We start from the raw sequence: 144,179 nt of genomic DNA, 5'->3' as shown, positions 1-144,179 counted from the left end.
CCTTGCGCTCGCGAGAGCTTTTTGACACACGTCAGCATGACATCAGAGCAAGGCGGACCGCACTCGACACATTTCTAACCGGCATGCATTACGCGCTGATCACCGGTGATCGGTTCTGCGCAGATTTTGCTCATCCCAAACGGGATTAGTAAAGGCTTGTTCGACTTGAACCGGCGCTGCACAGACCGATCGGTTGATGACATCAAAGTACCGCGAGAGCGATTAGAGAGCAGACGGCTCCTTATGCTTTTGAATCGCTCTCGCGGTACTTTGATGTCATCAACCGATCGGTCTGTGCAGCGCCGGTTCAAGTCGAACAAGCCTTAAATTTTGGGGCATCTCGCCCGGGGGGCGGGGTTACGTCCTGCGTCACATCTCTCATGCGGGTTCTCGTCGACCAGGGTCAGCGCGCACCCGTCAAAGATTCTATAGTTTATCCAACCGTCTCTCTGGACTCGTCTGTTGAGTGGGAAGTTAACGTGACCGGCCTGTGTAACGTTACATCTTTTTGCACGATGGAGGATAAGTTTTTAATCATGTTAGATTGTTTTCCTGTTTAGTTAAGATTTTGACTGTTAGATAGAGTTGATAGATTAGCTAGATAGATCTTGACCAACTTCAAATCACGTGGTGCAAACCTGTCCTCTTTTGGTGAAAATAGTTAACGTTATTGTAAGACTTTTGTAAAACTTTTTTTTACTCTTCACCTGTAGTCTTCTTTTTTGTTTCTTTCTTTTTGTGTGTGTGTTTATTTTGTATGATTACTTCACCCATGTATTTGTACTCTGCTGACTAATGCTGATCCATGTGTTGTTGGTAAGGGGGTGCAGGTGGGGGGGGTTAAGGGAAAATTTGACAAATGCTGTATATATTTCCCACATTACAAAAAAAATGTATTGTGTATTTACATGATTAAAATCTTGCATTAAGGCCTGTTTCTATTTCATAATTCCATCTGTAATAGCAGTATTGAGTCTAATTAGTCGTTACTGCTTGAATCACCTAAAGAAGAAACATGAACTGGTTAACTGGAGTTTACTTTTCTGCAATACAATAAGTAGGCCTAACTTTATTGAGGTAACAGTTTCCCCGCTGTCACCAGACGTAGGTCTAGGAGTGGAGAGAAAAGTGACAAAACCACGGTAGGGCTGTGCAAACAAAGTAGGCTATCTGTCTAGCATTACCATGTCAGTGTATTGATTGATTCATTGTCCCTTCATAGTTTGTAAGAGACATTTAAGGTTGGATGTATTTAATAAACCGAGCGAAGCCTATTCATCTGTTAATATGAAACGCGACTTGGCCATTGTAATTAAGGCTACAGCACATCTTGTACAACTTAAACCCATGGTAGCTAGGTAATGATAAACAAACTGAAAGACCGCAATTCCTAATTTCGCTTTCGTTCACTAAACAAAGACTATGGAAATTAAACATCCCTTTTCCATCAAAAAACGTGTTGTAAACATAACTTATTCGATTTAAGACCTAGGTTCGCTAGCTAGTTCTGTGCCTGCCTGTGTGCGCGCTGACCCTGGTCGACGAGAACCCGCATGAAGAGATGTGACGCAGGACGTAACCCCGCCCCCCGGGCGAGATGCCCCAAAATTTATGAATCCCATCTGGGGACCGTGTTAACTGGTGACCAACTTCCTGTTCAAGTCATTCGCTGAGATGTGTGAGCAGATTCGTCGATTTTGAAAGCACAAACTGACGCGATATTAAGCTGTCTAATAAACGCACACTTGCTTGTTACTTGCCTTTCGCATTCTTGTAAAGATGACAAAGTATTGCTATGATGTAAAACAAAAAAAGGAAGGAAAAAAAATCATCTTTCCACGGGTTTCGAACGCGCGCAGAAAAGATATTCTGTCTGAATTAAAACAATGTGCCTGTGTTAACTTGTGATATTAAGTGATAACTTGTGATATCACAGCTGATATTAAGCTGTCTAATAAACGCAGACTTGCTCGTTACATGCCTTTCGTATTCTTGTAAAGATGACAAAGTATTGCTATGATCTTAAAAAAAAGAAGAAGAAAATACATCTTTCTACGGGTTTCGAACGCGCGCAGAAAAGGGTTCACCCAGGGAGAACACCGCGACCAACATGTTGAGCTGTCTCACTAACGTTATACTATCTGATTGTTGCAGAACAATTCACCATTTCAGTCTCGGCGTCACTTTATGCAGCTGTCCGTATCAAAACATCGTGTCCGTGTTAACTTGTGACCCTTGTGTTTCTTATTTCAAAAACTCACCATGGCGTTAATTTAGAAATTGTAACGTTACACTGCATGGTTTATGATTTCAAAGCACATTGCATGGACTCTGTAGTCCGACGATGTTACATAATTGTGGCTACTACAGTTGTATAACAACTGCGATGGTTAAACTGGTTATTAATCAATGGTTCTGTGTCGTCAGATGCTAGGCGATGTCTCAGGTGATGAATAGCCTATAATAACGACATGTTGCTTTCGACGGTATTGTAGCATTTACTTTGTCTTTGTAATACTGAATGAAATGTAAATGTCACATTGTAGTCGAAATAATGCTTATACAGTCACTTGCGTTCAATAGGTCTATATAAACATTAGAAACTTTGTCCTGTAGTCGAAACGTTTCACATAGCCTACATCCTACTGTGTGAACCTTTTACCTTTTACTTATTCAGTCTGCGATATAGCAATTAGTTGGAAAAAAACTAATATATAAATAAATAAAAATAATAAATGATATATATATATATATATATATATACATACATATATATATATATACATACATATATATATATATATATATATATATATATATATATATATATATATATATATATATATATATATATATTTGTATATAAACACATTTGTTTTACCAACTGTTTGTTTGTCTGTAATATATTCACAAACAGAAAATATCTATTATATTATATATAATATATGTATATGTATATATATATATATATATATATATATATATATGCAATATTTTCTGTTTGGGATTACATTGCACAAAAGCAGTCGATATGGAGCCTAAATCGGCTTGATCATATGAAAATACAATTATAATACAATACAACATCTGCTTCACTTGGAATTATGTAGGCGTAATTGTAGAGTTGCAAATAATTAACGTGATTCTCCAGCAACAACGTTGCTAACACTACTTTAGGCTAAATTATGAATACGGTTTGATTATATGATTAGAAAAATCACACCACAACTGAGGAATCCCATTCACATAGCTAAACACTGGTATTGCATAGCGACGCCCCGTATAACACCATATGTTGAGATCAAGTGGTTTACTGTCAAACATTCTTACATTGGCAAGGCTTCCTTCATACATTTGTTTTACCAACTGTAAAAAATAAATAAATAAAAGAACAGGAAAAAAACTATCCAACAGAAGTGTAGGCCATTTAAAGAGACACATTTAAAGAACACCACAAACACTACTAGGCTACGAATAGTCATCATTTGTAAACTGCCATAAATGTGAGATGGGTCATTTTGCACATGCAACCTCTTTACTCTCGCCACATTGTTTACATATCAACAAAACAAAAATAAAACAGGTCCAAGTACACATTTATGTCAATGCTTTAATTTTTAACAAATTACATTTTATACAAAGCAGATACAGACATAAGAAAAACTGATTCAAAATAAGGAAAGGAAAGGAGTGAGACAATGGTGACAAAAAAAAAAAAACAGGTCTACACACAAGCAGGACAAAGGAAATCGTCATCGATGGGAGGCTCACCAACACAGTTCCAATGGAACCACAGGTCACAAGTGCTACATTGAATCTGAAGGAAACATTATTGAGTGAAAGTGTTCTGTAGCCTATATATTTTCTTACAGCAAAATTCTCAAAAATGCATAAACCATTTTAAGTGGTTTAAAGGGGTGCTTGGGGAAAACTCCCACGAGACGTGTCACTTACTCACAATTATTAGACATTTTTCATGGCTTTTAATGTTGTTTTTAATGGGCTTTATAACATACAATTGGAACCCGTACAGTGTCAAATATTTGCATTATACATGTAGTATTGGATACATACTAACATGTAACATGTAATGTTAGATCACAACATATAGCCTAGACTTACTGGTTATTACGGGGCGTCCTTCCTTACATTACCACTGTTTCATTACTTTCCACAGTGTGTCTTTCTTGTACCGTATGTGTGATCAAACCATATGATCCTTTAACCTAGTCATTTACATTTTTTCAAGGGCTACCACCCTTAACACAGTTAATGTTGTTTTGACCGAAAATTCAGTGGATTAAGAAGTTTCTAAAAGGCTAAAATTGTCTTTTCACACAATTACAAATGCTTAAACACAGCATGTCAGAAATTAATACCTATGTTTAAGACTGTAAATATAGTATAAAGCCTCTACTTCAGCAACAACAGTAGTTCAGAAGTACTGAAAATAAAAATGCTTAAAATTTCGAGACACCTGATAAGTAGTTTTAGATAACAGATCAGTGAAATAGTGAGAAATAGCTGATCCCACTCTCAGTCGGAGACATAGTCAGGTGTTGAAGTTCTTTACATTACTTGGACATACACACACACCAAAAACAGTGTTTGAATTGCTTTTGGTAAGCGTTCCTATTTTATATCTCACATTCTGCCTTTTGTCTGGTGTGTTTCTTTTAGCAGAGAGAAAAAGTCTGAATTTCTAGATAAAACTCACAATTACTCATTTCTTATTAATGGTGGGACATAGCTTCCATAGTAACCAAAGGCCATGTTAGATTTGTTGTTGATCAAAGGCAGCAATGTTATGTTTTCATTTAAATCAAAGCTTGATGTAAAGCTTTTACTACACCGACTCCAGTACCACTTTTCGTATTGTCTGCAGGTAGAAGTGAAACATGAAAAATAATGCAGTTTTCATAATGCCATAAATTGCTTTTTATTTCGACACACATTGTGCTTTCATTGACTCATGATCAATTGGAAACTTGTGTTTTGAAAGACTGATTCCATTTTGAGTCGGGGTTTGCTATATTTTGATAGTTAGCTTACATAATAGTCCCCCCCCCTTTATTTAACAAAATAAATAATTGTTGTTTTGGCTGGATAAAATAAGACTGTGCTAACTGTAATGCAGGTGTGTTCGTGTAAAGAAACAAAAGTAGGCTGTTTGACCTAAATGGAGTGTATAAGAAAATGTACTTTAATTAATAAATGCTTTTTATCAATTGTATAACATTTTTTATTGTTTACTAACAGTAATAACAAGTCGTACTTTGACCTGAGAATAAATTAGACATTCCAAAACCTGCTATAATCACATGACATAGCTGACAAGTTAAGTCACATTTACAATGTAATCTTTAATAAGCATCTGTGACGTTTACATTTCATTCAGTATTACAACGACAAAGTAAACGAAGTCACATATGTTTGTAAATTAATTTTAGGCTAAAATAACGTGGAAAGCAACATGTAACGTTAATTCATCACCTGAGTGCAGTGACATCAGCTAGTCTGACGACACAGATATGTTTTCATTATTAACCAGTTTAACCATAGCAGTTGTTATACAACTGTAGTAGCCACAAATGTACCATCGTCTGACAACAGAGTGCATGTAATATGCTTTGAAATCATAAACCATGCAGTGTACATTTTCTGAAATAACGCCATGGTGACTTTTTGCAATAGGATACACAGAGGTCACAAGTTAACACAGGCACATTGTTTTGATTCAGACAGCTGCATAACGTGACACAGAGAATGAAATCGTGAATTGACTCCAAAATTCTTTAAGTAACAGGACTAGTAGCATAGTGAGTTAGCTCAACATGTAAACACAGTGTTTTCACGGAGTGATATCTTTTCTGCGCGCGTTCGAAACCCGTGGAAAGATGATTTTTTTCCCTTCCTTTTTTTTGTTTTACATCATAGCAATACTTTGTCATCTTTACAAGAATGCGAAAGGCAAGTAACAAGCAAGTGTGTGTTTATTAGACAGCTTAATATCGCGTCAGTTTGTGCTTTCAAAATCGACGAATCTGCTCACACATCTCAGCGATTGACTTGAACAGGAAGTTGGTCACCAGTTAACACGGTCACCAGATAAACCGTAACACCGGCGGCGGTGTAAACGCACAGTAACGGCTAATATTGCCCACAACCCCGTTGGACGAGGATTCGGGTAGAACTACAAACACGAGTGAAAAGTGTTAAAAAACTAAAGACATGGAGGACGCGCGAGTCCGGTGGTTGTAGAGAGGTAGACCCAGTCCCAAATCGCCTACTTACACTACGAACTAAAAGTATGTACTCTTTTTGTGAAGAAAAAGTACATACTTTTGAGTGTGTAGCAAAAGAGTAGGCAAGCTTTTGGACATACTATCACGTCATCTTTAACAGATCTGTCGCGTGCATCCTACCATATTTTGTTTCAGTTCATTTCACAGCCGCGCTTCAGTTCACTGAGATCATGAAAGCACGCCTGCTTGTTTTCTTTTATTTTACAAAAGCACAACGTTTTCTTGTTATTGTGAGTTTACACAAATAAAAGTAGTTGCGAATGATGCATTATTCTTTTCTGTATAACCAGAAATGTTTCCGCTGTTGAAAGGAAAATGCATGTGTTGGCGCCGGCGCCTCCGTGCCATGCAGCAAGCACACTCCGCACACACTCCACACACACACACTCCGCACACACACTCCACACACACACACACTCCACACTCCGCACACACACTCCACACTCTGCACACACTCCACACACACTCCACACACTCCACACTCCACACTCCGCACACACACTCCACACTCCACACACACACTCCACACACACACACTCCACACTCCACACACACACTCCACACACACACACTCCGCACACACACTCCACACACACTCCACTCACACACTCCACACTCCGCACACACACTCCACACTCCACACACACACACTCCACACTCCGCACACACACTCCACACTCCACACTCCGCACACACACTCCACACACACACTCCACACACACACACTCCACACTCCACACTCCGCACACACACTCCACTCACACACTCCACACACACACTCCACACACACACACTCCGCACACACACTCCACACTCCGCACACACACTCCACACACACACTCCACACTCCGCACACACACTCCACACTCCGCACACACACACTCCGCACACACACTCCACACTCCACTCACACACTCCACTCACACACTCCACTCACACACTCCACTCACACACTCCACTCACACACTCCACTCACACACTCCACACACACACTCCACACACTCCACACTCCGCACACACACTCCACACTCCACACACACACACTCCACACTCCGCACACACACTCCACACACACTCCACACACACTCCACACACACACTCCACACACACACTCCACTCACACACTCCACTCACACACTCCACACACACACTCCACACACACTCCACACTCCACACACACTCCACACTCCGCACACACACTCCAAACACACTCCACACTCCGCACACACACTCCACACTCCGCACACACACTCCACACTCCGCACACACACTCCACACTCCGCCACACACACACTCCACACACACACTCCGCACACACACTCCACACGGATATGCGTCAAAATCTTGTGTTTATTTGTGATAATCTTAGCCCTGTATTATTATTGTCTAACTTGTATTATGACTGACATTTGACGAATTGCTTTGTTCCTTTTTTGGATAAAAGCGTCTTCTAAATATGTAGCCTAAAATAATAATAATTATTATTAGCGTTTATAACTATAAATGAGTTCACTGAAGACAGTATGTAAAATCTATCTAGCTTTGGTTCACAGGAGTTTGAGCATCACCATGGTACATCGATAAGAATGGAGAAGGGACAAAGGATTCCGTTTAAGCCATTTATTGCCACTGTTCACACATGAGGAGCAACGTGAGATGATGAGGCTTGACGGTTATGTTTTTTTTTTATCACGCACAACCATGGATAGTATCTGAATCACAGAGACTGAGGGTCCTCACATGTGGTTTGTGTTGCTGCCAGGCAGAACAAAGGAATGGGTGGGGCTTATAAAGTGAACCATTGATTAGGAGGAAGTGAGATCAGGTGAGATTGGGTGGGTCCTTGCCATGGAAACAAGCAAAGGGCTACTGAATAGTATGACTCTATTCTACAGCCGCCCCCAAATCCCATAGGGATTTGCTCTCCCAAGAGTCATACTAAGAGGAGTGATCTGGAGGATCATCGGGGATGGCAGGGAGTTTAATCAGTCGAGAAACTGGGCGGACATAAGATCTGTTCCCTACCATTACTTCCGCCGTCCTGACCTGACCATCCTTACTTGGAAAAACCTTTGTAATGCAACCAACAGTCCAAAGGGCCCTAGGCAATTGTGGGTCCATGATCATAACCACTGTATTAAGCTGCAAATTCTCTTTGTGTGTTTGCCACTTTTGTCTGCATTAAAGATGGGGGAGGTAGCGCTTAATAAAATGGGCCCAAAAGTGATCTGCCAACACCTGGCTATGACGCCACTGCCGGCGACTAAGGAGGTCAGAGCTCGGATAGGAGACCAAAGGCAGGGAGGAATCTCGCCGCCCCATCAGAAGAAGATTTGGGGTAACTGGGTCAGGATCGACAATGTCCGAGGATGCGTAGCCAAGAGGCTTAGAGTTAAGGATGTTTTCAACTTCTATCAACAAAGTGTGCAGGACTTCTACTGTCACCAACTGGGCGCCTAGGGAGCTCTGCAGGGCCTGTTTGACAGAACGAATCTCTCTTTCCCATATTCCTCCAAAATGAGGGGCATAGGGAGGGTTGAAATGGAATTGAATCCTTTGTTGATGGAGTTGGACTTGCAGGGATGGACTGAGTGCTATGAAGGCCTCCCTAAGTTCCCTCTCTCCTCCCTTAAAGTTAGTACCCTGGTCCGACCAGATTTCGAAGGGAGTGCCCCTACGGGCTGTAAAACGGCGTAGGGCCAGGAGGAAAGAATCTGTATCGAGACTACAGAGGAGGTCCAAGTGCACACAGCGAGTCGTTAGACACTTAAATATAATGCCCCACCGCTTCTCGGTCCGACGTCCAAGCTTGACATTATAAGGTCCAAAACAATCCATCCCCGTTGAGTAGAAGGCGGGCTTGTACAACTGGAGACGAGCTATAGGAAGGTCTGCCATCCTGGGGACAACGGGCCTTGCACGCCACCGTTGGCACTGGGCACAACCACGTTGATATTTCCGTATTGCCTCTCTCCCTCTCAAAATCCAGAACCGCCTGCGGAGCTCTGCAAATACTCTCTCTGGGCCAGGATGTTTCAGTCTTTCATCATATTCCTGGATGAGCAGCTTAGACACTGGATGCTTGGGATCGAGGACAATGGGATGAATGGCGTTAGGTTCCTGTTCAACCTGCCGTAACCTGCCTCCGACCCGAATAAGACCTGTGTCCGTACAAACTTCGTGTGCAAGGCTGAGTAGGCGACTAGTTGACAATAGGGGTTTTTTGGCCTTGATATAGGTGAGGTCTTCTCCAAAGCTATCCATCTGTGCCTGTCTCAGAATTTCTGTCTCTACCTGAAGATAATCTGCTGGAGTTGAGGTTACCTGAGCGTTTGGGGGGTGCTTCAACTGGACAGAAGCATCAAGGAGGGCTTGATAAGTTCCATAAAGGCTGAAGTCTGGGACCGACCTGATAGTGCCAACTGCTCCACAAAAGGAAGGTTTAATTTCGAGGTGATGTTGATCTCCATTGTTGGAGCCATCAGGGGGTTGAGGCCAGGTACCAGGGGGTTGAGAAAGGAAATGAGGGCCTTGGCTCCACCGGTTGGGCCGTTGGAGCTCTCCAAGGGCTTTACCCCTCGTAAGGTCATCAGCTGGATTATCGGCTGTATTGACGTACCTCCAGTCTTGGCAGTTAGTAAGTTCTTGTATCTCAGACACTCTAGTACCAACGAAGACCTTAAAGCGGCATGAATCGGTCCGCAACCAAGTAAGTACAGTGGTTGAATCTGACCAAAGGATGGTACGTCTGATAGGGAGAGTCAGTTCTGTTCTGAGAAAGTCACAAAGACGGGAACCAACTAATGCAGCACAGAGCTCTAATCTAGAAATGGACTGCTGTTTCTTTGGTGCCACACGAGATTTAGCAAGCAAGAAGGCTACTTGAACTTGGTTCCCACCCTCCGACCGAAGGTATGCCACTGCACCATAAGCAGATTCCGATGCATCACAAAATATGTGAAGATCTTGTGTAGAGGGCAGTGGGGCACTGATAGACGTATAACATCGAGGCATGGTTACTGTCGGGAGAATTGACAGTTCATCACTCCAGGAGTTCCAAGCAGAAAGTAGGTCACAGGGTAATAAGGGATCATCGCAATCCCGTCGCTTGTCCCACAGCCGCTGGACTAGGACCTTTGCCCTGGTCGTATAAGGGATAAGGTACCCTAAGGGGTCATAGAGGCTGGCAAGGACATGGTAAATGTACCGCATTGTTATGGTGGATGATTCTGTTGCCTGGCCTCTGTAACCGAGACGATCTGTCTGGCAATTCCACAGCAGCCCAAGAGTACATTCCGTTGAGGGCATAGTATCTCTAGAGAGCCAGAACTCACTATTTTTAGATCTTGCTTCTGGTGGTAAGTGACTGATGACCATCGGGTCATTACTGGCCCACTGTCGAATGTTAAAGCCTCCAGTGGACAAAATTGACCTCAACTGATCGAGAGTCTGACGGGCCATAGCAACTGTGGGGTAGCTTTGAAGGCAGTTATCAACGTAGAATCCCCTCTCTACTGAATGGCGCACCGAGTCATTCGGCTGAGTATGATTTTCGATGTGCCTTTGAAGGGCAAAGATAGCACAACAGGGGCTACAAGTAGTCCCAAAGGGAAGGACTTGCCATTCGTAGATGGTTGGAGGGGCATCCTTCCTCTTGTCCCGCCAAAGAAAACGAAGGAGGGGCTTGTCTTTGGTCAAAAGCTGGACTTGATGAAACATGCCCTGTATGTCGCCACTAATGGCGACAGCATGTTCTCGAAAACGGAGTAAGACTCCAAGGAGGGAAGGCCCCAGTGTAGGTCCAGGTAGTAAGATCTTGTTCAAGTTTGGAGACCTCAGTGTTATAGGCTGCTGCTTTCTTAGGATCCTTCGCCAACTTGGATTCAATGGCACGCAGTCGGGCCATGGTGGCCTGTGGAGGGGCCTTTAAGGGGGGCGCATCTGGGATCCTCAAGAGGGGTGTCGCATAGCGATAGACTCCATCCACTAGAACTCTCTTTGTGGCTACCTCAAGCAAATTCACTGCCTGATTGTCCAGCTTGGACCGAGTGGCTGCCTTTTCATTTCGACTGGGAATTGTGTCCAATTGCCAGAGCCTTTCCACATTTTGATACAACTCATCACATCGAGAGGCAATGGAGGTATGGAAGCATGTAGCAACAGAAGGGAGAGATTCAATCTCCCCCGTTGGACCTTGCAATGTCCAGCCCAGACGAGTCTTAACAGCTGCTGGTGCTCCTGATGGACCGAATCGAACTGGGGCAATAGATGAAATCAAGTGGTTATGGTCTGAACCAGTTAAAAGTAGTGGGGTGACCTTATGCATTGGTGTCAATGGCAGTCCATATAAGTGTCTATATTTCCGTTGAAGGGAAAGAACAGGGTGTGTGTGCTCCGACAAGGCAAGTCGATCAGCAGTAAAGGCATGGTTAATATCGAGTTCACCAGAACTTGAAGCAGAGCTCACCTTGAAGGAAACGGTAGCCCCCTGGAGGATCTCCACTCCTTGTCTCACAGTTCTGAGCGCTAAATCCTCTGGTTCTCCATCAAGCTGTAGGCTGTGAGCTGCTGATTGCAAAAGGATAGTTCTTTCTGAACCATCATCCAGGAGGGCGAACGTCTCCATGGTGCGTCTGCCATTTCGCAAGATGACTTTAACCAGCTTCAAAAGGACTTGACCAGTATGACTTGGGCGATCTAGGTACAGGGTGTGAGCTGTGGAATTAACAAGGTAGGAATTTGTATCAGGTTTCTTGTTAATTTCGCAGAGTATTTGTAGATGTCTCCGCTTACATATATTACAGTCTCTGTTTAGTGTGCACTTAGCTGCAACATGTGGTCGGGCACAGCGCCAACACCTCCTATTTTCCTTGATCCATCCTATAACTTGTTGTTTGCTGAGGGCCTTAAAATCAGCACAGTGACTTATGTGATGACTTGAAGAGCTACAGTAGGCACACGAAGACCTTAAAGGCATTTGGGGATCCCCACGCTCACTGATGCCGTTTGCTCCGTGGAGTATAGTTGTAGTTGCTTGAGTAGAAGCAAATGGTCGGTGTACTCGAGAGGGATTTGGACCTGTGTAATCCCGCCTGGGTTGACAACGGGACTCTACTTGCAGCCATTCAGAGAGGTCGATGAGGGCATAGTTGGCATCTACTTGGTTCCTGTGCATATGGCGTTTAAAGCGGCTAACCTGTTCGTTCGGGAGTTTCTCCAATAGCCTGTCTACATGTGAGCCACAGAGGAGTTCAGCAGTGCCTTGGCTAGCCATAGTTCTTAACAGCCCAACTAGTGCTTGGACTCGCAGGGCAAAGACATCTAGGGCATGACCATCTCCGGGGCGTACAGGAGGAAGGGCCATGATGTTCCTCAGTTCTTTAAGTACCAACTGGCGTGGTTGGCCATAGCGTTCATCTAGTGCCCTTAAGGCTTCGGTGAATGGCTGGGGCGCATATGAATAGGCTAAAGCCAAACGTCTGGCCTGGTCCACCTTCAGATGGTCGAGAAGAATGTGATACTTAAATTCCTCAGTTTCATGTGGATCCAGTAGGTTGGTCAGTGCCATTCGCAACATTCTATATTGCACCTCATCCTCTCTGGTAAGGTCAGGAAACTTAGGAGGTTCAACTGGTCTGTAACGCCTATGCCTGTCAGCAGGGGGTGCTGCAGCTCCTCCGAGAGAATACATGGGTCTGGACTGTAGAGGAACAGGAGGTAGAGGAGGTGCAAGCTGATGCCGGGCTAGTTGATGCAAGAGGTCTGATTGATGGACTGAAGGAGAAGGGCGATTTTGTGAGTAAAGGGGGCGTGAAACTACCTGAGTAAGCCCTGATACTTCATTTCCTCTTCGAGGGTTTCTGGGCTGAGCCATAGCTAAGGCTGTAGGTTCATGGCAAAGAGCTGGCGGTGGTGGGGGTGACCCCACTGTCATCTGATTTCGTTCATGTGAGTGATCGTCTTGTTGACTGGTTGCAGAGGAATAGCTGCCTTCTGGGCTTGAAGCTTCATGTCTCTCCATGAGACGCTGCAACATCCTTCCTTGCTGCTTCACCATTGTCACGGTTTCAAGTAACTGTTTAACTATGTCAGCTTGGCTCAGTTCTGGAGTGCCGTCTTGCTGTCTGGTGGCAAATGTAGATGGAAATGGTCTGGTGACGGGGGTAGGAGGTGGTGAAGTCTCACTAGGATTAATATAGCGTATTCTGTTTTCAGAGTGCTCAGGATTCTCTTCCTCATCATCTACTTGAAGTTCTTCCTGTTGACCCTCATGTGGAACATGTGTGCAATCTGGGTTGGTAACTCTATTCTCATAGCCAACTTCATAGTCCTCCAGGCGCTTGGGTGGACGAATCTTGCGTCGAGGATTAAGTGCTCCATGGGTTAGAGGTGAGTTCCCTTCAGCCATGACAATGCTCAGGCTCCGGCTCGAAGGACCACTTGTAAAATCTATCTAGCTTTGGTTCACAGGAGTTTGAGCATCACCATGGTACATCGATAAGAATGGAGAAGGGACAAAGGATTCCGTTTAAGCCATTTATTGCCACTGTTCACACATGAGGAGCAACGTGAGATGATGAGGCTTGACGGTTATGGTTTTTTTTTATCACGCACAACCATGGATAGTATCTGAATCACAGAGACTGAGGGTCCTCACATGTGGTTTGTGTTGCTGCCAGGCAGAACAAAGGAATGGGTGGGGCTTATAAAGTGAACCATTGATTAGGAGGAAGTGAGATCAGGTGAGATTGGGTGGGTCCTTGCCATGGAAACAAGCAGAGGGCTACTGAATAGTATGACTCTATTCTACACAGTAATATGTTAATCATAAAATAATTTATGAATGTTTTATTTTTATATAACCTAACCTTGTGTTTGTTATATTTCTTAATATTTATATTTCTTATTAAGCAATGATGTATTTATTTATTTATTTATTTGTTCATTTATTTACTTAGTTAACATGTATGTGTGCATTAAAAGTACCATTTCGGCAATGAGAACATTTCTGAGCCAAATGAACATAAAGATGTGTTCTGGTGACTGGCGTGTTTATTGAACCAATCAGATCAGAGTAAAACGAGAGTCAGCGAGAAGCTCATCTGATTGGCTACATGATGAAGGTGGACCCGCCCTCCTCTTTGCGCTTGCAAAACTCAGGACTGGGACTAAAAACTTGTACCCATAAACTTTAAGTTTCAAATCACATAGTCCCAAAGGACTGGTTTGTTTACCCCCAAAACCCACCCGCAGGGGCCAGCACGTCTTCTGTCATCACGCCTGCTTGTTTTAACATAGGTATTATATCACCATTAATGGTAGTCGCCATCGACCCAGTAGGCCTACCCATCATTCCTTTTAACTCAACTTTGTCCTGCACTAAAATATTAGTTTCCACTGCCGGGTAGCCCCGCAGCGCTGCCATAAACCCCGCCCTTAACACCTCTTCCTGGATCGAACGTCATACAACCCCACCCATTTCAGCGGGAATTATGAAGTTCATTCAGGCAGGACACACTTAGCCTGGTTAAAACCAGACCATTCTCAGTTGTAACTGAGTTAGGGTCTGGCAAAGCGTCATAGACAAATCATTTCCAGAGGGGCGTCACCAACGGACGTCACGGATAGACCTAAAACCAATCAGAGCGATGAAGGAGATGACGTATGCAGAGCGGCGGAGAAACATCTCCCGAGTGTTGTTCTTTGCTCGGTTTTTAACAAAAAGGGGAAACGTTCAAATCGCTTAAAACAGACGCGATAGATGATTCGAACGAGTGATGTTCGACGGCGGCATCCATCTTTGTAATGTAGGCTACAAAATCTGCTTCAAAATCCCAGCGCTGTCGTCATCGTGTAAAGCCCGCCCCAACGTTTCTGATTGGTGCCTCGATTTCGACGGATTGGAAATGGGTTTGAATGAGCACTTTGCCAGACTAACTTTCAGAGCAAATCTAAATTTGCTGGAAGTTGTCTGGGTTTTCCCAGGCTAGGACACACTAGCTTGCTAAAATCACACGACAAAGCCAAGATAAGAAGATGAAGGTGCGGCGACAACGCCGAAAGCTTATGTTGGCTGCAAGGCGAAAGAGAGCGATCCAACGACGTGCGATTTGGTTACAGCGAATGCAGAGTCGCCAGCAATGGATGGAAACGGTAAATATTTTATTTTAAGATTTCCATTACACGAGAGTAGATGTTAAAACTTCATGCTGATTTGTACTCGGCTTTCGCCAAGATAATCACCAACTAAGACGTAGCTTTACAGTAACCTATGCTTCTCCATCCATTCTTTCCATCTGGTGACGTGAATTTTCTGTCTGGTGTTAATACAGTGTATTGCGCGTCAGCACACACAACGGCTGCAACCACAGTGCGGTCCCCCATAACAACCCTCTGGATTGAGCGGAGTAGGGAACATCTCTAGGGTCTTCAAGTGGGCACCTTCCGTCCTCAGTGTTTCGTCGACTAGCCCACGACACCTCAAGAGGGCTCTACAGTGACTCTGGCGTCCCAGAGTCACCCCCCTCCGTCCCCCACTCAACTCAGCCCAGCTTACTGACCTCTACTTCCCTCTTGCTGCTGAGACCTAACCACAATCTCACAATCTCTCCGCAACCCAACCATACGCGCCAACCCGTTTGACTAAGGCTGTCGAGCCCCACTGGTGCGTTAATATGCAGTTTCAGTGGCAACGGTTCCGTATGGCATACCACCTACCACAAAACACAATATCTGCCCAACCACCCGTCATTCACGCAATATACACAGGAACGTAATGACTGTGAATACTATACAACCTATACAAATAAACCAACAGTTGCTGCTGAGACCTAACCACAATCTCACCGCAACCCAACCATACGCGCCAACCCGTTTGACTAAGGCTGTCGAGCCCCACTGGTGCGTTAATTTTCAGTTTCAGTGGCAACGGTTCCGTATGGCATACCACCTACCACAAAACACAATATCTGCCCAACCACCCGTCATTCACGCAATATATACAGGAACGTAATGACTGTAAATACTATACAACCTATACAAATAAACCAACAGTTGCTGCTGAGACCTAACCACAATCTCACAATCTCTCCGCAACCCAACCATACGCGCCAACCCGTTTGACTAAGGCTGTCGAGCCCCACTGGTGCGTTAATATGCAGTTTCAGTGGCAACGGTTCCGTATGGCATACCACCTACCGCAAAACACAATATCTGCCCAACCACCCGTCATTCACGCAATATACACAGGAACGTAATGACTGTAAATACTATACAAACTATACAAATAAACCAACAGACCTTTCAAGTTTTCAAGAATTCGACGAAACCGTAGCATGGCGGCCTGTACACAGCCAGCTAGAATCTTTCCGTCTCAACCACAGCCAGTTGCTGCTCCTTTCTGCTGCTTCAGATAAGTTCTTTACTGTACGACGCAACTCTTGGCCACTGAATCCGACGTCTCTGAGGAACCGGGTTGTAGAGTGTGCCACAAAACCACGACAACCCACTTCCACTGGATAAACCTGGACTCTCCATCCTCGCTGTTCTGCTTCAGTGGCCAGATGAGCATACCGCAGTTTCTTCCTCTCATATGCCTCATCTACCGCATCCTCCCATGGCACTGTTAACTCTATCAGTTGAACAATGCGTGCTGATCCAGACCACAAAACAATATCTGGTCGTAGGTTAGTGGTGGCAATCTCAGGTGGAAAAATAAGCCGTTGATCAAGATCAACCAGCATCTTCCAGTCCCTAGCAGCTTCCAGTTGTCCTGGGCGAGAATTGGTGTTAGCACCTTTTCTTGGTGGTTGCTCGCCTGGGCGGAGGAATATTGTCTTCTGCGTGTAATGTTTTGCTAGAACAGGCGGCAATTTATTGGTCATACTACGCTTGCCTTCCAATGCTAAAGCCAAACATCGCAATACTTGGTCATGGCGCCAAGTAAACCGACCCTGGCTAAGAGCCACCTTACATCCTGTCAAAATGTGCCTTAATGTGGCAGGTGATGAACACAAAGGACAAGATGGATCCTCTCCTACCCAGAGGTTTAGGTTCTGCGGTGATGGGAGAACATCATATGTTGACCTAATAAGGAAACTGATCCTACTCTCTTCCATTGACCAAAGGTCTTGCCAGCCCATTTTGCGTTGTTCCACACTCTCCCATCTCATCCACTCTCCCTGCTTGGCCTGGGAAATGGCCTTTATACATCTCATCCTCTCCTCCTGCTTTCGCACCTCGTTGACTACCAGCTTCCTCATTTGGGCTGGGCCTGCCTTGTGCCATTTAGGAGGAGCTAAAGTATAGTTAATTCGTATCTTGTAGTCACTTCAAATAATATTGCACGGAGTTGTTTTTATGAGCCCGGCAGTGGAAACTGATTGAAAGAATCGTGCCAAAACTGGAAGCGCAGGAAAAAGAAAGACGCAACTGTACAAATCGGGTTATTTCGGGAACTTTTTTCCCCATGCACACAACAAGTCATTTAGACATTTGCTACAGTTTATTTTTTTACACAAAGTTTGCAGTTTTGCAGTTCCTGCCTCTGTTGTTTTCGCTTGTAAATTGCTGTTCACAGGCTTGCAGTGCTTTTGGCCGCATTTGTGCGCAATCTTTGTCTCAGATTTGTAAACCGTGCCTTCAGTTTTTGCAATCTGTACCCACAAATTCTTAAACCGTGCCCACGCTAACGCTTTCGCAATTCGTTCCCACGGGTTTGTAACTGTATTCGCGGATTTGTGGCCTCTCCCCCAGTCTGTGCCGGATGATTCAACCAGGCCTCCTGTTTAGGGATGCATTTCATTGTTTAAACTTATTTTTTTTAAATGGATAATTTCTTGAATTTCCTAAAAAAACGACGTATCTTTAAAGTATTTTTTTGGGGGAGGAAAAAGCTCAGTAGATAATAGAAAAAGCAAAAAAAGACTTCACATATAAAAAGGAAATAGCCTATAACACAAACACATTTCCAAAACTGTAAAAGGTTAGGTTATATAAAAATAAAACATTCATAAATCATTTTATGATAAACATATTACTGTCTTCAGTGAACTCATTTAGTTATAAACGCAAATAATATTAATGATCATTATTATTATTACATTTAGGCTACATATTTAGAAGACGCTTTTATCCAAAAAAAGATCAAAGCAATTTGTCAAATGTCAGTCAATTCGACAATAAAAATACAGGGCTAAGATTATCACAAATAAACACAAGATTTTGACGCATATCCAAGTGTTTGTGCGGAGTTCATTCGTTTTTCTTTTTGTAACCCGTAGGCTAATTGAAAACCGAAAAATTAACGGTTGTTGTATTTTTAAAACGCAAAGTTGAACACAAAAAATTTAATTACTGAATTAATAAAAAATACGGACGTATTTTCAGATTTTTGTTTATGACTTTTTGCCCCTTTAAACATTTAAAATATTCGCAAATTAATATTGAATTTTTTTTGATTTTACTGGTTTTCTAAGGCCAAATTAATTAACTTGGAAATGATATTTTCCCCGCAGTGCTGAATGATAAGAGCCATATCTCTGGAACCACACAGAGAGCAGATTTATAGGCTAATGATAATAAATGTGCCTGAAAAAATAACGAGACATTTTAATTGTTCGTTTAAAAGTGGACATTTCAAGCTTTATATAAGCAGGCTATATTTTCTTTCAGTTCATTTCTGAGACGCTCCAGTTCACGGAGATCATGAAAGCGCGACTGATTGTTTTATTTTACAAAAGCACAACCTTTTTTTGTTATTGTGAATTTGGACAAATAAAAGTAGTTGCGATTGCGAATGATGTATTATTCTTCTCTGTATGACCAGAAATGATCGAGTATTTTAAGTTGTTTCCACTGTTGATGGGAAAATGCAAGTGTTCGCGCCCGCGCCTCCACACTCCGCACACACACTCCACACACACACACTCCACACTCCACACACACACTCCACAGTCCGCACAAACTTGGATAGCTATGCGTCAAAATCTTGTTTATTTGTTATAATCTTGAACGCCTTCCAAATATCTATGGAGCTAGAAATGTGTCTTTATTACATGCGAGAAAATAATGATCTGAGAGAAAAAAAAAAGTTTGAGAGGAAAAGTTATCACACTGATAGCAAAAAAGCATTTCATGAGAGAAAAAAGTATATTTGAGACTAAAAAAAGTTTTGAAAGTATTTTCTCATAGAACATAAAAAAATATAAATTTGAAATTTTTAAAAATTATTTCTGAGAAAAAAAAAATCTCTCTCAAAATACTTTGAAAAAAAATCTCAAATATATATTTTTTGCTATCAGTGTGAAAACATTTTCTCTAAAAAAAGGCTTTTCTTTGCTCTCGATTGAATTTTTTGCTCTTGTGTCAGGATTTTGCTTTAGCTGTGAAAATTGTGTCATGGGCGGGGCCACGTTCTTTTTATCCTATTGGAACGTTCCTATTGGCCAGTTTGGTGAGCATCGTCTTGTCTTGGGAGTCGAACTGATTCATTACACCGTTGTTCGCGTTCGGTTCACCTAGATAGATGCCTCCTCTGCCTTAAGCCTTGTTTATACTCGACGCGTCCGCAAGAGCGCGAGTCTCCGCTGACTGCGCGCGCACCTCTCCAAACGGACGAGGCGTTTATACTTGACGTAAATTCTGTGAAACGACAGGGGGCGAGGGCGACTCAGAGTAATTCTCCGCTAAACCACCAGGAATCAGCAGTGAAGAAGTAGTTTGCCGTTTATTAGTAGTTTATTAATTGCTGATTCTTATAAAAAGAGTAATAAATGCAGTAGGTTGATTCACCTTTCACTGTAAACTAGTTAAACAACTGAAGCCTTATTGAAGAGTGTTTAAACCTTAATTTCATCAGCAGGGCTTACTTCTGCTATTGTAGGCTTATTTTGTAAATGTAAGCAGTTACTTTAGACGAGTGCAAACTGGGTGCTTAATGCAAATGTGTTCCTATTCACAAAATGAGAGGCTTTGATGGTTGCACATCAATGCAAATGTCACTGTGTATAGAAGGATCATAAACATGCTGGTACAGATGTACCAGTTAGGCCAGATTCGGCTCGAAGTCGTTCATCTTCGGATGCGGCGCCACGCGCGATGTTACAAAAAGTGCCGTGCACACCGCCAGGCGAAATGGAGTCTTGCGCACCCAACGCGCATAGAAATATCTATGAATAAAACATAAAAACGAATACATATTTATTCATCTGTTGCAGAAAAGCAACAAGAACAACTAAAACAAAATACAAATGATTTACAGGCCAGAGTTTTGTTTTATAACATGTTTGCAGCGTTGAGCGATGTAGCCAATCACAGACATGATGGCGCTGAGTATAGCAGCCTCGGTGTTAGGTGCGCTTTGTTTTGTTTTTATGTGTTAATTTAGTTTTCGGCTATGATTCCCGGTGCTCTTTCACTAGAGAAGAGCTCATGAACATCAGGGGAACAACTCCAGCGGACTTAGTTCCCACTTTCCTCGTGTCATCAGCGGAATTATTGGACTTTTTGGTGATGGGCTCTCTCGCTGTTGTTCGTGCTGTAAAGCGACGCAGGAGAGGAAAAAGAGCCGGGTCGCTCGTGCGTCTTCGCCTGCGGGGACTCCACACATCGCTACCGGCAATATTTCTCTCCAACGTGCGCTCACTGTGCAACAAACTGGACGAACTTCAGCTTCTGGTGGGGAAAAACAGAGACTTTTATTCATCTTCTGTTCTGAGCTTCACGGAGACGTGGCTGTTTGAACTGATACCGGACTCCGCGCTGCAGCTGGCTGGTGTACCGACGTGACAGTGATTCACCAGCACTGTTCTCCTGATCTGGAATTTTTTATCATTAACTGTAAACCATTTTACTCCCCCCCGTGAGTTTGCTTGATTCACTCTGGTTGGTGTTTACATTCCGCCCCAGGCCAACGTGCAGGACGCACAGCGCATGCTGGCTGACCAGATACTCTGTGTGGAACAGACAAACCCAGACTCACTTGTTATTGTTCTCGGTGACTTTAACAGGGGAAATCTCAGCCAAGAACTCTCCAAATACAGGCAGTTTATAAAGTGTCCAACTAGAGAGGGAAACACTTTGGATCACTGCTACACCGCAGTCAGCTGGGCCTATCACGCAGTCACACGCGCTCCACTGGGCCACTCTGATCACATGATGGTCAATCTAATTACTGCTTACAGGCAAAAATTAAAACTCTGTAAACCTATAGTGAGGACATCAAAGAAATGGACCAGTGAAGCTGTAGAGGATCTTCAGGCGTGTTTGGACTGCACTGACTGGGATGTTTTCAGGACTGCTACCAACAATCTGGACGAGTTTACAGAGGCTGTGACGTCCTACATCAGCTTCTGTGAAGACAGCTGTATACCAACATGCACCAGAGTGAGTTATAACAATGACAAACCCTGGTTTACAGCTAAACTCAGACAGCTAAGGTTAGAAAAGGAGGAGGCATTCAGGAGTGGTGACAGGGTCGGGTGCAGGGCGTTAAAGTACAGGTTTAGCAAGGAGGTGCGAGAAGCTAAACGGCTGTACTCAGAGAGACTAAAGAACCAGTTCTCAGCAAACGACGCCACTTCTGTCTGGAGGGGGTTCAGACAGATCACAAATTATAAACCCCAAGTCCCCCATTCCATAAATGACTCTCGCCTGGCAAATGAGCTGAACCAGTTCTACTGTTGCTTTGAGAGTCAATCGGACACAATCCCCCTTGACTCCTCCGCTCAGCTTCAACCTGTGCTGATCAGCTGTCTCCGGTGTTCACAGACATCTGTGACCTCTGTAACACCTCACTGGAGACATGCCATGTGCCAGCTTGCTTCAAAGCCTCCACCATCATCCCTGAAAAAACCAAGGTCCACAGGACTAAACGACTACAGACCCATCGCCCTGACCTCTGTGGTTATGAAGTCCTTTGAACGTCGTGTTGTCCCACCTAAAATCCATCACAGACCCACTCCTGGACCCCCTGCAGTTCGCCTACAGAGCCAACAGGTCTGTAGACGATGCAGTAAACATGGCCCTTCACTACACCCTCCAGCGCCTGGACTCCCCTGGAACCTATGCTAGGATCCTGTTTGTGGATTTCAGCTCTGCTTTCAACACCATCATACCGGCCCTGCTGCAGGACAAGCTCTCTCAGCTGAACGTGCCTGACTCCACCTGTAGGTGGATCACTGACTTCCTGACGGACAGGAAGCAGCACATGAAGCTGGGAAAACATGTCTCCAATTCCAGGACCATCAGCACCAGATCCCCTCAAGGCTGCGTTCTTTCCCCACTTCTCTTCTCCCTGTACACCAACAGCTGCACCTCCAGTCATCAGTCCTACAAGCTCCTTAAGTTTGCGGACGACACCACCCTCATTGGGCTCATCTCTGGTGGAGATGAGTACGCCTACAGGTGGGAGATCGACCATCTGGTGACCTGGTGCAGCCAGAACAGTCTGGAGCTCAACGCTTTGAAGACAGTGGAGATGGTCGTGGATTTTAGAAAGAGCACAGCCCCACCCTCCCCCATTATCCTGTGTGACTCCCAAGTCACTGCTGTGGACTCCTTCCGCTTCCTGGGCACCATCATCTCCCAGGACCTTAAGTGGGAGCTGAACATCACCTCCATCACCAAAAAGGCCCAGCATAGGATGTACTTCCTGCGGCAATTGAAGAAGTTCAGCCTGCCAAAGACAATGATGGTGCACTTCTACAACGCCATCATTGAGTCCATCCTCACCTCCTCCATCACCATCTGGTACGCTGTTGCCACCGCCAGGGACAAGGGCAGGCTGCAGCGTATCATTCGCTCTGCAGAGAAGGTGATTGGCTGCAATCTTCCATCACTTCAGGACCTGTACGCCTCCAGGACTCTGAGGCGAGCAGGAAAGATTGCAGCTGACCCCTCCCACCCTGGACACATACTGTTTCAGACTCTCCCCTCTGGCAGGAGGCTGCGGTCCATCAAGACCAAAACCTCTCGCCACAAAAACAGTTTCTTCCCGTCCCATCAGTTTCTTCCCGTCTGCAGCCAGCCTCCTTAACAAGGCCCGGGTCCCCCACTGACACCCCCCCCCCCCCTTGCAAATTACTCAAATGTCTCTGCACATGTAAAAACTTTCTTCTCATTTCATGCACAACCTGGCACATTGCACATACTTGTAGTTAATCTTTATTGTTGTATATTTTATTTTGTCAATTTATTTTCATTTCATATTTATATATATTCCTACATTTATTTATTTCAACTGTATGTTTGTCTACATGTAGCTCCTTACGATTGTTAATAATTCCTCGTATGTGTAAAACACTACTTGGCAATAAAGCACATTCTGATTCTGACATATGTTGATTTCTTGAACGCAATGGCCAATCAGAAGCATTTAAGATAGACTCCACTCACCGCTCAAAACGGACTTTTTGTTCAGAGCTGAATTCTGTATGCTGGCAAATCCTCTAATTATAACAAACAGTGTATATATTATGAAAGATTCATTGTGCAGTCAGCTTCATTGATAATAACAGGGATGTGTGAGATCGCGATGAACTGATGTCAGCTTTAGGAATTTTTAAGGGAGCGCACTTTGCGCGCATTCATGCCAAACCATGCAGGCAGTAACTGCTTGATTTTATGTTATAACAGTGGTTTGTGTGTAAATGCTTTAATAACACATAATTTATCAGGAGCATTTATGCTGATGTGTATGATGGTGACACGTAGGCTAACTTGAAAGTATTTGGAGGTGCAGAACAGAGGAGGAGGAGGAGAAAGTAACATAGAAAGTAGTTTAGAACGACAGTTATAACGACCCACGTATTAAAATGTTCGGGTTTAAATCGGGCTCATAATTATGGTTGAATCATCCGGTACAAACTGGGGGAGAGGCCACAAATCCGTGAATACAGTTTACAAACCCGTGGGAACGGATTGCGGAAGCGTGGGCACCATGGGCGAGGCTAGCTCCATTTTAGGGGTGCTTCAGCACCCCTAAAAAGGAGCTCAGCACCCCTAAAACTTGGAGTAAGAAATGTTGTTATTCTAAAAATTTTGTTCGTCTTTGACAAGGTTAAATAATGTCCAAAAAATACTCCGTAATTTGTGGTTTAAAATGTATGTGTTAAGGATGAAAATGAAAACATCCCCGGCCCAGCTTAGCAAATGGTGTCATCCTCTTCTCTTCTACTACTTCTCTGTACCTGCACCGAAATGTGAAATGTGAATCAACTAAGTTGCTCCAAAGCTGTGTCTCACACTTCTTTCCTTTTACCTAGAGTTGTTTCGATTCCGAAACCATATCGGTGAGTACTGGAGTCAGTATCCTGAATCACCATGGTACACCTATAATAAGTGTTTATTTTCTGACTATTTTAGTCCGGCGGGTCGCCGCCGCTGTGGAGTAGCACAGGACCTGGGTGACTCGTCCATAGTCATAAACGGAGAGAAGTAGCGAAAATTTTAATGTTTTTCTTTTGCTGTATTTACTCATTCCTCACACACAGAGGATTTAACCTGAACCAGGCTTAGCTCCTGAACTCCTCCTAGCATTACTCTCTCTCTCTCTCTGTGTGCGTGTGTGTGTGTGGCCTGCCAGTGAGCAATGGACATACGACAGTTCTTTAAAAGAAAAAAGACAGATTCAGGTGAGAGACTAGGGACAGTCCATTATGACATCTGTCTTGATTTTTGTTTTGTTTTGTTTGTTCTTCTGAAAAGTATAAAAGTCATAGCACACCTCTCCTAAATAGGCCACACATTTTGACACCTCATTCATGTTGATACAAAAGGAGTCAGAGTTAACGGTCAGGAAAACCAGCTGAGTGAAGAAGGTTTTGTGTTTGTTACAGGGGGCTGTCTGTGTGAACTCTCACAATTAGTGTTCTGAAAAGGTCTCAAAAAAAAGAAAAAAAATCTGGATTTTGGAGTTAGTTGAACCAACGTTAAAATGCCAAAGTTATTCTTCAATCGACATATTTTTTGTTTTTGTGTGAAAAGAGGGTGGGTGGTGGCAGTGGGGCTCATTGGTTGCTCAGCACCCCTAAAGCTCTGACCCTAGAATCGCCCCTGGTGGGCACGGATAGTTTTTTTCCCACAGGTGACTTCCCGGGCTCCGTAGTAACGGATTGCAAAACCGTCGCCACGGATTGTTTTGTTTTTTTCCCCACAAGTGACTTCCAGTCTCCGTAGTACGCTACTCTATCTTCCAAACCGCAGAGAAAACACTCCAGCTGGTCAAGAAAGAAAACAGGGAGAGGATTCCCGCCCTTACGGACGTCAGCGATGATGAAACATTTGCCTCGCATCTTTGTGGATGTCAAGATGACTGATAACCATTCGGAGACGCTCAAATTGTTATGATTTGGTGGAGAATGTAGGAATGTGTTTGGATGGCGACCAAACCAAAAGAATCTAATAAATATGGTTTTGAAAATCTTTTTTAAAATCATTTTCCAGAAGTGTCATTTTAATAACTTTAAAAATGTCATGTGGTGTAACCAAAGAAATCCCTTATATTTTAACCCTGAGTCAACTAATCCAGATTTAACAAAATTAAAATAACGATCTGATTACATTCATATTCACCAATGTCTCATATGCAAATAAAGAACAAAACAATATAAACTATGACCTGAATGATTATGAGGAATAAGACCCCTGAATGAATTCTGGACACCTAAACAATGATAAAATAAAAAGTATTTTATCTCATAAAAAAGATTTTCACATTAATCATGGATTCGCTAAATCTTCCTCCCAGAGCAGAATTATCTAGTATAAAAGTCAACACTGATCTCCACACATAACAGTCATTTTACATGTTTCATGTAATTTTGCAGACAAATCATCTTCACAATAAATCTCTGCTGATTGTGGTAAATATTTATCCATTCTGTGTTTTAGTTTTGAATGATCTATATGAATATTGCTTCAAAATAGGGCTAGGTAAAAATATCTATTTCTCATTTTTAATCTCTTCTTTTTTTATGAAGGAATATCAATTCTTAAATCCTAAGAATCAATCTTTTAGTCAATGTCATTTTTAGTTGATGAATGAACGTCCTGGTTGCGTATGCAACCCACCGTTCCCTGAAGGAGGGAACGGAGGACGTAGTCGACGGTCGACTGAATTGGGAGATCTCTAGAGAGCCTGTCTTCTTCGAGTACTATTGAACGAGCCAATGTAATTGCCGTGCGTGATTCGCATCACACACTCCGCCCCCGCGGCGCGGGTATAAATACGGAAGTGGATGCACGCACTAGTTGCTTTTCGCTGAGGAGCCGAGAGTAACCCGGGGTCAGCGGTGGTCCAGCGGTAGTGGCAAGGGGACTACGTCCTCCGTTCCCTCCTTCAGGGAACGGTGGGTTGCATACGCAACCAGGACGTTCCCTTTCAGTCGAGAACGTCAGACGTAGTCGACGGTCGACTGAATTGGGATCACCCATTGAACACGCCACTAACGCTGCCACCTTCCAGTGCCTAAACCAAAGCCTCCTGATGCCCTCTAATGGTAGTCGCCATCGACCCAGTAGGCCTACCCATCATTCCTTTTAACTCAACTTTGTCCTGCACTAAAATATTAGTTTCCACTGCCGGGTAGCCCCGCAGCGCTGCCATAAACCCCGCCCTTAACACCTCTTCCTGGATCGAACGTCATACAACCCCACCCATTTCAGCGGGAATTATGAAGTTCATTCAGGCAGGACACACTTAGCCTGGTTAAAACCAGACCATTCTCAGTTGTAACTGAGTTAGGGTCTGGCAAAGCGTCATAGACAAATCATTTCCAGAGGGGCGTCACCAACGGACGTCACGGATAGACCTAAAACCAATCAGAGCGATGAAGGAGATGACGTATGCAGAGCGGCGGAGAAACATCTCCCAAGTGTTGTTCTTTGCTCGGTTTTTAACAAAAAGGGGAAACGTTCAAATCGCTTAAAACAGACGCGATAGATGATTCGAACGAGTGATGTTCGACGGCGGCATCCATCTTTGTAATGTAGGCTACAAAATCTGCTTCAAAATCCCAGCGCTGTCGTCATCGTGTAAAGCCCGCCCCAACGTTTCTGATTGGTGCCTCGATTTCGACGGATTGGAAATGGGTTTGAATGAGCACTTTGCCAGACTAACTTTCAGAGCAAATCTAAATTTGCCGGAAGTTGTCTGGGTTTTCCCAGGCTAGGACACACTAGCTTGCTAAAATCACACGACAAAGCCAAGATAAGAAGATGAAGGTGCGGCGACAACGCCGAAAGCTTATGTTGGCTGCAAGGCGAAAGAGAGCGATCCAACGACGTGCGATTCGGTTACAGCGAATGCAGAGTCGCAATGCAATGGATGGAAACGGTAAATATTTTATTTTATAGTATAGTTAATTCGTATCTTGTAGTCGCTTCAAATAATATTGCACGGAGTTGTTTTTATGAGCCCGGCAGTGGAAACTGATTGAAAGAATCGTGCCAAAACTGGAAGCGCAGGAAAAAGAAAGACGCAACTGTACAAATCGGGTTATTTCGGGAACTTTTTTCCCCATGCACACAACAAGTCATTTAGACATTTGCTACAGTTTATTTTTTTTACACAAAGTTTGATTTTACGCAGTTAATCAGTTTTGCAGTTCCTGCCTCTGTTGTTTTCGCTTGTAAATTGCTGTTCACAGGCTTGCAGTGCAAGCTCAGTATAATAGAAAAAGCAAAAAAAATACTTCACATATAAAAAGGAAATAGCCTATAACACAAACACATTTCCAAAACTGTAAAAGGTTAGGTTATATAAAAATAAAACATTCATAAATCATTTTATGATAAACATATTACTGTCTTCAGTGAACTCATTTAGTTATAAACGCAAATAATAATAATGATTAGGGTGACCAGATTTCTCGGAGTGGAATACGGGACAGATACAGAACGCATGCGTATAGAGGGAATGCACGTGACGTCACCGTTGGCCGGAGTGACTGCAGTTACGCCCACAAGTGGCAAAAAGACTGAGCGGCAGCATTGGTTTTCAGTGTGAATGCTGCGGAAAAACACACAAAACGCGTCTAAAACGGGAAAGAGCTTTGAGACTGACTGTACAACTAGATTTGACAAGAAATATGAGGAATATTTTTACAGACTACCTAAAGCTACAGAACAGAGAAGCAAATATAGCTATCGCTACAATTCATAGAAACAACTGGACTCCAGGCAGCGAAAGGTGGATTTGCAGTTATCCTTTTTGTGTCAATATGCTGAATTTAGTGGTAAAATCATTCTCTATATATTGTATTGTTATATATTGCAGTGACAACTCATCAATCAAATATTTACCACTGTATATTCTGTATAATTTGACATTTTTAAATAAACACTGACAAAAAACTATACAAGTTTTAAGTCTCTTGACGATATGATGATATATATAACATTGATAAGTGATCACCTGGATTTAGACCTGCCTATATTGTATTTATATAAAGCATTCACAGGCAAATTTGCTGTAGCCTATGTATTTCCCTGGTGTCGAAATCAGGCACATATAAATGTCAGGAAACACGATTCCTGGCTGCATGTTAATATCCATGGATCACTGGATCTTTAGTAAGTTGTAAGGAATACTATATTGAGTCCAATCTTTAGTTTAAACTGATAATCGTTTGTTTTACTTGCGTTTTCGCAGTTTCCCCTATTAAATCCAGTCACGCTGCTCTTCTGCCACTCAGTCCGGCTGAGGGGGCGTGTTCCGGCGGGAAAGTGACGTTAATGCATTCCCTCTATTAATGCGTCTTACATGCGCTTCATTAGGCACACTAGCACACACACACAAGGTCTCTCCCTCTCCGTCATGCGCGCTACACGGTTTGAACGTAACATATATATTCACTTAGCCTTTCGGAAACGAAACCTATTATATATATTAAAAAAATATATATATTAACGATGAAATAAGGGACAAAACATGATTTTTTCAGAATAAGTCGGGACACTAAAATTAGAGTTGAAATACGGGGCTGTCCCGGGAAAAACGGGACGTCTGGTCACCCTAATAATGATCATTATTATTATTACATTTAGGCTACATATTTAGAAGACGCTTTTATCCAAAAAAAAAAACAAAGCAATTTGTCAAATGTCAGTCAATTCGACAATAAAAATACAGGGCTAAGATTATCACAAATAAACACAAGATTTTGACGCATATCCAAGGGTTTGTGCGGAGTTCATTCGTTTTTCTTTTTTTAACCCGTAGGCTAATTGAAAACCGAAAATTTAACGGTTGTTGTATTTTTAAAACGCAAAGTTGAACACAAAAAATTTAATTACTGAATTAATAAAAAATACGGACGTATTTTCAGATTTTTGTTTATGACTTTTTGCCCCTTTAAATATTTAAAATATTCGCAAATTAATATTGAAAAAATTTTGATTTTACTGGTTTTCTAAGGCCAAATTAATTAACTTGGAAATGATATTTTCCCCGCAGTGCTGAATGATAAGAGCCATATCTCAGGAACCACACAGAGAGCTGATTTATAGGCTAATGATAATAAATGTGCCTGAAAAAATAACGAGACATTTTAATTGTTCGTTTAAAAGTGGACATTTCAAGCTTTATATAAGCAGGCTATATTTTGTTTCAGTTCATGGAGAGACGCTCCAGTTCACGGAGATCATGAAAGCGCGACTGATTGTTTTATTTTACAAAAGCACAACCTTTTTTTGTTATTGTGAATTTGGACAAATAAAAGTAGTTGCGATTGCGAATGATGTATTATTCTTCTCTGTATGACCAGAAATGATCGAGTATTTTAAGTTGTTTCCACTGTTGATAGGAAAATGCAAGTGTTCGCGCCCGCGCCTCCGCACTCCGCACACACACTCCACACACACACACTCCACACTCCACACACACACTCCACAGTCCGCACAAACTTGGATAGCTATGCGTCAAAATCTTGTTTATTTGTTATAATCTTGAATGCCTTCCAAATATCTATGGAGCTAGAAATGTGTCTTTATTACATGCGAGAAAATAATGATCTGAGAGAAAAAAAAAAGTTTGAGAGAAAAAGTTATCACACTGATAGCAAAAAAGCATTTCATGAGAGAAAAAAGAATATTTGAGACTAAAAAAAGTTTTGAAAGTATTTTCTCATAGAACATAAAATATAAATTGGAAATTTTTAAAAATTATTTCTGAGAAAAAAAAAATCTCTCTCAAAATACTTTGAAAAAAAATCTCAAATATATATTTTTTGCTATCAGTGTGAAAACATTTTCTCTAAAAAAAGGCTTTTCTTTGCTCTCGATTGAATTTTTTGCTCTTGTGTCAGGATTTTGCTTTAGCTGTGAAAATTGTGTCATGGGCGGGGCCACGTTCTTTTTATCCTATTGGAACGTTCCTATTGGCCAGTCGGGTGAGCATCGTCTTGTCTTGGGAGTCGAACTGATTCATTACACCGTTGTTCGTGTTCGGTTCACCTAGATAGATGCCTCCTCTGCCTTAAGCCTTGTTTATACTCGACGCGTCCGCAAGAGCGCGAGTCTCCGCTGACTGCGCGCGCACCTCGCCAAACGGACGAGGCGTTTATACTTGACGTAAATTCTGTGAAACGACAGGGGGCGAGTAGCCTGACTACGTCAGACTTCCTACTTCCGCTAATTTCATTTCGCTCCTGTAGTCAGTCTGAGATAGCAGCCTATCTTTCTGTTTTCCACCGGCCTGAAAACAGCCTGGCCAATCAACGAACAGAGGGCGGGCCGAAAGCCGTGACGTAGTCGGTAAGCGCCGTGTTTAAGATTAGGTCAGGGAAAACGAAAACGAGCGCTGATATGGAGACGCGGATGCAATTCGCTCTGTTGTGGAGAATATTCCCGGCATTAGCAAACTGAAGCCCGAACACGAAGAGTGTGTATTAAACATTTTGAATGGAGGTGATGTTGTGGCCCTACTCCCTTTGGGAAAAGTTTAATTTATCAACTATTACCGATCGTCAGCGAGAGACTGGGGAGCCTTTTGACAGGTCAGTGTCTCTTTTCTTTTCCAGGTCTTAAATACCGTAAAACTTCAAATAATAGCCCGGGCTTTTATTTGCCCAAATCGTCGAACTGCACCGGCTTGTACTTGAGATAGGCGTCTAACTTATATGAGACAGGCCTTTATTGTTGAGATGTTGTTCATTGAGATGTTGTTCCTAGAGTCTATAATCTCTAAAAATCTCCAAATGCTCCACGTGAATCGGGGTCTTCCGACCTCTTACTATCTTGTCGATTGATTTTTATGAATATGCGCGAGGGAGAGAGAGCAAGACAGCGCTCGTGTTGTTTGTAGACGTGGGAGTGCGCGCGCGCGGCCGGGGCTCTCTCTCTCTCTCTCTCTCTGCTCGTTTGTGCCCTGTCTAGCGCAGCAGTCATTCTATTACATCACTCACAGATCAAAAAAGTCGTTTACAGCCATGTTCACTCGGGTATTTCGCTCGCATCATCAAGTGTTTACAGTGGAAGTTCGATCATAGATTTGAGTTCGATGCATGATGTCTGTGGTTCGATGCGGCTGTGTCGGCGCATAACATGCGTCATAAACAAACTTATCTGATTGGCTTACGGGTAACCAATGATTTTAAACTTCAGTACGCGCCCCCTAGCGAGAGAGAAAACACTTCTCTATTATGCTATCCCAGACTCTGTGTACGAAGCAAAGTGAAGTAGCAGAGTCTGGTATTACCAGGCTAGGGGGCGAGGGCGACTCGGAGTAATTCTCCTCTAAACCACCAGGAATCAGCAGTGAAGAAGTAGTTTGCCGTTTATTAGTAGTTTATTAATTGCTGATTCTTATAAAAAGAGTAATAAATGCAGTAGGTTGATTGTCCTTTCACTGCATGTAAACTAGTTAAACAACTGAAGCCTTATTGAAGAGTGTTTAAATCTTAATTTCATCAGCAGGGCTTACTTCTGCTATTGTAGGCTTATTTTGTAAATGTAAGCAGTTACTTTAGACGAGTGCAAACTGGGTGCTTAATGCAAATGTGTTCCTATTCACAAAATGAGAGGCTTTTATGGTTGCACATCAATGCAAATGTCACTGTGTATAGAAGGATCATAAACATGCTGGTACAGATGTACCAGTTAGGCCAGATTCGGCTCGAAGTCGTTCATCTTCGGATGCGGCGCCACGCGCGATGTTACAAAAAGTGCCGTGCACACCGCCAGGCGAAATGGAGTCTTGCGCACCCAACGCGCATAGAAATATCTATGAATAAAACATAAAAACGAATACATATTTATTCATCTGTTGCAGAAAAGCAACAAGAACAACTAAAACAAAATACAAATGATTTACAGGCCAGAGTTTTGTTTTATAACATGTTTGCAGCGTTGAGCGATGTAGCCAATCACAGACATGATGGCGCTGAGTATAGCAGCCTCGGTGTTAGGTGCGCTTTGTTTTGTTTTTATGTGTTAATTTCGTTTTCGGCTATGATTCCCGGTGCTCTTTCACTAGAGAAGAGCTCATGAACATCAGGGGAACAACTCCAGCGGACTTAGTTCCCACTTTCCTCGTGTCATCAGCGGAATTATTGGACTTTTTGGTGATGGGCTCTCTCGCTGTTGTTCGCGCTGTGAAGCGACGCAGGAGAGGAAAAAGAGCCGGGTCGCTCGTGCGTCTACGCCTGCGGGGACTCCACACATCGCTACCGGCAATATTTCTCTCCAACGTGCGCTCACTGTGCAACAAACTGGACGAACTTCAGCTTCTGGTGGGGAAAAACAGAGACTTTTATTCATCTTCTGTTCTGAGCTTCACGGAGACGTGGCTGTTTGAACTGATACCGGACTCCGCGCTGCAGCTGGCTGGTGTACCGACGTGACAGTGATTCACCAGCACTGTTCTCCTGATCTGGAATTTTTTATCATTAACTGTAAACCATTTTACTCCCCCCGTGAGTTTGCTTGATTCACTCTGGTTGGTGTTTACATTCCGCCCCAGGCCAACGTGCAGGACGCACAGCGCATGCTGGCTGACCAGATACTCTGTGTGGAACAGACAAACCCAGACTCACTTGTTATTGTTCTCGGTGACTTTAACAGGGGAAATCTCAGCCAAGAACTCTCCAAATACAGGCAGTTTATAAAGTGTCCAACTAGAGAGGGAAACACTTTGGATCACTGCTACACCGCAGTCACACGCGCTCCACTGGGCCACTCTGATCACATGATGGTCAATCTAATTACTGCTTACAGGCAAAAATTAAAACTCTGTAAACCTATAGTGAGGACATCAAAGAAATGGACCAGTGAAGCTGTAGAGGATCTTCAGGCGTGTTTGGACTGCACTGACTGGGATGTTTTCAGGACTGCTACCAACAATCTGGACGAGTTTACAGAGGCTGTGACGTCCTACATCAGCTTCTGTGAAGACAGCTGTAAACCAACACGCACCAGAGTGAGTTATAACAATGACAAACCCTGGTTTACAGCTAAACTCAGACAGCTAAGGTTAGAAAAGGAGGAGGCATTCAGGAGTGGTGACAGGGTCGGGTGCAGGGCGTTAAAGTACAGGTTTAGCAAGGAGGTGCGAGAAGCTAAACGGCTGTACTCAGAGAGACTAAAGAACCAGTTCTCAGCAAACGACGCCACTTCTGTCTGGAGGGGGTTCAGACAGATCACAAATTATAAACCCCAAGTCCCCCATTCCATAAATGACTCTCGCCTGGCAAATGAGCTGAGCCAGTTCTACTGTTGCTTTGAGAGTCAATCGGACACCATCCTCCTTGACTCCTCCGCTCAGCTTCAACCTGTGCTGATCAGCTGTCTCCGGTGTTCACAGACATTTGTAACACCTCACTGGAGACATGCCATGTGCCAGCTTGCTTCAAAGCCTCCACCATCATCCCTGTCCCGAAAAAACCAAGGTCCACAGGACTAAACGACTACAGACCCATCGCCCTGACCTCTGTGGTTATGAAGTCCTTTGTACGTCGTGTTGTCCCACCTAAAATCCATCACAGACCCACTCCTGGACCCCCTGCAGTTCGCCTACAGAGCCAACAGGTCTGTAGACGATGCAGTAAACATGGCCCTTCACTACACCCTCCAGCGCCTGGACTCCCCTGGAACCTATGCTAGGATCCTGTTTGTGGATTTCAGCTCTGCTTTCAACACCATCATACCGGCCCTGCTGCAGGACAAGCTCTCTCAGCTGAACGTGCCTGACTCCACCTGTAGGTGGATCACTGACTTCCTGACGGACAGGAAGCAGCACATGAAGCTGGGAAAACATGTCTCCAATTCCAGGACCATCAGCACCAGATCCCCTCAAGGCTGCGTTCTTTCCCCACTTCTCTTCTCCCTGTACACCAACAGCTGCACCTCCAGTCATCAGTCCTACAAGCTCCTTAAGTTTGCGGACGACACCACCCTCATTGGGCTCATCTCTGGTGGAGATGAGTACGCCTACAGGTGGGAGATCGACCATCTGGTGACCTGGTGCAGCCAGAACAGTCTGGAGCTCAACGCTTTGAAGACAGTGGAGATGGTCGTGGATTTTAGAAAGAGCACAGCCCCACCCTCCCCCATTATCCTGTGTGACTCCCAAGTCACTGCTGTGGACTCCTTCCGCTTCCTGGGCACCATCATCTCCCAGGACCTTAAGTGGGAGCTGAACATCACCTCCATCACCAAAAAGGCCCAGCATAGGATGTACTTCCTGCGGCAATTGAAGAAGTTCAGCCTGCCAAAGACAATGATGGTGCACTTCTACAACGCCATCATTGAGTCCATCCTCACCTCCTCCATCACCATCTGGTACGCTGTTGCCACCGCCAGGGACAAGGGCAGGCTGCAGCGTATCATTCGCTCAGCAGAGAAGGTGATTGGCTGCAATCTTCCATCACTTCAGGACCTGTACGCCTCCAGGACTCTGAGGCGAGCAGGAAAGATTGCAGCTGACCCCTCCCACCCTGGACACATACTGTTTCAGACTCTCCCCTCTGGCAGGAGGCTGCGGTCCATCAGGACCAAAACCTCTCGCCACAAAAACAGTTTCTTCCCGTCCCGTCAGTTTCTTCCCGTCTGCAGCCAGCCTCCTTAACAAGGCCCGGGTCCCCCACTGACACAACCCCCCCCCCCCCCCCCCCCCTGCAAATTACTCAAATGTCTCTGCACATGTAAAAACTTTCTTCTCATTTCATGCACAACCTGGCACATTGCACATACTTGTAGTTAATCTTTATTGTTGTATATTTTATTTTGTCAATTTATTTTCATTTCATATTTATATATATTCCTACATTTATTTATTTCAACTGTATGTTTGTCTACATGTAGCTCCTTACGATTGTTAATAATTCCTCGTATGTGTAAAACACTACTTGGCAATAAAGCACATTCTGATTCTGACATATGTTGATTTCTTGAACGCAATGGCCAATCAGAAGCATTTAAGATAGACTCCACTCACCGCTCAAAACGGACTTTTTGTTCAGAGCTGAATTCTGTATGCTGGCAAATCCTCTAATTATAACAAACAGTGTATATATTATGAAAGATTCATTGTGCAGTCAGCTTCATTGATAATAACAGGGATGTGTGAGATCGCGATGAACTGATGTCAGCTTTAGGAATTTTTAAGGGAGCGCACTTTGCGCGCATTCATGCCAAACCATGCAGGCAGTAACTGCTTGATTTTATGTTATAACAGTGGTTTGTGTGTAAATGCTTTAATAACACATAATTTATCAGGAACATTTATGCTGATGTGTATGATGGTGACACGTAGGCTAACTTGAAAGTATTTGGAGGTGCAGAACAGAGGAGGAGGAGGAGAAAGTAACATAGAAAGTAGTTTAGAACGACAGTTATAACGACCCACGTATTAAAATGTTCGGGTTTAAATCGGGCTCATAATTATGGTTGAATCATCCGGTACAAACTGGGGGAGAGGCCACAAATCCGTGAATACAGTTTACAAACCCGTGGGAACGGATTGCGGAAGCGTGGGCACCATGGGCGAGGCTAGCTCCATTTTAGGGGTGCTTCAGCACCCCTAAAAAGGAGCTCAGCACCCCTAAAACTTGGAGTAAGAAATGTTGTTATTCTAAAAATTTTGTTCGTCTTTGACAAGGTTAAATAATGTCCAAAAAATACTCCGTAATTTGTGGTTTAAAATGTATGTGTTAAGGATGAAAATGAAAACATCCCCGGCCCAGCTTAGCAAATGGTGTCATCCTCTTCTCTTCTACTACTTCTCTGTACCTGCACCGAAATGTGAAATGTGAATCAACTAAGTTGCTCCAAAGCTGTGTCTCACACTTCTTTCCTTTTACCTAGAGTTGTTTCGATTCCGAAACCATATCGGTGAGTACTGGAGTCAGTATCCTGAATCACCATGGTACACCTATAATAAGTGTTTATTTTCTGACTATTTTAGTCCGGCGGGTCGCCGCCGCTGTGGAGTAGCACAGGACCTGGGTGACTCGTCCATAGTCATAAACGGAGAGAAGTAGCGAAAATTTTAATGTTTTTCTTTTGCTGTATTTACTCATTCCTCACACACAGAGGATTTAACCTGAACCAGGCTTAGCTCCTGAACTCCTCCTAGCATTACTCTCTCTCTCTCTCTGTGTGCGTGTGTGTGTGTGGCCTGCCAGTGAGCAATGGACATACGACAGTTCTTTAAAAGAAAAAAGACAGATTCAGGTGAGAGACTAGGGACAGTCCATTATGACATCTGTCTTGTTTTTTGTTTTGTTTTTTTGTTCTTCTGAAAAGTATAAAAGTCATAGCACACCTCTCCTAAATAGGCCACACATTTTGACACCTCATTCATGTTGATACAAAAGGAGTCAGAGTTAACGGTCAGGAAAACCAGCTGAGTGAAGAAGGTTTTGTGTTTGTTACAGGGGGCTGTCTGTGTGAACTCTCACAATTAGTGTTCTGAAAAGGTCTCAAAAAAAAGAAAAAAAATCTGGATTTTGGAGTTAGTTGAACCAACGTTAAAATGCCAAAGTTATTCTTCAATCGACATATTTTTTGTTTTTGTGTGAAAAGAGGGTGGGTGGTGGCAGTGGGGCTCATTGGTTGCTCAGCACCCCTAAAGCTCTGACCCTAGAATCGCCCCTGGTGGGCACGGATAGTTTTTTTCCCACAGGTGACTTCCCGGGCTCCGTAGTAACGGATTGCAAAACCGTCGCCACGGATTGTTTTGTTTTTTTCCCCACAAGTGACTTCCAGTCTCCGTAGTACGCTACTCTATCTTCCAAACCGCAGAGAAAACACTCCAGCTGGTCAAGAAAGAAAACAGGGAGAGGATTCCCGCCCTTACGGACGTCAGCGATGATGAAACATTTGCCTCGCATCTTTGTGGATGTCAAGATGACTGATAACCATTCGGAGACGCTCAAATTGTTATGATTTGGTGGAGAATGTAGGAATGTGTTTGGATGGCGACCAAACCAAAAGAATCTAATAAATATGGTTTTGAAAATCTTTTTTAAAATCATTTTCCAGAAGTGTCATTTTAATAACTTTAAAAATGTCATGTGGTGTAACCAAAGAAATCCCTTATATTTTAACCCTGAGTCAACTAATCCAGATTTAACAAAATTAAAATAACGATCTGATTACATTCATATTCACCAATGTCTCATATGCAAATAAAGAACAAAACAATATAAACTATGACCTGAATGATTATGAAGAATAAGACCCCTGAATGAATTCTGGACACCTAAACAATGATAAAATAAAAAGTATTTTATCTCATAAAAAAGATTTTCACATTAATCATGGATTCGCTAAATCTTCCTCCCAGAGCAGAATTATCTAGTATAAAAGTCAACACTGATCTCCACACATAACAGTCATTTTACATGTTTCATGTAATTTTGCAGACAAATCATCTTCACAATAAATCTCTGCTGATTGTGGTAAATATTTATCCATTCTGTGTTTTAGTTTTGAATGATCTATATGAATATTGCTTCAAAATAGGGCTAGGTAAAAATATCTATTTCTCATTTTTAATCTCTTCTTTTTTTATGAAGGAATATCAATTCTTAAATCCTAAGAATCAATCTTTTAGTCAATGTCATTTTTAGTTGATGAATGAACGTCCTGGTTGCGTATGCAACCCACCGTTCCCTGAAGGAGGGAACGGAGGACGTAGTCGACGGTCGACTGAATTGGGAGATCTCTAGAGAGCCTGTCTTCTTCGAGTACTATTGAACGAGCCAATGTAATTGCCGTGCGTGATTCGCATCACACACTCCGCCCCCGCGGCGCGGGTATAAATACGGAAGTGGATGCACGCACTAGTTGCTTTTCGCTGAGGAGCCGAGAGTAACCCGGGGTCAGCGGTGGTCCAGCGGTAGTGGCAAGGGGACTACGTCCTCCGTTCCCTCCTTCAGGGAACGGTGGGTTGCATACGCAACCAGGACGTTCCCTTTCAGTCGAGAACGTCAGACGTAGTCGACGGTCGACTGAATTGGGATCACCCATTGAACACGCCACTAACGCTGCCACCTTCCAGTGCCTAAACCAAAGCCTCCTGATGCCCTCTAATGGTAGTCGCCATCGACCCAGTAGGCCTACCCATCATTCCTTTTAACTCAACTTTGTCCTGCACTAAAATATTAGTTTCCACTGCCGGGTAGCCCCGCAGCGCTGCCATAAACCCCGCCCTTAACACCTCTTCCTGGATCGAACGTCATACAACCCCACCCATTTCAGCGGGAATTATGAAGTTCATTCAGGCAGGACACACTTAGCCTGGTTAAAACCAGACCATTCTCAGTTGTAACTGAGTTAGGGTCTGGCAAAGCGTCATAGACAAATCATTTCCAGAGGGGCGTCACCAACGGACGTCACGGATAGACCTAAAACCAATCAGAGTGATGAAGGAGATGACGTATGCAGAGCGGCGGAGAAACATCTCCCGAGTGTTGTTCTTTGCTCGGTTTTTAACAAAAAGGGGAAACGTTCAAATCGCTTAAAACAGACGCGATAGATGATTCGAACGAGTGATGTTCGACGGCGGCATCCATCTTTGTAATGTAGGCTACAAAATCTGCTTCAAAATCCTAGCGCTGTCGTCATCGTCTAAAGCCCGCCCCAACGTTTCTGATTGGTGCCTCGATTTCGACGGATTGGAAATGGGTTTGAATGAGCACTTTGCCAGACTAACTTTCAGAGCAAATCTAAATTTGCCGGAAGTTGTCTGGGTTTTCCCAGGCTAGGACACACTAGCTTGCTAAAATCACACGACAAAGCCAAGATAAGAAGATGAAGGTGCGGCGACAACGCCGAAAGCTTATGTTGGCTGCAAGGCGAAAGAGAGCGATCCAACGACGTGCGATTCGGTTACAGCGAATGCAGAGTCGCCAGCAATGGATGGAAACGGTAAATATTTTATTTTATAGTATAGTTAATTCGTATCTTGTAGTCGCTTCAAATAATATTGCACGGAGTTGTTTTTATGAGCCCGGCAGTGGAAACTGATTGAAAGAATCGTGCCAAAACTGGAAGCGCAGGAAAAAGAAAGACGCAACTGTACAAATCGGGTTATTTCGGGAACTTTTTTCCCCATGCACACAACAAATCATTTAGACATTTGCTACAGTTTATTTTTTTTACACAAAGTTTGATTTTACGCAGTTAATCAGTTTTGCAGTTCCTGCCTCTGTTGTTTTCGCTTGTAAATTGCTGTTCACAGGCTTGCAGTGCAAGCTCAGTATAATAGAAAAAGCAAAAAAAAATACTTCACATATAAAAAGGAAATAGCCTATAACACAAACACATTTCCAAAACTGTAAAAGGTTAGGTTATATAAAAATAAAACATTCATAAATCATTTTATGATAAACATATTACTGTCTTCAGTGAACTCATTTAGTTATAAACGCAAATAATAATAATGATTAGGGTGACCAGATTTCTCGGAGTGGAATACGGGACAGATACAGAACGCATGCGTATAGAGGGAATGCACGTGACGTCACCGTTGGCCGGAGTGACTGCAGTTACGCCCACAAGTGGCAAAAAGACTGAGCGGCAGCATTGGTTTTCAGTGTGAATGCTGCGGAAAAACACACAAAACGCGTCTAAAACGGGAAAGAGCTTTGAGACTGACTGTACAACTAGATTTGACAAGAAATATGAGGAATATTTTCACAGACTACCTAAAGCTACAGAACAGAGAAGCAAATATAGCTATCGCTACAATTCATAGAAACAACTGGACTCCAGGCAGCGAAAGGTGGATTTGCAGTTATCCTTTTTGTGTCAATATGCTGAATTTAGTGGTAAAATCATTCTCTATATATTGTATTGTTATATATTGCAGTGACAACTCATCAATCAAATATTTACCACTGTATATTCTGTATAATTTGACATTTTTAAATAAACACTGACAAAAAACTATACAAGTTTTAAGTCTCTTGACGATATGATGATATATATAACATTGATAAGTGATCACCTGGATTTAGACCTGCCTATATTGTATTTATATAAAGCATTCACAGGCAAATTTGCTGTAGCCTATGTATTTCCCTGGTGTCGAAATCAGGCACATATAAATGTCAGGAAACACGATTCCTGGCTGCATGTTAATATCCATGGATCACTGGATCTTTAGTAAGTTGTAAGGAATACTATATTGAGTCCAATCTTTAGTTTAAACTGATAATCGTTTGTTTTACTTGCGTTTTCGCAGTTTCCCCTATTAAATCCAGTCACGCTGCTCTTCTGCCACTCAGTCCGGCTGAGGGGGCGTGTTCCGGCGGGAAAGTGACGTTAATGCATTCCCTCTATTAATGCGTCTTACATGCGCTTCATTAGGCACACTAGCACACACACACAAGGTCTCTCCCTCTCCGTCATGCGTGCTACACGGTTTGAACGTAACATATATATTCACTTAGCCTTTCGGAAACGAAACCTATTATATATATTAAAAAAATATATATATTAACGATGAAATAAGGGACAAAACATGATTTTTTCAGAATAAGTCGGGACACTAAAATTAGAGTTGAAATACGGGGCTGTCCCGGGAAAAACGGGACGTCTGGTCACCCTAATAATGATCATTATTATTATTACATTTAGGCTACATATTTAGAAGACGCTTTTATCCAAAAAAAAAAAAACAAAGCAATTTGTCAAATGTCAGTCAATTCGACAATAAAAATACAGGGCTAAGATTATCACAAATAAACACAAGATTTTGACGCATATCCAAGGGTTTGTGCGGAGTTCATTCGTTTTTCTTTTTTTAACCCGTAGGCTAATTGAAAACCGAAAAATTAACGGTTGTTGTATTTTTAAAACGCAAAGTTGAACACAAAAAATTTAATTACTGAATTAATAAAAAATACGGACGTATTTTCAGATTTTTGTTTATGACTTTTTGCCCCTTTAAACATTTAAAATATTCGCAAATTAATATTGAAAAAATTTTGATTTTACTGGTTTTCTAAGGCCAAATTAATTAACTTGGAAATGATATTTTCCCCGCAGTGCTGAATGATAAGAGCCATATCTCAGGAACCACACAGAGAGCTGATTTATAGGCTAATGATAATAAATGTGCCTGAAAAAATAACGAGACATTTTAATTGTTCGTTTAAAAGTGGACATTTCAAGCTTTATATAAGCAGGCTATATTTTGTTTCAGTTCATGGAGAGACGCTCCAGTTCACGGAGATCATGAAAGCGCGACTGATTGTTTTATTTTACAAAAGCACAACCTTTTTTTGTTATTGTGAATTTGGACAAATAAAAGTAGTTGCGATTGCGAATGATGTATTATTCTTCTCTGTATGACCAGAAATGATCGAGTATTTTAAGTTGTTTCCACTGTTGATAGGAAAATGCAAGTGTTCGCGCCCGCGCCTCCGCACTCCGCACACACACTCCACACACACACACTCCACACTCCACACACACACTCCACAGTCCGCACAAACTTGGATAGCTATGCGTCAAAATCTTGTTTATTTGTTATAATCTTGAATGCCTTCCAAATATCTATGGAGCTAGAAATGTGTCTTTATTACATGCGAGAAAATAATGATCTGAGAGAAAAAAAAAAGTTTGAGAGAAAAAGTTATCACACTGATAGCAAAAAAGCATTTCATGAGAGAAAAAAGAATATTTGAGACTAAAAAAAGTTTTGAAAGTATTTTCTCATAGAACATAAAATATAAATTGGAAATTTTTAAAAATTATTTCTGAGAAAAAAAAAATCTCTCTCAAAATACTTTGAAAAAAAATCTCAAATATATATTTTTTGCTATCAGTGTGAAAACATTTTCTCTAAAAAAAGGCTTTTCTTTGCTCTCGATTGAATTTTTTGCTCTTGTGTCAGGATTTTGCTTTAGCTGTGAAAATTGTGTCATGGGCGGGGCCACGTTCTTTTTATCCTATTGGAACGTTCCTATTGGCCAGTCGGGTGAGCATCGTCTTGTCTTGGGAGTCGAACTGATTCATTACACCGTTGTTCGTGTTCGGTTCACCTAGATAGATGCCTCCTCTGCCTTAAGCCTTGTTTATACTCGACGCGTCCGCAAGAGCGCGAGTCTCCGCTGACTGCGCGCGCACCTCGCCAAACGGACGAGGCGTTTATACTTGACGTAAATTCTGTGAAACGACAGGGGGCGAGTAGCCTGACTACGTCAGACTTCCTACTTCCGCTAATTTCATTTCGCTCCTGTAGTCAGTCTGAGATAGCAGCCTATCTTTCTGTTTTCCACCGGCCTGAAAACAGCCTGGCCAATCAACGAACAGAGGGCGGGCTGAAAGCCGTGACGTAGTCGGTAAGCGCCGTGTTTAAGATTAGGTCAGGGAAAACGAAAACGAGCGCTGATATGGAGACGCGGATGCAATTCGCTCTGTTGTGGAGAATATTCCCGGCATTAGCAAACTGAAGCCCGAACACGAAGAGTGTGTATTAAACATTTTGAATGGAGGTGATGTTGTGGCCCTACTCCCTTTGGGAAAAGTTTAATTTATCAACTATTACCGATCGTCAGCGAGAGACTGGGGAGCCTTTTGACAGGTCAGTGTCTCTTTTCTTTTCCAGGTCTTAAATACCGTAAAACTTCAAATAATAGCCCGGGCTTTTATTTGCCCAAATCGTCGAACTGCACCGGCTTGTACTTGAGATAGGCGTCTAACTTATATGAGACAGGCCTTTATTGTTGAGATGTTGTTCATTGAGATGTTGTTCCTAGAGTCTATAATCTCTAAAAATCTCCAAATGCTCCACGTGAATCGGGGTCTTCCGACCTCTTACTATCTTGTCGATTGATTTTTATGAATATGCGCGAGGGAGAGAGAGCAAGACAGCGCTCGTGTTGTTTGTAGACGTGGGAGTGCGCGCGCGCGGCCGGGGCTCTCTCTCTCTCTCTCTCTCTGCTCGTTTGTGCCCTGTCTAGCGCAGCAGTCATTCTATTACATCACTCACAGATCAAAAAAGTCGTTTACAGCCATGTTCACTCGGGTATTTCGCTCGCATCATCAAGTGTTTACAGTGGAAGTTCGATCATAGATTTGAGTTCGATGCATGATGTCTGTGGTTCGATGCGGCTGTGTCGGCGCATAACATGCGTCATAAACAAACTTATCTGATTGGCTTACGGGTAACCAATGATTTTAAACTTCAGTACGCGCCCCCTAGCGAGAGAGAAAACACTTCTCTATTATGCTATCCCAGACTCTGTGTACGAAGCAAAGTGAAGTAGCAGAGTCTGGTATTACCAGGCTAGGGGGCGAGGGCGACTCGGAGTAATTCTCCTCTAAACCACCAGGAATCAGCAGTGAAGAAGTAGTTTGCCGTTTATTAGTAGTTTATTAATTGCTGATTCTTATAAAAAGAGTAATAAATGCAGTAGGTTGATTGTCCTTTCACTGCATGTAAACTAGTTAAACAACTGAAGCCTTATTGAAGAGTGTTTAAATCTTAATTTCATCAGCAGGGCTTACTTCTGCTATTGTAGGCTTATTTTGTAAATGTAAGCAGTTACTTTAGACGAGTGCAAACTGGGTGCTTAATGCAAATGTGTTCCTATTCACAAAATGAGAGGCTTTTATGGTTGCACATCAATGCAAATGTCACTGTGTATAGAAGGATCATAAACATGCTGGTACAGATGTACCAGTTAGGCCAGATTCGGCTCGAAGTCGTTCATCTTCGGATGCGGCGCCACGCGCGATGTTACAAAAAGTGCCGTGCACACCGCCAGGCGAAATGGAGTCTTGCGCACCCAACGCGCATAGAAATATCTATGAATAAAACATAAAAACGAATACATATTTATTCATCTGTTGCAGAAAAGCAACAAGAACAACTAAAACAAAATACAAATGATTTACAGGCCAGAGTTTTGTTTTATAACATGTTTGCAGCGTTGAGCGATGTAGCCAATCACAGACATGATGGCGCTGAGTATAGCAGCCTCGGTGTTAGGTGCGCTTTGTTTTGTTTTTATGTGTTAATTTCGTTTTCGGCTATGATTCCCGGTGCTCTTTCACTAGAGAAGAGCTCATGAACATCAGGGGAACAACTCCAGCGGACTTAGTTCCCACTTTCCTCGTGTCATCAGCGGAATTATTGGACTTTTTGGTGATGGGCTCTCTCGCTGTTGTTCGCGCTGTGAAGCGACGCAGGAGAGGAAAAAGAGCCGGGTCGCTCGTGCGTCTACGCCTGCGGGGACTCCACACATCGCTACCGGCAATATTTCTCTCCAACGTGCGCTCACTGTGCAACAAACTGGACGAACTTCAGCTTCTGGTGGGGAAAAACAGAGACTTTTATTCATCTTCTGTTCTGAGCTTCACGGAGACGTGGCTGTTTGAACTGATACCGGACTCCGCGCTGCAGCTGGCTGGTGTACCGACGTGACAGTTATTCACCAGCACTGTTCTCCTGATCTGGAATTTTTTATCATTAACTGTAAACCATTTTACTCCCCCCGTGAGTTTGCTTGATTCACTCTGGTTGGTGTTTACATTCCGCCCCAGGCCAACGTGCAGGACGCACAGCGCATGCTGGCTGACCAGATACTCTGTGTGGAACAGACAAACCCAGACTCACTTGTTATTGTTCTCGGTGACTTTAACAGGGGAAATCTCAGCCAAGAACTCTCCAAATACAGGCAGTTTATAAAGTGTCCAACTAGAGAGGGAAACACTTTGGATCACTGCTACACCGCAGTCACACGCGCTCCACTGGGCCACTCTGATCACATGATGGTCAATCTAATTACTGCTTACAGGCAAAAATTAAAACTCTGTAAACCTATAGTGAGGACATCAAAGAAATGGACCAGTGAAGCTGTAGAGGATCTTCAGGCGTGTTTGGACTGCACTGACTGGGATGTTTTCAGGACTGCTACCAACAATCTGGACGAGTTTACAGAGGCTGTGACGTCCTACATCAGCTTCTGTGAAGACAGCTGTAAACCAACACGCACCAGAGTGAGTTATAACAATGACAAACCCTGGTTTACAGCTAAACTCAGACAGCTAAGGTTAGAAAAGGAGGAGGCATTCAGGAGTGGTGACAGGGTCGGGTGCAGGGCGTTAAAGTACAGGTTTAGCAAGGAGGTGCGAGAAGCTAAACGGCTGTACTCAGAGAGACTAAAGAACCAGTTCTCAGCAAACGACGCCACTTCTGTCTGGAGGGGGTTCAGACAGATCACAAATTATAAACCCCAAGTCCCCCATTCCATAAATGACTCTCGCCTGGCAAATGAGCTGAGCCAGTTCTACTGTTGCTTTGAGAGTCAATCGGACACCATCCTCCTTGACTCCTCCGCTCAGCTTCAACCTGTGCTGATCAGCTGTCTCCGGTGTTCACAGACATTTGTAACACCTCACTGGAGACATGCCATGTGCCAGCTTGCTTCAAAGCCTCCACCATCATCCCTGTCCCGAAAAAACCAAGGTCCACAGGACTAAACGACTACAGACCCATCGCCCTGACCTCTGTGGTTATGAAGTCCTTTGTACGTCGTGTTGTCCCACCTAAAATCCATCACAGACCCACTCCTGGACCCCCTGCAGTTCGCCTACAGAGCCAACAGGTCTGTAGACGATGCAGTAAACATGGCCCTTCACTACACCCTCCAGCGCCTGGACTCCCCTGGAACCTATGCTAGGATCCTGTTTGTGGATTTCAGCTCTGCTTTCAACACCATCATACCGGCCCTGCTGCAGGACAAGCTCTCTCAGCTGAACGTGCCTGACTCCACCTGTAGGTGGATCACTGACTTCCTGACGGACAGGAAGCAGCACATGAAGCTGGGAAAACATGTCTCCAATTCCAGGACCATCAGCACCAGATCCCCTCAAGGCTGCGTTCTTTCCCCACTTCTCTTCTCCCTGTACACCAACAGCTGCACCTCCAGTCATCAGTCCTACAAGCTCCTTAAGTTTGCGGACGACACCACCCTCATTGGGCTCATCTCTGGTGGAGATGAGTACGCCTACAGGTGGGAGATCGACCATCTGGTGACCTGGTGCAGCCAGAACAGTCTGGAGCTCAACGCTTTGAAGACAGTGGAGATGGTCGTGGATTTTAGAAAGAGCACAGCCCCACCCTCCCCCATTATCCTGTGTGACTCCCAAGTCACTGCTGTGGACTCCTTCCGCTTCCTGGGCACCATCATCTCCCAGGACCTTAAGTGGGAGCTGAACATCACCTCCATCACCAAAAAGGCCCAGCATAGGATGTACTTCCTGCGGCAATTGAAGAAGTTCAGCCTGCCAAAGACAATGATGGTGCACTTCTACAACGCCATCATTGAGTCCATCCTCACCTCCTCCATCACCATCTGGTACGCTGTTGCCACCGCCAGGGACAAGGGCAGGCTGCAGCGTATCATTCGCTCAGCAGAGAAGGTGATTGGCTGCAATCTTCCATCACTTCAGGACCTGTACGCCTCCAGGACTCTGAGGCGAGCAGGAAAGATTGCAGCTGACCCCTCCCACCCTGGACACATACTGTTTCAGACTCTCCCCTCTGGCAGGAGGCTGCGGTCCATCAGGACCAAAACCTCTCGCCACAAAAACAGTTTCTTCCCGTCCCGTCAGTTTCTTCCCGTCTGCAGCCAGCCTCCTTAACAAGGCCCGGGTCCCCCACTGACACAACCCCCCCCCCCCCCCCCCCCTGCAAATTACTCAAATGTCTCTGCACATGTAAAAACTTTCTTCTCATTTCATGCACAACCTGGCACATTGCACATACTTGTAGTTAATCTTTATTGTTGTATATTTTATTTTGTCAATTTATTTTCATTTCATATTTATATATATTCCTACATTTATTTATTTCAACTGTATGTTTGTCTACATGTAGCTCCTTACGATTGTTAATAATTCCTCGTATGTGTAAAACACTACTTGGCAATAAAGCACATTCTGATTCTGACATATGTTGATTTCTTGAACGCAATGGCCAATCAGAAGCATTTAAGATAGACTCCACTCACCGCTCAAAACGGACTTTTTGTTCAGAGCTGAATTCTGTATGCTGGCAAATCCTCTAATTATAACAAACAGTGTATATATTATGAAAGATTCATTGTGCAGTCAGCTTCATTGATAATAACAGGGATGTGTGAGATCGCGATGAACTGATGTCAGCTTTAGGAATTTTTAAGGGAGCGCACTTTGCGCGCATTCATGCCAAACCATGCAGGCAGTAACTGCTTGATTTTATGTTATAACAGTGGTTTGTGTGTAAATGCTTTAATAACACATAATTTATCAGGAACATTTATGCTGATGTGTATGATGGTGACACGTAGGCTAACTTGAAAGTATTTGGAGGTGCAGAACAGAGGAGGAGGAGGAGAAAGTAACATAGAAAGTAGTTTAGAACGACAGTTATAACGACCCACGTATTAAAATGTTCGGGTTTAAATCGGGCTCATAATTATGGTTGAATCATCCGGTACAAACTGGGGGAGAGGCCACAAATCCGTGAATACAGTTTACAAACCCGTGGGAACGGATTGCGGAAGCGTGGGCACCATGGGCGAGGCTAGCTCCATTTTAGGGGTGCTTCAGCACCCCTAAAAAGGAGCTCAGCACCCCTAAAACTTGGAGTAAGAAATGTTGTTATTCTAAAAATTTTGTTCGTCTTTGACAAGGTTAAATAATGTCCAAAAAATACTCCGTAATTTGTGGTTTAAAATGTATGTGTTAAGGATGAAAATGAAAACATCCCCGGCCCAGCTTAGCAAATGGTGTCATCCTCTTCTCTTCTACTACTTCTCTGTACCTGCACCGAAATGTGAAATGTGAATCAACTAAGTTGCTCCAAAGCTGTGTCTCACACTTCTTTCCTTTTACCTAGAGTTGTTTCGATTCCGAAACCATATCGGTGAGTACTGGAGTCAGTATCCTGAATCACCATGGTACACCTATAATAAGTGTTTATTTTCTGACTATTTTAGTCCGGCGGGTCGCCGCCGCTGTGGAGTAGCACAGGACCTGGGTGACTCGTCCATAGTCATAAACGGAGAGAAGTAGCGAAAATTTTAATGTTTTTCTTTTGCTGTATTTACTCATTCCTCACACACAGAGGATTTAACCTGAACCAGGCTTAGCTCCTGAACTCCTCCTAGCATTACTCTCTCTCTCTCTCTGTGTGCGTGTGTGTGTGTGGCCTGCCAGTGAGCAATGGACATACGACAGTTCTTTAAAAGAAAAAAGACAGATTCAGGTGAGAGACTAGGGACAGTCCATTATGACATCTGTCTTGTTTTTTGTTTTGTTTTTTTGTTCTTCTGAAAAGTATAAAAGTCATAGCACACCTCTCCTAAATAGGCCACACATTTTGACACCTCATTCATGTTGATACAAAAGGAGTCAGAGTTAACGGTCAGGAAAACCAGCTGAGTGAAGAAGGTTTTGTGTTTGTTACAGGGGGCTGTCTGTGTGAACTCTCACAATTAGTGTTCTGAAAAGGTCTCAAAAAAAAGAAAAAAAATCTGGATTTTGGAGTTAGTTGAACCAACGTTAAAATGCCAAAGTTATTCTTCAATCGACATATTTTTTGTTTTTGTGTGAAAAGAGGGTGGGTGGTGGCAGTGGGGCTCATTGGGTGCTCAGCACCCCTAAAGCTCTGACCCTAGAATCGCCCCTGGTGGGCACGGATAGTTTTTTTCCCACAGGTGACTTCCCGGGCTCCGTAGTAACGGATGGTTTTGTTTTTTTTCCTCACAAGTGACTTCCAGTCTCCGTAGTACGCTACTCTATCTTCCAAACCGCAGAGAAAACACTCCAGCTGGTCAAGAAAGAAAACAGGGAGAGGATTCCCGCCCTTACGGACGTCAGCGATGATGAAACATTTGCCTCGCATCTTTGTGGATGTCAAGATGACTGATAACCATTCGGAGACGCTCAAATTGTTATGATTTGGTGGAGAATGTAGGAATGTGTTTGGATGGCGACCAAACCAAAGAATCTAATAAATATGGTTTTGAAAATCTTTTTTAAAATCATTTTCCAGAAGTGTCATTTTAATAACTTTAAAAATGTCATGTGGTGTAACCAAAGAAATCCCTTATATTTTAACCCTGAGTCAACTAATCCAGATTTAACAAAATTAAAATAACGATCTGATTACATTCATATTCACCAATGTCTCATATGCAAATAAAGAACAAAACAATATAAACTATGACCTGAATGATTATGAGGAATAAGACCCCTGAATGAATTCTGGACACCTAAACAATGATAAAATAAAAAGTATTTTATCTCATAAAAAAGATTTTCACATTAATCATGGATTCGCTAAATCTTCCTCCCGGAGCAGAATTATTTAGTATAAAAGTCAACACTGATCTCCACACATAACAGTCATTTTACATGTTTCATGTAATTTTGCAGACAAATCATCTTCACAATAAATCTCTGCTGATTGTGGTAAATATTTATCCATTCTGTGTTTTAGTTTTGAATGATCTATATAAATATTGCTTCAAAATAGGGCTAGGTAAAAATATCTATTTCTCATTTTTAATCTCTTCTTTTTTTTATGAAGGAATATCAATTCTTAAATCCTAAGAATCAATCTTTTAGTCAATGTCATTTTTAGTTGATGAATGAACAGAACATTGTATCCAATAAATCGCAATACGCTTTGTTATAAAGTTTCAGATTTCAAAGTCTATTTTATTATGGAATTTAACAAATATAATTTTAACGTTTTTGATGTAGCGTGACTTATTGCTGTTACGGCTCAGTTCAAGTGACTAAATTACATTTCTTCCTTTTTGCAATTAGTTTCTAAATAATCATGACTGAAAATTAGAAGGAATGATAAAAGATATAGGAAAACATACTAACGAATCATGTCTCATGTAATCGCTCAAACTGAGAAAGCATGAGAGCAATTACATTTATCTCAGAAAAGTCAATTAAATTAAATAAAAAATGTTATTAAAGAATAGATCAGTGGCGAGCAGTGACTCCTTTACCGGTTATGCTGAGAGCCTCTGAAATGAGACACTTGCTGTGTTTCTGAACGAATCTCTCGAACAAATGATTCAATGACAAAACATTCACTTCCAGTCACCACCTACTGGTGTAATAATGTGTAACAATCTTTATTTGAAGTGTCAAGTTACTTTCAAAAGGTGATTTACTATAAACATTATATACTTCTGTGATATGAATGTTTGTAACAGAAATAACTATATAATCTATACATGACAACTGCTCTCTCTGGGATAGAACACAGATCTGAATGTTCACTTATCGTAGCCTACTTGAATACATTATAAATATAGCCTAGTATACTATTATGAATAAAATATAAGTAAAATACTAATTATAATAAATATAAGTAAAAATATTATAAATAATATGATATATAAAGTATTTAGTTAAAAATAAGATCATATGGAAATTGATGACTTTAACAAAAGGCATATAGGCACATTATGTAAGTTTCGCCACTAAAGCTCGTAGCTAAAGCTTTGATGATGGCGTGAAGGAGCGTGGAATCATGGGAGTTGTTGTCTCTCAGCCGATGAAAAGCAATCCGACAGGACTCGCGTTCATGGATGAGCTAATCTATTAAAGTTTTATTAATGTTACTGTGGTATGCATCAGGGCGGGCCGAGAGTCTGGGACATTTTACTCAGCTGTTTTTATTATATGGGTAGGCTACTATGAAAGTTTGCCAGATCGGGTAGCCGATCTGTAGTTCGAATGAAACATAAGAAACTACAAATTTGACTTGCTTTACGGCAAGCGCTACAATAGCCGAAATGTGGATCAAGGCTCTGGGTGGAGCGTACTCGGCAGGAACATAAATGGAAGATACCTAGCAGCCATGAAGCTTTTGTCTACAGTCTACAAATAAAAGGGAGGATATGATGTCGGAGGAGGCGAAGAAAAGAAAACGGGAGCATGATAGAGAAAGAGCTCGAAGTGAACACTGGGCCGGCTTACACTCGTTGACAACATAGATATCATATAGAGAATAGATGCCCTATTGGCCGCTGTGGCGCAAGAAATGCGGCCGCCATCTTAAACCGGTCATACTCCTATTTGCGTTGCATAGCAGCAGTAGATGCCAGAGCACTGTGCAGCATATTCCTGCTCAAATCGGCGGACCATCACTCGGGGATTACTTTTCACAAGTAAGATTTAACATTACCGTGCTATTGGTTTCATTTTGTGAACAAAATATTCAATGTGTCCTGTATCGTAGCTACGTGTATGACCTTTGCAGCAAAAAAACCCGCGTGAAAATCAGTTCGGTATTCAGTGAGATATGATTAATTAAATGCGCTGGCAGCTCATTGCACCTGCCAAACAGATTACACTGAGCGGAGCGGGTGACCGGTTTAAGATGGCAGCCCCACGGCTCGTCCACACCAATAGGCAGTAGCGGTCGATAGGGCATCTATCTATATGATGTCTATGGTTGACAAGAGCTGAAGGAGGCTACAAGATGCAAGACTGATGGTCACTTTTTTCCAATAAAATGCTCAAGATTTTCACAGACGATGCAAATGGCTATAACATGCTTCCATAGGTAAGACATTTTTAATTTTCATCCTTGTGTAAACCTATCTTGCTATTGCTAGACAGTTTCAAATTTACCGTTTCACACAATCTAAAAAAAGGGCAAGCAATGTCATTTAGTTTTTCTTAATTTCTGATGTCGCAATACATCATACTTTCATAAAATCATGCAACATAGTCTTCTCTACCTTGTGTGTGGACATCGTTATTTCCAAAGCCGGTGCTGTATAAACAAATAGCATGCGTGTGACGGTAGGCTAAATTATTTACAACAGCGGTAATGGACAATTCTGCTTCCAACCTGTAGGGCGACCGCAGAGGAAAAGATCGACTCGGTTACTAACGTAACCTCGGTTCCCTGAGAGGAGGGAAAGAGTATTGCATAAGTAGCTTACGCTATGGGAAAACTCCTTTTCTCGAGAATATTGAAGTCTTTATGTAAAACGCATTGCAGCTGCACAGCAGACAGCAATGAGCGAAGGAGCTCGGTCATTGGCTGTGCTGCGGCAACTTGCTCGAATCAATGATGGGGCGACTCTGAATGCGCGACCAATGAGCGCGCCTCGCGACCGCGCGCGTCAGAGCCCGCCAAGATGGCCGTGGCCAAGAGCTATATATTGGGCGCCCCGTCATGAGAGTTCTTTAGGTTAAAACGACTGAAGCGAACTAACCAAGCACAAGCACGGCAGCTTACGCAATACTCGTTCCCTCCTCTCAGGGAACCAAGGTTACGTTAGTAACCGAGTCGTTCCCTTTCGAGAGGGCTCTCCTATTACGTAAGTAGCTTACGCTATGGGAACACCATGCAAAACGCTGTGCGTGCTGAACTTCGCCTTATGATAGCCAGAGGCAGGTGCCTGAGTAAAAAAGCAAAGTTATCATCCAACTAGCCGGCAGAGGCGAGCTTTATATGTGGGAAAAAAGTAAAGAGCGGCCAGAAGGCGCTCAGTGTGACACAAGCACATACATAATCTAGATACAAACTCATAGTTCTACTAGCATCATGCTGATAGTACATTGGAATGCAATGTCAGGACCTGTAGGTTGTAAAACCTGATAAATGTGGACGGTGATTTGAAGGGTTCATCCTCCTAGCGCCCCTTAGGAAATGAATAATTAGGTTGTTTCTTCCCAATGGACATTCCATCACAGGGTCGTGTGACGCTGTGATGGCCGCCACATATACTTTGAGCGTGGAGGGGGAGCGGCCCGCCTCCAGAAGCCCTTGTAGAAAAGCGAGTACGTTCGTAATCTCGCATGTTTCAGGGTTCAGGCCTTCGGCGTTACACCAGTCACTGAACACTTTCCATTTTTGGGCATATAAGCATCTCGTGGAGGGCGCCCGCGCCTCAGCGATGGTTTTTAGCGCTCCACTCGTGAGGTTAATAATAATAATAATAATAATAATAATACATTTATTTATAGAGTGCTTTCCATCAAAGTGCTTTACAATAGGAATAAAGATTAAATTGCAAACAATACATCAAAAATTTAAAAATAGTAAGAAGTAATACCACTATACAGAAACATCAGAATCACTGAACATTCAGGACTCATACACAGCAATGAATAAATAGGTCTTAAGCTTAGATTTAAAAACATCAATTGAACTTGCCAGCCTAATATCAGCTGGGAGACTGTTCCATAATGTTGGAGCACGAAACGAAAAGGCTCGCTCACCAACCGTTTTATTCCTAACCTTTGGTACAGTCAGAAGTCCTGTCCCTTGGGAGCGCAGCACCCGCGTAGGCACATAAGAATTTAAAAGATCAGACAGATACAATGGTGCAAGGCCATTCACTATTTTATATGTTAACAACAAAACCTTGAAATCTGCTCTAACCTAAACAGGGAGCCAATGCAGTGAGGCCAGCACTGGAGTTATATGCATGTATTTAGATGATCCAGTCAGAATACGAGCTGCATCATTTTGGACCATCTGCAGAACTCGCAAACTTTTCTTAGGCAACCCCGAGAACAATACATTACAATAATCAAGCCTAGATGTAACAAAGGCATGAATAAGGACCTCAGCATCTTTCAGTGTTAATATTGGTCTAATCTTTGCAATTTTTCGGAGATGGAAAAAGGCTACTTTGGTCACCTCTTTAATATGCAAATCAAATGACAGTGACCGATCGAAAACTACCCCAAGATTCGTTACTCTATCCTTGCACTGAATGACCGAATCATCATTGGACAGAGTAAAATTGCCATACAAATGTCCTAATCTAGTTGATCCAATAGCTATCATCTCAGTTTTTGCTGAATTCAGTAACAAGAAGTTAGCTGATAACCAGCTTCTCACAGCAGCCAAACAAGTCGCTAACTTAACCGAATCAGATGCATTTCCTGCAATAACTGGCATATATATTTGTAAATCATCAGCATAGCAATGAAAAGCTATCCCAAAAGAACGAATGATTTGACCCAGTGGCGCTAAGTATAACGAAAACAGTAGCGGACCAAGGACTGAACCCTGTGGGACCCCATGCTGAAGAGGAAAATGGTCTGAAAATGTGTTATTATAAAACACACACTGAGATCTCTCTGAGAGGTAGGACCTTAACTACTTAAGCACCTGACCAGAGATGCCAAAGTATTTCTCGATATTGTCCAAAAGAATACTGTGGTCAACAGTATCAAAAGCTGTGCTAAGGTCTAACAACAAAAGGACTGATGTTAAGTCTGAGTCAGCAGCCAGTAACAAATCATTTACCACCTTTGTGAGTGCTGTTTCTGTCGAATGTTTTGCTTGAAAAGCAGACTGCAGCGGCTCAAAAAGATTATTGGATGACAGATACTTTAAAAGCTGACTTGAGACCACTTTCTCAAATACTTTAGCTAAGAAGGCCAAATTAGAAACAGGTCTGTAATTTTCCAACGAGTTTATATCCAGATTTGGTTTCTTCAGTAGTGGTTTAACCACCGCAGATTTAAAATAAGCTGGAAAAACTCCTGTGGAGAGTGAAAGATTTAAAACAGCTAAAACATACCGTCCTAATGTTGGCCAAAATTCTTTAACAACCTAGGCAGGCAAAGGATCCAGAGAGCAAGTGGTCCCTCTTGCAGGTTCCTGGGAACCCGTTGAGAGGCCATGCATGAAGGGCCCAGAGATCGGGGCGGGGATGAAATATCATCCCGCTGGCCTGACTGAGGAGGTCTGGCCTCAGTGGAATCGGCCGTGGTGCAGATTGCATTTGCATCAATTCTGGAAACCATGTTTGGTTCTTCCAGAGTGGGGCTATCAGGAGCACTACGTTTTTCTCCTCTCTGACCCGACTGATGACCTGTGGCAGCATCGCGATCGGGGGAAAAGCATATAAGGGGCGGCTCGGCCAGCTCTGGGCGAGCGCGTCCGTGCTCTTCGTGAAGAAAAGAGAGCAGTGTGCATACTCCTTGGAGGCGAAGAGGTCGACCTCCGCCTCGCCAAAGATTTTCCATAACCACTGAATCATCAGCGGGTTGAGAGGCCATTCTCCTGGGAGAATCTTGTCTCTGGATAGCATGTCTGCCCCTTGGTTCAGCGCGCCTGGCACATGCGCTGCTCTCAGCGAGCGCAAGTTGTGCTGCGACCATAAGATGAGTCTCCTGGCCATTGAATGCATGGAGCTCGACCTGAGTCCACCCTGGCGATTTATGTACGACACTACCGTCATGTTGTCCGTTCGGACCAGGACGTGTTCGTTTTTTAGATGTGGAAGCAGGGCTCTGAGAGCCAAAGCGACCGCTTTCATCTCCAGACAGTTTATGTGTAGGCGCTTCTCCGGGTTTGACCAAAAGCCGGAGACAGGCCTGCCCTCGTAAAGGGCCCCCCAACCTATTTTGGAGGCATCTGTTGTGATCATCTTTCTCCTTGTGTTCACACCCAGACTCACGCCTGACTGGTACCAGTCGGCGGCTTTCCAGTGCGTCAGGGCTTTTATACAGCCGTGGTTCGCTCTGATTAAAAGGTGGGCCGAACGCCACGCGTGAGCAGGGACGCGGCTCTTGAGCTAGCGTTGGAGAGGACGCATATGCAACAATCCTAGCTGGAGTACGGCCGATGCTGAGGCCATGAGACCCAGCATCCTCTGAAACCGCTTGACGGGGGCGCGCGCACCCGCCCTGAATGATGTTGCAAGGCGCCGGATGGTGAGCGTGCGCTCTGATGAGAGACGAGCTGTCATTTGCATCGAGTCTAGAACTATTCCCAGGAAAGAAACCTTCTGGCTGGGAGATAGTATACTTTTTGCAAAATTGATTCTTAGACCCAGGCATTCTAGATGGCTGATAATCCAAGATCTGTGTGTTATTAACTGACTCTCTGATTGTGCTAGGACCAGCCAATCGTCGAGATAATTCAGTATTCGCACTGCCCTTCGTCTCAGGGGGGAAAGTGCTGCATCCATACATTTCGTGAATTTACGGGGAGCCAGGGACAGGCCGAACGGAAGTACTGTGTACTGGTAAGACTGTCCCTCGAAAGCGAAATCTCAGAAAAGGCCTGTGATGAGGCGCTATTGGAATGTGAAAGTAAGCATCTTTCAGATCCACTGAGAGAAACCAATCTCCTGGGCGTACTTGCGCGAGGATATGTTTGGTTGTTAACATTCTGAACGAGCGAATCATTAGTGCTTTGTTCAGGTGTCTGAGATCTAGGATGGGGCGGAGACCGCCCTTCCTTTTTCGGGACGAGAAAATAGCGGCTGTAAAAACCTGCCCCGCTCATAGAGGGGGAAACAGCTTCCACAGCGCCCTTTTCTATTAATTTGCGCACCTCGGTGCGTAGAACCTGTGAACACTCCTTTCTCACTTTCGTTTCGACCACAGTCCTAAAACGTGGTGGTCTGCGAGCAAACTGGAGCGAGTATCCGTGCTTTATTATATTCAGCACCCATTTCGGCATATCTGGAATGTTTTCCCGTGCCGCTGCGTGTACAGATATGGGCTGAATACAGGCTAGGGGCGGGCCGCTGTGACGTAGGGACCCGGCCAGCGAATCGCCTGAGCTCGTAGCTCTCAGAGGCGCGGGCGCGCGCTGAGCAGCTGAGTGAATGGGCGCGTGTGTGATTACAACAGCGCGCGCTATGTCTGTAAGACTCGCAGCCTGAGCTGGGGTTGTGTTTGACACTGTAGGGACAGTGTTTATAAGTGGGGGTGCATAGACAGTGGTAGGCACACACGTCACTTTTATAATGTTTCCCGTTTTTACTGGGGATGAATTCATAACTGTGTGAACAGTGCTTGTGTGTAGTGGTGCGTACATGACCGTAGGCACGTGATCTACATTCATGGGGCGTGCAGCCTGAGCTGGGAATGAATTTGGCACTGTTTTGACAGTATCTGGGAATGCACACTTTGTGGACATGTGAACCCTTAGTGACACAGGCAGAAAAATACTCTTTTTGTGTTTTCTGTGTGTCGCCGTAAAAACGACGTTTGTTTGCAGGTGAGCGAGCTCTGTGACTGGCCCATTGACTGCTGTATAGACATCTCCAGCCGCCTGTACGGGGACTGGGTAATGTTTGAGATTTTGCAGAGAGAGTGGTCCGGCTTTTGCGAGACACGCACTCTCTCTTCTCATTCCTGTGGCTAGGAAGGCTTTCGAGGCTCAGGGTTCAGCACAATCTTGGGCCGAGGACCCCGTCGCTCAGGAGGCGGCTTGCGGTTGTGGGAGCGCGAGAGGCGTCGAGCGTCGGTCTGAGGCGCGGGCTGAGAGGCGGTGGGGGCTGCTCTAGCCCGCTGCGGCTGTAGCGGCCTCTGTCTGCTCTGCGATGAGCTGGAGCGTTTAGGCAGGAAATGGCGCATAGCTTGTGAAGCGTTCTGGGCCTCAGTGAAGCGTTCGGCGAAACCTTTAACTGCCGGTCCAAACAGCCCGCTGGTGGAGATAGGCGCGTCGAGAAACGGGGCCTTATCCGCGTCCTTCATCTCCGTCAGAGTCAGCCACAAATGGCGCTCGAGAACAGTACAATTAGCCATGGCTAGGCCAATAGACTGGTCGGTGGCTTTCGTGGCTCGCAGGGCTATGTCAGTCGCGCTGCGTAGGTCCTTGAAGGCTCCGGGTTCGGGGCCAGACTGGTCCAGGGAGCAGAGAAGCTTGGCTTGGAACACTTGAAGTACGGCCATTGAGTGAAGCGGTGACGCAGCTTGGCCGGCGACGGCGTAGGCGCGACCAGCGAGAGCCGAAGTAGTGCGGCAGGGCTTCGACGGGTGGGAAGCCTTGGCTTTCCATCCGGTGGTGGAGGGCGGGCAGAGATGATTGGCCACGGCCTCCTCGAGGGGCAGCGTTCCCTCGTAGCCTCTTTCCTTCGCGCCGTCCACAGAGGAGAGCGATGAAGAAAAAGAAGGCTTCAGACGCGCAGAGTGGGGGGCTTTCCATGACTTGGTGAGTTCGTCGTGAACTTCTGGGAAGAAAGGAGAAGGCCTTTGCCGAGGGGCCTGCTGGCGCCCCTGCAGAAACCACTCGTCCAGTCGGCTTCGGGTTGGTTCTTCGGGAGAAGACCAATCGAGCCCGAGGTCCTCCACGGCCTTCGAGAGGATGCGGACAATCTCTGTATCCATAGAGGAGCCCCCACTCGTGCTAGTTAGCGTCGACGGGGCGGGGTCGAAAGTGGAGCCCGGCCAGTCGTCAGATGCGGCGTCGATGGACAAAGAGTCATCTACTCCCCCGTCGTCCTCGGACGCGCCGAAAGTCACAAGGCCCACCGCTCTGCTAGAGGTGTGTGGGTCCGGCTGAGTGAACTGAACCGGCGGTGGGGAAGACAAGAGCGGCGGTGATGCACGCGGAGACTGGCTCGGCGTGACGTCACTGAGCTCAGGTTCAGGAAGCCTCTGTGAGCAGCGCTTTTTCTTAACACGCGGCTCAAACAGAGGGGTGTCGGCGATGGGCTCGCTCGCGGCGAAAGCGGCGAAGCGAGCCCGCAGTGCGGAGAGACCCAGGTCGTCACATTCCGGGCATCCGCCCTTGGTCAAAGGAGCTTCTGCGTGGTCCCGGCCCAGGCAGTGAGCGCAGATGATGTGACGATCCCCGTCCGGAAGAAGGTCTCTGCACGACGCGCAGGAAGGCATTTGAAACAACGCCTCAGAAATTTGCTCTTTTACAAATGTCGCGGGGCGAAAAGATGTAAATACTTGCGTGTAGCGTGTAGCATGTAGCGCGCCGGATGGCTCAGTAGGATGGCGTTCGAAGGCGGCTGAATATGCCGACGTCCTCGTAGCAATCCCGCTGGTATGCTTTTCCACGGCTGCGAAGGCTTTCAATAATCCGGAGGATTCAGCGAAGAAGGTGTTCGCTGAAGGAGATTAAATCTTTTTTTTTTTTTTATATCAATTTTTATTGTACAGACAAAGAAAAGTGTACATTAAATCATTGAAGAGACAAGCATAAAAGAGAAAACATTGTCTGCACTTTTATCTTTTACACATTCCCTACCAACATATAAATAAAAAGAAAGAAAAAAGAAAAAGAATCACATCAACAAGGTAACCAAGGAGATTAAATCTAAAGAACTCTCATGACGGGGCGACCAATATATAGCTCTTGGCCACGCCCATCTTGGCGGGGACTGACGTGCGCGGGCGCGAGGCGCGCTCATTGGTCGCGCATTCAGAGTCGCCCCGTCATTGGTTCGAGCAAGTTGCCGCAGCACAGCCAATGACCGAGCTCCTTCGCTCATTGCTGTCTGCTGTGCAGCTGCAATGCGTTTTACGTAAAGACTTCAATATTCTCGAGAAAAGGAGTTTTCCCATAGCGTAAGCTACTTACGCAATAGGAGAGACCTCTCGAAAGGGAACTTTGGTGTTGCTTTAAATTCACATTTTTTTATCCAGGGGCGGAGTGGGACCAAAAAATCTACCGGGAAATTTCGTAGACCACCGGCCTAGGGGGTATTTTTTGGTAAAATAAATAAAATAAAAACATTTTTTGCAAGAACCCTTGCAAAATTATTTTAAATAGATTAAGAAAGCCACCATTACTGGTCATATCTATGGTTAGATTGATTTGTTTAGATCCAGTGAAGTCGTGTCCCACCACATTTTCTCAGGATCGATATTGTCCCTCATCACTTTTTGAAACATCGAGGCACGGATGTACTAATACAAATAAATAAAACATCTCCAATTAACTAGCAGAGCATTCATTTATTTCGCTATTAAATAAGAGATCTAGCACTAAAATGTGTGTTTTTTTAAATCAAGCTGAGCGCTCGTTGCCGCGGCGATCGGTTGTCATGGATACAGTGTTCTCTTGTGGCGTGCGGTGCGCAGTCTTCACTTGGACGCGCGCTTCAATCTATCGCTGTTGCGAAGACACTCTATTCATTTCGTTGAAATCACAAAATAGAATTCAATTAATGCACAAAAACGTGTACCTGCTTGATATAGACTGTAACCACTGATGAACATATTCAGTTTTGATGAGAGAAAAAAAAACAATACAGGTGCGGATTAGAACCCGTTATTTCTGACACGCTTGGCAAGAGATCTACCACTATACCATTTAAAGGGTCATGAAACACTAAACCAAATTTTCGTAGATTTTAAAGGCCATGGAGCAGGTTAAACACCACTGTCGATTAATGGTTAGATAAAGCAGTCAAGATATGTATATAAAGTTAGAAATGTCTCCAAAATGGTGTTAAAGTCTAGTTATTGTAGTTTTTGGTTAGTAACGGTTATTTTTTAGCAAATCGGCGATGGCGTCACACGAGGTAGACGCGGTGGAATGTAGCCTAGGCTGTTCTCAGCTAAGTTACTTGAACTAATTCTAGCAGACTGGCACTGACTACTATGGCGTCTAACTGGGATGAGGAAGAGGTGGCAAGACCCACAGTTAACATTTATGATGGCCCACAGCCATACAATTTCGAACCGTTTAGACGTGAGAGGGTGAATGAGGAAATACCGAGAGCCGATGGCCGTCAAAGACAAATAAATGCATGGTCAGAGGAGAATGAATGGAGAGTTGGTGTAGTGTCCTGGTGAGTTGCTACCATTTAGAAACGCAGCAATGACCGCTGGAGCTAGTAGTCTATGAACAGCACTGCATACAATAACAACTTTTTTTTTTTACTGTCAGTGAATAGCATCGAGTGAAAGTCAACGTTTTCTTTTTATCCAGTGACGGTGATTATGTCGTTGGCTCAGAAAAGTAACGTTACCCTAAACTTAGTCAGAAGATCTATAAATATAATGCAAGCTTGACAGTCCCACCTGTGAGTGTTTATTTTTAAACTTTTACCTCTTTCTCCGGTGAAAATGTTGTTTCACCGTAGCCGACGCCGAGTAGGCTGGTCATGTCTTCAGTGTGATTATTGTTGATTGTGCCAACTCGTTTTCCTCGCGATTGATTGTCATTGACACAGTCAGGCTTACCGGGAGAGGGAGTGAGTAGTAATCGTCTGTGTCGCTGTGTTTGGCAGGTGTGTGTGTGGGCGGTGTCGTCCCATGGAAACTGTGGTGGAGAGCTTGTGTTGTAGGGAGGTGAGCGCGTTTTGGTCTCTGGTCGAGGATCTCACCCCGCGGCCAGCAGATGTAACGTGCCTAACACAGCATCCTGGATTTGAGGCATACTGCCTGAATCCGTTTGTGCTACAGATAGCTTATTCACACTTCAGGCAGGATCATGGCCCCCTTCAAGCCAGCACGCACGAGTTCATGGTTTATGTTTACTTTACCAATCTTTTTACAGGGAGTCCTTTGAACAACAGCTATAGGTGACAAGAGATGTGTTGCATGCACAAACATGCATAAGAGACAGGCTTCAAATGACGTTTCCAACCTACTTACAGAGTTTAAAACTTACAAATCTTTCCTACTTATCCCTAGGCAATACCGGTACACTGCGTACAGGCAGGCTATACGCTGGGCTTATGGAGTTTTAGGGAGGAGTATAAGGAAGCCTCTACCCTCTTGTGTGGTTTCAACCTTAAGGCAAAACTTCCAAAGTGGTGACCAGACCTATCAGGGCTTTCAATGGCCTCGTTTGAATGAGAATGAATAAAAATAATTCTGTAAATAAATATTAATAAATAAATATTCTGTTGTGATCGCCCAATTGCCCTTAAAATGTTATAAAGTACACAGAACACATGAATTTTAATAAGTAAAAACAGTTTATTGGCATTGCTTGTAAGGGTTACTACATTTACTTGTATAGCACTTTTCATACATGGAATGCAACACTTTAATTTCATTAGTACTCTGGCAGAAGCATTATGTATCAATTGTAGCTTCGCTAAAGAACTCTTCGAAAGGCCAGTGTACATAGCATTGCAGTAATCAAGATGGGAGAAAATAAAAATATGTATGAGTTGCTTAGCATCATCCAAGGATAAAAAAGTATTTCTCAGATGCCTTCAAAAGTGTGGTCTTACCTGAGGGTCAACTGATGATTCTCGTACTCACTCACACTCACTTACACACACGCACGCACACACAGTCACACACACACACACACACACACACACACACACACACACACACACACACACACACACACACACACACACACACACACACACACTTTTTTCATGAAAGCATATGCAGTGTTAAATGCAAAAGCACCGCACACAGACGTTGACAAGGCACAGGTAAAATGATTGGTAAATTATTTTGAATTACATACAACAAATTTCATGCAAATAACAGAAAGAGGAGCAGACATGCAGGACCCCGTGAATGGGGTACAGCGACAATTATTGCCACTTACAAAGACGAAAAAATGTAATGATTTAGTGCAAAGTAAAACCAATGCAACAGCACACAAAGAAAAAACAAAAGATGCAGAATACAGGAAACCACCACCAAATGAGATGACAGGGACAGAAGGAATAAGATAACTAAATAAATACTTACTAAAATAAATTAAAATAAAATAAATACTTACAACTAAATCATTGGAATTGTCTGTGGAATTTTTTTTTTTAATAATGTGCATTTAGGTTCTCTTGTAGCGTGACTGCCGGGCTAGGAAGAGGCTGACGGCATCGGAGTACAAGTTAGCGCTAACCTCTCGAAGAGCTGCAGGTGAATGGGTGTAGCTTTCCTGAAGGGCCTTCATCAATGATGTTGCATAACCTGCAGACATAATAATAATAATAATAATAATAATAATATTTAATAAAGATCATCTCAAAATATGATAGAACTGCATGACACTGCTTACCGTATGAGGCTGCCTCTTTGATGGGACGCACCACATGGGCACCTTTTCTGAAGTGCGGATACCGCACGCAGTACTTCTCCGTCCCATCACTTCTCCTTGCTGTCTCCCGGTTGCCATTGTGATTATAATGCAGCGCCGCTAAGAGAAGCCTACAAAATAACACATTTACAGGCTATGTATTAATTTAATCAATGTGTATGGAAATGTTCTGATTGCATAGATACTGGCAATGTTTTAGACTATATGATAATATCTACCCCTTAAAATACCCAAGTTTTACCGTGAGACCATCGGGGGGGCTTCAAAGAACACTGTGTCCCAGCGTCAGAAGTCGAGGAGGGCAATGGCTGATCCCCAGTATAGACACTCTCCACAGTGTCTACACTGTCCACATTCTCCTGCTGTGAGGCGTCTATCAACATCTTGCAAAAACAAATGTGAAAAAGGGTCAGCAAAATGCAAGGGTGTAGTGGTAATAAGAGGTGGGTAAACTATGAATACTTAGAAGTGATTCGCAAGCACATTGGGTGCACAAGCACATTGCAGGAGCACATTAAATTAATCATTTATTTTCAACTTGGAAGTACTGAGAATTATTTACTTATCTTTGAAATTCCAAGACGATAAGTAAATATTCCCAGTCATTTCATCAGTCCATCAATAAAATGGGACGTGTGTGCTACAACTAACGTTAGTTTCCCAGTGGAAACAATAACCTATGGCACAGCCGTACCAAAATCAAAACAGTGCGAGTGGGTGAGAAAAATGCTATGAGGGTAGGTGCTACACAAGAGAAAAAAGGTTGGGAACCACTGACTTAGATTGCAGTACTGTGGACCCAGATATGCGATACTAAATGTTTTACTTGCGTTTAGCTTTCACTACAGCCCTGGCGACATGGTCACGGTCAAATATATGTGAAAGAGAACCGTAGCAGTCAAAAAACAAAACGCGAACACACTATTGCGAAAGCCGCTTGATCTGATCCAAACACTCATGATGATATGGACTTTTACCTCAGGGCAATTTTGTTATTATTCTAATTTTTATTCGTGAATCACGAAATATGCTCTTCTAATGTCAGAGTGATCGTGCTTGTAAATTAGTGGAGGCTGTGTCAAAGGGAGCACGGTATACAAAATACACACAGAGCTAGCTAACACGCAGCTTGTAAACATTAACGTTAGCATGATGCTTACCGTGGCAATTTCTCGCTTGCAGCAGGCGGTGTCTCTCGACCTCAGGACAGGGCAAGCAGAGAGGTTTGCGTTCACAGACGGCACGGCGGTAGGAAGTAATTTAGCACTTCTCTCACTCTTTAAACCAAGTGAGACCATCTTGGCGTCCCCTGAGTTGTAATCCTCCTCTTTGAAATGCGCGCTGCATATTCTCGAGTAGGCGGTGACAGAGCTAGCTGAAAAATCTGCCCGCCTAATCTTCACAAACTGCACCCAGCTTCGGAAGATCCTTTTGTCCTTGGGGAAGGAATGGACCCTATATCCAGTTTTCCTGTAGTTCTTGCACCCGCCACAAACACAGTAATAAACCATTTTGACTAACGTTATTTATGATCTACTCTTTATCAATCTCTAAGCTATCTGTTATGCAATGCTATCTCTCACTATATATGCTATGCTTATCTATCTATCTATCTATCTATCTATCTATCTATCTATCTATCTATCTATCTATCTATCGTTATCTATCTATCTATCTATCTATCGTTATCTATCTATCTTTACTTATAAATCTGTCACTGTCACTCTTTCAGTAGCTAGCTACTCCTCGTATCACTCTCCCTCAATGGTAAGGCGGGCCGCGGGCATTCGTCTGTCGTCCAACAGTCAGCGAGTACCTCATGTTTTGCATGGAATGCATTGTGGGAGAAATAAGAATCATCGCTAAGCTGTAGCTAAATGCTAACATATCACCTACTTTTCCGTATTATATTTACATTTTTGAGTACCCTACAACATCAAATACAATGGATAACTGTTTAAATGTTTATTACCAACTAGAAAATTGCCCAAAAAAAAAAAAACCTGCACCATGGCCTTTAACAGAGGTATGTGTGTTGAACACCATTGAAGACAATGTTAGCATCTGTTAGATTTAATAGTAGGGGGAAAATAGTTACATTTTATTTTTTCCCGCCATTTTAGTCTTCCGGGTTTAAAATCTTCATCGTGTTCACGTCACAGACTGTATCGTGGCAGAACACTGTTAGTGCATTGATAACTCATTGGTGTCTCATAATTATTAATGAGAATGAGTTTTCATATCCTATGCGAAGACATTGTTTCTTAATTATTCATGACACCACTTGGATCGTTCCAATGACAGACATGTCAAACTGTGATATCGCGTAGTAGATGAGCCAATCACGGGACGCAAGTGTTTGTTTTCGTGGTGCAGAAGTTGAAGTGCGTTGAGTATGTTTCCCCGCGATGCTGCCAGGGCTAGACTGGCTCTGAGCGGGTGGCCATCAACCACGGACACATCTAAATTATATGTGTGCAGCAAACATTTTTCGAGGACTTCGAGAATTGGAGAATGGTGGACTTCGGCCTTGTTGACGACCAATGCAAGTTACGTATTGCGAGTAATGCGGTACCAAGTCCCGAGGACTTTTCTATCCCTTCAGAGGTATGTGTGTCTAAAATGTAACCCTGATCGTTTTACTTGCCTTAAATAAGCACTCGTTATTAAAATTTCAAATATTTTTGATAATACCTCAATTGTATGCTTAATTTGTGTAATTAAATATATATGTCATTTACCCCTTTTCCACCAAAGCATTTTGAGAGCCGGTTGGGAGCCGGTGCCTACTCGCGAACCAGTTCTTTGTGTTTCGACAGCCAAAGAACCGGATCTCGGCCAGGAAAACTGGTTCCAAAGCGGCACCAACTCTTTGCTGGACTAGAACCGTTCTTTTAGCACGTCATGCTTACGTCGGGGGCTGGGGGCGGGTTTAAATGTGTTCGAAACATCTTTTCTGACCATAATATAGGATCACAAAGCCGGGAAAACTTTTGCAGAAACACGATGTAGTCCACCAATTTAATTGTTATGCTTGAAGTTGGCGCAAGCGTTTCTAGTTTTTTCAATTAATTTTTTTATTGAAAACATTATGGAAGCAAAGAAGAAAACAGTCACAATAAAGAACAAATAAACGAAAAAAAAAGACACAAGACAGGGGTACATAACTAATCAGAAAAGATTACATATCAAGGAAAAGATTTACATATTTCAATTGTTTTTAAAGCCATCTTGGTACACGAGTTAGAGATAATCCCAAAGTAATGTTGTACTTGCACGCGTTTCTAGCTAAGACGTATAGCGACGTACACAGTGACGTAACGACGTCGTTCGCTGGGCGCTCTAGTCAGTGGAAAAACAAACCGGTTCTGAGAAGATTCGCAAGTTGAACCAACTCCGAACCAACTTTGAACCAGCACCAGTTCCGATGCATTTATTTACGGGTTGAGCAGAGAGGCTGTACAGTTTGACCAGCGGGCAGCGGCCGCACACCAGGCCTGCCGGATGGTTTTGCTAAGAACTTGCAATGTATAACTATTATCAGACCGGCCCTCGCGGCCTCGAAACACTACCGGCCCACCGGGAAAAAAATAAATAAATTTGAGTAGGTTGAAAGTTGTTATAATGTTTCTCTTTGCCTTCGCTTGGTGGATGCTATGAGACACTTGTTGCACATTTAAGTAAGCTAGATCGGTACTTGAATATCATATTAATAAAAGCTGGATGACTTGTGTTTGTAATGGCGCTTTTCTACTGCATGGTACGGCTCAGCTCGACTCGGTTCGCTTTAGCTCGGTTTGCTTTTCCACTGCAGTTAGTTCCGCTTCAAAGTGGGTGGGATTATGACTGAATGTTATAGTTTATCCGCTCCTCGGCAATCAACGAGAGGAACGTCTGCACTTCTCGTCCACTGACCATGATTCAGCCATTTATTTTTTGGAAGTTTTTTTTCTACAAAGCAAGTAGTTTTAAAACAGGTGCTACAGCGGTGGCTGTTACTGGCTATTTAAATCTCGCGGGTTTGATGTCTCACAAATACAATGATGCTGGTAGTGACGATTCTGTCTGTCTGACCAATCAGTGATCTACAGTGTTTTCACGTCACATTTTAGTATCGGTACGGTACGCGTGGAACCTCAACAGAGGTGGTACCATTTAAAGCGAGCCGAAGCGAGCCGTACCGTACCATACCATGCAGTGGAAAAGCGGCAAAGCGTGCCGTACCGAACCGTACCATGCAGTGGAAAAGCGCCATAAGTGGCATGCAATAAATGTAAAAAATATATTGTATGGTGGAGATAATGCTGTATTTCTGTTACTACAAATAAAGCTCATTCTGATTATGCAGTGTTAGCCACTTGGTACAAACATGGTACTCGCGGTAAATCAATAAAACAAGGGATTCAAACAATAAGACTAACCGTTTTGAGCTATATAACAATAGTTAGTTTTCTGTTGATAAAGGTATCCAAACAGTTGCTCACCTATCTAATGGAACACCTTAAAGCACCTTTTTTGTTTCCATGGTTTCTTCTACGGAAGTAAAACTGGAAATCGAGGTTAACGCTGATATGACGTTACTGACTGGCGGTGCAATGACACGGGCCATTACACTGGTTAAAATTGTGGATTTCTCTGGATTTAAAAATTCTTCGAAACATTTGCAAAAATATATATTTTAATCCAACAATTTTACATATGTCTTCAACAACCTGGGATAGTCCTCATGCGAACCCTATAAATGATTTTCTCGATCCGCCCCTGGTGAGGAGCAGGGCTGCAGGTGCAGTGTCAGCGCCCCCTTGCTGTGGAGCTGCAGTAGTCGCACAAACTCCTCCGGCATCTTGTGCATGTTGGGGTGCGGCCGCTTCAGGTCGTAATAATGGTATGGAATCGGCTGCTCCTGCAGGTCGCTGCCGAACGGCCAGAATCCGTAAACGTGAACATGCTCACACATTTCCAGTGCAGTGCTGATTAAAAGGAACCCCGTGGAGAGGCGCACCTCCTGCAGGCCACGCCCCTTCCAGAACCTGTCCAGTGTCCGCAGGTAAGAGGGGCTGAAGAACACTACCGGCTGCTGAGGTCTGATTGGCTGGAGGACTTTGAGCGTTTTGATTGACGATGATGTGCAGAACGTGTAGGCGAAGGCTGGAATAATGAGGGAGGCGTTTCCATACACACTGACCCGCTCCACCAACGGATCCGGATTCTTCTCCAGGTTTTTGTATCTACAGAAACACAGTTTTTAATAAACGCCAATGACAGAATGTATCACATATGTGACCAGTCACGGAAACTAGGGACACAAGTCGGTTCTGGGGCATTTTGAGTTATTCATAGATTCTGAGAGTGTAATATCCAAGCTTTCCAACGATGTGTAACATGTGGAAATCTGATAATATTTGGAGAAGTTGTGGCCATTTTAAAGTAGGCACTTAAAAAAGCTCAAAGAGGAGAAAACGAGCTAAAGATTGTGCAGTTCTCACCTGTCTCTGCTGCTGGGGGTGACAATAGGGCTCATTTACATCTCATTTAGATAAGCCATACCCCCTGTAAAGCTCCTCCATGTGCTTTACAGCTTTTTTTACACTTCGAATGAGTGCACTTCTGCCGCACTAGGCGAAAAACAATTGTGCTGCCCCTCTATTTGCAACGTACCAGCAACAACACACAAAGACCAATAATGCCATATAGCCTGCATATAACGCGAAACCAGCAACAACACATAAAGACCAATATGCCATATACATATAACGCAAAACCAGCAACAACACACAAAGACCAATATGCCATATAGCCTGCATATTAACAAAAAAAGCAACAACACACAAAGGCCAATATGCCATATACATACAGTATAACGCAAAACCAGCAACAACACACAAAGACCAATATGCCATATACATATAACGCAAAACCAACAACAACAAACAAAGACCAATAAGCCATAGGCCTACATATAGCGCAAATAGTACGCAACGCTCGTGTGCCCAAAATGTCAACAATATTAAAGTTTATGTAGGAGGCAAATGCCTGCTGGCATTTTTCTTTAAGCAGTCATTTCTGCAATTTTCCAAATAATCACATTTCACCTCCTCAAATTACTGTTGCAAATCTCTTTACACCACTTTCTTATGTGCGTATACACACACAAATGAAATGTCCGCAAGCACATTATATCATCAGCAGGTTCAGCATCTTAAATAACGACTAAAGAGCAAATGAAGCTTAACTTACATTTCAGAAATACGCACGGCAGGCCTTCATCGCAGCAGCAAAGGTCTTAACTGCATCCTCTATTTCGATTCTCCGTCACATATGAAACAGCCAGCCACCGCTGTCAGCGAGCCGAGCCGCCGTATTGAAGCACTGAGGGCGAGCGCGCTGCGCCCATACCTCCGGTTCAGTTTCCCGAGCCCACGAAGTGCGGCGAAAACATTTTCGGTGTAACTGCTAGACGGTTCATCTCGTCTGCGACAATCTTTGCGGCATCCATCTTCATTGAATTTTGATATCAGAGAGAGCTGGCCAGAGCACAGCATAATAAGTAGCCATGTGGTTGACTTGGAGGGCGGGGGCAAAAGCGCTGGGTTATTCAGTATGGAAATACACACAGACAATGACACGCCACGCCCCTACTGCTTGCTAGAATCTCCGAAAACAAGCCGATTTCAACCTCAAAATGTAAGCTTTTAAATATACCAATACTGCTATCTCAAACATGGAGAGGCTTCTTCGTGATTTCAATTAACAGATTCTCCAAAAAATTGAAAATCACCAATTTTGAAAAAAAACTCTTCTTTCTCATTTTGCTCGAAAGTTGTGCTGCCGACTTGTGTCCCTGGTTTCTGTGACGGGTCACATATGTATACACCACGGAAATATGTCCCTGTTCCCTATCTGTCAGTCACGACTACGTTATGTTGACTAACAAGTGGGGAATCACTTGGGAGCCCTTATCTATGAGCAGCCCACATCCACTCATTCAACCGATCTCTCTAGACTAGTGAAAAGAGTGCATTCAGCGGTGTTTCGCCAGCGCATTGCAGTGCACAGGATAAGTGCAGCGATTTTCCCCAGGGCCCTTCAGTCAAAAAGAGTAGTTTTTCCTAAAAGAGCAAACCAGACGACGAGTGTCTTTTTAGAAATGCCTTTCTGTCCGTACAGTGGGTTATGGCCAATTTTGGATCTGCAAGTCTTAAACCGGCCTCTTCACAAGCTCCCGTTCAAGATGCTAATGCAGATACGCATTCTCATGTGCGTACATCCTTATTATTGGTTAGTAGAAATTGACCAGATGGACCGTTACATTCACGTCTCGATTCTACCTTGACACAGACCGATTCATCAGTTTGCCTTCGAGCGTTGGGCATATTAGTACAAGGTCCTCCCCTTTGGCCTGTCCCTGTCTCCCCGTGTCTTTACCAAAGTCCCCTTGCCCAGCTACGGGAAGTGGGCATTCGCATTTTAAACTATCTGGACTACTGGCTCATTCTAGCTCACTCTCGAGATCTGTTGTGTGAACACAGGGACCTGGAGCTCTGGCACTTCAGCCATCTGGGGCTTCAGGTCAACTGGGAAAAGATCAAGCTCTCCCCCACGCACAGTATCTCTTTTCTCGATATGGAGTTCGCGCTTCTCACCATCGCTCAGTTAGAGTTGAAATTAGGGGTGGGCGATATAGCCTCAAAATTATTAGGGGTGGGGGAAAAAATCGGTTCTTAGATGCATCGCGATGCGGACGTGGACGATTCTGAATCGATTCACAAATGTCAAAAATCGATTTTCCAAAAAAAAAAAAAATGTATATATTTATAATGACGTAATATTGACGGAACGCAAAAGACGGAACTCTGCAGCGCGGAAGTGCAGTGCCCGGACCGTCTGTCTGTGGCGTGTGCACATAACAGAGACGCGATGGCTGAGCGCGAAATCCAAACACCCTCCTCGTTAAAAGCTGACGTGTGGAAATATTTTGGCTTCCATGAAGTTGAAGGGGGAAAGGAGCTGGACAAGAGCCACACTAGTTGTAAGCTTTGTAGAATAAAACTAAAATATTTCGGCAACACGACAAATATGAGAAGCCATATGACAGTTTCCACCCAGAGGAGGAAAAACACTCGGCTGTACCAGAGCCGTTTCTCTCTATGGCTCTGGGCTTTACCGGTGTTCAGACGATTTCTGCTGCCTTGTCGAAAAATGCTACCCATGCGCGAAAAGATCACAGATAATGTTGAATCATTCTCTATTGTTTCCATAATGGTGTAAATCTCACAATATTATGACATCGTTTTTTCATTTTAATCAGGGTAAGTGTATGGGGAGCATATTTTGATATTTTAAATGAACTAGCAATTATCACATTTGATATAATAAGTAAAAATTATATTATTATATGAAATAAAATTATAATAAAACTCGAAGTTAAGAGTACAGAATAATGTACTGTTTTTATTTTTAAAACGGTGTGAAAAGTAAAAATTATCATCAAATATTCATTTTTGACCTGTCAAAGTTTCCTACAAGTATCCACAGCAAGGATGCATAGATTTATGGGCGTGGTAAGCAGAAGAAAAATGAGTCTGCACATGCGCATAACCAGTAAGTAGCACATCTCAATGGGTAGCATGAATTGTCAGAACACCTGTTGTTGTTATATTATTAATTTACTACAAGTATGCTGCTAGTTCAGGCACACATTTATTTTCCTGTTGGTTCTTTGCATTGTTAATAAAATATATTGTACGTTAATTCTTTATGGGGCATTACTTTGTACTTTTAAAGCAAAGTATTTATATTCACACACACAAAGATTCAGATAATCGGTTTAGAATCGAATCGCAGGCTTCTGAATCGTAATCGAATCGAATCGTGAGGTGCCTAGAGATTCCCACCCCTAAAAATTATATCACGATATTTCAAGAATATTTGCGATAATGATATTTATTACGATATAGAAATTTTTTTTGTTGTTGTTGAAAATTTTCTTATTATGTTTATCTCGCCTAAATCTTTGCTCACTCATTGCGTTTTTACAATGTGGTAATTTTGTTGTTAAGAGTTTACACAACACAAGGAAGCTTGATTTCAATCTTTAAATTAAATGTTAAATGTGTGTAGGTCTAACACCAGTATTCAGAAATAGGCCTACTACAGAAACATAAAAAAGTAATCAAATGTAAAATAACACCTAGTCTTTTAGTTATGTTTCCTGATTAAATTAAATACATAGGATAATAATTCTCATTCATTACAATTAAAGCTATCTTTTGTTGTTTTGACGACAACATTAATGACAGACGCATAGCCTATGGCTGCTGTCACTTTTACAGCTAGTGCACGGATCCATTGCTGTTTTCATTATACTGTCTGTCACACTGTCACATGCGTTTTATACATAACCGACTGTGTTTATGAGTATACTTACCAAGACCGGAAGTTTTACACAATTTTGCGTTTTTCCCCCCATTAAAGCGATATAATCCGCGAAAAATAACTTTAGTTTCTCGCGAGCTGTAGGCTACTCTATGTATGAACGCAGTGCAACTCTCTCAGAGAGTGCGCGAGTAGCTTACTGGATTTAAAACCTATATCATTGATATCGCGATATGACACTTTTTTTATCATGTAAAAATGTATACCGGTATTATCGTGGACTGTATGATATGGCACACCCCTAGTTGAAATGCCTGAATTTACATTCAGGGGAAAACAGTAGCTCCACTAAAATATTTTTGAAGGCTCATGGGGCTTATGGCATCCGCATATGAGACCACTAGCTCATATGGCTCGGTCTCATGAGACCGCTACAGCATTGGCTTCACAGCCAAGTCCTGAGATAGGCACTCTGTGTGACCATCACACTGATCTGTCTGTTCAGCCCTTGGTCAGACTTTGCCATTCTACGGACTGGAGTACCCTTAGAACAAGTGTCCAGGCATGTTGTTATCACAGTGCCTCCAGAACAGGCTGGGGCGCTGCATTTAATGAACACTCAGCCTCTGGCTTCTGAACGGGACCTCAACTGGATTGGCATATCAACTGCCTAGAGTTGTTTCCCGTTCTTCTCTGCGCCGGTTTCGGCCGTTGCTTCAGGGCAAGCACATGTTGGTCCGGACAGACAACACTGCAATGGTGACGCTTACGTCACCTGTTACAACTCGCCCACTATCTCCTCCTCCAGAATTAGCAGTGTCTCAAGTCGCTCCACACCATTTATATTCTGGGCTAGCTCAATCATGTGGCCGACACGCTCTCATGACTGCCAAAAGTTCCCACCACTCTCTTTCTTGACCAGGTGAGGAAGTTGCAAGCGCTGCCCCCTGAGAAGGTAGAGCGAAACCCTTGTGTTGCTGTTTTAAGCCGTGCCGTGGCCCCTCGGAGTGAATAGGCGTTGGTGCACGGTGCCTCTTTAGCAGACATTTCCAGAGCTGTGGGCTGGGAGACACCTAACACCTTCGCAAGATTCTACAATCTCAGAGTTGAGCCGGTTTCTTCCTGTGTTTTGACACTCAATGTTGAACAATATTGTTGATCTGACTGTACTGACACTGCTGTATGAGAACTGAACTGAGCTGCACAATGACAATTTTTTGCAGGACTGCAAAAAAAAAAAAAAAATCAAGTCAACAAAACAAAAACACCCAATAATAATTACTAATTTTTTCCATATTACTTCACTGTGACTAACATGTCAAACAAAGAGAAATGCATTTTGCATAAAGTAAATCAAGTTTATCTTCGGATCATTACTGTAATCCCCCCAAAAATTTAGGACACAATAAGTCACATATCAGTTCACCAATGTTTCCATTTTCATGCATTGTTTCTTTTGTTTTAAAGTACCATTAAAGTGGTGGTTAGAATTTTATTTAGAAATAGCAATCAATAAAAAAAAGATTCTGAGAGCTTAAAATTAATCTGAAAAGTCTTCATTTAAATGATAATTAAAGCAGTGTTTTTATTGGTGTGTGTGTGTGTGTGTACACTGACCGAAGCTGACTGGGGTTGATGGTCATCAGATCTGTCTTCAGCCCAACATCACTGTCATTAACTGTTGCCAAATTAAACCTTAAAGAGAGAGAAAACATCATATTATCATTTACATTTACATTTATGCATTTGACAGACGCTTTTATTTAAAGGGACTTACATTGCACTTCAAGGTACATATTTTACATTCTTATTAATAAAGAGAAAATGGCCCGATGGTCCACCGAGAGGCGGGATGGAAGACAGTAACGACTGGAAAGGACACAACGAACAAGGAAAGGATCCTAAGAGAATGCAGCTGTGGATGGAGCAAAGTGACCACATACCTTGGCCTGCGAATCCATCAGGGGAAGGCAAAGTGTGGCAGAAACACCCAGAAAAAAGCTTGCACTGCAGCAGCAGATCAGACAAGGAGGAACAGTAGCCCGGTCGAGCACCTACAGCGCTACAGATCCCACCATTGCACCTGGGGGAACGACGGCAGACCAGCCCCTGCAAGTGGATACAATCCAGCTGCCACAAATACAGCAGCCCGAATATCGTGACACCGCAAGTGATGAGCCCAGAAGAGTCACAGCCCAGGCTGATACCTTGCCGGAAAGTCAAGGTCAAATGGCCGAAACCCATCGAAAAGGACGAGTGGAGAATCTTCGACGAGAGTCTGCATACATCCCTCCAGTATGCCCTGAAAGGCAAAACAATCGCTAAGCTGAACATCTTTGGTGACATCTACGAAGAGGGCAAAGAAAGATTTGGAGAGCTGTAGCAAAGGAAGAGCCTTCCCAAGCAGTTCGGTAGACAGAAGAGGGAAATACACCAGCTAGTGAAAGAGTGCCGCCTCCTACGGAAGGCATGGAAAAGATCAGAGGACAACGAAAAGGATGGCCTCAAAATCTGTGGGATTTTGCGAAACCCTATGGGACCAGATCCGAGTCAAACTTGGACTGTTAAGGAGAGCAGAGAGGATCCGGAGACGCAGAAGCCGCAAGGAGAGAGCAAGGTCGAGCTGTCAAGCACGCACGCAGGCTGCTGTAGGAAAAGAAAACAGGGACACTGCACATCACTGAACGGGAGTTGGAGGACCATATAAAATCTCAGACAAGCAACGAACTTCGGGAAAGCCGCATTGGTTCACCTGGCTACATTCCTAAACCACCTGAGCCATCTTCAAAGTTCGATACCACCCCTCCGAAATGGTCGGAAATCAATCAAGTGGTGTCTCGAGCAAGAGCTGCCTCAGCCGCTGGACCAAACGGGGTATCATACAAGGTATACAAGAGATGCCCCATGACCTTGAGGCTTTTGTGGAAGATGATGAGTGTTGCCTGGAAAACTAAATCCATCCCACCTGCATGGTGCAAGGCATTCACCACTTTTATCCCGAAAGAAAAAGACTCCCGAAACATCAACCAATTCAGAGGCATTGCGCTTCTAAATGTGGAAGGGAAAATTTTCTTTTCGGTGATGGCGAGCCGCTTGTTCTGCTGTCTCCTGGCCAACAAGTAAATAGACACCAGCTGTCAGAAGGCAGGCGTACCAGGGTTTTCAGGCTGCGTGGAGCACTCAATGATGATCTGTGAACAGATCTAGATCCCGAAACGCAACAAGTCAGACCATGTAGTTTGGCTCGATCTGGCTAATGCCTATGGGTCCGTCCCCCACCAGCTCATCTGGTACGCCCTCAGCTTCTTCCACATCCCACAAACCTCCAAGTGTGCTAGTCTACATCAACAACTACAACTCTGTGGTACCAACAGCAGAAGGGAATAGCCATGGGTTGTTCAATCTCCCCAATTCTCTTTACAGCACTCTTTGAGGTCATCCTAGTTGGAGGAAGACAAATGGTTAAAGGAATCAGATTGCCAGCAGGGCAGCGACTTCCGACCATCAGATGCTACATGGATGATGTCACCACACTCCTACAGACAGCAGCGTGCACTCACAGACTCCTAAAGAGATTTGAGGAACTGTTGACATGGGCCAGGATGAAGATAAAGCCATCCTAGTCTCGCAGTGTCTCAATTCGCAAAGGAGCCAGGAGAGTCGACATCTACTTCACAGTGGATGGCGAGGAGATTCCACCCCTGGCAGAACAGCTGGTGAAAAGCTTGGGAAGGCTATACACAGCTTAGGGTTGGGCGATATTACGGTAATATCGTATACTGCGGGGTCTTAAAATAGCAACGGTATCAGTTTCAATACCGTCATTACCGGCACTTATATATAATATATAAATATAATTTATTCAATGCCTAAAAATGCTTATGTAGCTGTCATCAAGTGACAGTGTGGAGGAGAAAGAGAGAGAGAGAGAGAAGGGAGAGGCGGTAAATACTGACGAGGCAATTTGTAAATGTTGCAATAAAAAAGGTGACCGCGAGAGATGGAAACACCTCTAACCTAATGTCGCATCTCCGAAACAACCACCAACTCACTGCTGCGAGGATGCATTTTGCCCCGAGTTCCTTAAATAAGCGCATTAGTTAATATTTGTTAAAATATTATAATTTTTTTTTTTTACGTTGATAATGAAAACTGAACAGCACGAGTAAGATGGGATGCATCGGGAGTCAGACATTGACCACTTAATTAAGTTTCATTTTGTTAAAGGCCTTTCTTTAAAGTGAATTTCTTTTTGTATAAATTGTCTCTTAATTTTAATAATTTTTTTATCAACCAATAATAAATAAGAATCAAATATAGCAGACAACATAATCATGACATGATCGTGCGCTGGCGCGCCGCGGTCACTTGCATTGAAATCTCATCATAAATTAATCGAACCTCAGTGTATGTCTCACAGACATGACAGATATCTAAATAAGGCTTGAAATTTCATTAAACGAAACAGTTCAAAACGAAAAGAAATAGGCCACTCGCTGATTATTTAATCCATGATGTGCATTTCTCTCTATGCGCGTTCATACGGAAATGGCGATCATCAAATTAAACGAAACTATTCAAAACGAAAAGAAATAGGCTAGCCTACTCTCTGATTATGTAATCCATGATGTGCATTTCTCTCTATCGTTCACTATGGAGATGGCGATTCGTCAATTTCTTTAAACGAAACAATTCAAAAGGAAAATAAATATAGGCAGCATACTCTCTGATTCATCCATGATGTGCATTTCTCTCTATATGCGCGTTCACTACGGAGATATCAATCGTCAATTTCTTTAAACGAAACAATTCAAAACGAAAAGAAAAAGTCTAGCCTATACCTTCTGATTATGTAATCCATGATTTGCATTTCTCTCTATATATGAGCGTTCACTAGGAGATGTCTATCGTCAACTTAATCTTTGCAGCACTGACAGAAAAGTTGTATTAATAAAAATTACGCGTGTCAACGGATTTACAAATGCACTTCTTGCTTGTTAATTTAATTTAAATTAATTAATAAAATGAATACAATTGTAATAATTAAAATAATTAAATATTATTAATTGTCCCATTTTTGCTCATTTATAAATAGTATTTATATCTACCACCCCCTCAGCACCTGGGTTAAAAAATTATTTGGCGCCACCATATTATAACGGCCCACATATAAAAAATAGTCGAGTCTAAATAGGGCTCCGGCTCATAATTACATTTAATCCCTTCAGCCGGGATCAGACACAACGTGCACGGGTTGGCCTTGATTTTTTTTTTTTTTTTTTTGCCCGATCTGGTATTCAGTTTCTGAACGGTGTAGGCACAAGCCAACAGTTTTGTGATGCTGTCTGAGCCTTATGTCATAATTTTTAATTAGTCACGGTAATACCGTATACCCCGGTAAAATAGGGAGGTTTGACGGTATCAAAATTTGGATACCGCCCAAGCCTAACACAGCTGACATGTCAGACAAAAACATGGCGATCTCCGTGACTGCACAGCTCACTGCTGGTCTGAAGAAGATCGGCCAAAGCCCTCTACCTGGCAAGTTTAAGGTCTGGTGCTACCAGTTCACCCTGTTCCATTGCCTCATGTGGCCCTTAAAGCTTTGTGACATCCCCTCTTCAGCAGGCCTGAAGATGGATGCTAAGGCAAACAATTACATCCGGAAGTCGCTAGGCCTTCCCCGATGCCTGTCAAGGGCAGCTCTATTCGGAAGGAACAACTTGAGACTTCCGCTAAAAACCATCAGCTTGGGCTATAAACTGGAGAAGGAAGGACTGCTGTTCGAACTAAAAGATTCACCTGACCCAGTGGTACAGAGTGCCAAAGTCCAAGTCAGAACAGGAAGAAAATGGGACGCATCACAGGCCTTAGACCAGGCCATAACGCGTCTGAAACACCAGGAGGTCATAGGGGTGGTGCAATTTGGCACACCAGGTTTTGGATGGCGAACTTCACTCAAGCCATGGTCCAAAGCCTCAAGGGAGGAAAGGAAACGGCTTGTGATTTTGGAAGTCAGGAGGGGGGAAGAGGAGAGCTACAGGGTTATGGCAGTGACCCAAGCCCAGCAAGGCAGATGGTCCACCTGGGAGGCTGTCACCAACAAGTCCTTCACATGGTCTGATCTATGGAAGTTGCCCCAAGCAAGGCTAAGTTTCTTGATCAGAGCCACGTATGACACTCTCCCAAGCCCCCAAAATCTGCACCGCTGGTACGGCACACAGGAGCCCTGCCAGCTTTGCGGCCACCAATGTCCCAGCCTCCGGCACATCCTCTCTGGCTGCAAGACTACGTTGACCCAGGGGCGCTATGGGTGGCGTTACAACAGAGTCCTGCGAAAGTTAGCAGAAGCCATCGAAGCACGCAGGCTCGAAGTGAACCGTGCCACCCCAACAACATCACACCCGCCCATCCAGTTTGTTAGACAAGGGGGAGAGGCACTGAGTAGCACGGTGAGAGAGAGGTCCTTGCTAACACCTGGAGGGGAGTGGGCCCTTAGAGCTGACCTGGATCGCCAGTTGAAGTTCCCTCAGGAGATCGCCATAACCTCCCTCTGCCCAGACATCGTGATTCGTCCATCGTCACAAAGACCGTCGTTATGACTGAACTGACCGTGCCATGGGAGGATGGGCTGGAGGCTGCCTTTGAAAGAAAAAAGGAGAGGTATGCGGAACTGGCAGCTGCATGCACACAAGCTGGGTGGAGAGCATACACCTACCCTGTGGAAGTTGGTTGCAGGGGCTTCACTGGAACCTCCATCCAGCGACAGCAACATCAGAGGTGCCAAACTGGAGAGAGTCCTCAAAGAACTGCCAGAAGAGGCAGAGCAAGGGAGCTTTTGGCTCTGGCTCCGTGGAAAGGACAAGGCTTGGGGGGAAAGACAGATGCTAAAGCTGGCTGTGGGGGGCGGCAGGGAGACGTCCCTGCCGCTGCTCCACCACCCGGAGGTGTTCCGGGATTAAAGGGGTGAAACATCAGTGAAGGGTGGGTCCCGGCTGACGACCCTGCAGCCGGACCAAAAGGCACTGGCGGAAGTGCGTCAGGCAGAAATGTCTTGCAGGTGGTCTCAACTGTGCTTACAACTTATCAGTTCTCATATTACCAGGAAGGATGGATGAATACTGATGGATGTGTTGTGGTCCGTATGGGAGCAAGGAATGATGGCATGTATTTACCGAATAACAAAGTCTGCGTTGTCAATCTCACGTCCACAGCTGCTGTTTTTCAAAACCCCACCGCTGCCGACCACAGCACACCGACCCAGACGCTGACCGGCCCAGGGGAAGTCCTGCACGCACGCACACGCAACACACACACACACACACACACACACACACACACACACACACACACACACACACACACACACACACACACACACACACACACACACACACACACACACACACACACACACACACACACACACACAGCATTTATGTGATTTACATAATCTGATTTACCCCACACTTTCAATTATTTTACTTCAATGAAAAGTTAGATTTTTTTTTTGAATGAAAGATCAAAAGGATAAACAATGCAGATTTATTTTTTACAGCCATTTTTTTCATATTTACCAGGGGTGCCATGAATTCTGACCACAACTGTGTGTGTATATATATATATATATATATATATATATATATATACACACATAAAGCATGACATATACACATATAAATACATATAAACTCATAAACCATGTTTAAATTTTTATATCCATGTCATTATACACATTTGGGTCCTCATTAACCATACAGTTCAAGAACATACACACACACACACATTGGGGTTTTGGGGACTTTCCAAACACACAATGTTTTTTATAATGTACAAATTGTATATTCTCTCCATTTACTCTAACCCTACCCCTAAACCTACCCGTTAGGAGCTGTCCTCATGGGGACCAAAATGTCCAGCTCAAATATCTTTGTCTCTCTCACACTCACTCACTCACTCACTCACTCACAGACTCATAGACACAAACCAAACACACACCTCAGGCAGCATACTGTGAAGTGCTGCATTAATTGTGTATGTTTTTGTTTTGCTTGTTTCATATTGGATGGATTGATTGATGGCTGTGTTGCGTTGGGTGAGGATGAATGATCCTGTGGCGTTACAACAAAACTGCAACTGGATTCTGTCATAAACACAGAGAGAGAGAGAGAGTTTATGAGCATTATTATCACATGAGCAGCTTTATCAGTGTCATCTCTGTTAAAACGACCCACTTCAGTTTGCTAAGCTTTATTGTTTCAACAGTTTTAACAGCTTGTCTTTTTAAACACTGTGTCTCGAAACAATAATGTCATGTTTTTTAGAAAGCTGCCACACTACAGTTTTGCAATTGCAATGTTCACCCATTTATCACAGCATTAAAGACAGACAAATCTTCAAACTACATTCACAAAACCCCTGACTCTTCTGACATAATCAAAGAATCAGCTCAAAACCATTTCACCTGTACTCAAGCAATGCAGATCATTCAGATCATACACACATCAGTCAATATATAAACACTACAGATAATTAATTAGACAACATTAAAAAACAGCATCCAGACCATGAGGTTACAGAAACAAAACATTGTATACAGTAAATAAAATATGCAATTACATAAAGTACAGTAATCTGTACTGTGTAAAACACATAGTATAATTAACTCAAGTTTAACTCAAAGAGCACACATTTATCCACGTGAAAACATTAAGTAGCAAAACTGATGACAAGATCTCAGGGTATTATAATAGGTAATGTGCTTTTGAAAATTAATACTGGTGGGAGACAAAGATAAAGACGACAACGAGAAGAAAATTGGGGTTTTGAATACACATACATTATAACTACAGTACACAACAGACGTACTTTATATGGGAGAACTTTCCGCATTAAGAGAGCATCCAGAAAAATGGAGAGCAACTGGAAGAAAACAAAACTAGAGTTTTCGCATTTCATTGATAGAGAGCACGATCGCGTACAGAGAGGCAATTTGTTCTCTGTATTTTTCAACCTTATTAGAAGAAAACAAACAAAACCCTAGGTATTTATTTGAAACACTGTATTAAAACAGTATTTATAAACAGCGTCTAAATTAACAAGAGATAAAGCTTCAACCCCAGACGTTTCCAAGCAGCACAGCAGTAATGACATTATAAACTTCTTTAATTACAAGATTGATAATATTAAGAGAAAAAATAACTATGTAACCGTCTACTACAGTATTGCATCAGGCAGTGCAGTGTAGTCTCACTTAGGAAAATTTTTATTAATTCATTGCTATAGGAGATGAGGAATTTTATAAACTCATTAAATCATCTAAATTGACAACATGTATGTTAGACCCTATACCGACTGTATATATAGCTATATAGCTACTGAAAGTGATGCTTCCAGAGGTCATAGATCCTCTTCTCAATTTCATTTATTCATCTTTGTCATTAGGATACGTACCAAAAACTTTAAAGCTGGCTATGATTAAACCGCAACTTGATCCTACAGAATTAGTCAATTACAGGCCGATCTCGAGTCTACCTTTTCTGCCAAAGATACTGGAAAAGGCAGTATCCTCACAACTATGTTCCTCTTTAGAAAGAAATGGTATCTGTGAGGATTTTCAGTCAGGATTTAGACCGTATCATAGTACTGAGACAGCTCTCATTGGCACTCGTGGTTGTATCTCTCTATTAGTGTTACTCGATCTTAGTGCTGCATTTGCCACTATCGACACAACATTCTTTTAAATAGACTCGAAAATGATGTTAGCATTAGTGGAATTGCATTAGCATGGCATAAATCATACCTACCTGACCGTTATCAGTTTGTGGCAGTAAATGAAGAGATGTCTTATTCGATTACAAGTTCAGTATGGCGTACCACAAGGCTCAGTACTAGGACCGTTGCTGTTCACTCTGTACATGCTACCCTTAGGAGATATCATTAGGAAGCATGGCATTAGTTTTAACTAGGCGCGTTTCCTTTACAAATTTGTGCAAAACTTTAGCGTTTTTTTCTAAATGTAAACAAAAAACTAATGCGAAATGACGGCGTTTCCATTAACCGATGTTATTCGACTAAAACCTAATTTTTTCCTCTTGTGATAAGTCATTCCCAAAATCATGGCTACGGATATTGATTTATATGGTTTACGTATATCAGCCACTGCACTGGCCATTATCATTAATCGAAGGAGACGTGTGTGTGTTATCCAAGCATTAATGGCAAGGAAAGACCCTTATACTCGAGAGCGGCACATATGAGGAGTTTCTTGGAGTTTCTCACTCATTTCTGCTTCGAGGGCTTGATTGTGGCATTTCTTTGAAGTTTAGAATATAGTATTCTTGTAATTCTTTTGTCTTTTATGAATTTAATAAAGTACTCTGTCTCGTATTCGGTCCAAACACACCGCATCATCTACGTCAGGTGACTGTAAATGCGCAAAAAACTGTTTAACTTTTTAGTGAAATTGATGTGTTTCCATTGGGCGTATATTCAATTCGCAGTTACAATTTGCGCAATTTGAAGAGTAATGGAAACGCGGCTACTGTTATGCTGATGATACTCAGCTCTATATTTCCTCACAGCCTTACGAAAATTAAAATCAATTTAAAAAAAAAAAATTACGGAACTGGATGACTAGTAATTTCCTGCTACTTAATTCTGAAAAAAACAAAGATTCTAATTATCGGACAAAAAAAACTTCCTCACATAATAACCTAGATTACTGTCTAACACTTGATGGATGTTCTAACAAGTCTTCATCGTCGGTTAGGAACCTGGGTGTGCTCTTTGATACCAATCGTTCATTTGAAGGTCACGTTTCTAGTATCTGTAAAACCGCATTCTTCCATCTTAAAAATATATCTAAATTACAACATATTCTCTCAATGACAAATTCGGAACAGCTAGTTCATGCGTTCATAGCATCAAGGCTAGATTATTGTAATGCTCTTATGGTTAGGTAAGCCGGAACCGGGAACACTTCCCATAAATCCTGATGTACTTGTTACATCATAAGAAGAATGGTGTCTACGCTAATATTAGTCTCTCGTTTTACCACAGTCCGCCGGATCCAGGCCGTATCCAGACCTGATGAAGGACCTGCGCCTGGACACGACAACAACGCAGTCCTGAAGTGTCAGCTAGTCTCTCCCCTGTGAAGGCTTCCTTCCCTTTACCTCTGTACTGATAAAACGTTGTCAAAATGATTCCAGTTCACATGGATACATGGTAGCGACAAAAGTTCTGTATTATGAATTAAGGCCAGACAAGTAACTTTGTGAGGCCTGCACACACATACATACATATGTAACCCAGTAGAAAACCATTCTTCAGTTAATGGGTTATCTCAATTTATTCATTTTCTTTTTATTTAGTTCTAATCCAGAGCTAAAAGGTGGATTAAATATACATCAAGTTTGACTGGGATGTACATGTGAAAACGTGGCATTAACTAACAAGTTAGGTGTTTCATTAGTTTATGGCTTATGTGAATTAAGTCCCGCCCTCACTGGTATTTTGTGTAAAGTGAGTGGTTGTTCAGGAGATGAGAGTTCCCTTTCGTCCTGGGAACTCCGACGTGTCGTCGGGGGAGTTCCGTGACGAATTGGGATCACGCTAGGGAGACCAATTGCCTTCGAGTGAATTAAAACGAGCCAATGAAAATTGGCATGCAAGATTTGCATTCCGCGACCCGCCTACCAGCGCGGGTATAAAAGGCGGAAGTAAACATTGCGCAATGCTTTTAGCTTCGGAGCCGACCGATTGTGTCCTCTCTGAGTGAGTGAGCTTTAAGATTGTATTTTTCTTACGGCTACGAGTCTGCTGTTTCGGGAGGGGATCTCTCTGTGTTGGTGAGATGGCGTTTCAGCGACCGCGCGGTTTCCTGTCTGCCGGCTGCGTCTATATGCTGTTGATTCAAAAGCTGTTTTCACAGCTGGTAAACGGTTGAGTGCGCACAGCGGGCTTGCAGTTTCCCCGCTGTGTTGCCGCGTTGGGTCCCTGTGTGCTTCAGCACGATAGAGAGAGTACTTTCTTCCTGAAAGAGCAACACGAGTGAAGATCGCGTCCTTTTCAGGATGACGTTTCACTAGTGTGTTTCTGGATGCGATCGTTTCCTGTCCTTATTTGACGGCCACGTTCATTGTTTCACATGCCTAATCAGTGTGTGAGACTACGTTCGTGGGTGGTTCATGTTCTCTCAGGAGTGCATGACCACGTCGGCACGTTGTTCGTCTCCCCTTTCTCGTAAAGGCTTGAGCCGCTCAGCGTGCCGTGTGCCGTCGAGCGCCGGCTGACAGCGCGGGTTGTCACGGCAACCCAGCGCGCGTCATTCGGCGCTCAAGATGCGCGGTCAAGATCAAGACTCGCGTGCCTCTATGAGGTGAGTCCCTTTGCTTATTTCCCGATCTAGTTTCTCTTCTGGTGCACCAGAGGAGGGCTACTTTGGTGAATAACATTGGTGATCTGAGGGTTTCAGTGAGCACGAACCACTCACTCCTCTAGCGCATCGCAAACATGTTGAGACTGTGTTCGTGGGTGGTTTATGCTTTCTTATGAGAGCATGACCACGTCGGCACGTTGTTCGCCCTGCCTGAAGGCTTGAGCGCCCAGCGTGCCGTGTGTCATCGAAGCGATGGCCACGTTCACTATCTTGCATGCCTGGTTGACGGCCACGATCACGGTTTCACATGCCTAATCAGTGTGTTGAGACTGCGTTCGTGGGTGGTTCATGTTCTCTCAGGAGTGCATGACCACGTCGGCACGTTGTTCGTCTCCCCTTTCCCGTAAAGGTTGAGCCGCTCAGCGTGCCGTGTGCCGTTGAGGCTTTCGGATGAGAATCTGGTCCTTCTCATGAGGGACCAAGCATTTCATTCGGGGCCCCAGGGAGGACAGATGTCAATCGCTACATCGGAGAGAAGGCTGTTATACTCTGAAATGAAGCTGAGTTCCTACTATAATGGTGTGTTCTCATGCTGAAGATTCAGACTTAACAGCCACACTTTCCTGGGCTGTTCTAAAGTGCCTGGATGTGTGTGAAGAATTTTGGCAGCATGCAAGCATTTTTGGTGCCAATATGGCAAGCCAAACATGCCTAAATCTGCAGAAGTTTTTCCTCTCTCACTACCACTGCACGTGCGTAGTTCTAACTCGGGGTTGAGCTGTGCTTAGTGACTGACCGTGATTAGTCACAGCGCTGGCCCTCGGTTAGACGATGTCCACACTGGTGGTCCAGAAGCGCCTCAAAACCAGCCCGCTCAGAGTTTGTTTCCCCCAGCGCAGGGAAGCAACCCTGAGATGAGCGACCCAGAGTGTGTGACAATCTGCTCTCTGGGAGTGCGTGTCATCACCACTCCTTCCCCCGGGGGAGGGCCGGGTGGAGAATTTTTCTTTTCTGTTCCCAAAGTTTGAGCAGTCCACTTCCTCTGAGTCGTTCACGGGCCCCAGCGCTCAGATGGCAGTGAGGTTACGGCCTTGTCACTCTCGTCTCTCGCTGGGTGAGGGGAAACCAGGACTCGATGCCCCCGGGCCTCGTCCCTCGTTCCCCTCACGGTCAAGACTGGCAGTATAATAAGACCAGTTTCCTCCGTCCGAGAGGGTCAGAATGGCAGTGCGTGCCGCCCCCGAGCTGCACCACTCCCGTTCCCCTCTCCCCAGCTTGCAGATAGCAGTGACGCAGCCTCGGCTGCGTCGCTCCGGTCTGCAGCTGGGCCCGGAGGCGCAGAGACCAGCATACGAGGAGTCAGGGCCTCGTTCCTCGTCTCTCCCCCTCCCCTCGCCACCGGGCAGTCCGCAGCAGAACGCCCACGAGCCTTCTCTGCCGTCTGCCCCTCGGTGGAGGCAGGTTGGTGTCAGGCGCACCCAGACCCCCGCTCTCGGTCGCTACAACGCCACCAGAGCCGGGTCCCTGTCTTCCACCTCGCTACCCCGCCGCGGGTACGCCGGTGGTTCGGGTGGGTTCAATGCGACGCTATCTGGAAGCCTGGCTAGAGCGCTTCCGGGTCTGTCCCGATGGCTCATCCGCACCGTCCGGTTCGGCTATGCAATTTAGTTTGCACGCCGGCCTCCCAGGTTCAGGGGCGTCCACTTCACCCGTGTGCGGTCGGTGGACGCCCCTGTCTTGAGGAAAGAGATTGATGTCCTGCTGGCGAAGGACGCGATCGAGCCGGTCCCTCCTGCCGAGATGAGGTCTGGGTTTTACAGCCCTTACTTCATTGTACCCAAGAAAGGCGGTGGGTTACGGCCAATCCTGGACCTGCGTATTTTGAATCGGGCCCTGCACAAACTCCCGTTCAAAATGCTTACGCAGAAGCGCATTTTCGAATGCATCCGTCCCCAGGATTGGTTTGCAGCGATCGACCTGAAGAATGCGTACTTTCACGTCTCGATTCTCCCTCGACACAGGCCTTTTCTTCGGTTTGCTTTCGACGGTCGAGCGTATCAGTACAAGGTCCTTCCCTTCGGGCTGGCCCTGTCACCCCGCGTCTTCACGAAAGTCGCGGAGGCGGCCATTGTTCCCATGAGTGAACAAGGCGTTCGCATCCTCAACTACCTCGACGACTGGCTCATTTTAGCTCACTCGCGAGATGTATTGTGCGATCACAGGGACATGGTGCTTCGGCACCTCAGTCGGTTGGGGCTTCAGGTCAACTGGGACAAGAGCAAACTTTGCCCTGTGCAGAGGATCTCTTATCTCGGTATGGAGCTGGACTCGGTCGCCCGGACTGCGCACCTCACAGAGGAACGCGTCCAGTCAGTGCTCACCTGCCTCAGGTCTTTTCGAGGCAGGACAGCGGTTCCACTGAAACAATTTCAGAGGCTCCTGGGGCATATGGCAGCCGCAGTAACGCCGCTCGGCCTGTTACATATGAGACCGCTTCAGCGCTGGCTTCATGATCGAGTCCAGAGGTGGGCGTGGCACAGCGGCACGTTCCGGGTCAAAGTGACCCCGCACTGCCGCCAAACCTTCTCCCCGTGGTCGGATCCTGTGTTTCTACGGGCCGGAGTGCCCTTAGTCCAGGTTTCCAGGCATGCTGTGGTTTTCACAGATACCTCTGCCACCGGGTGGGGGGCCACGTACAACGGGCATGCAGTTTCAGGTCTGTGGACGGGGCCTCAACTGCATTGGCATATCAACTGCCTAGAGTTGCAAGCAGTACGCTTAGCCTTGCGTCGCCTCAGAGGGGTTCTCAGACACAAGCACGTACTGGTCCGTACGGACAGCACTGCGACCGTTGCGTACATCAACCATCAAGGTGGTCTATGCTCCCGTCGTTTGTCGCGACTTGCCTCCCACCTCCTCCTATGGAGTCAGAAGCATCTGAGGTCGCTTCGTGCCATTCACATTCCAGGGGAGCTCAACCGTGTGGCACACGAGCTCTCACGGCTGCCTCCCCTGCCAGGAGAGTGGCGACTCCATCCCCAGTCGGTCCAGCTGATTTGGAGTGTCTTCGGAGTCGCACAGGTAGACCTGTTTGCCTCTCCGGACACGACCCATTGCCAGTGGTTTTACTCCCTGTCCGAGGGGACCCTCGGCACGGACGCCCTGGCTCACAGCTGGCCCCAGGACCTGCGCAAGTATGCGTTTCCCCCAGTGAGCCTTCTTGCACAGACTCTGTGCAAGGTCTGGGAGGACGAGGAGCAGGTCCTTCTTGTGGCGCCATATTGGCCCACCAGGACTTGGTTCACCGAACTCATGCTCCTCGCGACAGCCCCTCCCTGGCCGATTCCTTTGAGGAAGGACCTTCTTCCTCAGAGACGGGGCACTCTATGGCACCCGCGTCCAGACCTCTGGAAACTCCATGTCTGGTCCCCGGACGGGACGCGGAGGTTCTAGGTGGTCTACCACAGGCAGTGGTAGACACCATCACTTCCGCTAGAGCCCCCTCTACGTGGCGCCTCTATTCGTTGAAGTGGAACCTGTTCGTCGATTGGTGTTCCTGCCGTCAGGAGGACCCCCGGACTTGCCCGATCGGTGTCGTGCTTTCCTTCCTGCAGGATGGGTTGGAGCGGAGGCTGTCCCCCTCCACCCTCAAAGTGTATGTCGCCGCAGTAGCTGCGCATCACGATGCAGTGGAAGGTAAGTCCCTAGGGAAGCACGACCTGGTCATCAGATTCCTTAAGGGTGCCAGGAGGTTAAATTCACCTCGTGTTTCGCACTCTGTACCCTCTTGGGACCTTGCTCTGGTACTTAGAGCTCTTCAAAGTCCTCCCTTTGAGCCTTTGCTGACGGTGAGATAATATCCTGTCCATTAAGACAGCGCTCCTGTTGGCATTGGCCTCTTTCAAGAGGGTCGGGGATCTGCAGGCTTTTTCGGTCGACGAATCGTGCCTAGAGTTTGGGCCGGGCCTTTCTCACGTTGTGTGAGACCCCGGCTCGGATATGTGCCCAAGGTTCCTACCCCTCCCTTCATGGACCAGGTAGTGAACCTGCAAGCGCTGCCCCAGGAGGAGGCAGACCCAGCCCTGGCTTTTCTCTGTCCCGTCCGTGCCCTGCGGGTTTATATTGACAGAACGCAAAGCTTCAGAACCTCAGATCAGCTCTTTGTCTGTTACGGAGGCCAGCAGAAGGGGAAGGCCGTCTCCAAGCAGAGGTTAGCCCACTGGTTAGTGGATGCTATCATCTGAGCAAATTAGTCTCTGGGTGAGCCTTGTCCTCCCAGGTTGCGCGCTCACTCCACTAGACGTGTTGCCGCTTCCTGGGCTTTGGCTCAAGGCGCCTCGCTGACAGACATCTGTAGAGCTGCGGGCTGGGCGACACCTAACACGTTCGCTAGGTTCTATAGCCTTCGTGTGGAACCTGTTTCCTCCCGAGTTCTGGCTACGGCCAGTGGGTCGAGGGAATAGGTTGTGTCGGCTTGCTGCGCCACTCCGCCTCAAACAGCGGATACGTGCGTTCTTTGCTCCGTATGGCGCCCTACGTTGGTGAGCCTCATGAGTTCCTCCTTCACCCCTCCGGTGCTGGGCGTGGCGGACCGCCCGGCACCAGGTCTGCTACCTCTAGTAAGGAGCTGCTAGTAGACTGGGTGCTCCAGTGGTTTCTATTTGTGACCCATGAGGCCACGTGCAGTTCAGCCGTGTCTTCCCCTTGACGGACTCGTTCGTCGTCCCTGTTGAGTACGCTCCCACTTCCCTTGGATTGGGACTACCTCAGGGACTGCCATATGTTTCACTATTCCTTCGGGCTAGTACATATGTGTATTCCTGGCCTTCCTCAGTCAGGCTGGGGCTTCCGCAGCGTTCACCCCTCTCTTGAGGGAACGCTTTCCCAGTGTTATCCAATATCCACTGTGCAGGTCTCGCGGAACAGCAGTGTGTTTCCCGTGCTAGCTCCCGCAACTTATTTCAAGAAACTGCTGCAGGGTAGCTTTGCCGGGCGCTGGAAGGGGCCAGCACCATGGCGTTTTATTAGGGATCCCAATTCGTCAGGGAACTCCCCCGACGACACGTCGGAGTTCCCAGGACGAAAGGGAACGTCTCGGTTACGTATGTAACCCTCGTTCCCTGAGTACAGGGAACAGAGACGTGTCGTCCCTTCGCCATGTTGCTGTACCTTCGCGGAGGACTGGACACCGTTCGGCTCCTCAGCGAAAAGCATTGCGCAATGTTTACTTCCGCCTTTTATACCCGCGCTGGTAGGCGGGTCGCGGAATGCAAATCTTGCATGCCAATTTTCATTGGCTCGTTTTAATTCACTCGAAGGCAATTGGTCTCCCTAGCGTGATCCCAATTCGTCAGGGAACTCCCCCGACGACACGTCTCCGTTCCCTGTACTCAGGGAACGAGGGTTACATACGTAACCGAGACGTTTTTTTGACAAGTGTGGGAGAGAGTGAGAGACACAAAAATGTGAGAGAAGCACTTGCGGTAAGATAGTGATTTGAGTAATGATTTACAAGTTTAAAAATCTTGAACTGTAATGTAGATTTGGTGTGAATCACGGACACATAATGATTAATTTGTGTTTACTTCTTTGAGATCGCCGCGAGTGTTTTACGGCCTTCCAGTTTTGTTAATCTGCCGTTCAGGTGTGAATACAGGCTATTAATTTCCAATGCACATATCTGCGCATCTGAACTGATAAGTTAAAGCAACAGTTAAACAACAAGACTAAAGACTATTAACGCAGTTGTTTTCCTTCACAACCAGGGAGACCTTGAGGACCAGATAGCGCCCCTAATACCCGTGTTATTTGGGGTTCCTCTGGCGGCGTGGGAGGTGCGTTTCGTCGGCTGACGAGGGAGAGCGAGGACGAGGAGCTGCGCGAGGCCTGTTACAGGATTTCGGAATCGCTGAATGTTTGCCCGTGAAATTGATGTATCTTGGTTTGATTTGTTTTGTGCTCAGGAGAGTGAAGGGGCCATTTTTTAGTTTCCCGGCCACCACGAACACAAGCCACGATTCAGGCCTGCAACGGGGTGGGTTGTGTGAATGACTGGTGTGCGTGTGTGTGGGCCCACAGCATTAAATATTGGTTAATTTAGTATTTCTCAGTGCACTGAAAATATGAAAATAATAACCAGTCTATTTTGTGTTAATCTGTGTCTTTTTGACCTGGAGACTAATTTCAGAAGGTCTGGCAACTGAGATATTGCCCTTCGGGGGTTAAATTGTGTCAGATTTAATGGCAAGGTGATTGTGTGAATACTTCACATTCTGAACAAAGCCTTCTTTGCAGAGATAATCCATCGACCTCACAGGTGTGGCATATCAAGATGCTGATTAGACCGCATGATTATTGCACAGGTGTGCCTTAGGCTGGCCACAATAAAAGCCACTCTAAAATGTGCCAGAGTCAAAGTGTGTGATCAGAATGATTTGGTTTAATTACTATGGCGCGTACTCCTTGCCAAAATCAAACATCCGAGCGCCTTACCGAGCGGGTGACCCACGTGACGACCTGACGTGACGTCAGCGTCTTGAAATTAGCAGTTTAACCATGAAAGTATCCAAGCTGATGTGTAAAGACTGAAAGGCAATACATATAAATATTGTACCCCTAAAACAACACTAAAACATTTTTCCTGAACCCTGTGCATGTAAGGCTGTGTTTTACGTTCAAAGAGCAGAAATACTGTAGGCTAGCCTATATACAGACATTCAATGGTCTTAATTTGACCAATACAATCATTTTAACTAGTTTTTATTGTTCATTTTATTGCCCAATGTACAATGTTCTCACAGTCCATAAAAAACACTCGAACACAGAGGCCGAATCACTCCTGTAAACCCACTCTAAACACGCCTTCACTGTCACACAATACACAGCTACACCAACAAGAGGGAGATGAATGAAATATTCGCTACACCAATATATCAGAAGCTGTCAATTAGTATTCATTTAAAAACTTGGACACCACACGCAGCTATTGACTGACCACGAACAGGTAATAACTTACTTGTGGTTTTCATTCGTTAATGTCTTGAGGTCTTGTTTTTTTTTTTTACGATTAAATTTTGGGCTAAAAGTGTGTTGTAACGCAAGCATTACTGAACATGTACTGAGTAAACATACTACTGAAAATTGATTAGTAATGCCTTACACTACAGCAAAAAATGACACGTTACTGTAATGCATTACTTTATCAGACCGTTACCATTTTGTCTGTTTAAATGGGGGGAAAATCGAAGATAACGTCAGTAGACTATGGAGTGCCGCAAGGATCGGTGTTAGGCCCTCTGCTATTCTCAATATATATGTTGTCACTTGGTAATATTATTAGACAACATGGAATTAATTTCCACTGTTATGCTGATGACACTCAATTATACATTTCATCACGACCAGATGAAAACACTAACTTATCTAAATTGACAGAGTGTCTTAAAGATATAAAATGCTGGATGACGTGTAATTTCCTGCTATTAAATTCAGATAAAACGGAGGTATTACTTATTGGTCCAAAAAACTACCCACAAAACCTTGTACAATACAACTTTAATTTAGAAGGATGTCCTGTTACTTTATCCACTACAGTAAAAGACCTGGGTGTTATACTAGACCACAGCTTGTCTTTCGAAAATCATATTTCATATGTTTCAAGAACAGCCTTTTTCCACCTTAGAAACATTGCTAAGCTACGTAACATGCTATCTGTTTCTGATGCAGAAAAGTTAGTTCATGCATTCATGACCTCGAGACTAGATTACTGTAATGCTTTATTAGCTGGCTGTCCTGCATCCTCAATAAACAAGCTACAGTTAGTGCAAAATGCAGCTGCTAGAGTTCTTACTAGATCAAGAAAATATGATCATATAACACCAATTTTATCATCTCTACACTGGTTACCTATTAAGTTCTGTATCCTTTACAAAGTATTACTACTGACCTATAAAGCCCTAAATGGTTTAGCTCCTGTGTATTTAATGGACCTTCTATCGCCCTACAATCCATCGCGTTAAGATCACTAAATTCGAGGCTTCTGGTCATTCCTAGGATATCTAAGTCCACTAAAGGAGGGAGGGCGTTCTCACATTTAGATCCTAAACTCTGGAATAGCCTTCCTGATATTGTTCGAGACTCAGACTCGCTGTCCCAGTTTCAAACTAGATTAAAGACGCATCTCTTTAGCCAAGCATTCACATAATGCTTACCTTTTATACTACTGTTGAATCAAATCGAATGCATTAATATTATGAACAGCAGCTATGCTAATTATTTCCCATCTGCTTTTCTGCTGTTATCTCGGGACGCTAGTCCCGAGGTAAATAGCGTTCGTCAGCTCCAGTTTGTATCCAGCCTTTCACGGAGACCTCAGATGCTCCAACACCTGTGATGAGACGACTCAACGCCTGTGAAGAGACGACTCGACGCCTGTAAAGAGACGACTCAACGCCTGTGAATAGACGACTCGACGCCTGTGAAGAGACGCCTGTGAAGAGACGACTCGACGCCTGTGAAGAGACGCCTGTGAAGAGACGACTCGACGCCTGTGAAGAGACGCCTGTGAAGAGACGACTCGACGCCTGTGAAGAGACGCCTGTGAAGAGACGACTCGACGCCTGTGAAGAGACGCCTGTGAAGAGACGACTCGACGCCTGTGAAGAGACGACTCGACGCCTGTGAAGAGACGACTCGACGCCTGTGAAGAGACGACTCGACGCCTGTGAAGAGACGACTCGACGCCTGTGAAGAGACGACTCGACGCCTGTGAAGAGACGACTCGACGCCTGTGAAGAGACGACTCGACGCCTGTGAAGAGACGACTCGACGCCTGTGAAGAGACGCCTGTGAAGAGACGCCTGTGAAGAGACGACTCGACGCCTGTGAAGAGACGCCTGTGAAGAGACGCCTGTGAAGAGACGACTCGACGCCTGTGAAGAGACGACTCGACGCCTGTGAAGAGACGACTCGACGCCTGTGAAGAGACGACTCGACGCCTGTGAAGAGACGACTCGACGCCTGTGAAGAGACGACTCGACGCCTGTGAAGAGACGACTCGACGCCTGTGAAGAGACGACTCGACGCCTGTGAAGAGACGACTCGACGCCTGTGAAGAGAAGACTCAACGCCGGCGATATGTTATGCCCTTAATTAATACATGATTAACTAACTGTATTTTTCTATGTACATTTCTGAAATGCACTTTCTGTAAAGCTGCTTTGAAACAATATGTATTGTGAAAAGCGCTATACAAATAAATTTGAATTGAATTAATGCGTTACTCCCAACACTGGTGTTAAACAAGTGCAGTGCTGTGGAAAAGAATCTTCTACACAGTGTCAAATTCTGTTATAATAAAATAGCAAATGTTTCATGAGATGATTCCGGCTGTCTATATGCACTAGTGTTGCTCAAAAACTTCTTGGTCGAAGGACATAAAGACTGAGGAATTAAGAAACTAAAGGAATGTGCAACTGAACGTACAAGTTGTTCCTGTAGCTCAAATAGCATATCATGCCAAGATCATCAGTACTATTCCCAGGAAATGCATCAACCTGAGAAAATGTAAAACTTGAATGCAAAGCTAGTCACTTTTTGATGACCTGCCATATGGATAAGCATTAATGTGAAGACGTTAAAGACACACCTGTTTAGCTCCCGCTCAGTTTTGTTAGATTTGTATGGGCAGCTCATGAAATCTGACAGCTCCTGCGTGAACCTCTTGAGTTTTATACTGAGAGGGAAACAAAGGCATTTAATTCAATTGTCAGTTCTTAGAAATATCAGGATCGCTGGTTGATCTTCATTCTCACGCACCTTTTAGCCGGTTTTATAACAGAAAACTTGCGTCTGAGTTTTGTGCAGCGCAGCTTCTGTAGCGTCTCTGTCATCGCATCTCTGAAAGAAAAAGAGCATATGTCATTTTTTTGCTGCTCGTTATCTTGCCTCTAAATGATCAACATAATCAAAAGTGCTGATAAACCTGTTGCACACAATCTATTACATTCTTGTTGCGCCTGTTCTGTCTTATGGGTTCCTCACACTTAAATGTAAAGGTTTCAGCAAATACAAATATTCACTTTCAAGAAAGAACCCTATTCTTTTTAATGAACTCTTGGCTGGTTATCAAGGGTTCTTGACATTTTAATCAAAAGTTTAGTGGATTTCATATGACACCAGACCCCTTTTATTTCTATTTGGGTCTTTTTAAATAGTAATAAATAATCAATTTATTCACTTTTTGAGCATCAGCCTATGCCTATACCACCTACGGGTGACGTCATGGACACTATATGTCCATATTATTTTACAGTCTATGGAACCGATTCACAATTGCACAGAAAGCGGTTCACAAATAAATGCCAGGCAGAGTTGTGTTTGTGGAATAAAACACATTTGTAAATATATTTTTTATTTGCAAATATCATTTTATTTATTTGTGAGTTTTATAATTTTTTGTGAAACTCTTTAAATTTATTTGTGGATCTTAATCTATTTATTTGTGAATTTGATATATTTTTGTGAATCTCTTTACATCTAAAGAGTTAGAGTTAGTAAGAGTTAGTATTGTAAATGAAATGGTCACAGATAATACTGTAGTTTCGATGTACTTTGCCTTACTGAAACCTGGTTTAAACCAAATGATTATTTCGGTCTAAATGAGTCTACTCCACCAGGATACTGTTATAAGCATGAGCCCCGTCTGATCGGTCGTGGCGGCGGTGTTTCAACAATCTATAGAGATATTCTAAATGTTACTCAGAAAACAGGTCAAAGGTTTAATTCATTTGAAGTACTTGTGCTAAATGTTACAGTCTTAGATGTAAGAAAGAAATCCCTATTATCTCTAGCCTTGGCTACTGTATATAGACCTCCAGGGCCCTATGCTGACTTCCTAAAAGAGTTTGCAGACTTTCTCTCAGATTTATTGGTCAATGTCGATAAAGCAATAATTGTTGGAGATTTTAACATACACGTAGATAATACAAATGATGCGTTAGGGGCTGCGTTTATAGATTTATTAAACTCCTTTGGGGTCAAGCAAAACGTCAGTGGTCCCACTCATCGTCTAAATCATACACTAGACTTAATTATATCATATGGAACCAATCCAACCGATATAGATATTATACCGCAAAGTGATGATATCACTGATCATTACATGGTAATTTACATAATACGTACTGCTGAAATTTGTCATGTTGCGCCACGTTATCGACCAGGCAGAACAATCCTTCCAACCACTATAGATAGATTCTCAAATAGCTTACCTGATCTATCTCAGCTGCGCAGTGAACCCAATCAAACAGATGAACTAGAGGAAATGACTAGAAGTTTGAGCACCATTTTCTCTAGTACACAAGAAATTGATGCACCAATTAGATTAAAAAAGGTTAGAGTGTTACACATGTTATCAAGAGAGAAACTCGTAACTTAGAGCGTAAATGGAAACAAACTAATTTAGAGGTCTTTAGAATTGCGTGGAAAGACAGTATGTCACGTTATAAAAAGGCTCTAAAAGCAGTAAATGTACAATCTCTTATGGTGTCTTATGATTCAGCCTCAATTATCGCCCCTCAGGAAGAACTACACCGCTTTACAACTATAGTACAGGAAGAGTTAAATAAACTTATTGCATCTAAACCAACAACATGTTTATTAGATCCAATACCCACTAAACTACTGAGAGAAGTGTTACCTGTAGTGGAAGAGCCTCTTCTACATATTATTAACTCGTCTTTATCTTTAGGTCATGTTCCAAGAATATTCAAGCTGGCAGCAATAAAACCTCTCATTAAGAAACCGCAATTAGATCCAAATAACCTAGCAAATTACAGACCCATTTCAAATCTTCCATTTATGTCTAAAATACTAGATAAAGTTGTCCGCTCAATTGTGCCCTTTCTTGCAAGAAAATTATATCTATGAAAATTTCAGTCAGGATTCAGACCTCATCATAGCACAGAAACTGCGGTAGTTAAAATTACAAATGATTTACTTTTAGCTTCTGACCAAGGCTGTATCTCAATACTAGTTCTACTCGATCTTAGCGCTGCATTTGACACTATAGATCATACAATACTCTTGGATCGACTACAAAACTACACTGGTGTTCAGGGACAGGCATTAAGCTGGTTTAGATCGTACTTATCAGACCGTCATAATTTTGCCTGTTTAAATTGGGAAAAATCGAAGATAACGTCAGTAGACTATGGAGTGCCGCAAGGATCGGTGTTAGGCCCTCTGCTATTCTTAATATATATACACGGGTTTCTTGTATACAAACAATACCGGATGCGCGCGCATCCAGGGGGCAAAAAAACGCTATCTGTTTTGCCGAGTTCTGTAAAAGAACATTGTAATTAACGTAGATTTCGCATTGTTTGTAATTTCTTGTTGACTCAAAAATAAACTGCAATTTCAGAGTTGGATCTGTTTGTTTGTGTTTCATATTAATATAACATTATGTAAAACTGTTTACGAATCAAAATACGGACATACTGATGCATGTATGAATTATCATGTTAGACTAAGTTAGTAATGTAATAGCCTCTATAGAGCCCAAATTTGCTTTTACATAAGTTAACCTTGTTTACGTTACTTTACGACCTGCAACATATCATGACTGCACACATATAACGTTACTTTACTGTAAATCAAAGATTTGACGATGGATTATGTGGGAAGTAGTACCTCCGACCGTGGTGATTATATTAAAAAAACTTAGGCTACTCTCAGCAATGGTGAGATCTTGCCGAATCCCCAATACCTGACGATCTTTGGATTGTGGATGGCAAGAAGTGTCCAGCAATTGTATGGCCTGATATATATATATATATATATATATGGTGTGTATACAAGAGAAATGATTAGAGCGTACAAATCCCTTGATGCATACAACTACGTGCTATGTGGTCATGTGCAGCTCGTCAAATACTTTGATGCTGCACCGGATTTTTGCGTGTTGAGGTCAGATGTGCTCCCTAGTCAAAGGCAAGGCATTAAAGCCAAGCCTTATGATGCCTGGGTGTATGTCCATAAGGGCCTTGGTTACATCCTTACGGCTAACTGCAAATTCATGGCAGGGTACGTCTATCCAAATGTATCTGCCATCAGAAACCCTTTACTCCGGTACGAAGACCACGGGTCTTTTGCCTCCTGGCTGCGTGCGCAAGCAGTGATGACGTCGCCGAGAAATCCATGTATGCTGCCACTTGGTAATATTATAAGAAAACATGGAATCAATTTCCACTGTTATGCTGATGACACTCAATTATACATTTCATCACGACCAGATGAATACACTAACTTATCTAACTTGACAGAGTGTCTTAAAGATATAAAATGCTGGATGACTTGTAATTTCCTGCTATTAAATTCAGATAAACGGAGGTATTACTTATTGGTCCAAAAAACTATCCAAAAAAACCTTAGCTGGCTGTCCTGCATCCTCTATAAACAAGCTACAGTTAGTGCAAAATGCAGCTGCTAGAGTTCTTACTAGGTCAAGAAAATATGATCATATAACACCAATTTTATCATCTTGTAACTGTCCAACTGAGAACTCTCAGAAGGGCGCATTACTAGGGCTGAGAAATTTTATCGATTCTGCGATATAAATCGATATTTTTTTCCGAAGAAAGAATCGTTTTTTGAGTCGCGAGTCTCGATACACAAGTCCCATTCAAATCCCCTGTGTTTACCCCAGTTCGCGTTGAAGGAAGAGCGATTTGGTCAGCCAGCCGCTAGTTTCGCTGTAGAGCAAATTACCCGTACTAACTTTACACAGACGCCGACGTCTACCTCTTCCTGTTTACTGAGTCAGAGCGAGGAGATTCAAGATAATGGCGGCGAATATAAATCCAGCACCTTCATGCTTAAAAGCAGATGTGTGGGAGCATTTTGGGTTTAAAAAAAAGAAAGCGACGACTTAGACAAAAGCATTGCGGTTTGCAAGCTGTGTGACACAAACGTGAAATACTCTGGAAATACCACCAACCTACGAGCCCACCTAAAACGTCACCACATGGACAAGGTAATGCTAACGGAGGACCCCAAGAAGCTGCGGCCGCGTGACCCAAAACAAACCATGCTGAACATCGATGGCGGTTGTTCCCACAAGTTTCCATCTGCTTCACCAAGGTCGCAGAAAATTATAGAGTCCATTGCCTACTTTATTTGTCAGGATTTGAGACCGTATTCGGTGGTGGAAAACGCCGGCTTTAGGCGCATGATGAACGCGTTGGAACCCCGTTATCCCATTCCAACCCGCGAACACCTCACCAAGGTTTGTATCCCCAGGCTGTACGCTCAGACAAGGGTACACGTCAAAGCCTCCCTGGCCAGCGCGGAGAGAGTTGCCCTGACGTGCGATGGCTGGACCTCACGCACAACTGAAGCGTATGTTACCATCACGGCCCACTTTATTAACGAGGAATGGGAGCTTGTTACGTATATTTTACAAACCAGGGAAATGCCCGAAAGCCACACCGGACACAAGTGTGAGTGAGACGCATTGTGAATTTCTTCAGACAGAGCACCATAGCCAACCACATGCTGAAAGAGGAACAGAAGCTTCTACAACTACCAGAGCACAAGCTGATGACTGATGTAGTTACCAGGTTAGCGTGTGGTTACTTTTCAATAGTTTTTGTTTTTTATTACTAATTTGTTTTGTCATTTATGTAAAGCAGCATTCTGTGCATCCATGCTGTTGTGAAGTGTGAAGGGTGCTATAGGTCTATAAATATAGTATATTTCTTTTATTTAACTACAGGTGGAATAGTGCGCATGACATGTTGGAAAGATTCCTTGAGCAACAACCGGCCATCTGCGCAGCCCTGCTCTCGAGTGAAGTAAGGAGGACCGAGAAGGATCTGTGCATACTGACTGAGTCAGACGTGACGACAGCTGAAGAAGTAGTCAGTGCGCTGAAGCCCATGAAGGAGGCTACACAGTACATGTCCAAGACCCCCACACTGTAAGTCGTCGCACCCCTTCAGGACACACTGATCAACGGACTGAAACCGATCAAAGGTGAATCTGCAGTCATAAAAGAGATGAAGGCTACCATGGCTGGGGATCTTCAGAAGAGGTATATTGACCTCAAGGCAACTCTCCATGCAAGTTCAGCGATGGATCCAAGATTCAAAAGTCTTCCCTTCCTGACTGAAGATGAAAGACAGGAAGTTTATGATAAGTGGACTGATTGTAGAGGCTGCAAGACTGAGCATGCAGCCATCAGAGGTAAGGCAGTGATGGTACTGCTAGGTTTAACCTTTGGCCTTGTACCTATCCGCCATCTCCTGGCGAGAGTAATAGGCCTAAATAATGCATTGTTCAAAGTTTAAAATGCAAATCCTACAACGTTTACAGTTTAAATTAGATAAATATTAAATAGTTTAAAAAGCATAAATACTATAATGTTAAGAGGTTTAATTACATATATTTAAATATAGTAATTAAAATATTTAAAAAATAAAAGCTCATGTTTCATGTTGACTTATTTAATTTTGTCTCTTTGGAGTGTGGATGAAGAGGGGACAGCAAATGCTCGTGCTGATGATGAGGGGATGGCATCTAAAGAAGACGAAGACGCTGTAGATGAAGGAGAGCAATTCATGGAAGGAGAGAGCAGTCAAGGTCAGTATCACCCATTGTTATCCAGTGAAGCACACTGTGTTTTCTGAACCTCTGTGTAGGAATTATGGAATGTGCTTAACTATAAGTAATGCATTTTTGTTTTGTTTATTTATTTGAAGGTCAGCGTCCTCCAACCAGGAATCCAAGGCCGTCTTGTCCACTGGCTGCCCTTCTTGGTGAACGATACGGTGGTGGTGCAGCACGACCCAAGCAAAATACCAAAGAGGACGAGGCCAAGGAGCAGATGACCCGCTACAAGGAAGCAGATCTCCTGGAAGTGAAAGAAGATCCACTGGTCTGGTGGAAGGAACACCAGTATCAGTATCCACTCTTGTCACAACTTGCTCAAAGGTACCTCTGTGTCCCTGTGTCCCTATTTCTTCAGAGAGGGTTTTTTCCACCGCCGGAGATATCATCACTGCTCAGAGATGTGCACTTCTCCCAGAGCACGTTGATCAGATTCTATTCCTGAACAAAAATCTGAAGACAATGTAGATCACTTGGTCTGCAGTTATGTGGAGAGGAGAGTTTATGTTCAGTGTTCACTTAAGCCCTTAAGCTACTCTGCTAAGATGGGTACAATTTTAAATTGGCTTAAATGTTGCTCCTATGGACTTGAATTATTGGCTGCAAGTGCCATGGTTTATTTTTATTTTCTGCTGGCTAGACTGGCTACATCACATACTTGTAGGCCTTCAGGTCTTAAACTACTCGGCTAAGACGGGTACATTTTAAGTTAAATGATCTTAGTGACTTGAATTATTGGAAATTTTGGAGAAGCCATGGTACTGTGTTTATGTACCTGGTGGCTAGACTGGCTACCTCATGTAAAAGAAATTGTTAATTGCAATAACTGCACTTTATTTACTTTACAAAGGCTTGTTTGCACTTAAACTTTGCACTGTTTCAATAAATGGAACTCATTTTTTCAACACATCTTTGATTCATTTCTTCCAGCATTTGCAAGCTGTAGTCTGACTGTCCAGTCAGAAACCTATATTGTGTAATTTGTTTTTAGTTTAGTACAATTAATTAAATCCAAGTAAATGGAACACCCACAAGATGTCACCAAAATCACTCAGTCCCCTTTAAATCTTTCAGAAAATTATGTAAGTGTATCGAATTATATCGAATAGTTGGCTGAATATCGTGATATATATATATATATATCGTATCGTGAGCTAAATATCATGTATCGTATCGTGAGATTAGTGTATCGCTACAGTCCTACGCATCACACAAATGTATAAGGGAGGACTCTCTTAACTATAACAGATTTAACCAGACTCAGAAACACTCAAACGATAAGTCCAAACACAGAAGTAGTTGCAGAAGGGTTTATATCAAATATTCCAGACAAAAGAATCTTAACATAGAGTCACCATATGAAGATAGTATGAAGATTGTTTGCTAAACAAGAAAAGGAGTAAACAGTCCATTCGACATCAAATTCTAGCTTCAATCCATTCAGGCTTCAGTTTAGGGTACGTTGCAATAATGGTGTCCTTGCAGCACTCAAACATCCTTGTTATCAGTTGATTCAATTTATCCAATGATGATATTGGCATAGCTCAGTAAAATCCCCATACAAAACAGTACAGCAGAGGATGGATGATGTCTCAACTCAGTAGAATAAGAAAGATAACCATAGTGGATGAGTGATGTACGAGAAGTCCTTTTGGATGAGCTTAAAACACCAGTTTCTCAACCCGGACTCTACGCATAAGGTTAGCAGAGGAGGAGGCCATGCTTCTCTCCAACCAAACATGTCCCAAATCTACTTCTCCCTGCCTTTTATCCAGAGTAGGAGTAGTCTAGAGAGCCCCCTGGGGCATGGTAGTGGTACTACAATTTAAAACCATAGTAACTGCTCTAAGGGCCGTTGCAATCTCTACACTGGTTACCTATTAAGTTCTGTATCATTTACAAAGTATTACTACTGACCTATAAAGCCCTAAATGGTTTAGCTCCTGTGTATTTAATGGACCTTCTATCACCCTAAAATCCATCGGGTTCTATAAGATCACTAAAATCGAGGCTTCTGGTCATTCCTAAGATATCTAAGTCCACTAAAGGAGGGAGGGCGTTCTCACATTTAGCTCCTAAACTCTGGAATAGCCTTCCTGATATTGTTCGAGGCTCAGACTCGCTGTCCCAGTTTAAAACTAGATTAAAGACACATCTCTTTAGCCAAGCATTCACATAATGCTTACCTTTTATACTACTGTTGAATCAGATCGAATGCATTAATTTTATGAACAGCAGCTATGCTAATTATTTCCCATGTGCTCTTCTGCTGTTATCTCGGGACGCTAGCCTTGATATTTCGTGCCTGCTTGGGAAAATTGAGCGTTTAAGCATGGATATCTCTGCTATGAAACAGGCCATGTCTACGCAGACTAATATCTGGGAAGATCTTTGGTTGGTGACGGCGGGTATAAACCACAATGATTATGTGTGATTGAACTACAGCGAATTACTCAGAATTACTCAGTGCTTGCTTCAAAGCTACGTCGGCCCATTTCCCGATAGGTGGGATCGTCGGAATGGCTGAACGATAGGAGGAAGCTGGGGAGGAAGTTGGAAGTCTCGCTGGGGTCGGTGAAGACTGGCCTCGGCGTCTTGGCGAGCGTGCAGTTGTTTGGGCTTGCGTGCGGCCACAAGACGAAGCCTGAGGCTCGGGTGCGAAGTCAGGCATAGGAGGAATTATCCCAGGTCCGTCAAACTGCGGCGGATCCATAGGGATGTTTGCTTCGTCGTCGGAAGAAAGGCTTTGAGACATGGAAGCAAGAAGGCAAGCCAAGATGCTGATAAACTGTCCGGGAACAAAGGTGTGTTCTGCTGTTATTTATCTTGTCCTGAGTTGATTACTGATGATCTCCACTTATGCTGATTGGGTTAATTATCTGCACCTGCTTCTTCCGAACCTTGTTAATAAAACATCATGTAGTGAAGAGGTCTTCAATCCTGCTCCTGGAGGGCCACTGTCCTGCAGAGTTTAGTTCCAACCTGCTTCAGCACACCTGCCTTTGTATATTCAAGTGATCCTGAAGAGCTGATTCAGGTGTGTTTGATTAGGGTTGGAACTAAACTCTGCAGGACAGTGGCCCTCCAGGAGCAGGATTGAAGACCTCTGATGTAGTCGAAGGAGTGCCGGATGTGAAATCGAGGGGTCATCTTGCTGTGTCGCCTGCATAGAGCCGTATGGTGAAGGAGGGTCACCGGCTGAAATACAGTATGTGAGTGAGAACGTAAAAGCACAGTCCAAGTCCTGTCTAAATCAATCAAGAGGGAAGAAGTTAAACAGCATTGTTGGAACTTGTCCTGAGGGGAATATACAAGTTGTGAAGACTAAGCTGGTGAGTGTTTTTGCTCCAACATTTTCACCTGACTTAGACTCTGAGACATTGGCTAATTATTTGAAGGATAAACTCCGTTGTGATGTTTCTTGCCAAAAGATGAATTCCCACAGAATTGATACAGTTCCTTTGAAGTAACTGTCGAATGTGATAAGGTGGACGATGTATATGAGCCACAGATCTGGCCACATGGAGTATTTGTACGCCGAATCTTTGAGGCACGCAAACCCAGGACAAATGCAGGCCCAGTGGACATAGTAACACCTACTGTACTAGTTTAAGAAGTGTGTCGGCATATGACGCGCATGCCTCTGCTGTAATGAAGTTATGAACATGATTTATGAATCTTAGAGTTGTCATATAACCTCCCTCATCCTAATATACATTTCTCTCCCCATTCTTCATCCTGGCAGAGATCTCCCAAACTCACACAAGAATCGAAATGGTTTAATGTGAATGATTATCATCAAGGTTTGTACATGTTTGGTATTATTTGAAATGTCTTTGTGCGACTGGTACAAATGTCTCTTTCCCAAAGAAGTAAGCCAAAAGGTAATAAAGTTCTTGGGAAGTTTAGAAATATCTTCCACACTGGAGGGTGTGTCTTTGAGTTAACAACTTCTGACTATTTGACTGAATGCTAATTTTCCACTGCTAGCAAATGGTGACTTACAGGTAAAATTCCACTGTGGATGATGTTTAGATTTGAAATGAGGTCTGGGTATATAATGAAACGTAGCGAGAGCTCGGGGCTCTTTTCTGTATCCAGATCAGCCTGTGAGGTCAAGAGCCGAGTCTCTCTGCCTCACGTATTTCTTGTCGGGTATTTTCCTCTTTGTTCTAGAGCATTTGATGTTTTGCATTGATTACCTTGGAATTGATTATGGAATTGTAAAGTACATTTACCTGACATATTAAATTGTGATATTTGATTATTCTATTTGACTTTGACATTATTTTCATTCAAGAGTTTAAAAGAATAGTAAAACATTCGCTCACATTTAATGATGCACAGATATCATTAAAGCCTTTTTTCATTTATGGAGTCAGATGAAATAACGAGTTAATGCATATGAGAAAAGACAGTAACACACAAAGACCTTCACCGCTAATTCGAATACCGCCATTGGATCAAGTTAGACGGCCTTGCAGTGATAAAGCGATTTTTATTGACAAACTCTTGGGGAATGCAGACATTTTATGTGTACAAGAGACCTTTTTATCAAAACAAGATTTAGACAAACTAAACTCTGTTAATGAGGATTTTCATGGAGTGGGAGAATCAACAACTGATTTGAGAATATTGCGTGGCAGGATACCTGGGGGTGTGGCCATATTCTGTCATAAGTACAATCCACTGATCTGTGTGATTAGATTAGAGGTAGACTGGTGTATAGCAATCAAAGTGGAGCATAATAAGAAGGTATTTGTAATTTTGAACGTATATTCTCCATATGAATGTAGCAAAGATGAATATATGAATAGGCTTGCTTTTATAAGTGCTTTGTTAAAGGAAAGTGTATGTACAAGTATATTTATATTAGGGGGTATGAATGCTTATATATCTGATAATAATTCTTTGTTTGGCCAGCAACAGCTAATCAGATTTTGTCAGGATAGCAAGTTAGCTTTTTCCAGCCAAATATTATTGCCAGCAGACAGCTAGACATATATCAGTGAGGGATGGAATACAACATCTTATAAACATCAAACCTTAAAAGTTAGAACGTACCGGAACCGTTTTATATGACGAATGGGATTCGGCAAGGGGGGGGGGGGGGGGGGGGGGGGGGATATTGTCACCTCTTCTTTTTAACCTGTACATGGATGGTCTTTCTATAAAGTTAAATAATTGTAAGATGGATGAGTAATAGGTGATAGTCTCATTAACCATTTGATGTATGCTGATGATCTAGTTATATGTCTCCTTAGTGCAGGATTGCAACAGCTACTTCGAGTATGTTCAAGTTATGCTCTGCAGCATGATATTAAATTTAATATTTAAAAAAAGAGTGTGGTCCCATGGTTCTGAGATAAAGAAATATACATAGATATATTACATACATATTTATTTATTTAATTTTATTTGGTTGTTTGTGACGCATTGCAAGTGCCAAAACCTTTACAAAGTTTCGTACCATTCCGATTAAGTAAAACATTAAGAGAAAACGAAGAGCACCAGAAGGTTTTTGCAAGAACATGCCAATGAAATGATGATTGCTCGATAGGAATATTGGCTACTTGTGTAAATTTCAGCAAGACTTTTACTAATGTTGAACAAAAAAGAAGTGCTCATAAACCTCACTTCCCTAAAACAATCCGCTGATGAATATCTGTTGCTACACTTATCTGCATGTATTTTTAACTTGTTCCAGAAGTTTCCGTTTCACTCGAAGCGCAACTTCATTTTCATTCCATCTGAACAGAAAACAAGGCTAGTTGAGATTAGCCCTCACATCTACTAATAAATAAATACAATAATTTATTTATTTTTTACCATCGCAATATGTAGGCCAATTATATTATTGCCAGGACTTTAAATATAAGCCTACACAAGTAGCCTCTGTGTAACTTCATCTGCATATGTCAACTCCGCGATTGTTTATATCGTCACACAAGTATCGTCCAGCTCTAATGGTGAATACATTAATCGGCACATTGTCAGACTTGCGTTATTACTTGTGCAGAAAAACAGCAAATGGTTCAAACATTTTCACCGCAGTAAATTGATGGATTTATTTGAAGCACAATAGAGTGAAACACCTTTATCTCTGATTCAGTGCTGATCAGCTCTACTCTCCTGCGTAACAAATCTAAAACATTTATATTCCGACTAATATTATAATGATGTTTCCATCTAAACTAATGACAAGTAAATAACAATACACTTGTGTGTTTATTAGACTCCTCAGAAAACAATTTAACAACTTCATGAGCAAGCACAATATCATATTGTATTAGTGTCATCAATTAGAATAAAAAAAAACTCACTTAAGACGCAAATCTTAAACTAGTCATAGACTTTAGGCTACTTAAAAACCAGCGACACGAAGCCCGATTTGAATTCATTTAATAGCGTTTATTGAAATATAATGAAATATCGAGATAAAAGCGCTCACCTGGACGAGTGTGTGTCGGGTGTGTAGTAAAACATCACACACACCCCCTGAAAGATGATCAGGACCATCAGCAGTATCAAGACCCACTGGAGAGACGCCGATGCCATCAGACACATTCAGTCATGCACGAGTGTGTGCGTGTGTGTGTGTGTGTGTCGCCCTTTACCCCTGAATCTCTCTCTCACACACACACACACACACACACACACACACACACGCACACGCCCACACGTATCTCGTCTCCACCCCCCTTAAACTCGCTATTATCCTGTAAAATAGCCATGTTATTTTAAACCGGATATTGACTTGTAATTTGCGTTGTGGAATTATGTCAGGGAAGATGCGATTATTATTATTAGTAGTAGTAGTTTTGTGTTTTGGTCGAGAATGGTGTTTAGATTATTTTCGAAAGTAGATGCATTATTTTATCATAAAGCCAAACAACGATAAGATATGGAGGAGCCCTAAAAACACGAAGTTTTGCAATCCAGTGTAGGCTACTACTGATTCACAATTGACCTCTCTCTCTGTCTCTCTCACTCTCTCTCTCACACACACACACACACACACACACACACACACACACACACACACACACACACACACACACACACACACACACACACACACACACACACACACACACACACACACACACACACACACACACACACACACACACACACACACACACACACACACACACACACACACACACACACACTGTTTAGAAGAGCTTGAGATGATCTTGTTTTATAATTCCCTAAAAGGTGTAGAGCAGAATATCTTACATTCTGCAAAAAGCCTTTATTATTTCATGGCTTAGTTAAGCCTATTTAAAAAAACAAAAAACAAACAAAAACAGGTGCCAAGCAACGGCACACCAATGCATTGTATTTAATGCAACGCTATCTCACGACCAATTCGTACGAATTTGTACGAGTGATTAAAAAGTGGCTAATTCGTATGAATTCGTACGACCTCACTCATACGAATTTGTACTATTTGTCTGAACCCACGTGATGGGTAGGTTTAGGGGCGGGGTCAGGGGTAGGTCATTCGTAGCCTACAAATTCATACGAATTGGGCAACTCGTAAAATATGTACGATTTAGCAAAAATCTTACTAATTCGTACGAGTAAGGTCGTATGAATTCGTACAATTAGCCACCTCGTAAAATTCGTACGAATTGCCGTTAGATCGGGCTGATTTAATGAGCCTTCTGCTGTGAGTGTGTGTGTGTGACAAACACAATCAGAGTTAATTTAAACAGCAATCAATTAATCACACGAGTCGTGAAACACCTGGTCATGCGCAGGACAAACAGAAGAGAGAAAATACGAAGAAAATATATCTCACCAAAAACATGATAAACTATTAATTACAAATTCACTATCATAAATAATTAAATTGGAATATATGTATAAAAATCCACAAGTCAAAAATATTGTGAAATAAGGTATACAAATCAGAATCCGCAATCAATAATATATTCTCAAAAAAAAAAAAAAAACAAGAACATATGTCCACATTCTTGTTGCTAAGTTTAGCCGGGCCAGTTGGGGGAGAGTGGGGACAGTTGCAACATTGCTGATTTCTCCAATCAGGAATGAGCTGGAGTCATGACACTCCTACTGCACATGCTCAGTATGCCCCTCCTTCTTTCTAGAAGTTAACAGCCACATGTTAAACCTCCTTATGGGAGAACTGAAATTCAAACTAAAAAAGTAACTTTTTTTACAACTAGATTTTTTGTCATACTGTTTAAACGGTTTAAGTATTGATATTTATAGTTTTATAATTTGAATGTGTAGTTTCTTAGCTCTTAATAGACTTAGGTACAATGTGTTAAAGCTAATGTGTTAGGCTAGCTTTGCTAGTTTTAAGATGGCTGCCAGGAGGTGGGACAGTTGCAACGCATTTTTGCAACTGTCCCTCATGACAATAATAATGACAATTAGATAAAATTGATATACAAGGCAATTCAGTAGTTTGATAAAGAACAATTTCAAGAGCCAGGCGTCTCCTCTTTGTATTTCAGCAAATTGCCTTTTTAAAAGTCAAACTAGGCTGCAGTGTATCCTCCTTTTTTTGTTCTGTTTTTTCATTATGCCACAAGACAGGAAAAGGACAACAGATAGGGGTGTCCCTCTACCTATTCTGTCCTTAGCTGCTGCTGTAGTGAGCAATGACAGCAGGACAGTGAGGTCTCTGGCAAAACTATTCAATTTGCCACACAAACCTCTACCGCTTTATTACGAAGAGAGAGAGACTAAGTCAAGGAGAAGAGATGAGGACAGGTAACTGGACCCCGAGAAGGGTCTTCTCAGTCCAACAGGAAGATAGCCAGGCAGAATACCTAAAAAGAGCACCTGGGCCCGTATTCCTAAAGAATCTAAGAATCCTTTTAGAAAACTCTTAATTTAGCTTAAAAACTTTTACGTAGGAGTCTTAGCTTAAGAGTGATTCGGGACCGATCTGAGAGCAACTCTGAGTAAGGAAAAGACAAAAACTTTTATCTTAGTGAGGAGGCGGGGCTGACCCCGTTGCTATGTATGACACAATCTTTTGAAGACTGTGATTGGTTGGTTGTCCAAGAAGGAAAAAAAGAGTGATTAGGGTCTATTCTAAGCCTTCACTTTGAAATTACATGCGTAATTTTTCCTATTTGACCATTCTCATGCACACACACACACATTATATTTGTGTATATAAATCCTTTTTTTTATTTACCATACTGTTAATTTCCTATAAGGTATTTGATTGGATTAGAATGATAAAAATTGTTCCACTGTCTATTTAAGTGGTGGTTTGAATGTTGGTTTTAATGTAACAAACATGGAATAAAAAACAAGAAAGCTGAACTGGACAGAGGAACAGTGTTTACTGTCAGCCCAGTTTGTGGATGAACACAAGGCCGGGTGTCACAGCACAGAAGCAGACGCGGGAGCTTATAGCGGTTAATAATAAATTATTTACGGTTCATTCCCCCTGCTTGTGCGGAAGCCTGCTATATTCATAAATGCATTGTTTTGAGCCTGCAATGTGGGAATGTCCAGTGGAAACTAAATGAACTGCGACACAATAAGAGGTTCTGGAATGCTGTAATTGTTTGTGATCACTCAGCTGACAGAAGTTTGTGACAGACCCAAATCATCACTGCTGCGTTGATGAATTTTCCCAGCTGACAAATATCTTAATGTACAGTAGTGATTTAATATCTGACACTACGCCATTCCTGCGCTGTGTCGGAGATGTTATTGTGTCTCTAATAAAATCGGTCACAAACATGATCCCTGCACGATCTAATCTAAAGTGTCTTATTAACTCACTTTCATCTATTATCTGCAATGCATTTCTTCTCCCTCTTCGTCTTTCTGCCATTTTCTCCTCTGCTAAAAAAACTCTTAAGCCTCTTAAAAGTCCTCGTCCGTGCTCCTAACAATTTTGACCTTAAGACCTCTTTTAAGGGTTAAGATGCTTTCTGAATTACTTTTCTCTTTACCAGGATTTTTTCTTTAATTTTAGGAGTAAACGCCCACATTTCTAAGAATTTTCTTAGAATTTTGTTACTAGGAGCTACTTTTTGCATTAAGATTCTTTAGGAATACGGGCTCTGATCTTTTCTATGGTCTCAGCACTAAAGAGGTAGGCCTAAGCATGAGGAAGGTATTAAAGCAGAGTGTAGGCTTACAGGGATAAATTCAAAGACAGTGACTTTGCACCATCTTTGGTGACAGACCGGCCGCCACCACCAGTTCTTCTGCAGTTCCTCCGGAGCAAGCTGAGTTCTCACCTGAGACTGTTATATATATTTCAAATGTTTATTTAATTTAATTGTGATGGTTGAAACTGACAACTAATGAAAATCCCAAATTCAGTATCTCCGAAAATTAGAATATTACTCAAGACCAATACGAAAAAAGGATTTTTAGAAATGTTGGCCAACTGAAAAGTATGAACATGAAAAGTATGAGAATGTACAGCACTCAATACTTAGTAGGGGCTCCTTTTGCCTGAATTACTGCAGCAATGCGGCGTGGCATGGAGTCGATCAGTCTGTGGCACTGCTCAGGTGTTATGAGAGCCCAGGTTGCTCTGATAGTGGCCTTCAGCTCTTCTGCATTGTTGGGTCTGGCGTATCGCATCTTCCTCTTCACAATACCCCATAGATTTTCTATAGGGTTAAGGTCAGGTGAATTTGCTGAATCAGCACACCTGCCTTTGTATATTCAAGCGATCCTGAAGAGCTGATTCAGGTGTGTTTGATTAGGGTTGGAACTAAACTCTGCAGGACAGTGGCCCTCCAGGAGCAGGATTGAAGACCTCTGATGTAGTCGAAGGAGTGCCGGATGTGAAATCGAGGGGTCATCTTGCTGTGTCGCCTGCATAGAGCCGTATGGTGAAGGAGGGTCACCGGCTGAAATATGTGAGTGAGAACGTAAAAGCACAGTCAAAGTCCTGTCTAAATCAATCAAGAGGGAAGAAGTTAAACAGCATTGTTGGAACTTGTCCTGAGGGGAATATACAAGTTGTGAAGACTAAGCTGGTGAGTGTTTTTGCTCCAAAATTTCACCTGACTTAGACTCTGAGACATTGGCTAATTATTTGAAGGATAAACTCCGTTGTGATGTTTCTTGCCAAAAGATGAATTCCCACAGAATCGATACAGTTCCTTTGAAGTAACTGTCGAATGTGATAAGGTGGACGATGTATATGAGCCACAGATCTGGCCACATGGAGTATTTGTACACCGAATCTTTGAGGCACGCAAACCCAGGGCAAATGCAGGCCCAGTGGACATAGTAACACCTACTGTACTAGTTTAAGAAGTGTGTCGGCATCTGACGCGCATGCCTCTGCTGTAATGAAGTTATGAACATGATTTATGAATCTTAGAGTTGTCATATAACCTCCCTCATCCTAATATACATTTCTCTCCCCATTCTTCATCCTGGCAGAGATCTCCCAAACTCACACAAGAATCGAAATGGTTTAATGTGAATGATTATCATCAAGGTTTATACATGTTTGGTATTATTTGAAATGTCTTTGTGCGACTGGTACAAATGTCTCTTTCCCAAAGAAGTAAGCCAAAAGGTAATAAAGTTCTTGGGAAGTTTAGAAATATCTTCCACACTGGAGGGTGTGTCTTTGAGTTAACAACTTCTGACTATTTGACTGAATGCTAATTTTCCACTGCTAGCAAATGGTGACTTACAGGTAAAATTCCACTGTGGATGATGTTTAGATTTGAAATGAGGTCTGGGTATATAATGAAACGTAGCGAGAGCTCGGGGCTCTTTTCTGTATCCAGATCAGCCCGTGAGGTCAAGAGCCGAGTCTCTCTGCCTCACGTATTTCTTGTCGGGTATTTTCCTCTTTGTTCTAGAGCATTTGATGTTTTGCATTGATTACCTTGGAATTGATTATGGAATTGTAAAGCACATTTACCTGACATATTAAATTGTGATATTTGATTATTCTATTTGACTTTGGCATTATTTTCATTCAAGAGTTTAAAAGAATAGTAAAACATTCGCTCACATTTAATGATGCACAGATATCATTAAAGCCTTTTTTCATTTATGGAGTCAGATGAAATAACGAGTTAATGCATATGAGAAAAGACAGTAACACACAAAGACCTTCACCGCTAATTCGAATACCGCCATTGGATCAAGTTAGACGGCCTTGCAGTGATAAAGCGTAACTGATTTTTATTGACAAACTCTTGGGGAATGCAGACATTTTATGTGTACAAGAGACCTTCTTATCAAAACAAGATTTAGACAAACTAAACTCTGTTAATGAGGATTTTCATGGAGTGGGAGAATCAACAACTGATTTGAGAATATTGCGTGGCAGGATACCTGGGGGTGTGGCCATATTCTGGCATAAGTACGATCCACTGATCTGTGTGATTAGATTAGAGGTAGACTGGTGTATAGCAATCAAAGTGGAGCATAATAAGAAGGTATTTGTAATTTTTAACGTATATTCTCCATATGAATGTAGCAAAGATGAATATATGAATAGGCTTGCTTTTATAAGTGCTTTGTTAAAGGAAAGTGTATGTACAAGTATATTTATATTAGGGGGTATGAATGCTGATATATGATAATAATTCTTTGTTTGGCCAGAAACAGCTAATCAGATTTTGTCAGGATAGCAAGTTAGCTTTTTCCAGCCAAATATTATTGCCAGCAGACAGCTAGACATATATCAGTGAGGGATGGAATACAACATCTTATAAACATCAAACCTTAAAAGTTAGAACGTACCGGAACCGTTTTATATGACGAATGGGATTCGGCAAGGGGGGGGGGGGGATATTGTCACCTCTTCTTTTTAACCTGTACATGGATGGTCTTTCTATAAAGTTAAATAATTGTAAGATGGATGAGTAATAGGTGATAGTCTCATTAACCATTTGATGTATGCTGATGATCTAGTTATATGTCTCCTTAGTGCAGGATTGCAACAGCTACTTCGAGTATGTTCAAGTTATGCTCTGCAGCATGATATTAAATTTAATATTTAAAAAAAGAGTGTGGTCCCATGGTTCTGAGATAAAGAAATATACATAGATATATTACATACATATTTATTTATTCAATTTTATTTGGTTGTTTGTGACGCATTGCAAGTGCCAAAACCTTTACAAAGTTTCGTACCATTCCGATTAAGTAAAACATTAAGAGAAAACGAAGAGCACCAGAAGGTTTTTGCAAGAACATGCCAATGAAATGATGATTGCTCGATAGGAATATTGGCTACTTGTGTAAATTTCAGCAAGACTTTTACTAATGTTGAACAAAAAAGAAGTGCTCATAAATCTCACTTCCCTAAAACAATCCGCTGATGAATATCTGTTGCTACACTTATCTGCATGTATTTTTAACTTGTTCCAGAAGTTTCCGTTTCACTCGAAGCACAACTTCATTTTCATTCCATCTGAACAGAAAACAAGGCTAGTTGAGATTAGCCCTCACATCTACTAATAAATCAATACAATAATTTATTTATTTTTTACCATCGCAATATGTAGGCCAATTATATTATTGCCAGGACTTTAAATATAAGCCTACACAAATAGCCTCTGTTTAACTTCATCTGCATATGTCAACTCCGCGATTGTTTATATCGTCACACAAGTATCGCCCAGCTCTAATGGTGAATACATTAATCGGCACATTGTCAGACTTGCGTTATTACTTGTGCAGAAAAACAGCAAATGGTTCAAACATTTTCACCGCAGTAAATTGATGGATTTATTTGAAGCACAATAGAGTGAAACACCTTTATCTCTGATTCAGTGCTGATCAGCTCTACTCTCCTGCGTAACAAATCTAAAACATTTATATTCCGACTAATATTATAATGATGTTTCCATCTAAACTAATGACAAGTAAATAACAATACACTTGTGTGTTTCTTAGACTCCTCAGAAAACAATTTAACAACTTCATGAGCAAGCACAATATCATATTGTATTAGTGTCATCAATTAGAATAAAAAAAACTCACTTAAGACGCAAATCTTAAACTAGTCATAGACTTTAGGCTACTTAAAAACCAGCAACACGAAGCCCGATTTGAATTCATTTAATAGCGTTTATTGAAATATAATGAAATATCGAGATAAAAGCGCTCACCTGGACGAGTGTGTGTCGGGTGTGTAGTAAAACATCACACACACCCCCTGAAAGATGATCAGGACCATCAGCAGTATCAAGACCCACTGGAGAGACGCCGATGCCATCAGACACATTCAGTCATGCACGAGTGTGTGCGTGTGTGTGTGTGTGTGTCGCCCTTTACCCCTGAATCTCTCTCTCTCACACACACACACACACACACACACACACACACGCACACGCCCACACGTATCTCGTCTCCACCCCCCTTAAACTCGCTATTATCCTGTAAAATAGCCATGTTATTTTAAACCGGATATTGACTTGTAATTTGCGTTGTGGAATTATGTCAGGGAAGATGCGATTATTATTATTAGTAGTAGTAGTTTTGTGTTTTGGTCGAGAATGGTGTTTAGATTATTTTCGAAAGTAGATGCATTATTTTATCATAAAGCCAAACAACGATAAGATATGGAGGAGCCCTAAAAACACGAAGTTTTGCAATCCAGTGTAGGCTACTACTGATTCACAATTGACCTCTCTCTCTGTCTCTCTCACTCTCTCTCTCACACACACACACACACACACACACACACACACACACACACACACACACACACACACACACACACACACACACACACTGTTTAGAAGAGCTTGAGATGATCTTGTTTTATAATTCCCTAAAAGGTGTAGAGCAGAATATCTTACATTCTGCAAAAAGCCTTTATTATTTCATGGCTTAGTTAAGCCTATTTAAAAAAACAAAAAACAAACAAAAACAGGTGCCAAGCAACGGCACACCAATGCATTGTATTTAATGCAACGCTATCTCACGACCAATTCGTACGAATTTGTACGAGTGATTAAAAAGTGGCTAATTCGTATGAATTCGTACGACCTCACTCATACGAATTTGTACTATTTGTCTGAACCCACGTGATGGGTAGGTTTAGGGGCGGGGTCAGGGGTAGGTCATTCGTAGCCTACAAATTCATACGAATTGGGCAACTCGTAAAATATGTACGATTTAGCAAAAATCTTACTAATTCGTACGAGTAAGGTCGTATGAATTCGTACAATTAGCCACCTCGTAAAATTCGTACGAATTGCCGTTAGATCGGGCTGATTTAATGAGCCTTCTGCTGTGAGTGTGTGTGTGTGACAAACACAATCAGAGTTAATTTAAACAGCAATCAATTAATCACACGAGTCGTGAAACACCTGGTCATGCGCAGGACAAACAGAAGAGAGAAAATACGAAGAAAATATATCTCACCAAAAACATGATAAACTATTAATTACAAATTCACTATCATAAATAATTAAATTGGAATATATGTATAAAAATCCACAAGTCAAAAATATTGTGAAATAAGGTATACAAATCAGAATCCGCAATCAATAATATATTCTCAAAAAAAAAAAAAAAACAAGAACATATGTCCACATTCTTGTTGCTAAGTTTAGCCGGGCCAGTTGGGGGAGAGTGGGGACAGTTGCAACATTGCTGATTTCTCCAATCAGGAATGAGCTGGAGTCATGACACTCCTACTGCACATGCTCAGTATGCCCCTCCTTCTTTCTAGAAGTTAACAGCCACATGTTAAACCTCCTTATGGGAGAACTGAAATTCAAACTAAAAAAGTAACTTTTTTTACAACTAGATTTTTTGTCATACTGTTTAAACGGTTTAAGTATTGATATTTATAGTTTTATAATTTGAATGTGTAGTTTCTTAGCTCTTAATAGACTTAGGTACAATGTGTTAAAGCTAATGTGTTAGGCTAGCTTTGCTAGTTTTAAGATGGCTGCCAGGAGGTGGGACAGTTGCAACGCATTTTTGCAACTGTCCCTCATGACAATAATAATGACAATTAGATAAAATTGATATACAAGGCAATTCAGTAGTTTGATAAAGAACAATTTCAAGAGCCAGGCGTCTCCTCTTTGTATTTCAGCAAATTGCCTTTTTAAAAGTCAAACTAGGCTGCAGTGTATCCTCCTTTTTTTGTTCTGTTTTTTCATTATGCCACAAGACAGGAAAAGGACAACAGATAGGGGTGTCCCTCTACCTATTCTGTCCTTAGCTGCTGCTGTAGTGAGCAATGACAGCAGGACAGTGAGGTCTCTGGCAAAACTATTCAATTTGCCACACAAACCTCTACCGCTTTATTACGAAGAGAGAGAGACTAAGTCAAGGAGAAGAGATGAGGACAGGTAACTGGACCCCGAGAAGGGTCTTCTCAGTCCAACAGGAAGATAGCCAGGCAGAATACCTAAAAAGAGCACCTGGGCCCGTATTCCTAAAGAATCTAAGAATCCTTTTAGAAAACTCTTAATTTAGCTTAAAAACTTTTACGTAGGAGTCTTAGCTTAAGAGTGATTCGGGACCGATCTGAGAGCAACTCTGAGTAAGGAAAAGACAAAAACTTTTATCTTAGTGAGGAGGCGGGGCTGACCCCGTTGCTATGTATGACACAATCTTTTGAAGACTGTGATTGGTTGGTTGTCCAAGAAGGAAAAAAAGAGTGATTAGGGTCTATTCTAAGCCTTCACTTTGAAATTACATGCGTAATTTTTCCTATTTGACCATTCTCATGCACACACACACACATTATATTTGTGTATATAAATCCTTTTTTTTATTTACCATACTGTTAATTTCCTATAAGGTATTTGATTGGATTAGAATGATAAAAATTGTTCCACTGTCTATTTAAGTGGTGGTTTGAATGTTGGTTTTAATGTAACAAACATGGAATAAAAAACAAGAAAGCTGAACTGGACAGAGGAACAGTGTTTACTGTCAGCCCAGTTTGTGGATGAACACAAGGCCGGGTGTCACAGCACAGAAGCAGACGCGGGAGCTTATAGCGGTTAATAATAAATTATTTACGGTTCATTCCCCCTGCTTGTGCGGAAGCCTGCTATATTCATAAATGCATTGTTTTGAGCCTGCAATGTGGGAATGTCCAGTGGAAACTAAATGAACTGCGACACAATAAGAGGTTCTGGAATGCTGTAATTGTTTGTGATCACTCAGCTGACAGAAGTTTGTGACAGACCCAAATCATCACTGCTGCGTTGATGAATTTTCCCAGCTGACAAATATCTTAATGTACAGTAGTGATTTAATATCTGACACTACGCCATTCCTGCGCTGTGTCGGAGATGTTATTGTGTCTCTAATAAAATCGGTCACAAACATGATCCCTGCACGATCTAATCTAAAGTGTCTTATTAACTCACTTTCATCTATTATCTGCAATGCATTTCTTCTCCCTCTTCGTCTTTCTGCCATTTTCTCCTCTGCTAAAAAAACTCTTAAGCCTCTTAAAAGTCCTCGTCCGTGCTCCTAACAATTTTGACCTTAAGACCTCTTTTAAGGGTTAAGATGCTTTCTGAATTACTTTTCTCTTTACCAGGATTTTTTCTTTAATTTTAGGAGTAAACGCCCACATTTCTAAGAATTTTCTTAGAATTTTGTTACTAGGAGCTACTTTTTGCATTAAGATTCTTTAGGAATACGGGCTCTGATCTTTTCTATGGTCTCAGCACTAAAGAGGTAGGCCTAAGCATGAGGAAGGTATTAAAGCAGAGTGTAGGCTTACAGGGATAAATTCAAAGACAGTGACTTTGCACCATCTTTGGTGACAGACCGGCCGCCACCACCAGTTCTTCTGCAGTTCCTCCGGAGCAAGCTGAGTTCTCACCTGAGACTGTTATATATATTTCAAATGTTTATTTAATTTAATTGTGATGGTTGAAACTGACAACTAATGAAAATCCCAAATTCAGTATCTCCGAAAATTAGAATATTACTCAAGACCAATACGAAAAAAGGATTTTTAGAAATGTTGGCCAACTGAAAAGTATGAACATGAAAAGTATGAGAATGTACAGCACTCAATACTTAGTAGGGGCTCCTTTTGCCTGAATTACTGCAGCAATGCGGCGTGGCATGGAGTCGATCAGTCTGTGGCACTGCTCAGGTGTTATGAGAGCCCAGGTTGCTCTGATAGTGGCCTTCAGCTCTTCTGCATTGTTGGGTCTGGCGTATCGCATCTTCCTCTTCACAATACCCCATAGATTTTCTATAGGGTTAAGGTCAGGTGAATTTGCTGAATCAGCACACCTGCCTTTGTATATTCAAGCGATCCTGAAGAGCTGATTCAGGTGTGTTTGATTAGGGTTGGAACTAAACTCTGCAGGACAGTGGCCCTCCAGGAGCAGGATTGAAGACCTCTGATGTAGTCGAAGGAGTGCCGGATGTGAAATCGAGGGGTCATCTTGCTGTGTCGCCTGCATAGAGCCGTATGGTGAAGGAGGGTCACCGGCTGAAATATGTGAGTGAGAACGTAAAAGCACAGTCAAAGTCCTGTCTAAATCAATCAAGAGGGAAGAAGTTAAACAGCATTGTTGGAACTTGTCCTGAGGGGAATATACAAGTTGTGAAGACTAAGCTGGTGAGTGTTTTTGCTCCAAAATTTCACCTGACTTAGACTCTGAGACATTGGCTAATTATTTGAAGGATAAACTCCGTTGTGATGTTTCTTGCCAAAAGATGAATTCCCACAGAATCGATACAGTTCCTTTGAAGTAACTGTCGAATGTGATAAGGTGGACGATGTATATGAGCCACAGATCTGGCCACATGGAGTATTTGTACACCGAATCTTTGAGGCACGCAAACCCAGGGCAAATGCAGGCCCAGTGGACATAGTAACACCTACTGTACTAGTTTAAGAAGTGTGTCGGCATCTGACGCGCATGCCTCTGCTGTAATGAAGTTATGAACATGATTTATGAATCTTAGAGTTGTCATATAACCTCCCTCATCCTAATATACATTTCTCTCCCCATTCTTCATCCTGGCAGAGATCTCCCAAACTCACACAAGAATCGAAATGGTTTAATGTGAATGATTATCATCAAGGTTTATACATGTTTGGTATTATTTGAAATGTCTTTGTGCGACTGGTACAAATGTCTCTTTCCCAAAGAAGTAAGCCAAAAGGTAATAAAGTTCTTGGGAAGTTTAGAAATATCTTCCACACTGGAGGGTGTGTCTTTGAGTTAACAACTTCTGACTATTTGACTGAATGCTAATTTTCCACTGCTAGCAAATGGTGACTTACAGGTAAAATTCCACTGTGGATGATGTTTAGATTTGAAATGAGGTCTGGGTATATAATGAAACGTAGCGAGAGCTCGGGGCTCTTTTCTGTATCCAGATCAGCCCGTGAGGTCAAGAGCCGAGTCTCTCTGCCTCACGTATTTCTTGTCGGGTATTTTCCTCTTTGTTCTAGAGCATTTGATGTTTTGCATTGATTACCTTGGAATTGATTATGGAATTGTAAAGCACATTTACCTGACATATTAAATTGTGATATTTGATTATTCTATTTGACTTTGGCATTATTTTCATTCAAGAGTTTAAAAGAATAGTAAAACATTCGCTCACATTTAATGATGCACAGATATCATTAAAGCCTTTTTTCATTTATGGAGTCAGATGAAATAACGAGTTAATGCATATGAGAAAAGACAGTAACACACAAAGACCTTCACCGCTAATTCGAATACCGCCATTGGATCAAGTTAGACGGCCTTGCAGTGATAAAGCGTAACTGATTTTTATTGACAAACTCTTGGGGAATGCAGACATTTTATGTGTACAAGAGACCTTCTTATCAAAACAAGATTTAGACAAACTAAACTCTGTTAATGAGGATTTTCATGGAGTGGGAGAATCAACAACTGATTTGAGAATATTGCGTGGCAGGATACCTGGGGGTGTGGCCATATTCTGGCATAAGTACGATCCACTGATCTGTGTGATTAGATTAGAGGTAGACTGGTGTATAGCAATCAAAGTGGAGCATAATAAGAAGGTATTTGTAATTTTTAACGTATATTCTCCATATGAATGTAGCAAAGATGAATATATGAATAGGCTTGCTTTTATAAGTGCTTTGTTAAAGGAAAGTGTATGTACAAGTATATTTATATTAGGGGGTATGAATGCTGATATATGATAATAATTCTTTGTTTGGCCAGAAACAGCTAATCAGATTTTGTCAGGATAGCAAGTTAGCTTTTTCCAGCCAAATATTATTGCCAGCAGACAGCTATACATATATCAGTGAGGGATGGAATACAACATCTTATAAACATCAAACCTTAAAAGTTAGAACGTATCGGAACCGTTTTATATGACGAATGGGATTCGGCAAGGGGGGGGGGGGGATATTGTCACCTCTTCTTTTTAACCTGTACATGGATGGTCTTTCTATAAAGTTAAATAATTGTAAGATGGATGAGTAATAGGTGATAGTCTCATTAACCATTTGATGTATGCTGATGATCTAGTTATATGTCTCCTTAGTGCAGGATTGCAACAGCTACTTCGAGTATGTTCAAGTTATGCTCTGCAGCATGATATTAAATTTAATATTTAAAAAAAGAGTGTGGTCCCATGGTTCTGAGATAAAGAAATATACATAGATATATTACATACATATTTATTTATTTAATTTTATTTGGTTGTTTGTGACGCATTGCAAGTGCCAAAACCTTTACAAAGTTTCGTACCATTCCGATTAAGTAAAACATTAAGAGAAAACGAAGAGCACCAGAAGGTTTTTGCAAGAACATGCCAATGAAATGATGATTGCTCGATAGGAATATTGGCTACTTGTGTAAATTTCAGCAAGACTTTTACTAATGTTGAACAAAAAAGAAGTGCTCATAAATCTCACTTCCCTAAAACAATCCGCTGATGAATATCTGTTGCTACACTTATCTGCATGTATTTTTAACTTGTTCCAGAAGTTTCCGTTTCACTCGAAGCGCAACTTCATTTTCATTCCATCTGAACAGAAAACAAGGCTAGTTGAGATTAGCCCTCAGATCTACTAATAAATAAATACAATAATTTATTTATTTTTTACCATCGCAATATGTAGGCCAATTATATTATTGCCAGGACTTTAAATATAAGCCTACACAAGTAGCCTCTGTGTAACTTCATCTGCATATGTCAACTCCGCGATTGTTTATATCGTCACACAAGTATCGTCCAGCTCTAATGGTGAATACATTAATTGGCACATTGTCAGACTTGCGTTATTACTTGTGCAGAAAAACAGCAAATGGTTCAAACATTTTCACCGCAGTAAATTGATGGATTTATTTGAAGCACAATAGAGTGAAACACCTTTATCTCTGATTCAGTGTTGATCAGCTCTACTCTCCTGCGTAACAAATCTAAAACATTTATATTCCGACTAATATTATAATGATGTTTCCATCTAAACTAATGACAAGTAAATAACAATACACTTGTGTGTTTCTTAGACTCCTCAGAAAACAATTTAACAACTTCATGAGCAAGCACAATATCATATTGTATTAGTGTCATCAATTAGAATAAAAAAAAAACTCACTTAAGACGCAAATCTTAAACTAGTCATAGACTTTAGGCTACTTAAAAACCAGCGACACGAAGCCCGATTTGAATTCATTTAATAGCGTTTATTGAAATATAATGAAATATCGAGATAAAAGCGCTCACCTGGACGAGTGTGTGTCGGGTGTGTAGTAAAACATCACACACACCCCCTGAAAGATGATCAGGACCATCAGCAGTGTCAAGACCCACTGGAGAGACGCCGATGCCATCAGAGACACATTCAGTCATGCACGAGTGTGTGCGTGTGTGTGTGTGTGTGTCGCCCTTTACCCCTGAATCTCTCTCTCACACACACACGCGCGCACGCACGCACGCACACGCCCACACGTATCTCGTCTCCACCCCCCTTAAACTCGCTATTATCCTGTAAAATAGCCATGTGATTTTAAACCGGATATTGACTTGTAATTTGCGTTGTGGAATTATGTCAGGGAAGATGCGATTATTATTAGTAGTAGTAGTAGTTTTGTGTTTTGGTCGAGAATGGTGTTTAGATTATTTTCGAAAGTAGATGCATTATTTTATCATAAAGCCAAACAACGATAAGATATGGAGGAGCCCTAAAAACACGAAGTTTTGCAATCCAGTGTAGGCTACTACTGATTCACAATTGACCTCTCTCTCTGTCTCTCTCACTCTCTCTCTCTCTCTCTCTCTCTCTCACACACACACACACACACACACACACACACACACACACACACACACACACACACACACACACACACACACACACACACACACACACACACACAAACACTGTTTAGAAGAGCTTGAGTTGATCTTGTTTTATAATTCCCTAAAAGGTGTAGAGCAGAATATCTTACATTCTGCAAAAAGCCTTTATTATTTCATGGCTTAGTTAAGCCTATTTAAAAAAACAAAAAACAAACAAAAACAGGTGCGAAGCAACGGCACACCAATGCATTGTATTTAATGCAACGCTATCTCACGACCAATTCGTACGAATTTGTACGAGTGATTAAAAAGTGGCTAATTCGTATGAATTCGTACGACCTCACTCATACGAATTTGTACTATTTGTCTGAACCCACGTGATGGGTAGGTTTAGGGGCGGGGTCAGGGGTAGGTCATTCGTAGCCTACAAATTCATACGAATTGGGCAACTCGTAAAATATGTACGATTTAGCAAAAATCTTACTAATTCGTACGAGTAAGGTCGTATGAATTCGTACAATTAGCCACCTCGTAAAATTCGTACGAATTGCCGTTAGATCGGGCTGATTTAATGAGCCTTCTGCTGTGAGTGTGTGTGTGTGTGTGACAAACACAATCAGAGTTAATTTAAACAGCAATCAATTAATCACACGAGTCGTGAAACACCTGGTCATGCGCAGGACAAACAGAAGAGAGAAAATACGAAGAAAATATATCTCACCAAAAACATGATAAACTATTAATTACAAATTCACTATCATAAATAATTAAATTGGAATATATGTATAAAAATCCACAAGTCAAAAATATTGTGAAATAAGGTATACAAATCAGAATCCGCAATCAATAATATATTCTCAAAAAAAAAAAAAAAACAAGAACATATGTCCACATTCTTGTTGCTAAGTTTAGCCGGGCCAGTTGGGGGAGAGTGGGGACAGTTGCAACATTGCTGATTTCTCCAATCAGGAATGAGCTGGAGTCATGACACTCCTACTGCACATGCTCAGTATGCCCCTCCTTCTTTCTAGAAGTTAACAGCCACATGTTAAACCTCCTTATGGGAGAACTGAAATTCAAACTAAAAAAGTAACTTTTTTTACAACTAGATTTTTTGTCATACTGTTTAAACGGTTTAAGTATTGATCTTTATAGTTTTATAATTTGAATGTGTAGTTTCTTAGCTCTTAATAGACTTAGGTACAATGTGTTAAAGCTAATGTGTTAGGCTAGCATTGCTAGTTTTAAGATGGCTGCCAGGAGGTGGGACAGTTGCAACGCATTTTTGCAACTGTCCCTCATGACAATAATAATGACAATTAGATAAAATTGATATACAAGGCAATTCAGTAGTTTGATAAAGAACAATTTCAAGAGCCAGGCGTCTCCTCTTTGTATTTCAGCAAATTGCCTTTTTAAAAGTCAAACTAGGCTGCAGTGTATCCTCCTTTTTTTGTTCTGTTTTTTCATTATGCCACAAGACAGGAAAAGGACAACAGATAGGGGTGTCCCTCTACCTATTCTGTCCTTAGCTGCTGCTGTAGTGAGCAATGACAGCAGGACAGTGAGGTCTCTGGCAAAACTATTCAATTTGCCACACAAACCTCTACCGCTTTATTACGAAGAGAGAGAGACTAAGTCAAGGAGAAGAGATGAGGACAGGTAACTGGACCCCGAGAAGGGTCTTCTCAGTCCAACAGGAAGATAGCCTGGCAGAATACCTAAAAAGAGCACCTGATCTTTTCTATGGTCTCAGCACTAAAGAGGTAGGCCTAAGCATGAGGAACGTATTAAAGCAGAGTGTAGGCTTACAGGGATAAATTCAAAGACAGTGACTTTGCACCATCTTTGGTGACAGACCGGCCGCCACCACCAGTTCTTCTGCAGTTCCTCCGGAGCAAGCTGAGTTCTCACCTGAGACTGTTAGACCTCAACCCAGTGTCACAGTCTTATTGGATATTATATTCCTTCATTACACACAGACTGAAATATTTCAAATGTTTATTTAATTTAATTGTGATGGTTAAAACTGACAACTAATGAAAATCCCAAATTCAGTATCTCCGAAAATTAGAATATTACTTAAGACCAATACGAAAAAAGGATTTTTAGAAATGTTGGCCAACTGAAAAGTATGTACATGAAAAGTATGAGAATGTACAGCACTCAATACTTAGTAGGGGCTCCTTTTGCCTGAATTACTGCAGCAATGCGGCGTGGCATGGAGTCGATCAGTCTGTGGCACTGCTCAGGTGTTATGAGAGTCCAGGTTGCTCTGATAGTGGCCTTCAGCTCTTCTGCATTGTTGGGTCTGGCGTATCGCATCTTCCCCTTCACAATACCCCATAGATTTTCTATAGGGTTAAGGTCAGGTGAATTTGCTGGCCAATTAAGAACAGGGATACCATGGTCCTTAAACCAGGTACTGGTAGCTTTGGCACTGTGTGCAGGTGCCAAGTCCTGTTGGAAAATGAAATCTGCATCTCCATAAAGTTGGTCAGCAGCAGGAAGCATGAAGTGCTCTTAAACTTCCTGGTAGACGGCTTTGTTGATCTTGGACCTCAGAAAACACAGGGGACCAACACCAGCAGATGACATGGCACCCCAAACCATCACTGACTGTGGAAACTTTACACTGGACTTCAAGCTACTTGGATTCTGTGCCTCTCCTCTCTTTCTCCAGACTCTGAGACCTTGATTTCCAAAGGAAATGCAAAATTTACTTTCATCAGAGAACATAACTTTGGACCACTCAGCAGCAGTCCAGTCCTTTTTGTCTTTAGCCCAGGCGAGACGCTTCTGACGCTGTGTCTTGTTCAAGAGTGGCTTGACACAAGGAATGCGACAGCTGAAACCCATGTCTTGCGTACGTCTGTGCGCTGTGGTTCTTGAAGCACTGACTCCAGCTGCAGTCCACTCTTTGTGAAGCTCCCACACATTTTTGAATGGGTTTTGTTTCACAATCCTCTCCAGGGTGCGGTTATCCCTATTGCTTGTACACTTTTTTTCTACCACATATTTTCCTTCCCTTCGCCTCTCTATTAATGTGCTTGTACACAGAGCTCTGTAAACAGCCAGCCTCTTTAGCAATGACCTTTGTGTCTTGCCCTCCTTGTGCAAGATGTCAATGGTCGTCTTTTGGACAGCTGTCAAGTCAGCAGTCTTCCCCATGAGTGTGTAGCCCACAGAACTAGACTGAGAGACCAGGCCTTTGCAGGTGTTTTGAGTTAATTAGCTGATTGGAGTGTGGCACCAGGTGTCTTCAATATTGAACCTTTTCACAATATTCAAATTTTCTGAGATACTGATTTTGGGGTTTTCATTAGTTGTCAGTTATAATCATCAAAATTAACTTGACATATATCAGTCTGTGTGTAATGAATGAATATCATATCCAAATTTCACTTTTTGAATGGAATTACTGAAATCAACTTTTTGATGATATTCTAATTATATGACCAGCACCTGTAAACTAAAAAAAGATTTGAAAAATTATGCCGAAGTATGAGTTTTATTACATCTGAATGACTGTTGCAACTGCCCCTCGGTACTGTTGCAACTATCCCGATATATGGGGACAGTTGCAACATTTTTCAGGGTCCATTTAAGTACAAATTTCTTTCATATTATCATATGTACATATGTTGCAACAGTATGGGCAGGTAAGTGACATATATGGGCTTAATATATATATATACATATAATTTTGTCTTTCTAATACAAACAGTCGCTGAGAAACTAAATGAAATGTAAAAAGTGTTGCAACCGCCCCCACTCTCCCCCTACTGTTAGAGGGGCCAGTTACATGTAGACCTTATTGTTGTCATATCATTTTCTGCACTGCAGGCATTGACAGGCAAAATACCATGTTTATAATCATTCAACAATGTATTTGCATTTCCATTATATTTTTACATTTGCATTACATATTCAGTATTAGTCACAGTCAGGGGTTAAATTGGGTTTCATTATATGGGGATGTTTTTTTTGTTAAAAAAACATTAAATGGCACTTTCTGGAGAGTTTTGTGCAAAGAAATGGATGGAGAAATTGAGTATAACATGATATGTGAAAAACTGCAAACATATATATTTTTAAAATTAATATTTAAATATGAAATGATTTCTAATTTTGACGTTTTAATTAAAGGGTACTTTAAATCTGAAACTAAAACCGCCAGTAGGCGGCGGCAAGTCACTGTCTTAATAAGTGAGTTGAGGTATTCATTCATTCAACCGATTCGTTCAAACAACTGATTCATTCAGGAAAGCAGCAAGTGATTTGTTCAAAAGGCGGATTTCAGTCAATAAATCATCACTGTCTGTTGCATTGAGACTCTGCTACTGTTTCATTATGAAATTCTAGTCGGCGAAATAAAGGGAAAACAAACAATATTGACAATATTGTGTCTAAAAAGTAACTCACTGTTAAGTAACTTATTGTTAATTTAACAGTTGTATAACATAGGGTGAATTGCCCTAATGTGGGATACTGCCTAATGTGGGACACCTAAGGTCTAGTGTTTGTAGGTCCCCCATAAATACAAGAATTACAGTGGAACTATGGGGTTAGACAAAGCTGTGGTATCATGTGATCAAAATCACATGACCTATCAAATGTCAAATCGTTTTTGAGGGTGGAGCAATCATCAAACAGGATCACTCCTTGTGTGAAAACCATATGAAGGTTAATGACATAGAGTTTTAACAAATTTGATGTTAAGGAGTTAAATAGATTTTAAACAAAGCAATCCTGCTATTTTTTTTAGCCTATATGCTTATGAGATGTTTGTCCATCAAAAACTAGAGTAACTTTATGTGTATAAACTATATATTTTTTATATTTTTATCAAATTTCCTAGTGTCCCACATTAGGAAATGTGGTTTCCAAATCCGGGACAGCATGATCAGCCTGATGTGGGACAGTACTTCAACGAGTCAAAAATGTGTGGTGGGGCATGGTTTATTTATTTTTTGGTTTTAATTTTAATACAAGATTCTACGGATGTTATTAATAAAATCTCTGAACCCCAGGATCTCCCCCCTGATACTATTTTAGCGATGTTTGATGTAGAAAGTCTATATACTAATGTTTCCCATGAACAAGGTATTATAGCACTAGAATATTACCTACAGAATCGTCCTGAGGATGTGAAACCGCCCAACACTTTTATGTGTGATCTAGCATCATTAATCCTCAGATTAAACTTCTTTGCTTTCCACCAGGGTGAATATTATCTCCAAGTTAAAGGCACAAGTATGGGGAGTACCTTTGCCCCCAGTTACGCTAACTTGTATGTTGGATTCGTTGAACAACAGTTTATTTTTAATGAGGATAGAAATCCCTTCTTCAGTAATATCATCAGATAATTTAGATATTTGGATGATGTCTTGTGTGTTTTTAAAGGGTCCCAAGATGAGTTGAATGAATTCACGACTCACCTCAATAGGATGAGTCCTGATCTAAAATTCAGTGTAGAATCCGACTCAAAACGTGTGCATTTCTTAGACATGTGGATCAAACTAGAAGAGGGTAGATTGAGCACAACTCTCTACCGTAAAGAGACTGATCGTAATTCGTTCCTTTTGGCAAGCAGCTCGCATCCCAGTTTCCTAAAAAAATGGCCTGCCGAAGAGTCCATTTTTTAGACTCAGACGGATTTGCCATTCAATTGAAGAGTTTAAAGAGAATGCTATAGATATGAAACAAAGATTTCTAACTAGGGGTTATCCCACTAAAAGTATTGAAGAGGCATATAATATCGCCCTCTCCACACCACGTCCACACCTTTTGAAAAAGAGTGTTAAAAAGGATCAAAAGTTCTCTGTCTCCTGCATAACTTTTACTCCAAGATCCTTTATTATTAAAAACATCATAATGAAATATTGGCACCTAATATCTGATGATTCTTCTCTTCAGGATAAATTTAAGGATCCACCTTTGTTTGTGTCCAGACGGGGCCCTATAAGATCAGCCCCTACCCAAACACTCTTAGCACTCCTTAGGGATGGTAACTATCCCATACTTTGGACGCCTTACATCCTAAAGGTTTAAATGTGGACTTTGACATGAGTGTCATGGTGTAGTCACAGTCTTGAATACTGCAGTTTATGAAGGTTTTACTGATGTTTTTTACGGTGTCCATGTACTTTTACAGCAAGCATGTATAAATGTGTATTTATGTATGCGTGTGTATTTTTGTATACATTTTGTATATGTGTATTTATGTTTGTTTCTTGTGGTGTTTTTCACTATGTGGAGTTAATGTATGAATCACCTAAAAATACACATTTTTTGTTTTAATACAACTTTTTTAATTTTAATACAAATATTAATAATGTTTATATTAGACAAATCATAACTAAAGAAAACAATTTTTCACCTAAGGCATTGATGAAATGGAAACAGGATTTTCATTACCTTTTTTCAGATTCTGTGGTCAAGATATGAATAAATATGTAATTCCTAATAAATAAGTCAAAGAAACTCACTTTAAAATAATAAATAGATATTATCCATGTAATGATTTTATCAGTAAGTTTAATGAAGGGGTTTCTCCATTATGCTGTTTTTGTAAAGAGGAAACAGAAACAATTGTACATTTATTTTTTAGTTGTAATTATACCAAATTATTTTGGTCCGAAGAGTCTCTGTTTATTTGTTAGATGTTTTAGAAAATCATCACTATAACTGATATAATGAACTTGTTTATGGATTGTGATACTGGTTTACTGGAAATGGATAATATAACTAAAAATTGTGTTATTTTACATGTTTCATCCATTCATAACCAAGACAATTACTAACTAAGATTTAAAAAAGAATCTAAAATAAAATAAGATTATACTATTCTACATGTATCAATGTGATTTTTGGTCTTTTATTATAGATTTTTCAGTGTCCCATATTGGGGACACAACTGTCCCACATTAGGAAGCTGCAGATTTTCTCAGACAACTTGCAATAAGAGCACTAATATTTCTATAATTTCTCTTATGAATGGGTTATCTGAATTTTCTCTTTTGATTTGATAAGGACACATACTGGGTTTTTTAAAAAGGTATTGGGTGTGGATATAATGTTTTGGTTACACATCGCAATATGTCACAGAAGTCTGAAGTGCAAAAAATGTCCCACATTAGGGCAATTCACCCTAAATATCACAGTTGCAATTGTGCACGGGAAAACGGCACCTTTGCTGATGTGATATTCTAATATAAGAACATAATGATATAAATACTGTATAAGACCTACCTATGAACTGCACACAGCAAGGACGATAGACAAACGCAATGTCAGCTCACAGTACATAGTTAAAACAATGATTACACTATCATAATAGACAATACACATCGCACACCCCTACACACATAAAGAATGAATTTACAACTTAACTGACATTTACCAACTTTCTTCTTCTCTCCTCGCGCGTGCAGGAGACAGACGTAATGCTGGCGCGAATGGGATGCGAATTGTGAGGTGAACAAGGAAATCCACGAAGGTAGAATACTAAAAAATAATATGTACGCTAATTAGATAGTTTTAATTTTGAAAACATTTAGATATGTCAAAGTCAAAGTATCATCTAAAATGGAAGACCTTACACAAGTAAAAAGTAAGACGTTATAAGACTTTTTTATGGCCTTATATTATAAAAATCTAATTTAAGACTTTTTAAGGATCCGCGGGAACCCTGTTTAACGTTACAACTCGTTTACTTAGTGTGCTTTAAGTAAAAACACTCAGCACCGACAATGTTACACACTCTTGGCTTACTCTGGCTATTCTCTGCTGTCTCAGACGACGATATGTTTGTCCAGTTTCAGGCACCGTAGCTTCTTTGAAAGGGAGGGGTGAGCAGTGGGCTGAGCCCTCAGTGCAACTCGCAGCTGAACCGCTAGATGTCGGAAAAAATCACACACTGCACCTTTAACTTATAACAGCATCCAAAAATGTACATCAGAAAGAAAAGTGTTTTTTTTTTACCTCAAAAACCTTTTGTCGATAACTCCGTCGGGAAGTTTCAAATGTGGCTCCCTTTTTGGCAAAAAATGGAGGGACACTAACTGAGCATGAGCACAGTTTCTGATTGGAGGAATTCAAGGTGTTACAACCGTCCCTGGTCTCCCCCTATTTTATCCTTTTTCAAACTGCCACAAACGGGCAGGTTAAGATTAGCTGATCTAACGTTACACTTCTGTAATGCATTAAATTCAAATACAACATATTAATAATATATCCTTCTTTGCTTGAACTAATATTCGCTCAGAATTTCCCCTTTGGGCTTGAACTAGAATATTCACGCAAAACTTCCACCAAATGTGTGGGTTACATCTGTGTTCACGTTGCCACTGTCTAATAACGCATGCAAAAAACAGTTTTGTAAAAATTATTTCAGACTCCACATTTAGGGGGGGCCACAAGGGGGTCCAAACTTGTTGTCACAGGGGCACATTTTTTGTCATTTTAGTAGGCTATTAATTTGTTGGGTAACGTACCCTAGCTAACCGTACGTTCACACCCCTGCCGACTTGAGCGGCAAAGAAGCTCTGGACGCCCTGTCAAGGACGCTTGTCAAAAAGTACAGGGAAGCTTGTTGACGCTTTGGTCGCTCAGGGAGAAGAGAAGTGTCACAACATGAAATGTCACATGAGATTGGTGTTTTTGCATTCCACTTCACTGCTTTTCTATTTAACTATGGAAACACGCGCTAGACTGTGTGCTCGAGCTTTGTATCTTTTGCCACGTCTCGCGCATGTCACAGCGTTTTAAAAAAACGCGTCATTCAAGTTAAAATAAGTTCAACTTTAAGCAAAAAAATTTGAACTATCCCAACTCTTTTATCCCATGCCTCGTTCTTTTGTAACTGGTCCCTATAAGCAAACAACGTCATATCATAAATGATAGGAAACCCAGCAACGGCGATGATTAGCTTCTCCTCCATTTTATCTGAACTAATGCTTTGGTAGGAACGAAAGTTTACATCGCATCTTTCTCCGGGATCAGCCAGCGCGGAGGACGTCTATATTCCGATTGGTTGCTGGCTTTTGCCGCTGCTTGCCGTTTAACCGCGTCATACCTCATTACCATAAAGTTGAGCTACTTTCAACTTTCTGATCGACGCTCAAAACGCGACGCCGAAGGATTTGACGCTCCTTGCAGCTGAGAGAAGCCAGCTTCTCTTGAGAATGAATGACTTCCGGTAGCTTTGGAAGCTCAAGTCGGCGGCGGTGTGAACGTACAGTAAGGCTGCTTAGTCAGCGGCTAGTCACTGAAGTTGACTTTTGGATAAGTAATAATTAGACAAGTACAATCGTTATAATACCAGTTTTTATTAAACATAAAAAATGCATAAGTGGCTCATTAAAAAACAGGCAACTTGTCCTTCACCCTCCATGCAAGCTGCCTCTGACGAGCCCAGTCCCTCTGCTAGCAACACTGAGCAGAGTGTTGTTGCATCCGCGACGGTAAATCCTCCAAACGCATATCCTACACAAAACCCACACGCACCATCCTCCAGCTCTGCATCTGTGTCGGAGCCGCCTTGCATGATGCCAGCTCTTGCTTGCCCTGCTGTAAATTTTGTGTCTCCAATTCGGAAAGAGATGAAGCATTCACAAAAGTAGGCTAGACCAATTAAAAAAAAGGAAGGTCTTTTAATTCAGCTGTTTGATTACACCCTCCAAAAACACCCTAAACTCACAGAGATCGCAAAAAGCATTCCCGAAAATGTGAAATACATGTCCGATTTGATTCAGAACGAGATCATTCAAACTCTTGCCGATTGTACTATAATGGCGCTTTTCCACTGGATGGTACGGCTCGGTACGGCTCAGTACGGTTCGGCTCGGCGCGGCACGGTTCGGCTCGCTTTGCTTTTCCACTGCGTGGTACGACTCGGCGCGGCGCGGCACGGCTCGGTTCGCTTTAGCTCGGTTGCTTTTCCACTGCAGTTAGTACCGCTTCAAAGTGGGTGGGATTATGACTGATCGTTATAGTTTATCTGCTCCTCGGCAACCAACAAGAGGAACGTCTGCGCTTCTTGTCCACTGACCACGATTCAGCCATTTCTTTTTTGGAAGTTTTTTTCTTCTTCAAGCAAGTCAAGCAAGTAGTTTTAAAACATTGGAGGCTGTTACTGGCTATTTAAATCTAGCGGGTTTGATGTCTCGCAAATACAATGACGCTGCGGTAGTGACGATTCTGTCTGTCTGAACAATCAGTGATCTACAGTGCTTCCACGTCACATTTTAGTATCGGTACGGTACACTTGGAACCTCAACAGAGGTGGTACCATTTAAAGCGAGCCGAAGCGAGCCGTACCGTACCATGCAGTGGAAAAGCGCCACAAGTGAGCCGTGCCGAGCCGAGCCATACCATACCATGCAGTGGAAAAGCGCCACAAGTGAGCCGTGCCGAGCCGAGCCGTACCATGCAGTGGAAAAGCGCCACAAGTGAGCCGTGCCGAGCCGTACCGTACCATGCAGTGGAAAAGCGCCACAAGTGAGCCGTGTCGAGCCGAGCCGTACCGTACCATGCAGTGGAAAAGCGCCACAAGTGAGCCGTGTCGAGCCGAGCCGTACCGTACCATGCAGTGGAAAAGCGCCACAAGTGAGCCGTGTCGAGCCGAGCCGTACCATGCAGTGGAAAAGCGCCACAAGTGAGCCGTGCCGAGCCGTACCGTACCATGCAGTGGAAAAGCGCCACAAGTGAGCCGTGCCGAGCCGAGCCGTACCGTACCATGCAGTGGAAAAGCGCCACAAGTGAGCCGTGTCGAGCCGAGCCGTACCGTACCATGCAGTGGAAAAGCGCCACAAGTGAGCTGTGTCGAGCCGAGCCGTACCATACCATGCAGTGGAAAAGCGCCACAAGTGAGCCGTGTCGAGCCGAGCCGTACCGTACCATACAGTGGAAAAGCGCCATAAGACATCCAGACCAAATATGAGGAGTTGAAGTAACTGAAATTGAAGTTAGGTTTCTTCTTTAGAATTAAGTCCTGCTTATCTTTTGAAGCAAAAAAAAAAAACAACTAGTAAATGCAACATTCTTATCTGTCTTGGACTATGGAGATATTTTATACATGAATTCAACCTCTCAATGTCTTCATGCTTTGGACACTGTGTTTCATGGAGCCTTGAGATTCATCACAAATTTAAAATCTCTCACTCATCACTGTTTATTGTATTCTCGGGTAGGATGGTTTTCCCTCTCCATTCGGCGTTGGACGCATTGGCCTCTTTTTATTTATAATGCAGTATTAGGATTCCTTCCTTCTTATCTGAATATTTACATTATCCCAAGGCCTTCAGGGACATATCACCTGCGCTCACAGGATCTGTTTTTATTTGACAGTCCCTAAAACCTGTACTGTATTTGGTAAAAAGGCTTTTAATTTTGCAGCACCATTTGCATGGAATAAGAAACAGAAAGAGCTACAGTTGAAGGAGTTGATTTCATTATATTCTTTTAAAGGATTTTTAAAGGATCTTGCAGAAAGGCAGTCTGTGTGTCACTGTACTTAAATTAAATTGATTTAGGACTAGGTTTTTTATGATGATGTTGTTTGAATATGAAGAGTGAAAGTGTGTCTTTGTATTTTTCTGTAAGTGTTTCTGTAATTATTTGTACGAGCGTTGCTGCCACTTGCCAGGACACTCTTGTAAAAGAGATTTGTAATCTCAAGGAGTTTTTATCCTGGTTAAATAAAGGTTTGAATGAATGAATGAGGAGGCTGACTCTCCTGGCCTTATTAAAAGTGATGGGACCAGGGATCAGTGTAACATTGAGAATTTGTCAGTCATCATTAGATTTGTCCCAGAGCAACACCTAATCGGCCTCATTGCTTGGTGCTGAGTATGTGAGTGACCAAATTATGTCTAATCTGTCTGACCTGGGTTACAATGGTGACAAATCAGTGTCTCAGTGTTATGATGTGCTTCTGTCACGTCAGGAGTGAGGGCCGGTGCGCTAAACAAAGTGTGTAAAGATATCCCACATGTGCACGGCTACAAGCAGAACCTGTGGCAAAGAAGTTCTTTGACTGGTCCAGTTCACTGAACACATTGTCACAGACATTATGTTGCAAATAGATACAGTACACACACACTGAAAAGACTACTAGAAATTCGCTGGATCAGTCATTATGATCTCACCAACTCTCTTGTTCACAATGAGGATGTCATCAGGAGTCTTCTGCCTGAGATCGCAGAGGACGACAGTGCTCCATTTGACATTAACACAGAGGCATGTGGTCTTTTGACCCAGCTTAACAGACAGAACTTCTTTGACACTGGCAAATTTCTTCTGCATGTTTTTGTTACGTGTTTAAAGCTGTAAAAAGGGATGATTACGTAACATTTATGTGAGACACTGTTGCACTGTGTGAGGGCAGGAAAAACAACCAGGAAACGTCACTTAACGTTTAAGACGTTTAGGCCTATTCACAAAGAATGAAAAAATTAATTAATGCCGGGCGTACACCAAAGGATTTTCACAGTCCCAGACTAAAGACCGGCAGTCTTTAGGAATCTTACTGGAGTCTCGGCGCGCTCCCGTCGTCTCGATCGTTAAATGTGAGGTGATAATCTGCAGTCGGCGACCCGATTTATGCCAGTCTTTCTCTAGTCTTTCATATCAAACATGTTTGATATTATCGCAAGTCTTTAGTCTGAGACTAAAAACTGTGAACCCAAGTCTTTTGATGTGAGCTGATAATCTTATAAAGTCTTTTCTAAATCTTTTAAAAGTCTTTAGGTGTACAGAAGGGGGTGAAGGGATAGAGTTGTTGGGTAGGATTAGGGTGTGGTTTGATATTCTAGCTCCATAAGCAACATTATTGAAAATAGAAATAATACAAAATAAGGAAAGAAAAACAGGAGTGTCACCAAATCATTGAAATAATCAAAACGTAAATATAATACCTAATTTCAGTCGTCCCTCTAAACTAACTATCAAAGAAAATTTTTGAAACAAAACCGAGTTCTTCAGCAGGTACGCCGCCTTAACCAAACCATACTTCCTAAAAACAAAAGTACAATAGTGGCGAACACTGCACGCCTAATTTAACAGAGAAAATTCTACCTCCCGTTCGTGTTGGGCATACGCTTCCGTAGTCTGTAAGAATTTACTTAATGCTTGCTCAATACACCAGACAGAGTGAATAACGGCACGCTCGTTTAAAAGTCGACAACACTGACAACTAGAGCGGCACATTCAACACACTTACGAGAGAGTCTCAACTCACGTGCACTAGGCATAACAAAGTATTAGCAATATAACCCTTAAGAAACTCAGGAGAGTGTTACTCAAGTCATTTGATCTAAACATCAACTCGCAGACATCCATAAACAGTGGTACGTTCCACAAAGCATCTCTTTGAGCACAAGTTAAAAGAGATCTGGCGGAGATCTGCCTTCCTTCTCATGAATGGGCTTTTTTAAACCCAGCATCACAGCAGTGGATTGGTGGAACAGCTGATGACACGTGCCCACAATGACGACACGCAGCAAATGCACAATTACCACCTGAAAACAATGAAGGGAGACACAGAAGGCAACATGCCACTCATGCGATGCCACTCATTCTGGGAGGAGCATTTCTCTCAGTGTGGACGTAGACCTACCGAGCAGATCCAGCTTAGAGAAATCCTATCTTAAATGACAACACACACGGATTCATCTTTCAAAGTCAAAACGAGAGATGAAAAACACGTCAGTTAATGCAGTGACATCAGGCATCTAATTTAATAACCTGTTAATCAGCAAATAAAGTATAGCATAACTGGACTGGAGATTAAATTGCACACCTGTTTATGTCCTGTTCAGTCGTGTTCGGTTTGTAAGGACAGTTTAAGAAATCGGAGAGTTCCTGGGTAAAACGCTTCATGTCTATCCTACAGAAAGAAACACATGAGAGGTTTGAAAAAAATTACATCACCAGATTTGACTGTAACAATAATGCAAACATTGACACACAACTTTGATAAAAACTATTCTTTAATAATGTATAAATTATTTCGATTTTTCGATTAATCGTTTTTTAAAATGTGGTCGATCAAAATCGATTCTCAAAGGCCACAAATAGATTTTTTTCCATATGTATTTATCTATCACCCTAAAGCCAGTATTAGTTTTCCTCCACTGTTTAAAGCCTTGCCTCCATGTTACAGCTAATGCTGTGAGATTTTATGTTAGTTTAATTTTAAACATAAAATAACCTGATCCCGATTGATCAAGGCATGCGACTGGTGTGACGTGTCAATTTTCAGGATTAATTTTTCATCTTGCATCAAAATCCTGTCTATTCATTGTATACATTTGAAGTTGAGTTTTAATGTACCAAAGTGTACCTAAAATAAAAAGTTTAATATACATGCTTGTGGCTCTTAATTTCTTTTTATTCATTAACCACTTGTAAACTTATGTTCACCGTTCTTTTTTATAAATATAGGATTTGTATTAAATCTATATTCATTGAGTCGAATTGGGAATCGAAATCAAATTTAGAATCAGAATCGGAACGAGAATCGAAATCGAATCAAATTTAGAGCTTGCGAAAACGAAATCGAATCGGAACATCTGAATTGATACCCAGCCCTAGTCTAAATTCCAGGGTGCATTTTATTGCTTTATTGCAGGATGAGTTATATCTCAGTTTTGTCTTAGCAGGAAAATCAAATTCTTACATTCAAATGTAAGAATTGACCTGTGGCTAGGCCACGCCCCCTCCACTCACTCGGACAAACCGTCGACACTCAGTGACACAGGCGCTATGGCAGCTGTCACAGTAGGAGACATTTCACAGGAGGCAATTGATGATTTTTGGAGACAGAAAGATTATATATCATCTCGAAGTCACCAAAAGGGCCTTAACTATGCATTGGAGGGTTATATTAATAATTTAATTGTTGAAAAGCTTCAGCTCCAGCCAAAAATGTACAGGTCACAGTGTAAACATGATAAACCGTATCTCGTTGCCGTTGCCATCACCATCTCAGACAACAAGATAGAGGGATCAGCATTTTTCATGCACTGCAGGGTAAGAAGTGTGATTTACTGAGTGAAGCTAAGTGACATGATGTACAACGCAGCTAGAAGCTAACGTTAACGTTTTCTAATGTTAGCCTAACGTTACGTCAGAGATGTTAAAGATAACGTTCAAATACGTTGTTGATTTACCTTAGAACAGATGTACACATCCTCGTTTAATTAATCCACGTTTAGTTGGTGTTGTGGTCTACCGCATAACATAACTTAATAACTTAATCCAGAGCGACACTTATCTCGGTTGAGATGTGGCTTGGGAAAGGCTAAAAAATACACGCCGTCGCCCAGCCTCTCGGGATACCTAGTGTCGGAGTTGCATGTACTCCATGCACACCGTTTGACCATTTTAAATTTAAAATGACAAGAAAAAACATATAAAAACGAATTAAAACTGACTAACTGCAATGCATTTAAATGGACGTGGAAGCAGAGAATGTCCGAGTGTATGGGTTAGCTATGCGCACTGTGATTGGCTCATCACTTTTGGGGGTGTGGCTTAGCCATAGGTCAATTGATTTTCCTGCTAAGACAAAACTGAGATATAACTCATCCTGCAATAAAATGCACCCTGGACAAAAGATCACTAAAGCCCCTTTCACACAGTGCGTTGATCCCGGGAAATTGCCAGAACACCTTCTGTGTGAACGCAAACACGACCCGGGATTGATGCCGGGATCGATGCCGGGTCGGGGCTCTAGTAACATTGCCGTGTTCAGTCTCGTTACACGCGCTGTGTGAACAGAAGCCTTAATCAGTGCGATTTACGGGATTTTTACGGGTTGTGTGTGAACGCACTCTCTGATTCCGGAAAATCCCTGGCAGTGTGAATGAACCAAAGTCAAACGAACCCGGGTCAAATCCCGGGTCACTTTATCCGTGTATTTTCCGGAATCTCTGTGTGAAAGGGGCTAGTAATGGTGCTTTTCCACTACACAGTACCAGCTCGACTCGACTCGCCTTTGTTTGGTATTCCACTGTGTAAAAGTTGTACCTGTACTAGCTTTCGTGTACTTTTTTTCGTATCACCTCCGGCGAGGTTCTGAGCGAGCTGAGGCGATCCTAAAATGTGACGTGAAAACACTGCAGACTGCTGATTGGTCAGAGAGAATCGTCACTATTCACTGCGTCATCATTGCACTCGCCAGACAAAAGCTGTTTTTTCAGCAGTGTTTCGTTTTGCTGCCCTCAGCCTCTCCTGAAACAACGTTTGTCTTCTTGCTGTGAGAAACAGCCAGATCCCAAGGATCAAAAACAGCACACACTCGATTTCTTCCATTGTCCTGTGAGTGTGTAGGTAGCGGGTGTGTGTCACCAGAGCCCGTCTACGGAGAGCCTGTTCACTCCCTATTAAGTCCTATTGTGCCGACATTTGGTTGTAGTTCCACCAGAGTTCCACTGGGGGGCGATCGCCCATAAGTGCAAAATGAATGGGAGTCTATGGAGCTAGACGGCTAAATTTGTCTCTTTCACCCGATTGCTGTTGAGAAATCTCAGATTTGATTGTAGGTTTTGCAAGTTCAACATGGCTTATTATAGGTCGAAAGTTGAATGAACGAGTACTTATGTCCTTTTGATTTCTTACAGGTTGAGTTGTTGTTGCCCATTACACGCTAGCATTCTGCTAATGAACGCTGATTGGTCAGTGAAGTATCTCTGGTCGTATGATGTGTATGACGTCATTGACATTTTGAAAGACTTTTTAAAGCAAATAAGGGACTCTAAAAAAAACAGCCAGCAATGAGTAATTTCTTTGCATCTCCTTTCGAATACAACATTCAAATTACTAGACACAAAATTATATCCTGAGAAAAGTGGATTTTGAGGGGTATAGCTCCATAGAACTCCATTCATTCTGCAGTGGTCCTGTCAGCGCCCTCATGTGGAGCCAGAGTGTAACTGCAACCAGTTCAGAAGCCGGAAGTTTACTGAGAGTGAAACTTCTCCCCATATTAGACATTCTCTGGTGTTGCGTAAAAGCTGTGGCGTTGCTATGACGACCAGGTAATATTGTGGAGGTACTATTCGTAATGGAAAACGGAGCAAAAAGCGAGCTGAGGCGAGTTTAGCTGGTACTGGTAATGGAAAAGCGCCATAAGGCCCTGTCCAAACGGAGACACGTTTAGCTGTACACGTACAAATGTATCGTATTGGTACTGAAACCGCTATTCTTTTAAACCGGGTCACAGAGTGGATAAATCTGAAACAGACACGCTTGCGTTTTCGTGTGTACGGCCAATCCGTAAATTTTGTGAAACGATGATGTCATCACACCACGTGTCAGCATTAGTCACACATCGCTACGTCACATGTAACAGCCACAACAATGGCGGACTATATGCTTGTGTTCGTGCTGAAAGCAAAATCTTCTGCTCTTATGGTACTACGGTGAGCAATCTTCGTCTTCACCTCGCTGTCGTGTTGGGTTCGTATAGAGCGCGTAAAGTTATGCGCACGCTCCAAGTCTTCTTCTCCTTGTTTAGTGTATCTCTGTGGCAGAATTACAGCGCCACATACTGGTCTGGCATGTATACCACATCGTTTTAAAATATTGGTAATTCTAGCCTCGCGCTCATAGTTTTGATTAGAATATGTAAAAGCCCGAATGAAAGATGCACGGACACAAACTTTCCTCAGATCATGTGTGTAATGACTGAATATCAAAAACCATATGCAACGTCAGTACAGTTTACATATACAAAATAATATTACATGCGTTATACATACAATTCTAACCATTATCTCTAGTCAGAAATTATACCTTCAGAAGCATTTCCCACTTTAAACTACAGAGTAAATACGGCAATACACAAGAGATACAAAAGACAATTATGCTGATAACATACATACATAACACTTTACACCACTCAGAGCCGGTCCGAGCCTTTTGGGGCCCTAAGCAGAATTTGATTTGGGGGCCCCTCCCACTACGCGAAGTCAACTGTGCTTGACGATTATTGACACAAATGTCTCAATACAGTGTAACTGTCCTCAAAATATTTTTTATTATTATTATTGTAACAGACTTTGTTGGATTGTACATGACAGAATCCAACAAAGTCTGTTACTATAATACCGGTAATGATGTACTGGCGCTCGTTGTATGTGTGTATGCAATCTATTTTTCCCCTCGGTGCTTGCCGTAGATAGGAATGGGTCGTGCACACTTGGTACCGGAGTGTCGCGGGTTTTTGGAGTTAGTGATCTGATGTGTGGTATAATAAAGTGGAGAAGAGTTCAAACTGCTATGTTTATTATTTATTCAAACTGCTACCCTTACACCTAGAAGGTTAAGTTCGCCTGCGGCTATTTTCTCCAACTTAAACCGATGCCGTGACTATGCGCAGTTGCGCACGAATTGTCTATGCACTCGCGAGGTGTCTAGATTATGCGCATGACTGAAACGCTGGCAGACACATCAGCAGTTGTTGGCAGGTATATTGATCATGAAATCAGAATTTTCTTGTCTTGAATTATTCATTCATTCATTTATGTCACTTGTTTAAATCATCTAAAAAAAAAAATGTTTTTTTTAAACTCGATTGAGGGGCCCCTGGTGGCCCCCAAGCAGCCGCTTACTTCGCTTATGCCTCGGGCCGGCCCTGACACCACTAATAATGCTCAGTAAATTTTTGAACCGTATACAGAACAAATTAGTACATGTCACTGCATATTTACACTCTCCTCGACGCATGTAGGCCTACACATTCACATAATACTATGGTAAACAATAACACATATTATAAAAGATTCATACCTGAAAAGGGGAATAGTGGAAAGAAAGATGCACGGACACAAACTTTCCTCAGATCATGTGTGTGATGACTGAAGGGAGGAGGCGAGTGCACCGTAACAGCTCAAGCGTTCCCCCTGCTGGAGCCCTCTAGTAACTACAACACTCTGGCTCACACTTACTGCTGCTGTTGTTAGAATGACATTTTGCACATGAAAAATAAGAAAAGTACTGTACTGTAACTGCTGCAACTAACAAAAACAACTTTAACCATAACATATGATATACCATTAAACTATGAGAATTGCAAAATTACCTAAATATGAACCTAATTACTGTTACTCTACTGCTTACTCAAATGCTTGCTATGACTTACTGGTAAAACACATTATTTCCATCAGTCACAAATACATCACATCCGGTCGGCCGGTCGCATACGGTCTATTCGCAGAATAAGTTCAGATATTTCAACGGATCCTCAAACCTGTGTGGTTTTGCGATACAGTCGAGTGCGAAGTATCGCAAATACTGAAATGTTTGCCTTCGCACCGGAAAGTTGCAGAGCCATTCATTTTCTGTAAAGAACACGCATTTTCCCCACCACAGCTGGCAACGTTCTCGGACCCATACGTTTCTCTGTGCCGTTTCCATTACAGCATCTATCCACATTATTAGTACTTGCAGTCTCTTCATCCTCCTCATTTTGCGAGATTTGTAAATGTCCCCGGACTGAAAACTGTTTTTAAAAGAAAAAAGAAAAACTTATGGCCGACTTTGCACCGGAACCATCCTTTTTTTTCCCCGCGGGAATGCGAGATCCGATCTGTTATGCAGATACAGAAGCCACTTGATGTGAACAGGTGTAGCCTACGCACCGTGTCCTCAGTGGCGCAAACAGTGGGTATGCGCTATATGCGGCGCATGGGGGCGCCAAATCGATGGTTCAAATAAAAACAATCGCGAGCGCGCGGGGCCGTGAGCGCCAAAGCGATGGTTCAAATAAAAACAATCGCGAGCGCGCGGGGCCGTGAGCGCTGAGCAAGCAGGTACGAGTAGTGAGTTGTCTAAAAAGACGGATAAAGCAAAAAAGCGGTCTAAATAAGTGGATGGTGAAAGGCAACAGGTAGGATTTAAAGTGTGACGTGAGAATATGCAAAACTGAGGTTGCTGAGCTGAAAACCGGAAAATAGGTAGCATGTAGGACTACAATAGCCTAAATGACAAGAATCGGGAAAACAACTAATGCAATATCTCTGGTTTACCATGGAATCATGCATAGATTTGCTACCAAACTTGGAGGCTTGCAAATATTAATGTTAACAGACTGGCTAGTGTTTGCAAACTAATGTTGCTGATATCTACATTTAGATTTTGGTTAAACCTTACGGTAGGCCTTCCAATCCCATGCATGACATAATTTAATTAAGGTAAAATAACAACTGGTAAATATAAGGTAGCACGCACAATAAATGACTAGAAGCTGGAAAACATAACTTATGCAATAAGGTTTACCATGGAATCATTAATAGATTTTGTTTTACCATTAGCTGTTGATGTTACATATGCTGTCAGACATACAGACTATAGTTACATGGAAGCTGTAATTACAGGGTCACGTGTGTGTGTGTGTGTGTGTGTGTGTGTGTGTGTGTGTGTGTGTGTGTGTGCGTGCCATATTTGTACTTTTTAAAATCCAAAATGTCAATGTAATTTCAACAGCACAACCTTACTGCATTATAGTTGTTATATCTGATGCCATCGCTAGGCTGATTTAAGAATTGACTTTAGGCTGCTATATTTAACAGTGAGTTCATTATTCAGAGGTGAGGATGGTGGATCAGGAAAGACAGGGGAAGGCAACAGGTCTAACATTAGGTGGAAGTGTAGGGGGAGCCACTTGATACAAACAGATTAATTTCTTAATATTATTAAAATGGAAAAAGTAATATGGAAAATCTATTACATAATATTTGTTTGACAACAACTACATTATAGTTAACAGAGAGGGTTCTAAAGGATCTTTGTAGGCTTACTTTTGCATTTTAAGGCATTGTTGCATTGGTTATAATGTTAATGTTTGTCAATTTGTAAGTGTTTATTATTTGTTAACATTGTTAATAATACAATATAATGTATTAATGTAATATAATGCCTTGGGAAGGGATGTTTCGGGGGTGAGGGGGGTTGTTCTAGTAAAAATAGAAGGAAGGAAAAT

General features: G+C 42.5%; 1 protein-coding gene across 3 annotated transcripts; it reads right to left on the bottom strand.

The window, feature by feature from the left end:
* Positions 1-66,508: 66,508 nt before the first annotated feature.
* LOC143733549 (alpha-2,8-sialyltransferase 8F-like) lies at positions 66,509-137,077 on the bottom strand. 3 transcript variants are annotated; one of them, XM_077225140.1, is made up of 7 exons: positions 122,615-122,799; positions 95,093-95,173; positions 94,923-95,009; positions 80,893-81,037; positions 80,070-80,182; positions 74,512-74,589; positions 66,509-68,747 (listed from the first exon to the last, which is right to left on the bottom strand). In XM_077225140.1, the coding sequence occupies exons 1-7, from the start codon at positions 122,719-122,721 to the stop codon at positions 68,255-68,257; spliced, it is 1,104 nt and encodes a 367-aa protein (XP_077081255.1). In that variant the 5' UTR covers positions 122,722-122,799; the 3' UTR covers positions 66,509-68,254. The 3 variants fall into 3 exon arrangements, with proteins under 3 accessions (XP_077081255.1, XP_077081254.1, XP_077081257.1); XM_077225139.1 differs by lacking the exon at positions 122,615-122,799 and adding an exon at positions 107,397-107,540; XM_077225142.1 differs by lacking the exons at positions 94,923-95,009; positions 95,093-95,173; positions 122,615-122,799 and adding an exon at positions 136,995-137,077.
* Between the last annotated feature and the right edge of the window lie 7,102 nt (positions 137,078-144,179).

The sequence above is a fragment of the Siphateles boraxobius genome, unplaced genomic scaffold (assembly GCF_051911475.1).
Source record: "Siphateles boraxobius isolate OS27281-9 unplaced genomic scaffold, OSU_SipBor_1 126, whole genome shotgun sequence".
NCBI classification, from domain to species: domain Eukaryota; kingdom Metazoa; phylum Chordata; class Actinopteri; order Cypriniformes; family Leuciscidae; genus Siphateles; species Siphateles boraxobius.
The sequence above is the reverse complement of the archived record's forward strand: the minus strand, read 5'-3'. Positions and strand labels throughout refer to the sequence as shown.

What these genes read in the sequence shown, in the direction of transcription:
- LOC143733549 (XM_077225139.1), bottom strand. Translation starts at nt 107,512, where the DNA reads ATGTGTCTGATGGCATCGGCGTCTCTCCAGTGGGTCTTGATACTGCTG. An exon ending in CCCGACACACACTCGTCCAG is followed by an intron (nt 95,174 to 107,396) that starts GTGAGCGCTTTT and finishes TTTTTCTTTCAG; the next exon opens with AGATGCGATGACAGAGACGC. An exon ending in ACTGAGCGGGAGCTAAACAG is followed by an intron (nt 81,038 to 94,922) that starts GTGTGTCTTTAA and finishes TGTTTATGACAG; the next exon opens with AATCCAGTTGCAGTTTTGTT.